Here is a 139,807-nt window from a genome sequence, read left to right on the forward strand (position 1 = left end):
TGAGAGAGGACATAACACCAGGGTCTGTCAGCATCTCTGCCTCTTTTCTTCTTCGCCCAACATCTTGAAACATATGATCTCCCCTTTCTGTTCAGGAGCTCAAGCCATGTGATCCTGTTCACCAGTAAACCATCTTTCCAAACAGCCTCCATGTTTCCAGTCTTTTCCCACACTTGGAACTGAACCCAGAAGGACATTTCTTCTAACACTATAAATGATGTGAACAGTAAAGTCAGCTGATGTCCTTGCTTATACAGATAGTCCTCGACTTATGACCACAGTTGAGCCCAGAATTTCTGCTGCCAAGCAGGAATTGCTCACACAAACACAAAATTAAGGAATTGGTTATTTTTATTCTTCTTTTCTTCTGCTAAAAGTGAGAATGGTGTGAAGAAAGAACTGATCCCACAAAATTCTCACTTCTGTACGAAACCTATTGTGTACACTAAAATATGTAAATGAAATCATACCATACTACTGAACTTTAAGCAGTTTTTAACATTTTAAAGGAGGAAAACCATATAATCACCATACAGTACTATCTTAAGAAATGAATATAATTGTATGTGTGTGTATTCCATACAAGTATTAGTTAACTGTTAAATATAGTTGTCAAATAGTAGTTGACAAGTGGGCAATATTAGACAATGTATTTGTCTTGAATTAATTATTATAGCCCTAAAAATGTATAACATTTATAAAATTCGAATCTACTGCATATTTGCATTTACTCTTGTATTGTTTTTGTAGCGAACGAATTAAGCTGTGGAACAGCTCTTTCGCACCTTGCCGATTGTATTACATCCTTAGCCCATCAGGATCACCCCGGCCATCACAAACGGAGAGGGGGGGGGGGGACACGATGTGATGTCACAAGCGCCTTCGGTCCGGATCGATGGCGCCAAGAAACGGAACGTTTAATGAGCTTTGTCCATGAAATCTGCAGCGGCCTTGCTAGGAAACCTATTCCACCTCTCAAGCTAAGAGAGGTGGGTGGCACCCTCCCCCAACCTAATGAGTATTCCTAAAGGCAATTCAGCCCTGCGCCCAGGCCCAAGGGGACGGTACTTCTTTTGCCGCCCCGCCCCTTCAGTATGGCGCTCGCCGGAGTGGGCGTATCTAAAAACACGACGTGCCCCGCTCCCTTGCTGAATATTGATGAGGCGTCTTTCGAAGCGTGTTGTCGTCTTGCCTGGCGCGCCCTGCGATTGGTCAAGCCTATGTATGCGTGGTGACGCGCGTCGCGGCGGTGCGGGTCCCGATTGCTGCAGCCGCTTGTCAGTGTGACGAAGATTGGCACCCAGGTAAGCGCTGTCACTCAAACCTGCTCTTAGCCATCCAGCCATCCATCACGGCGCGCCCGCCGCCAGTATCGGCGGGCTTGGCTCAATTGCGCCAACAGATCCGGGATGTGGGGGAACATGGGGGGAGGTGAACCCGCAACATGGAAAAGCGGGATAGGGGCATAGGCACCGTAACTTACACGGAGGGGGGCTAGGGGCGTCGGCGGTCTGGAGCGAGGAAGGAAAGGGAGGGGGGAGTGAGGAAGTTTCTGGAACAGCCGCCGACTGGCCGTTGCTTTGGTAGGAGGAGGTGTCGGCGCCGGCGGCGCGCGCACATCGAGGTGGGGGAGGTGTCGCGCGCTCGAGTTGGGAGGTGGGAGAGAAAAGGGCAGCAGCTGTTCGTGGTGCGACGGGTGGGCGTATGGGGGAACCGCGAGGGCGGTGTTTAAAGGGGCCGTTTCGGGGGCATTCCTGTAGACATGGAGAAGTAGAAGAAGAATTGAACAATTAGCGGGGCTTCCCCTACAGCCGCTTTTCCTCGGTCGCTTCTTTTTTTTTTTAACTCGCTCGGGCTCCTGAGAAAAGCCCTCCCCATCCCTCCTCCGTTTTTCCACAGATTCGCAGCTGCCTTTTCGGAGCTTGAAATAATCCCTCTTTTGCACGTGAATTGACGTGGGGGGATTCATAGTTGAAGTATTGAGAAATACGAGGGTATTGTTGTTATTGTAATCTGGTTGTCAACAATAAACGTGGAGGGGAGCTCTATTGCTGCTTCGTTTCTGAGCCGTTTTTGGGTGCTTGGCGACCTGTTTTCAGTCATGCAAATTATATATATTTATATTCGCATACTCTCCACTCCACTTCTCAAAAGGGAGAAGAGAATTTTATAATACATTTTCAAACCAGCAGACAGTCTCCCACGAATTTATATCCCCTGGCTAAATTGAAAAAGGTACTACATGATGTTAATGCCAGAACTTGGCAGACCTGGAAATACGAATTATTCTTTGATTCAAGTACTAAGTGTTGAGTATGTGAGCAGATAATGTGTACTTCTTGCCCTGTTTGATATTGGTAAACATTTTGTGATAACCACTAACCGTGTTTATTGTGATAGTTGAAGATTGCAACTTGAAAAAGAATGCTAGTTTTCCAGTTCATTAGTTAAAACATTAAGCATTCAAATGAATGAGCAAACTGTATCTTTCAAAGTTATACTAAGAACCTTCTTCCAATATGCACATTTGACGTTTTAGATTCCTTTATTTTGATTTTGTGTACCGAGAACAGCAATAATACAAATGATGTTGCATAATTAGTTTAAACACAGATTTTGAAGGATTCATGACAGTGTACAAATTCTAGGTGCAAATCTTGACATTTACCTATAGTAATAGAATTTTAATAATCAAAGCGACATTTGCAATTTATTGCACACATGACCATTGAACATGCATACAGTTTTTACACTAAAATATCAAAAGATTTGTTTCAGATCACAAATTTTCTGCTTGGAAAAAAATGGAACTTTAATATGCATAAATATAGCGGATGGATATATATTATCAAATTTTGTATAATTTTTTTTCAGCTGGGAGAATAATACAGCATATTACAGCCAAGTTCTTACTCAAGTAATTTTACTTAATCATTAGCTCCTGAAATCTCGGTGAGAATTGGGTTCATCTTTTGATAGACAAGTGGAGGCCGCCAAGAATATATATAAGGCTGAAGAAATCCTCCATTCTTGAAAACATTGAGTCATATGGCATTTTTTAGCCTTCTAATGCTAACTGCTAGAATAAAGTCTTGAAACCAAGATGCTTAGAATGCTGAATAGGGCCATGAAATGCTTCAAATTCAATCTTCAGTAACTGCTTTGAGTGTATGGAAATAAAATGTAGCATTGATTTGCAATATTTTAAAACAGCTGTATCTTTCTGGGATTGATGCAAAAAAAGTTACCACATTTGGTGCATTTTTGAAAAAAAAAACCTTGGGGGTTGAATTCAAAGTGCTGCATAATACTAAATGTCCTGGTAAATACTACAGATGAACAATAAGGAAAAATTCCTGAGTATTCGTGTACTAAGAAATGAGGATTGTAGGAGGGGGTAATTTTACTGAGCTACAAGTTATTGTATTAGTGTTGGCTAGAAATGGCTTTTTTCATCATAATTTCAATAATACAATTCCCACATAAAATAGTAAACTTTGCTTGCATGTTGGGATTTATTTTTGATGTCACTGAGGTAAGCAAAATATTGAATCTCTTAACAAATTATAAATTGGCAGTTCGAAATAATAGAACAATAGAAATCAATTGAATTCTCATTAATTTTCTGATAATTGATTTCAAAAGGCAGGGTATCAATCTAATAAACAATCCAGAAGTGCATTTCTTTGTTTGGTTGTTGTGAACTGTCCAGTTGTTGAGAGTCAGGTGGCATAAAAGTTTAATATATTATTATAAGTATTGTTATTCCTGCTGTTTTTGTTTGTTTGTCATACTGCTTTTAGCTTGGACCCTACCTCGTGTTATTAGGAATGATCATTTTCATATTGTAAACTAAATGTTCATCTTAAAATATACTTGTATTTTTAGTTCCAGTTCCACAGTTTGCAATTAGTGTTAACTATTATATAGTTAACTATATAAACATATTATATAACTAAGAGTTACAATATTTTAACTATTTTAGGGGTACATTAAAGACTTGGTTATAATTACAAGGCAATGGGGCTAGAAATGAAGGTACAAGGAAATTATACATTGGTATCCTTTTGCAAAACTATTTTATTGCAACTTGTTACTTGAGACAAAAATTCAAATTGTTTTAAATGTTTCAGTTACCTAGCCTCATGTTTTTTTTATTAATGCTGTGTATAAAGCATGTGTTTTTAAAAAATGAATTGGCCTTACATTTGGTATTTGAGTAGTATGCTAATGACCACATCTAAAGAGCTTTTTTTTAAACTTAAATTTAATTAAAACTCTTGGTGATAATGATTTCATTCCAATTGTAATTTTCTACCCCCTTAAGAGTTACAACTTTGAGCTACTCTTTTGGGAAATATAATTGACATCACTGCACACTACTTGCCTATGATATTTTATTAAAATAATGTAATTTTATATTACTTTCAACCTTACATTCAATATTAATATAAAATATTTTAAAGCAAAATTAAGTTATAGATTTGAGGTAAGTATTCAAGGTTCAGGTACATGAACTATTGGTTATTGGAGTTGGGATCACAAACAAATCTGTTAACTGGATGGTACTTAAATGAGAATATAAAGAGAATTGAACACAAATGTTCACGCCTCGGTTTCTTAAATCATATTATGATTTGACATATCAATTTACAAATGCTATATTCAGCACGCATTTAGGAGCAAGACCTGCTGAAGCAGTAGTAATTTATTCCCAAGTAAAATCCATTGAATGAGTTGCTTGAACAATACCATAATATGATAACATAATCTATCACAAACATGATATTGTATAATGGCAGCATCAAAATAAAAAGTAACCACACAATGGTTTTTTTTCTTGTAACAGTTTGTATTTCCACTAATAAAAATATTTAGTTCCTTGAAGAAGGTAAAAGTACAGGTAGTCCATGACTTGCAACTATAATTGAGCCCAAAATTTCTATTAATAAGTGAGGAAGTTGTTAAGGGAGTTGTACCTCATTTTATTAAGTGAATCACTACAGTTTTTAAGTGAATTATGTGGTTGTTAAATGATCTGATTTCCCCCATTGTCAGAAGTTGGCTGGGAAGGTTACAAATTGTGATCACATGACTTCAGGACAGCACAACTATCATAAATGTATGTCAGTTGCCAAGTGCTCGAGTTTTGATCATGGGGATGCTGCAGTGGTCATAAGTGAAAACTGGTCTTAAGTCTCTCTTAAGGTGCTGTTGTAACTGAACCATCACTAAACAAATGGTTGTAAGTTGAGGACTATCTGTAACTTGTTTTTGGCATTGTTTATAATTGGTAGACTCCTCTTCAAATAGAATAAGTATAATTCACTTACAAGACTATCAGCTACTCTCTCTGAAAGGAACATAATGTAGTTGTGTGCTTTGTGCTGCACCCATCCCACTGACAAAGTCAAGATTATTTAATTGCGTACTGAAAATCATTCTGCAAGACATTTTTCTGCTTTGTTTCATCTGCCATCCCAGCAGAGGTGTATTCTGAGCATTTGAAAGCAGCTGCTGTGAGTTTTGGAGCAGCTGTAGCTTCAGGAAGCAGATCCAAGTATGGCTACTAAGTGGCTCTCTTGAGATTTTCTGGGCATGTATGTGCATGCACAAAATGTGCTTCCTTTGGGATAGCCAATGAGGCAAAGTGCTTTGTGGAATGTGTAAATGAGTTTAATTTGGATCACAAATATAACAAGGTGTTGTGACATAAATCCTTAAATTATGCAAAACACTTTGCAAATTCTCTTAAGGATTCAGAAATGCTGGTTTTTACAAATACAATGTAATAGTATTTCTGAATAGGAATCTAATTGTTTGCAATTCTACCTGGAATGTTGATATAAGGCCCAATTTTATTGGATGTATTTCAAAGTGCTGATTATCACCTAATCCCTTCATGGCACAGGGCTTTGTTATTTGCAGGACCAATGTTATCCATGTATTCAATCATTTTGCAGGGTGGGGAGGGTTGCACTGATACAGATATGAATGCTGCTTCAAGAGTAGAACGTCCAAGTGTGTTTTTGTTGATGTTTTTATTTTCAAACAGCTGTTTCCTGTCCAGAATACTATGTCAAGTGGCTAGTCATATAAATTGAATACATAAATAAAATTTTGCTCTGGAATAAAAGGCTGACTATTAATTTAATAGATTTTAGAGTTATGTGAATATTAAATTTATGTTCCACATTAGTGGTATTTAGTTTTTTATTCACACACAAACACACATATACACATACATTTTAGCAAAGGTGAAAAAAGTCCTGATAGGTCACATGATGCTGCCATGACAACACAAGTTTGACACTCCTGGTCTACACTATTTTTAAATACAGCTATTTGCTACACTAATTCTTGCACCCCAATTTACAGTAAGAAAAAAGTATTTAAAAAGTAGGATGGACATTTAATATAATTAAGAAGAACCCTATTAGCCTTTTCTCAATTGAGAGTAAGGTATTTGTTAAAATATAGTAATCCAAAAATGCAACAGCATTTCAGTGGCACCAATTGCAGAAGATAAGCTTGCTAAAATAGCCTCCTGAAGCAGCTGTACAATGAATCATGAAATTCTGTTCATGATCTAATGCCTGTATGTACTGGAGTGGAGTAGTTACATCTTCCTTTCTGCTTAATAATCCACACACTCATACTGAAACTCTTCGTCATCCACTTTGATGGAGCAAATTTTGAAGTTGAACAATTTTAATACTTTGATTCTGTTGTCTAGAAACAAAACCAGCTACCACAGCCAATGTCAATAATCAAATTGGCCTATCAAGCATTGACACAGTTCCTCTGGCAAGAAAGAAAAAGCAGTGGAAGCATTGTTACCAATATGCTTGTTTATCATTAATGCTATAGATCTGTGATGGCGAACCTATGGCATGCCCCATTTCTGAGGGCACACGAGGCGTTGCCCTGATTTTTGGCCTTGATTTCTGGCTGTTTTTCGCCCTCCGGAGTGCGAAAAACCGCCCAACGTGCAAACAGGAAGTTTGGGAATGGACTAACAGTTTGCACGTTGGGCTGCTTTTCACCCTCTGGGGGCTTCAGGTAAGCCTCCTGAAGGAGAAAAATAGTCCAACGGGCAACTCGGAAGTCAGTTCCCGAACTTCCTGTTTGTATGTTTGGGTCGTTTTTCACCCTCCCCAGGCTCCTAGAAAGCCCCTGGAGCCTGAGGAGGACCTACCAGGCCCATTGGAAAACAGGCCATTTCTGGCCTCGGGGGGGGGGGCAGAGGAGGCCGTTTTCACCCTCCCCAGGGTCCAAGAAAGCTGTGCGCACATGCATGGAGGTAGCGGGGTATGTGTGTGTCACAAGTACATGTGCAGCAGGTGCACGTGCTTTTGGCACCCGAGGCAAAAAAGGTTTGCCATCACTGCTATAACTGCTGTTACTGTAAGGTGCAGAATTTTGAACCTTGCTTCAAAATGATTTGGAAAATCCAAAGATTTTTCAAATGTTCTGCCTATGCCAAATATTAATATTTCAATCTGTGATAAAATAGCAAATGAAACAATGAATGGTACAGCAACCAACATATGATAGTGGATGAAATTCAAAAGCACAAATAACAGTGGTTTGGAGATCTCCACAAAGTTCCATGCTCACTTTCATTGGTGGAAATCACCACCTGTTGGTTGTAAAATACAGCAATCAATTCCAAAGAAGACAAGGCAGCAAATATTAGATTCAACCCCAAAATATGTACATGATATTAGTGGACCCATAGTAACTGCACCAAGAATCATCAAATGTCAACTAAAGTCTTCAAGCTCAACTCAGATTTTAACAACATTTTCAAACGTGTGTTAAGATTTGTCATCAGAAAGTGAATTGAAAATGTAAAAATATAATTGTGGAACTAATTTCAAGTTTGAATATTCTTTTTTCTTGTGAACATAGTACTACTTAAAATTCAAATTATAAATTATGACTGAAGTTTAAAAATTACATTTTTGAAAATGTTTTCCATTTTAATAAAAATAATTTAAATCTGCTATTCTTATTTCTCTGCTCATGCAAAGGCATATAAATTATTTTCTCCAAAGAATATGATTGTATTATCAAGTCATGTATATTCTTCTACCATTCTTTTCATGTTTCTCTAAATATAAAAAATGTAACACTGCAAACTTTTTTCTTTTCCTAATATTTTTTTATTCTTCTGTTACAATCTATTGTTACATGTTTTTTTTTCCATAAACATTTATTTTTACCTGACCAATATATCCAATATGAATTTTTGGGGAAAATCATGTACTGGTTGGGCTTTTTCTTCTACTAAAGATGAAATTCTGTGCTATATTTCCCCAGATTATCTTAGTACAACTGTGAAATAGTTAAAAAGTAATTGTTGCTTCAATGGTTATAACTAGTTCAACTAAATGAAAATTGGTCTGCTGCTTACTTAGGTATACCCTTCTCAAGAAATGAATACCAGAGGGGTAGTATGGCAAGTAATTGAAAAACTGGACATTATTTGCTAAGAAGAGAGACAAGCATTGATTGGTAAGCACTATTTATGTTACAACAAAATAGAAACCCAAAAGCCAAAACCTTGCTGATCATAGTTATTATATCAAAAATAATCCAATGAGGAAATTCCACTGTCCTGACTCTTGGAATTTTTTTTTACTAACCATTAGCCAAATTATTTTCAGTGTAATATCTTGCAGATCTGTGTGCCTAAAGATTGCAATTGCAATATTTTCTATTAATATCTCCAGAGAGAACCACTGAAAATAGAGAAGTGCTATGTGATAATCTGCTCATATTCTTGTATGCTGCTACATTACATATGTATGTGTGTGTGTGTGTGTATGTATATGTGTGTGTATATGTATATATATATGTGTGTGTGTGTGTCTATGTATATGTGTGTGTGTGTGTGTGTGTGTGTGTGTGTATATATATATATATATATATATATATATATATATATATATATATATATATATATATATATATATATATATATATATAGTGTCACAACCCCTGGTAAACCCCAATTATGGGAGGAAGCTAACTGCTTCCATCATCTGTCAATCGGCTTGTCACAAGAGTCCATCACAACAGAAACCCAATATTTTTACTGTTGCCTTTGTTATATTTGTGTTTTTTATTTGTGCTGATAAATAAATAAAGGGAGACTAGTATAGATCTATTTCAAGCTATTTAGCTCTCATCAGCTAGCCATACCCTTACTGGGATTCGAACCTGTGCTGTATTGCATCTTAGGCAAACATCTTAGCCATTATGCCACAGGTCTCCTCCTTATCAGCTGAAGCCAGGGAAGAAGGTATATATTTAGTGTCATAACCCCTGGTAAGCCCCAATTATGGGAGGAAGCTAACTGCTTCCATCATCTGTCAATTGGCTCGTCACAAGAGTCCATCACGACAGAAACCCAATATTTTTACTGTTGCCTTTGTTATATTTGTGTTTATTATTTGTGCTGATAAATAAATAAAGGGAGACTAGTATAGATCTATTTCAAGCTATTTAGCTCTCATCAGCTAGCCATACCCTTACTGGGATTCGAACCTGTGCTGTATTGCATCTTAGGCAAACGTCTTAGCCATTATGCCACAGGTCTCCTCCTTATCAGCTGAAGCCAGGGAAGAAGGTATATATTTAGTGTCACAACCCCTGGTAAGCCCCAATTATGGGAGGAAGCTAATTGCTTCCATCATCTGTCAATCGGCTCGTCACAAGAGTCCATCATGACAGAAACCCAATATTTTTACTGTTGCCTTTGTTATATTTGTGTTTTTTATTTTTGCTGATAAATAAATAAAGTTCTAAAGTGCCGGCATGACTTTGAAGGGCTGGATTGCCTTCCGCGCGGGCCGACGTGGAAGGCAAGCAGCAAGCCAGCACTTCAAAGTCATGCTGGCACTTTAGCGTGCCCCTCGGCCGCCATTCAACGAAACATGTTTCGCTGAATGGCTGCCGAGTTCTAAAGTGCCAGCATGACTTTGTTTTTTATTTTTGCTGATAAATAAATAAAGTTCTAAAGTGCCGGCATGACTTTGAAGGGCTGGATTGCCTTCCGCACGGGCCGACGTGGAAGGCAAGCGGCAAGCCAGCACTTCAAAGTCATGCTGGCACTTTAGCGTGCCGGCAGGCAGGGCTGGAGCGTATAGTATAGATCTATTTCAAGCTATTTAGCTCTCATCAGCTAGCCATACCCTTACTGGGATTCGAACCTGTGCTGTATTGCATCTTAGGCAAACGTCTTAGCCATATAAAATATCCCTTTCACCACTAGAACTTGTTTCTTTAAAAAAATACAGCATCCTGATCCTCATTGTTTGAATTATATTTCCATGCAAAATTAAAAAATATAGGGCAGGTTTATTTAAAACCTCCTAATTTTAGCAATTAATATCTTATTATTTTGAGAATAAGAAAATAATATGATCACAGAAAGAGGGAAGATACACCCTGAAAGGCTTAATGGCCAGCTTGGTGAGAGATTTAGTTATTCAGTTGAGAAACAATTGTACTACAGTGATGGATATTGACACAGACAATATTTTTCACTTCATGGATATAGTTGAAAAAGGTTCCTGATAATATATCTGTTTGACAATATTGTATTTCAATAAAATGAAGTTCTTTGTTTTAAAAACTGTTAAATGATGACCTGAATGTGAAGCAGATTTTCCTGCATTGGTATTGACCGGGTATGACATTTCTGTGGTTCCTTCTGAGCTCATAATGTCCTTATTTTGTTTTCTTTCATTTTGTTTCCAACTTATATATCTCTTGAATGACAATCTCAGAGCAAAATAACTCCTGAAGATTCTTGCTTCCTTCAGTGTTCCTTTACTTTTGATAATTTTGGAGGTTTTTAAAAATGTGTAAAGCAAAGTGAAGAAACAGCTATTTCACCAACACCATTATTGGATACAGATTATTGTATAAGTTAATGACTCTAAACCAATTTATATTACCTTACATAGAATATTTTCATGTGGCTACTTCTGCATGTTTTCTTTAATTTTTGAAAAACTACGTATTTTGCCTATTCTTATTGCAGTATACATAGTAGCTTAAAGAATCACCAAAGACTGGTTGTTATCTATGTGGACTGACTCATCCATATAAAGTATGCAAACTACATTTACACAGATATAAACTGTGGTGATTAAAAAGAACATCCTTGTCATAGCAAAAACGGCTACTTCTAGCCTCTATATGGCCATTTTCAAAACCACATGGTGAAAATATACAGCTGAGTGGGACATGTAAATTAGGGTGACCAGACGTCCCGCATTTGGCGGGACAGGCACTCCTTTTCATAATTTTTCCCGTGTCCCGTGCCATTTCCAAAAGATCCCACTTAATTTTGGTGCCTTCTTCAACTCGCTCCCCCGCCCATCCGCTGCCGCTCGCATGGGCGGGGTAGCGTAGTGAGTGAGCAGGCGGATGGGCAGGGGAGCGAGCTCGCCTTTCCAGCCCCACTTCCGGACAAGCCGTGGGAAAGCCTCCGCGAAAAGAGCCACCTGGGGCCGCTGCTTCTTCTCCGAACTCAGAGTAAGTGACAGGCAGGGCGAGTGAGCGGGAGGATGGTGGTGGGATCGCCGCCTGCTGCACTGCAGCTGACTCGCCCCGGGCCGGGCGGGCTGGGAGGCTTTGGGCGTCCGGGCAGGAAGAGCGCGGAGGAAGGCAGAGGAGCCCCTAGTTAGGGAAGGTGGGTGGCGGGGCGGAGCAAGGGAGTGCAAGCGGCAGATCCCGGGCTGATATGCAAACGGAGCTCTCCAGGCACAGGAGCGCTGGAAAAGTGCTCCGCTCATGCACCCACCAGGATGGAGCACGCTCACTTGCTCCAGCCCTGCCTGCCGGCCTGCTAAAGTGCCGGCATGACTTTGAAGGACTGGCTTGCCACTTGTCTTCCACGTCGGCCCGCGCGGAAGGCAATCCAGCCCTTCAAAGTCATGCCGGCACTTTAGAACTCGGCCGCCATTCAGCGAAACATGTTTCGCTGAATGTCAGCCGAGGGGCACGCTAAAGTGCCGGCATGACTTTGAAGGGCTGGCTTGCCTTCCACGTCGGCCCGCGCGGAAAGCAAGCCGCACTTCAAAGTCATGCCGGCAGTGGGAAGCCTTTGCCGGCCCGACACCAGCTCTGAAGTTGCTTACCTTTCTACTAAAGCCCCCGCTCAGCAAAGCAAGTTCGGGGAAGTCCTTTGCGCCGGCTAGAAAAGGTCTGCCACGAACTGGGAAGCTGACGCACCCCCCTCCTCTCTGCCCCCCCTCCGCAACCCCGGATACCCTCTTCCGCCGTGCCTGAAGCATGGGAGCACTCACCAGCCGGCAGAACGCCGGAGTGGAAGAGGTGGATGTCTTGTCCAATTCCCTCTACAGATACCCCCCGAAATCTGGTAAGACGGAGCGGGGGTGGGTGGGAGGAATATGCGAGAGGTTTATGGGGAGTCCCGCATGGCAGGGTTTTGCGCGCGCTCCGTACTCTGAGTTGAGTGAATGGCGAGCAGCGGCTGCAACCCCAGAGCTCGACTAGGCGAGAGCTTTAAGGCGAGCGGCGGGACGGACCCTTGCTGTCAATCTCACCCCCCCTTGTGCCTTTTCGCAGCTGTCCCGTCGTTCTCCCACCAGTGGGGCTGCTCCTGTGACGGGGTCCCGCCCCCCGTGGCTGTGAAGGAGTTTCCTGAGAGTTTTAGAGGGTCAGGAGTCTGACCCTCATTGCAACGTCGCCCTTTGCAAGCTCCGGCTGCTTGGGAGGGTGGTTATTTATTAATTTTTTTCTTCTCGCTTCCGCTTTCTTGCCGGGGTGCAAGGATTGCGGTGGCGGCTCGGATGGAAATAGTGACATTCGTGGCATCGCGCTTGGGGTTAAAAGCTGCTTTTCGTTCGCGGCAGCAACTGCTCTTTGAGAATTCTTGCTTGAAAAAACAGGACTCCCTCACGCGGTCCTGAATTGAGGTCCATCTCCCTCCACCCCTAATTAAAAAGCCCCTGGTAAATTCTTGCCTGTCCTGTGCCACTTGGCATGCCTGCCTGTTTAGTTGTTACTGCACTGATTGCATTCTAAAATACCCCATCAATCTTCTGATGTAACATTTAACCATCCCTGCTGCTAATGAGAGTTCGCCCCTTCACCCGCCGAGTTGGAGTCGGCGATGGGACGCGCGGGGTCGGTCGGTGGTTCGCTCGCTCGCTTCTCCTGCTGCGGCACCAGCAGCAATGGGATTTGCTCGGGGAAGGGAGAGCCAGAGCCACCTGCCCGGATTTGTGCTCCAGCCGTCACCACCGCTTCTGCTGCTGCTGCTGCTGCAGCAGCCACCAGAGACTCCTTCCCCTCCACCGCCTGCATGGGGTGGGGAGTGAGCACGCGAAAGGAGAAAAAAAGGAAAGGGCAACGGCTCCAGGACCCAGTGGCCCGTGGGAGCGCCGGAGGAACCGGCGGATGCTATAGCTGCTTTTCGCTTCTCCGCCTCTTCCTGGGGATCGTGGAGGAATCTTGGTCTGGCATCATTGAGGAGAACCCACCGTGCACCTGTTTCGAGGCTCATCACTAGCAAATACCCACCGCTAGAAGATGGGGAGGGTAGCCTTGGTCTTCTCGGGCCAGGATCGGACCTTCCTGGCTGCCTTTGCTGCTGCTGCCGCCGCCGCTGCTTGGCAGGTTCTCCTCAATGATGCCAGACCAAGATTCCTCCACGATCCCCAGGAAGAGGCAGAGACGCGGGGCGGAGAGAGGAAAGGAAGCTGCAGCCGAAGGGAGAGACGCTCGCTACAGTCCCCTGCTAGAAGCTGCCAAGGGCTGCGTCCACCGCTCATGGCTTTCAGGCACCGTTTGGCAATGGGAGGCCAGCAACCACCGCAGCAGCAACATATTCTCTCGGCAAAGGCAGACGCAACTCCCCGGTGGCTGGTCTGCATGCGCGCACACACACACGGCCCCACACACTCCCTTCCCTTCCACGGCTGGCTCCCTTCCCTAAATCCCTAAAGGCTCCGCTTTGCAGGAGCCAATACTACCCGCCCGCTTTCCTTCCTCTCTGTTGTGTTCCGAGCTCCGCCTACCACACAACACTGTGACCTTTCCTCTGACAGAAATGTAAGGAAGCACGGAGTGATGGTCTCGGCCGCAGGAATGCGCTCGTCAACTTTCCTTTGTTGTCCCCGCGCGTTTAACCGGCTCCTGACTGATTTGTTCCCTTCGTCTGAGCCACAATATCGTATGGATAATTCGTTGCAACGGCTTAGTAGTTTATCAACAGGTTTTAGCCAAAACGGCGGCCTTGTTTTTTTTGCTGGTTTTAAAGATGCTTTCCAGCCTAAGCGGTGTTTTCAATTGTATTATTTTCGGTGCTGGTTTCACCCGATAAATACGGGGAGGGTTGCTGTCTCTAGAGACAATTCGCTTTCAAAAAGTGCTGATCCCAAGACGTTCACAATTAAGATGGCTGTTCCTGTCACATAAGCTACCCGTGTTATCCTCAAGGTTTCCTCAATTTTGTGGATACTGCACCATCATCGCTAATTTGGAATAATATTGGCTTGTTTATGTTTAACTCTGCCACATGATTGAACTGCAGGAATTGTAGCAGCTCAAGAGTGAATATTTTTTTCCCCTGGGGTAGCTTGTTTCCTTTAATCTTATGCCTAGCATTATTGCTGCACTATGGCAGGAGTCTGCTTGCTTTATTTCATTTAAATAACTGTATAAATTGTCCCCAGGAAATATACACCCCTTTCATTATAGTGCAAGAATGATTTTCATTTTTATTCATATGATAAACTTAAATTCAGACTTTCTGGTGTACAATAATCTGAATTTAAACACTGACAGTGTTTAGGGAGGTGGCTGGAGTCCCAGGTAAGGAATGTGATGTGTGGGGGAGGCATGGGGTGGTGGTTAGTGCAGGTGGTGGGTGAAGGCAGGGAAGCTAAGGGAAGCAAGATTAGTGCTTTAAAAAACAAACCAATACCCTAATTCACCATTAAGGGTTAGATGAAACAATCATAATAGCTTCAAGACAGAAGATTTATCAGAAACTTTGAGAAAATAGGCTAAGAATGTAGAAAGTCTGCATGGTCCGTCCATCCATTGATTTTGATCACATGACCATGGAGATGCTGCAACATTTAGAAGTGTAAAAACTTGTCATAAGTCACTTTTTTCAGTCCTGTTGTAACTTTAAATAGTCACTAAATGAACTGTTGTTGAGTCTAGGACTACCTGTAGTTTCAAGTGTTTGTATTGTCTTTGTGTGCATCTTTTTGGTATGTCAACATTAAATAATAATATAGAGCATTCACACCTAAATTTTAAGAAAATAGCTTATGGACAGTAGAAAAGCTACTGATATTAATTCCTACAGTCTTATATTATTAGTTAGCATAATTATTATATATTTAACTACTTCAGAGTAAGCCTTAATTATTCCATAACTGATTAGGGGTAATTTTGTTGGAATTTTTTTTTCAACCTGGTCTATTTCATGAATACTTTGCAGGGAAAAATCTGACTTAACATTTATTTTTTAGATATATATATTCCTTTTTTCCATTTAGGAACTCAAAGCATCACCTCCTTTCTCCCATTTTTCCAAAATACTTTCATGAAGTAGGTAGAGCTAACAGAAAATGACTTGCCCCAATCCCCCAGCAGAGCAAAAGAAAACTTGAAGATGAATTTCTCTATTGTATTTCTACTCTTCCACCTTAATGATCATACTCCCTCTCTGGTAGAACGCTTTTAGACATTGTTTGTAATTCCAGAAGAGGAATCTTTTAAATTTTGGGAGAATATTCTGGCTATTTCGCAAATAGGGATTTATCCTTTCATTAATAGATTTTGTGACATGGCTCGTCACAAAATTTTCTTGCTCAGAAAGAAAACTCTCACAGCCTCTAGCAGGTGTCAGATGTGGGAAGTCAGGCTCTGCTCTATTCTCAACCACAGAAACTCAATACAGTAGGTGACTTTGGTTATTCCTGTATCTTCACTTAGCTTAACTCAGAAGGTGATAAAAAATTGGAGGAGATGGCACCATGCAGGCCACCTTGAGTTGGGGGGGGGGGGGGAAGCAGGATATATATTTAATTAATACATAAGGTAATAGCTTGTAATTTCATACTGACATTTCTATTTTTATAAATCTTTGCTCTGTGCATTTATTAGCCAGAGCACATTTATTCCTTTAGAGTACTATACTATTCTGTTCATTTGTCCAATTTCCTCTCCCAGCTTTCATTCAAAAGTTCCTGGTGTACATAAACTTTTATCTTCAGAATAAACCTATCTACTTACCTACCTATCTACCTACCTACCTACCTACCTGTCATCTATCTATTGAAAAGTAGCAACAACTGACCCTACATTAGAACAATTGAGGCTGTATATTGAAACTGCCAAGTAGGAGTGTAACAACTTTTTTATTCTATTGATATGCAGCAAACATCATCACTTTAGTGACCAAAGTTACAATGGCATTGAAAAAAGTGACTGATGACCATTTTTCACACTTAGCGACTGTTGCAGCATTCTCATGGTCACGTGATCAAAATTTTGTTTGGCAACAGATTCGTATTTATGCTGGTTTCAGTGTCCTGGGGTGACCTTTTGACAAAATATAAAATTTTTAATTAAGCCCCCCCCCCCCCCCCCCCCCCGGTCAATGGTGTCCCTCTTTACCAATCTGAAAATCTGGTCACCTTAATGTAAATCATTTTTTGGGGTAAATTAAGGATATGATGAATGAGAGAGAGAAGAACTAAATGAGTGGGTGCCTGTAAATGTGACAACAAATAAATAGTAAGGTTTATGGTTGTATCTGAGAAACATCACAAAGTTAATATTTGTGCCTTGGTTTAGCCAAGAACACTCTTCAGAGAGAAAGAGTGTACTCTAGTTTGCTAACAGGGATTTAAAAATAACCACTTTGTTGTGTGATCTGATCTCATGACTGCACCAGTATCCATAGTCATTCAACAGAATAATCTGAAAGAATATTTTCCTAATTCCCAAAAGGTTGGTTTTGTATTATTTTCTTTCACATATTTTTGTGGTACATTTCTGTTTTATTTTAGCATGTGAAAATCCATGTACAATTTGCACAAAAATTATGATCATCAGTATTTTATGACAGTAACAGGCATATATATGAAAGAACACATTTTTCAACTGCACACAGATTTCAACAATTCTATAATTTTCTTTAAAAATACTAATATTCTTTATGGTTTCTTTTCAGCAAAAAAATTGAACTAAAACATGATTTGACTTCAAAGCAACTCTCAGCAACCATGATGGCAACGCAGACATTAAGTATAGACAACTATCAAGATGGGCAACAAGTAAGTCATTTTTACAAAAGTTCATATATGAATTACCTATAGAATACAAAAATCATGCTTCTGACTTGAACATTATCCATTTCTTTTTTTACACAGTTTATGGATTCCACATTGGATATTATCTCTCTATGAGTCTAGGTTAAATAACTTGGTCTACTTGACTCTTCTTGCCAATAGCAATAGTTAAACAGATTACAAGGAATATTTTCTGGTTTGTTTAGTATAATATGCAAATTGATTTTATAATTTTCTTTATAATTGTCATATAATTTTTCAATTAATATCTCTTCTCAACATTGGATTGTGAAGGGGTTAAAGATCCAGAATCCAAATTCATTCATCATTGGATTCATTGAATCCAATTCATATCTTGAAAGACTTTCTGCAATTGTTTGAATCTTCTCACTGTCAAAAGAAAATAAGCAAGAAGAGTCAATCAGATTCTACCAATATATTGTGGATTATAAAATAAAGCTTAGTAGGCATGAAGTGTGAATATAACCAAGGTGGAATGTGAATGGCTGCACTTCCTAATAATCATTTGAGGTAAAAATGTTAGGAACCAAACAGGGACTTTTTGCCTCTGCTAATTTAAGTTCTTTTCCTTGCCTTAAGTATTCTGGAGGAAAATTGTATTGAATATTACAAATATATTCAGCTATTGATAGTGTTTAAATAATTGTTTTTGTATGGTTTTTAGTTGTTTTAGTTACGTTTTATTAAGATTGTGAGTCATTACATGTGCCTACATAAATATATGCTACATGAATGAATGAATGAATGAATGAACAACATTGATTTTATTTTCCTCATAATGCCCAGATTTTCAAATAAGGATACTGTTGAGGTTCTCAACTGTGTTTTTTTCTTTTTCACTGATGAGTTTTCTTCCGTTACCTACTATAAAATGAATTATGGCCACTTTAATAGAAATCTGCCATTAACTAGGGGCTATTATTGCTTAGAAATGAAAACCACTCATCTTTTTTGCCCTGAAACAAGATTAGATTTTTATTCCAAACAAATTAGTAGCAGTAAAATCTTTGGATTTGTAATGTGTTACAAACTAAGAAAGATGCTTAGTTAAGTCTCATTGGCACATCAATAATAATAATAATAATAATAATAATAATAATAATAATAATCATCATCATCATCAGACCGAGGAGCTTTGCCTTGTCGTGGTGGAGTGGCTTGCGTGCTCTAATGATCCTAAGGGATATGCTGAACAGGTACAACCATATCAGACAGGTCTTAGGTGAAGGGCCAGATAAAACTTGTTCCACAACCCATACAAATATGGTGAATACAAAAAAAAAATGAAATTTGTGCCAGTTGAACCATCGCCCAGATTAACAAGGGTTCCATTGGATGCTATGGCTCCTGGGCATTCTGCACAAAATGAGCTACAGGGCTCAGCTCCCTCTGCTAGGCAACCAGGGCATGGGCTGACAAGCTACTGGAAGAAAAAATGAAAAAGCAAAAAATCTGGACTAGGGAAGAAAACATCTCTATTATGAAAGCTTCCGATCAGTCTGAGCCAGCAAAACGTGGATTTCAAAAATGAATGCATCAGATTTGGAAGGTGAACCACATGGACAATCAGTGAACAAAGGCTAATGGACGCACGACGTGCAATTCTAAGCCACCAATTTTTCACTACAGCAGAATTAATAGAGAAAGCAACTAATGGTCTGAGTATACAAACAAAGAAGAGTAACATCAAGAATGATTTGCAGGCTCAAAAGCAAATTGAGGAAGAAAGGGAGGAAGCGGATGCTGAAATGGATGAAGATAAAGAACAAGGAAGCACTGAAGAACAAACACCAACAGATATTGCTCAATTAGCTGAGAAAATAAAGCATCAAATGGAAGATGCTGAAATAACACGTTTGCCAAAGCTGAACCAAGTGAACTGGAAAGAATTGAAAAAGGTACTAAAAAAGGTCAATGAGGCTGTGCAAACCATTCAAACCCCTACATTAGCTGAAACAAACAAGCTGATGTATGCAATAGCCTTCATAACCACCAAAGAATTGGGTTTGAAAATATAAAAGAACCAGAGGCAAGAAGAGGAAGCCTAAATGGAAAATTCAGTTGGAAGTGAAGATCAAAAAATTTCGTGGAGACTTGAGCCATTTGAAGAACCTAAGGCAAGGCCAGCTAAAGAACAAGCAGGTCAAAAGCAGCCTGGAAGCAAGATAAGATTTAGAGAATAAAGAGATTGCGATAGTAATTGAAGAGCTGAAGCAGAGGGTTGTTGTTGTTGCTGAAAAAATTAAAAGATATGAAAACCAGGTAACTCAATTCAAGGAAAACTCACAGTTCAGAGCAAATCAGCACCAGTTTTATAAGAGCTTAGAAAGTGGAGATAGAGTAACAACAAATAAAAAGCCTGATAAAGAGAAAGCTCTGAAATTCTGGAAGAATTTGTGGGTAACAACAAGATGTACAACAGAAATGCAAAATGGATCAAATAGATTGAGGATTCTATTAAAGTGCATAAAATGGAAGATGTGAAAATAACAAAAGAAATGGTGCAAGGACAGTCAAGAAAAGTGAAGAACTGGAGTGCACCTGGATCAGATGAGTTACATGGCTTCTGGTTAAAGGCACTTACAAGTGTGCACAAAAATGTGGCAGCCCAAATGAACCAGATCTTAAAAACACCTGAAAATGATGAATGGATGACAACTGGAAGGACATTTTTGATCCAAAAGGTAAAGAAAAAGGAAGGGATCCTGGAAACTATAGGCCAATCACCTGTTTGCCAACAACATACAAGCTCCTTACTGGTATCATTGCAAACCAAATTTATGGATACTTGGAAAGAAATAACTTGCTTCCTGTAGAACAGAAAGGATGCTGCAAAAATTCAGGAGGAACAAAGGACCAACTGCTGATTGACAAGCTAATCCTAAAGAATTCAAAGAAAAGATGAACCAACCTGTTCATGGCTTGGATAGACTATAAGAAAGCGTTTGATTCAGTTTCCCATAGCTGGATCAAGAAATGCCTGAAAATCTTTGGCATTAGCAGCAACATACAAAAAATCATGGAAACTTCAATGAACCTCTGGAAAACGAAGCTTATAGCTAATGAAGAAGAACTGGATGAAGTTGAAATTAAACAAGGCATTTTCCAGGGTGATTCCCTTTCACCCCTACTTTTTATACTCTCAATGCTACCACTGACAATCATTTTGAAGAAGATGAACTGTAGATACGAACTTGCAAAGAAAGGACTCAAAATTTCGCACTTGGTGTACATGGATGATTTGGAGCTGTTTGGTAAAACAAAAGCTGAACTGAATGTATTAATTGAAAGCACAAAAGAACTTAGCCAAGACATTGGTATGCAGTTTGGAATTGACAAATGTGCAACAATGGCAACCAAAGCAGGCAAGGTCATAGAAGATGATGGAATAAAACTTGAGAATGAAGAAATGATAAAGGCAGTAAAACCAGAAGAAGGCTACAAGTACTTGGGGATTTTAGAGGCCTCTGACTTAATGCATAATAAAGTCAAGGAATTAACTTCAGCCAAGTACATTCGATGAATTTGCAAGATATTAAAGTCCAAATTGAATGGAGAAAACATCATAAAAGCCATAAATACCTGGGCTATACCTGTGATTCGTTACTCTGCAGGAATAATTGACTGGACCCAGATGGAGTTGGACAATTTGGACAGAAAAACAAGGAAGCTTATGACAATGAATCATGCTTTGCACCCTAAAAGTGATGTTGACCGATTATATCTGCCAAGAGCAGAGGGTGGTCGAGGACTCCTACAAGTAAAACAGACTGTGGAAGAAAAAAAACACAGCTTCAATGATTACATCCAGAAAAGTGAAGAACCAATGATTAAGGAAGTAAATAAAGGAGGGCTTTTAAAGACAACTAAGTCAAAAGCTGAATATAAGAAAAAAGTAATTGAGAAGCGAGCTGAACATTGGAGAAACAAAGCTATGCATAGCCAATACTTGAAAAGTATTGAAGGCAAAGCTGACCAAAAGTTAACTTGGAACTAGTTAAGATCAGGAGCACTGAAAAAAGAAACAGAAGGCTTTATTTTGGCAGCTTAAGAACAAGCCTTAGCCACAAACTAAATTCAACATTACCACCAACAGCAAATGTCGCCTCTGTAACGAGAAAGATGAGACAGTTGACCACTTGATCAGTGGGTGCAGCAAAATTTAACAAACTGACTACCTACAACGCTATGACCGCGTTGCTAAGACCATTCACTGGAAATTGTGCCAAAAGTTCGGATTTGAGTTCAGCAAAAACCACTGGGACCATCAGATTGAGAAGCTTTTAGAGAATGAGAAAGTCAAGATCTTGTGGGACTTCAGAATCCAGACTGACAGCCACTTGGCCCACAACACACCTGACATAACAATAGTTGAAAAGAAAAAAGTATGATTCATTGACATTGCAATACCTGGAGATGCACGAATTGAAGATAAACAGCAAGAAAAAATCACAAAGTACCAGGACTTGCCAATTGAAGTTGAGCGACTGTGGGGAAAAAAATCGTGTGTTGTCCCGATTGTAATTGGAGCCCTTGGAGCAATACCCAAAGGGCTACCTCGCTATTTGGAAATTTTAAATTTATCAGACTTGAACATGCTGATTCTACAAAAAACCACCCTACCTGGAACAGTTTATATCCTTCGCCGTTACCTTAACAGTTCCTAGGTCCTTGGTTAGGAATCAAGCTGTTGAGCTACCAACCAGCCCCGAAGGCTGTGAATCTCACCAAAGATTAACCACAGAATAATAATAGTAGTAGTAGTAGTAGTAGTAGTAGTAGTAGTAGTAGTAGTAGTAGTAGTAGTATGCCATCCATTAGCTTGAACCTCCTAACACATTCATCTTAGGAGGTCCTGCAGTTTATGAATCCCTAGATAAGTAGAAAGAAATGTTTTTTGGATCTTTCTGCCCAATTCCCAACTTTATGCCAATGTTGAAATACAAACATAGTTGAGTTTTTATGCAAAATTGTACATGGAGAAGATTTTAACAATGAATTCACTGGAGCTATAGATATATAAATGAGTTTATAGGGTAAAGGGGGTGTGTGAGAGGGATTTTTTAAAAATTAAACAATTATATGTGCAAAATTCTAGATCAAGTAAATGTAGCTCGCATATTGAAACTGTTGATTTATTAACTGACTGAATTAGGTTTTCAGTTTTCAAAAATTTTCACATCCTGTGTCATAACAAATGTAATAGATTTGTGCCAATCTGAAATGTTTATCTTAATAATTAATGTTTTTTAATTGGAAGGATATTTAAACTTTTTATGTTTTTGATCTGTGTATTCATGTACATAGGTCTTAGTAACATAAAAAATAACACTTGAATTTGATTGCAGATGATTGTATGGAGAAGTGAATACAACATTTTTAGGAACAGCTTAGGAAGGAAATTCTTGTATATCAACAGCAAGACAGAGGAAGATTGTTAAGAGAGTCTGTTATATTACATTGCTTCAATTTATGATCAACCACAATTACTTACTGAGAAAAGATATAAGAAAGATCATATGCCTATATCCATCTATCTATTTTTGTTAACTGTTTGTACATTTTGTATAGTTGCCAAGTCATACCAACTTTGCTTGGAAGACAAACCATTTTCAGTGGAGCTGGCAATATAAAGCATCTTTCTTTTCCAGCAAATGCAAGTAGTAACAGAATTAAAAACAGAGCAGGATCCAAACTGTTTAGAAACAGATGCAGGAGGATTGAGTCCTTCCCCAGTTGAATCTCAGACACCGATGGATGCAGACAAGCAAGCTATTTACAGGTAGTACTGTTGACCAGTCTTAAGTGGTAAAGTATATTATTGTCTTTAATCTGTAGAATGATTGTTCTCAAACTAAGGATGAAGTTTCTGGGATGTAGTAGACAATCACGGTTGAAAGAGACCATACAAAACTCAATAGAGGAAAGGATTCTGAAGCCTTCTTTCTTTCAGTAGCCAGACTCCTCTATGTTTCACCATTTTAGCCAAAATTGAAAACTACTGCAATTTTATTTTCTTGGGCAAGGTCAGGTATACCCCTATACAATGCTAGTATAAAATTGTGTAGTAAAGATACCAATCCCAGTGCAACCACAATGTAGAATCAGTACTTTAAAAGGTACCTAAACTCAAACATTTAACAGCAGGCGCACAAACAAACATTATGTATTTTGAGTTCATAATTAAGTTGGATGTATATTTTCAGTCATTTTATTACTTATTACTTACAATGTTCTGCATGTTTACAAGTGCGTAAGCTCTATTAAAGTCAGACTGACAACTCACTGAACTGGCATAAGATAGCAGTGCACATTTTATTTATTTAAGTAAGGTTTGTGATCTTTATTTCAGATTAAGAGTTTCTATTTGAATATAGATTTTAAAATATTTGCATTCATTATATTTGTATCTCACCACAATCATGAGCAAACACTTGGTGCTCGGAACATGAAAAAAACCAGTAACAATAAAAATTAAGTTTAGACTTGAGAATGCAATATACCCTAGTTTCTTCCCAACAGTGCACAAATAGATTTAAACAGCAAATAAAAGATTAGTTTCCCATTCCAGGTTAGATCAGCCATGAATAGACAGCATCATAATAGTTAATGTAATTTATTTTATTATGTATGCAGTATCTAAATTATACACGTTTTGTCATATTGGCTTAGAATTTCTATACTCTTATAGTTTGCTCATCTTTAATTCCTAGGCATCCACTGTTTCCCTTATTAGCACTGTTATTTGAAAAATGCGAACAATCTACACAGGGTTCAGAAGGCACAACATCTGCAAGTTTTGATGTAGATATTGAAAACTTTGTTAGGAAACAGGAGAAGGAAGGAAAACCCTTTTTTTGTGAAGATCCAGAAACGGATAATTTAGTAAGTAAAAGCATTTGAGGAAAAAAGTGACATTAATTTATGTTTCTTTTGTTGTATTTGTGCAAATCTTGCTATTTTAAAATTATGTTTATTTTGATGCTTTATTTCTTTCCTTGAAATGTGGGATAAAGTATTCTTTGTTTCCAACATGGCCAATGTAACACATAAATATGGATCAAAGTAAGGAAGTATTTCAGCATACATTTCCAAATGTTACTTGGCAAACTGACCTTTTTGGTTGTTCAACTCCAATGATTTTTAGTAGTTAACATATAAAACAATAAAAATATGGCCATCTCCTCATATAAACAAGTTATGCATCTCCACAAACTACCACGGCCCCTAGTAAAAGAGATTGTTCCCCCAAGGAAGTTTATTTTTTCCCTCTCTTTGTTAGATAAGCAGTTTAATTTAGAGAATAAAATGAAGTGGCAAAGTGCCTATCTATTTAAATGACTAGGAATTCAGAAAGCACTGAAATAAAGCCTTTTAAAAAAAGATAATCTAGTAAAATTTGTATCCCAATTAATGTTTAATGAACTGGTTAAGTTAAATAATATTCAGGTAGTCCTCAATTTATGAAAACAGTTGAGCCCAAAATTTCCATTACTAAACAAGACAGTTATTGAGTTTTGCCTCATTTTATGACCTTTCTTACCAGAGTTGTTAAATGAATCACTGCATTTGTTAAGTTAGTCACATGGTTGTTAAATGAATCTGGCTTCTCCATTGACTTTGCTTGTCAGAAGGTCATAAAAGGTGAGCATATGACCCCGGGACACTGCAACCTTCATAAATACATGCCAATTGTCAAGCATCTGAATTTTAACCATGTGACCATGGAATACTGCAATGTGCATAAATGCGAAAAATGTTCATAAATCACTTGCACAATGTAAATGTACAAAGTACACTTTTCTGTACTGTTGTAACTTTGAACAGTCACTAAACTAATAATTTTAAGCTAAGGACTACCTGTATTGCAAAGTAAAGCAGCATTAGCCAACTTTTTTATGAAAGTCAAACACAAGGTTGATATGAATTCTGTTGTATAATTTGAGTAGCAGTATAGTATGATTTTCAGAAAGCCTTCTCTAGATGACTTTGGTATTTAAAGTGAAATTAATAGAAAGATCCTCTCAATGGTTGTTTTCATTAAAGAGGAGGGAAAAGCCTTCCCAGCTACCCTTTTCCTCTTAAATCCTAGCATTTCTATTACATTAAACAGCCATGTAGGAAATATTTCTCTCTACATACATACATACATACATACATACATACATACATACATACACGTACACACACACATGTCCCGTGTAAGATTGAGATTGTCTTGGGAACATTTCAGCGAGGTCTCACTCGCCATGTGTCCATTGTTGTTTTGTGTTGTAATGGCCTGGGTGGTGGGTGGGGCTCGTTTGTTGACTAGGGCTGGTTTCCAGATGTCTGGTAGGCAGGAGGTATTGTCACGTTTATTCATGCTGTGGGGGTGTTTCTCTATTTCAATAGCTTCCATAATTATTCTCTTGTTGAAGTGTTCAATTTTGGAGATTAATTTGGTTCCTTCAAAATTAATTTCATGTCCTGTAGCTTTAAGGTGCTGGAAAAGGGAGGAAGTTTTTTTTCTCTTTTTCTTACTGCGTTCTTGTGTTCTGCGATGTGTGCATTTATTTTCCTGTTCATTTGTCCTATGTATGTTGCAGGGCAGATTTTGCCTGGTATTTTGTAGACTCCTTGGTTTCCTAGCTGGATTTTGTCTTTGGGGTTTCTTAAGATGTAGGCTATTTTTTGGTCAGTGTTGAAGGCTGTTGTGATATTGTGTTTGTGGAGAATTTTGCTGATTTTATCTGTGGTGCCTTTGAAGTAAGGGAGGAGGGCGATGCCGTTGTCCTGTTCTGTGTCTCGGTTTTGAGGGGAGTCTCCCTTTGGATTAGGTTGGTAATTGTTTTTCTTTGGAATCCGTTGGAGATTAATATGTTTGTGAGAGTTTGTAATTCAGTTTTCAGGTGGTCTTTGTCGGCTAGGTGTTTGGTTCTGGAGATGAGGGTCTCGGCTACAGAGTTGATCTGTGCAGGGTGGTGATGGGATTGTGCGTTTAAGTATCGGTTGGTGTGTGTTTTTTTCTGGTAGATGGTGTGTCCTAGGGAGCCATTGGGTTTTTTGTAGATTAGGACATCCAGAAAGGGAAGTTGGTTGTTTGCTTCTATTTCCATAGTGAATTGTATTTTGGGGTGTAGGCTGTTGAGATGTGTGAGGAAGTTGTCCAGTTTTTCTTTCCTGTATGGCCAAATCACAAAAGTGTCATCAACATATCTAAGCCAGAGTTTGGGTTTGTGTTCAGATTTATCTAAGGCGTTGGTTTCAAAATGTTCCATGTATACATTTGTGATGATGGCTGAGAAGGGTGAACCCATGTGTGCTCCTTCTATCTGTTTGTATCTTTGCCCATTATGGATGAAGTATGTGTTGGTTAGGCAGTGGTTGGTCAGGTCCAGGATGTGTTTATGGGGGGTTGTGTTTGTTCTGGATAGCTGTCAAGGCTTCTTTTATAGGCACTTGGGTGAAGAGGGATATGACATCGAAGCTCATGAGTATGTTGCTAGGTTGCAGGTTATGTTTCTTTATTGTTTCTATGAAGTGGAGTGAATTTTGTACGTGTGAGGTGAGGATTCTGCGTAGGTTTGGAGTTGTTTGGTGAGGAGTTTGGCAAGATTCTGTAGAGGTGAGCCTATGGAGCTGACTATGCCGGCAGTTCTGACCACACTTTACTCACACAAACACGAAGCCGAAAAGACCAGCCTGAAGATGGTGAGTGAAACGTTGCCAAGACAATCTCAATCTTACACGGGAAAAGACCCAAATACAACAAGACCAGCATATATATAGCTATAAAATGCTATCTGTTGCAAAAGGTAGTAATACCTTTTATAATACATAAAACATATATATGTTTCTCCAGAACGTGGCTGTGAACTGGACTCCATGGTCTGAAATGATTCTCTTGGGCTCCCCATGCAGGCAATAAATGTGTTTCACAAACATTTTTGCTAATTTCTTTGCGGACGGCAACCCTGAGCAAGCGATGAAGTGTGCCTGCTTGGAAACCAAATCTGTTTGTGTATGTGTACATATATCAGTGGTGGGTTACAACCAGTACGCCCCGGTACGGGCGTACCAGTGCCTGCCGGGAGCACTGGATACCTTTCCGGTACGGCGCTCTGGAGCAGCCACCCGCCTGCATTCCTTACCGGACTTTGAGCTCTTCGGCACTTCCATGCATGCACACAAAGCGTACGGTGCCTACACGATGCTCCGCTGAGCAGCTGGAGCATCATGGAGGCATCGCAGGAGGTAAGGACGCATGCACACACTGTGTGTGTGCGCGCGTGCTGCGCATGTTCATGTGGTGGATGCCGGGCCCCGTTGCACCGTACTGGTTACACCAGGATCTGTGTATATATATTGAGATCTTACATGGGAAAAGACCCGAATACAACAAGACCAGCATATATGTATGTATGTATGTATGTATGTATGTATGTATGTATGTATGTATGTATGTATATTGTTTTTATTTATAATCATCTATGTACTTTATAACTATGGTACCTTGTACTATACTGAAAGACAAGAATATAAATACTTATAGTAACTCTGTTTGCCAACAACTTTTTCAATAATTTGCGAACAAATTATTATTCAATCCACTTTTAACATTAGGTAAAGCCCTATTTCTTTAAACAGATTTTTAAAATTATTATTATTCAATTGTATCACAGCAGCCAGTTGTTTCGCCGGATTTGGCATTGGTTACTAGTCGGGCCCCACCCAGGGGCCTAGGACGTCATAACGTATTTTCGTAATATGCGTGCAGATCCAAGCAGTGCGGCTTTTTGCATTTGACTGATGGTGATTTTGTCAGTTTTTAACGGTTTTAAATGTAATTCCAATGCTTTTGGAATAGCACCCACTGTGCCAATTACCACTGGAATTACCACTGCTGGTTTGTGCCATAGTCATTGAATTTCGATTTTTAAGTCCTGGTATTTTGCGATTTTTCCATGTTCCTTCTTGGTGACCCTGCTATGACCTGGTATTGCGATGTCTATGATTGTGACCTTATTTTTCTCAACCAGTGTGATGTCTGGTGTATTATGCGCCAGTATTTTGTCGGTTTGTATACGGAAATCCCACAAGATCTTGACCATCTGATTTTCGGTGACTTTTTCAGGCTGATGTTCCCACCAGTTTGTTGCTGTTTTAATATTATAATTTTTGCACAAATTCCAATGGATCATTTGTGCTACTGAATTGTGCCACAATTTATAATCAGTCTGTGCGATTTTTTTTACAGCAGCTGAGTATGTGATCAATTATTATTATTATTAAATTATTATTGTTACTACTACTACTACTACTACTACTACTACTACTACTACTACTACTACTATTTTGTTACTTTATTCTGTGTATTTAATAAAAATTTTCATTTAATGGTTGTAAATTATAGTCATTGAACTTTATTGTAAACTCTGTCAGGGAGGCCAGATATAAATACAGTATCATCAATAAATGTAAATGAAATGAAGACATTTTTGTATGTTGTTTTAAAATTCTGTTTATTTATCCTCAGATGGTAAAAGCAATTCAGGTTCTACGAATTCATCTGCTTGAGCTAGAAAAAGTTAATGAGCTCTGTAAAGATTTTTGTAGTCGCTATATTGCATGTCTAAAGACTAAAATGAACAGTGAAACTCTGCTAAGTGGGGAATCTGGGAGTCCTTATTCGCCAGTACAACCCCAGGTAACTTTCATAACAAATGAAGGATATTTTCTTAATTGCTTTGTAATGTACCATATTCAAAAAAAAAATCAGATTAGATAAAAGAAGATTTTTAAAAATCTTATACCATCTTAATAATTTGATTAAATGCATAACAATGCAGTTTTAAAATAGATGATCTATGACTTACCAATTAGCACTGTTTAACTCTTTGTGATGTTATTAAAGATACCAGGTTTCCCTTGTGCAGTTTTTAGTAATCCGGTACATGAAATTGTAATTCTTAAAGAATGACTATAATTTGTTAACTCTTTGTCTGCAGTCCAGCAACTTTAAACATGATAAAGATAGCTTGGATTTGCTGGAGCAGCTGTCTTCATGGAAAGAGTCACCAGAAAATGTGAGCAGTAGAGCAAAATTGACACAATTATCATTACACTTCTTTGGCACTGTTTCCTTGGCCTAAGTTTTGGGTTGGCTTTGTTCATCTCATTGTAAATAATGGCCCTATCCATAATAGGGGAGTTATCAGTAGAGGAAGAAAGTTCTTGATAGCTCTCCATCATATACACAAGACTTCAGAGCATTAAGTTCTTCCGATTCAGTAATTAAATCTAAGCACAAGAAACCATGTGCATAAGAAACTAGTTGAAAAATATAAATGAGTAGGAATCACTCATCTCATGTTTTATTCATGAAATACTTCCTTTCCTGGCTGTTTTATGTTGGGAGAGGAATTTAAGAAAATGTGCTGCAAATATTAGACTAAGTCAACATGAATGCAGACTGTTACCCCTTTTTGCACATCCAAGTACCACTTACCACAATTATTAAAATTTAATTGCATTCTTTTCTGCCCTGTTATGATGACAAATAATGAGAAACTCTAATATTTAAAACTTAGGCTTCACATAATTAAACAACAACCAAAACTCTGAACGTCCTCTGTAAATCCAATAAAATAAAATTAAAAAATCAATCAGCCACCCAAAATACATTAAGCAAGACAAGGCACTGGCGATCAAAAGATCAACCACCACTGCATTAATTGAAGGCATAAAAAGCTAACCTGAAACAATATGGCTTATAAATGTCCATCATTGACCTAGGGACCTTTATTTTGCTACATAATAGTATAATTATTGAAAAAAGTGTCCCAATTGGCAATTAAATTTTATAATAGTAATGAAAGTTATGTGATTTCCCCCCAGTTCAGATAGTTACATAATTTACTATTTCTGTTTAAACCTAAGTAATATGGGCACCAATACAGTCCTCAACTTACAACTTCATTTGGTGACCATTCAAAGTTAACAATGGCACTGAAAAATGTGACTTGTGACAATTTTTTAGAATTACGACCTTTGCAGCATCCTCATGATCTTGTGATCAAAATTCAGATGCTTGGCAACCGGTTCATATTTATGACTGTTGCTGAGTGCCAAGGTCATGTGATCACCTTTTGCAACCTGACAAGCAAAGTGTATGGGGAAGCCATATTCACTTAACAACCAGGTTACTAACATAAAAACAGCAGTGATTCACTTAACAACTGTGGCAAGAAAGATAGTAAAATGGGGCAAAACTCATTTAACAACATAAACTTTAGGTTCAGTTGTGGTTATAAGTTGAGGACTATCTCTATTTAAATTTCAGAATGAGGTCTGCCAAAGTAAATTCTTCATTCATTGGATCAGAGTTTATTGGAGATAAAATACAACAAAAAATAAATCTCTGCATGATAATGTTTCTGCCCATGTGCTTACCATTTATGCACAGGTCAACAATACATGCATAAAATCACATTTGGATTTAATGGACATTCTGCTCTAACCCTTCCCCATTATTATATCTCTACTAAAGTCACTATATTGTTTATGAGTAGACTGTCAGGGCCAATCCAAAATGCTAATGTTAAATGTAAAAAACTCTTAACAGTGCAATACCAGGATATATTGGACAATACCTTGCAAAACTGATTCTGCCCATTCAGTCTGGTCCTCAAGAGCTGACCTGAAAGTTCTCGCCATTCTTGTGGTTATTACAGGCCTTCTCTGAAAGAACCCTTACCTTTGGGGATACCTTTCCCCCCACGTTCCAAGCATCTCTCACTTTCCTGAAATTCCATAAACAAATTTTAAGTTTTATTTCAACATGTTTTTGACCTTAGCTGCATGACTGATGCCAACTATCTTGGTTTAATCCTCGCTTTTTGGTGGTTTGTTTTTAATATTGATTTGCATTTCATTATTCATTATTAGTATTAGTATTTTATTGGGGGGGGTAGAGATGGGGATATTGAATATTGCCCAGACATGTTTGAGATTGGAATAATATAAGTACTATGAAAAAATAAATCCTTTAAATAGTTTATGGTATTCATCTTCATTACTGTAAGAACTCTCCTAGAAATCCATTGGAAACATATATTTATAACTTACAGAAGGAAATTAAGTTAATTATGAATAGTTTAAAATATTAATATATCGTTTTAGAAAATTAATATTTGCTCATTGAATTTCATTGAATATTTCATGTCAACCTCATGTCAACTTATTAAATTGCATTCTTGTATTTCATATATTAATTGTATTTTGTTCGATGATTTATTAATTTAGATAAATATTTTAAATCTGAACTTTTAGCATATTTAAAAAATCATCTTTGCCGCTCAGGTTTAAAATGCTCAGGAGATCTTTAAGACTGAAAATCTGTACAATTTATTTATTCTTCCTTTTAAAAAAAATACCTAGATAGCTATTTTCAAATATTCATGCCATTATCTCTAGCAATTTGATACACAGATTCAAGCTTTCATTATGTTAGGAGTAGTATTACTATGGTGTGGTTTAGTTATAATTCCACATTCTTATGATTGTTTAAACTATTCTATGAATGTTTCAATATTGGAAAGAAAGCTAACATTTTAGAATCAACATACATATTGGCAAACTATTATTTCTTGCTTAGTTATTCTTTTCATTGAAATTGTTTTCATAACATTTTTTTAATCATACTTGTCAATACCATTATTTTTTTTCAAATCTCTCTCTGATTTAAAATAATTTAACTGAAATCATGGGAACATTCATAAATATAACGCTATGTAATTCTTCTTGTCATTGTTTCTAGCCAATTCAAAGTGCCATCACAGGTACACTAAGTCCCCAGGGGATTGTGGTACCTGCATCAGCCCTACAGCAGGGAAATGTAACTATGGCAACGGTTGCAGGTAAGAAACATTAAACATTTAAAAGTTGCATTTTATCTAAGTATGTGGATATATGTGTTTTTGTGTTTCTGGTTTTTTAATAGTTTCTAAAGAGAAAAATTAATATAAACATTATTTTTAATACATGCTATCTATTTATCTTGAAATAATGAAATAGCATTTTAAACAATAGCTTTATTCTTCAAAGAGTAATTTATCTAGCCTTACCCTTCTTAGGAAATAATGAAAAGAAAATGAAGGCAAAAATATATATTTGAGTAATTTAAAATATTCACAACACTAAATTGTCTAATAATATAAAATATAGTAAAAATATTCTTAGTCACATACACAACAGAGGTTAAAGAAGTAAAAATGCAGGTTTTGCTAGCCATGACTTTTTTGTTTATGCACTGACATCACATGCATATGCAAAGGAGCAGGGCTTCAGTTAGTTAGTTAGTTAGTTTATTAGTTTTGTATGCCGCCCACTCTCGGAAGACTCCGGGCAGCTTACAATAAAAAAGGGAAGGGGGATACAAAAATAAAACAGCAGTTTAAAATTACAACAACAATCACAACCTAGGGTGGGGCTGGACAATTCAACAGCCCCAGGCCTGCCGGAACAGCCAGGTCTTCGTCGCTTTATGGAAGGCCAGAAGGGTGGTAAGGGTCCGGATCTCAACAGGGAGATCATTCCAGAGGGCCGGAGCAGCTACAGAAAAGACCCTCCCCCGGGGGGTCGCCAGCCTACATTGACCGGCCGATGGAATCCGGAGGAGGCCTAGTCTGTGCGATCTAATCGGTCTATGGGAGGTAATTGGCAGGAGGCGGTCTCTCAGGTAGCCAGGTCCGATGCCATGTAGGGCTTTAAAAGTAACGACTAGCACTTTGAAGCATGTTCGGAGACCAATAGGAAGCCAGTGCAGCTCGCAGAGGATAGGTGTAACGTGGGTGTACCTAGGTGCACCCACAATTGCTCGCGCAGCTGCGTTCTGGACTAACTGAAGACTTCGAACACTCTTCAAGGGCAGCCCCATGTAGAGCGTGTTACAGTAATCCAGTCTTGAGGTGACGAGGGCGTGAGTGACTATCCGAAGGGCCTCCCGGTCCAGATAGGGTCGCAATTGGTGCACCAGGCAAACCTGGGCAAAGGCCCCCCTGGTCACAGCCGACAAATGATGTTCTAAAGTCAGCTATGGATCCAGGAGGCCTCCCAAATTGCGAGCCCTCTCTGAGGGGCGTATAATTTCACCCCCCAGGCTAAGAGAATAGGTGGACCATCCTTGGGAGGGAGCATCAATAGCCACTCAGTCTTGTCGGGATTGAGTGCAAGCTTGTTCGTTCCCATCCAGACCCTGACAGCCTCCAGGCACTGGCACATCACTTCTACCGCTTCACTGAGTTGGCACGGGGTGGACAGATACAATTGTGTATCATCCGTGTATTGATGGTATTTAATCCCGTGCCGGCGTATGATCTCACCCAGCGGCTTCATTTAGATGTTAAATAGGAGGGGGGACAGGACCGAACCCTGCGGCACCCCATACGTTAGGGGCCTAGGGGTTGACCTCTGCCCTCCGACCAACACCGACTGCGACCTGTCCGAGAGGTAGGAGGAGAACCACCGAAGAACGGTGCCTCCCACTCCCACCTCCCGTAACCGCCGCAGAAGGATACCATGGTCGATGGTATCGAAGGCCGCTGAGAGGTCAAGGAGCACTAGGATAGAGGAGTGACCCCTATCCCTGGCTTGCCAGAGATCATCAATCAGCGCGACCAAAGCAGTTTCCGTGCTGTAACCAGGCCTGAAACCGGACTGAAAGGAGTCCACATAATTGGTTTCATCCAAGGACCGCCGGAGTTGAAAGGCCACCACTTTCTCAACAACCTTCCCTACAAAGGGGAGGTTGGAGACTGGACGATAGTTACTCAAAATGGCTGGATCCAGAGAAGGTTTCTTCAGGAGGGGTCTCACCACCGCATCCTTTAGGAGGAGCGGGAAGGATCCCTCCCAAAGAGAAGTATTAACTATCGTCTGAATCCAGCCACGTGTCACCTCCCTGCTGGTCGAGACCAGCCAGGAGGGGCACGGGTCCAGTACACAAGTGGAGGCACTCACCGCTCCCATGGCCTTGTCCACTTCCTCAGGAGCGACAAGTTGAAACTCGCTCCATAAACAGTTGCACTATTGAGACTGCCATCTTGACTTTTTGGACCTTGGGGGCAATCTTAACTGAATTTCTGCTTCCATAAAATTAAAGCATTCTATGGAATCAGCAAAAATATTCACTTTTGCATTTTAAAAATAGTTTTGTATTTTAACCACAGCTACATATATATTTAATAATAACTAAGCATCAATTAACCTTTTATCTATTGTTTTCTTATTTTCTTGATTGCTGCACTCTTTCAAGGTGGCACAGTATATCAGCCAGTAACAGTGGTCACACCTCAAGGACAAGTAGTAACACAAGCACTGTCACCTGGAACAATCAGGATCCAGAATTCACAGGTTTGTTCTACTCATTTCACAGAGTGGTTTAAAGTAGAAGAAGCCAGGATTTTAATAAGATGTGGAATAGGTTGTCTATACAATGAATTTATATATTTTTAATAAATGTGGGGGAAAAAGTAAAAGAGCATCTTCCTATACCCGGGATGGCGAACCTACGGCATGCGTGCCTCAAGTGGCACGCGGAGCCATTTTTCAGGGCACGTGAGAGGCTTTATAAGAGCCTGGGGAGGGTAAAAAGAGCCTCTCCTGCCCCCGGAGGCTCTCTGGGGGCTTCAGGAGCTTCCCTGAAGCCTTCGGAGCGTCAAAAATCGCCCCTATAGGCAAACTGGAAGTTTGGGAATGGACTTCTGGTTTCCTCGTAGAGTCGGTTTAAGCCCTCTGGAGGCTTCAGGAGGCTTCCCTGAAGCTTCCGGAGGACTAAAAATGACCCTACGAGCAAACCGGACTTCTGGTTTGTTCGTAGGGCTGGTTTAAGCCCTCTGGAAGGCTCCTATAAAGCCTCTGGAGCCTGGTGAAGGCAAAAAAAAGCATGCAAAAAATGGGGGAGCGCCTGTCATGCATGAATGCACACTGGGGTGTGTGTGTCGCACATTGCATTATGGGTGCGGCATGCCTGCGCACGACCCCCATACGCTCCCCCTTCTTATGGCACGCGAACCAAAAAATAAAATAACATTTCAGTAAAATTCCTTGTGCATAGAAAGCATATAGTGAGCATAAGGTTAGAACTTTTTCTCATAATTTGATAGTTTTCCACATGTTTCTTAAGAACTCAGCGCTGAAATAGTTTTTGCATTCAATATGAAATAGTACATGTGTCACGCTCCTTCTACTTTTAATACAAAAGTTGTGCTTTTTAATTATTCTTGTGAAATATTAAGAATTTTTTGATGATGTTTATGGTGTTTTAATAAAGTTCTATTGTTTAGCTCCAGTTACAATTAAACCAAGATTTAAGCATCTTGCATCAAGATGATGGATCATCAAAGAATAAAAGGGGCGTTCTTCCAAAACATGCTACAAACGTGATGAGATCTTGGCTTTTCCAGCATATAGGGGTAAGAATTTATCTCAGTGATTGGGAACACTTTTTTTAAAAAAAGTTTCTTCCTGATTATAATTTTATTTTATTGATTAATTGAATATGTGCCATCAATTTGGACTGAGTCTTCATGACTATACACACACATTTTCTCCAGGAGGAAGTGTTCCCAGTTTGCTCCTTCAGATCTTCCAATGGTGCACACATCGCTGCTGTAATTGACTCCCATCTGCCTTTTCTCTGGTCTTTTCTCTAGGTCTTCACATACTAGTCAATAATTTAAGCTTGACCATTTGTACTTTGAGTGAGACTTCTGCATTGATTTATTCAACAATCCATTTCTTTGTTTTCTTGGCTATTTTCTCCTGTACCAATTTCATGAAGGACAATACTTTTTAAAGTCTATTTCTGCTATGGCAAACAGGTGGCATGCATCACCATATTTGCCAGCACAGCAGCCCTCAGCTCTGGCACACATGCCCACGCCAGCCAGCTAATTTTCAGCCTTCCAGAGGTCTGGTTGGGCTGTTTTTCGCCCTCTCCGGGCTTCAGGAAAGCCTCCGGAGCCTGGGGAGGGTGAAAACTCACCTCCCCCATGTCGGGGTGGGTGGGTTGCACGTGAAGGTGGGTGGAGCACGCGCATGCACACAATAGCGCACACAGACACAATTTTGGCACACCTTTAGAAAAAGGTTAGCCATCACTGGTCTATTTCTATGGTTCCACTTGATTTGTGAAAGATGAATCAGACTTTCAGTAAATGCTCTTAGGTAAACTTGTGATTTTCTGGTTTTATTTCATTTGTATCAGGATTTTTTTTTTAAATCATGTGCTCCTTCAATCAGTAGTCTTTTGAGAATTATATTTAAGTTTCTGTCAGTCTAACCACTTCCTCAGGGTTTGGGAGAAATTCACTGTATAAAATGTTTAGCTGTATGCAGAAGCAGGATTGTTATGTGATTTGCTTTACTAAATGTACTCCATAGTCAAAAGGGGCCCCATGTGTTGTTAGTTTAAGATCATACATTTATCCTGTGATTTATGTAGTCATAATCAGCTTATTCATTAACTGAAAGTTCATATAAATGTTGCCACAAGTTTTTTATTTTATATTACATACATACTCTGTCTATCTACTTATAACATTTAATCCATGGGTACTACATAGTGCTGTTGGTTTTGATTAAAGGAGACAGCATTGTACAACTTTTATTATATCCATAATGAAATGATATTTGTCATCAAATGTATTGTGGAAATATTTTTTTACTGTCTCTCTAGCAGTGTCGTGCGGTGAGGTTTATGGCTGGTGAGGCACTGACACAGGGGTTTCAAATTTTTTTAGACTTGTGGACTTGAACTCCCAGAATTCCACAGCCAGGCATGCTCAGTTCCGATTTAAAGCGACAGCATTTGTTTTTCTCCTTTCCAAAAAAGTTTTCCTTCATTCTTTTTCTTCTCCCTCCCCCTCCTTCCTCCCTCTCTCCCTCCCTCCCCTCTCTCTCAAACAGATACATGCACACAGAGAAGTTGGATCCCTCTCTCACTCACTCACTCTCAAACAAACACAAACACAGAAGTTGAATTAGATATATTTTCCAATGGCTTGAAAGCAGCTCCTCTGCCATACTCCCCCCCATTCCCCTGCTACCTTCCAATCCGAGCCTTTGATTGCAGGTGGAGCCACGATGCCTTTTCAAACTTGTAATCAGTGAAGCTGGGCTTATATACTTTTATCCAGCTGTGTGTGTGTGTATGTCTCTGTGTGTGTGTTTGTGTGTGTTTGAAAAGGCAATGTGGCTCTGCATGCAGTCAAACTTTTTGAATTCCTCCCCCTCCCTCCGACCCACACATGTACCTTTTCCAGCTGTTTCAGAGAGGATTTCAACTGTGCTCTTGCCTGCCATCATGAAAAGAAAAAAAAATGTAAAAGGAAAAAGGCAAGAGCTGAGGTAGGCTGAGCTAGCTGCTGCCAGAGTCACCATGTGGATGACTCTGCTTAACTGTTTTAAAAAAGCCTCTAAAAAACACCCTCAACAGAAATTTTCACCAACTGGAAGGGATGTGTGTGTGAGGGGGGGGGGGAGAGAAAGAAAGATAAAGATAAAGAAGGATAGAGAGAGAGAGAGAGAAAGAAAGAAAGAAAGAAAGAAAGAAAGAGGAAGAGAGAGACACAAGAAAGATAAAAAGAAGGAAGGAAGAGGGAGGGAGGGAGGAAAGAAAGAGAGAGACACAAAGAAAGAAAGAAAGAAAGAAAGAAAGAAAGAAAGAAAGAAAGAAAGAAAGAAAGAAAGAAAGAAAGAAAGAAAGAAAGAAAGAAAGAAAACTTATGATCACAATTGAGCCCAAAATTTTGGTTGCTGAGCAAGAGCATTGTTAAGTAAGTTTCACCACATTTTCCAAGTTGGCTACTCCCACCTGGCCACACCACTGCCAAGCCACTCCCACTAGTCACATGACTGCCGAGCCACTTCCACAAAACAGGCAACAGCTACAGAATAGGTTCCAAAATTTTTTGAAACCCACCACTGGCTGTAGTCAACACCTTTTTTGAGGAAAAGGGAGGTGCCAAAGGGCCTTGCAGAGACATTGGATTACTCACTTGTTAAAATCCAATGAAATAAAACTGAACAACTATCATCCTAGGAAGGTTTTCTGAAAATGGGGACTGAAGTGGCAGAAGGCTGTTGAAGATACACATTATTTCGTTCCTTGACAGTCTTGAGTTCAGACCTGGCCATGGACAAAAGTTTCATTAGTTGATCTCATGGATGATCTTTGATTGGTCCTGTGAATGGAGGTGACACAACTATCTTTGTCCTCCTAGATCTTTTAGCAGCTTTTTATACTGTGAAGGATGAATTTTTTTGGACTGCTTGCAAGAGTTTGAAGGTGTATGCTTCATAGAACTATCAATTTGGAGTGAAGTATCATCAATATGCTGATCATGAGAGAATTCTAATAGAATAGTAGAAAAATTTGCTCTTTCTTTTGTGATTATCTGCACATAAAAATAATTTGAATACTAATATCAAGCATTTTAGGAAGGAGATTTCCTATGAGCCTGTAATTTCTAATATTAGAAAAGTTTGGAAGTATGACGAATACTATAAGTTGGCCATTAATACCACCAGGATTTTAATTGCTGGGAAATGGAAATCTGAGTACTGTCCTCACATTAGTATTACTTTAATAAATCACACCCTGTAATTAATGGAATTAAAAGAACTTAGCAGGTACAAATGAATTAAATGGCAATAGTTGAAATCACTGCAGGATGCATTATAGAAATTTTAATTTAGCTGGTCATATTTTATTTTATTAGTGGACAATTAACTTTTACTAAAATGCTTGTGGAATATTAAATCTCTTTTCAATTTCAATTTTCTTTTATACTGTAAGGGAAATTTGAAACATGTTACCACTGATTGCCTTGTGGAAAATATCTCTTAAAAAAGAGAGTAAAAAAGCTGATCCCCACCACAGAGACTCCTTTGCTGGACTTGCAGCAGCAACCCCTCTAACTGAATCTCTAACATTTTTGTTTTAAATAACATGTATGGTATTCTTAGCTGTAATTACTATCTTGTTTATAAACTTCTTTGGACAGATGGTTATAAAAATGGGATATGAATAGTTGTAATAAAAACTAAGACATTGTTTTAATGATTAATGTAATTTATTTAAAAATAAATTTAATTCAAAAAGAATAATGAAAATATTTCTTTCTGTAGCATCCATATCCAACAGAAGATGAGAAAAAACAGATAGCAGCACAAACAAATCTTACCTTACTCCAGGTTAACAACTGGTAGGTTGAACAGAATTATTTTATAGTTCTATCTCATCTTCCTTCTGGGAAACTCAAAGTAATGTACATTGTAGATCTCATCATATTTTACCCCCTGAAAAAAATCACCTGTGATCAAATGGAAATTTGGATTTTAACCCAGATCTCAATTTACTGCCATAATTTCTATAAAGGTAAAGGTTTCCCCTATCCAGTCATATCTGGCTCTAGGGGGCAGTGCTGATCTTCATTTCTTAGCCGAAGGAGCCAGCATTGTCTGAAGCCACTTCCATGATCATGTGATCAGCATGGCTATATGCCAAAGCTCGCAGAATGCTGTTTTCTTCCTACTGAAGTGGTACCTATTTCTCCACTCGCATTTGCATGCTTTTGAACTGCTAGGTGGGCAGGAGCTGAGGCAAGAATGGGAGCTAATCCCATCACATATTGCTTGGATCTCGAACCACAACCTTCTGGTTGACAAGCCCAGCATCTTAACAGCAAGGCCACTGTGTCCCTTTATAATTTCTATACTGCGTGTTTATTTTCTACAAATTCATAGTCTGTGAAAAAAAAATCAGTGTATTTTGCAATAGAGAATTTTGGATAGTGTTGGGAATATGTAATTTACCTCATAACGCCAAATGGGAAATATTAGGCTGGGAATTTTGAGAAGAAATCGGCAAATTACCTCAGTTCAGGCCCAAACCACCCAGCCTGAAGGTCCTTTAGAACACATGCTCAAATCTGGATAGCTTCATTGTGCATTGTGACACAAGAATGCCTTAAGTGGGTGATTGTGGCCTTCCTCCGATTGTTTGATGAAACCCAGTTTGAAAGACCTTTGGTACATGGTCAGAGGATTCCCAAGCAACTGGGAGGATTTCAACACATTGCCCAAATTTACCAATCTGGATGCCATTTGGCCACTTTTGCAGGACAAAGCTCTTCTAAGGGTGGGGAAGAATCTGCAAAGCATAGCTACAGAAAGGAACATGATAATTTGTTCATAGATTTCTAAAGTTACTTTGGAAGTTTACATTTTACCCTTGTTTAGGTTTATCAATGCTAGAAGGAGAATTCTCCAGCCAATGTTGGATTCCAGCTGTTCTGAAACACCAAAAACCAAGAAGAAAACAGCCCAAAACCGACCAGTTCAGAGGTTCTGGCCAGACTCCATTGCATCAGGAGTAGCTCAGCATCAATCAAATGAACTTACTATGTCAGATGGTAAGCAGATGCTTTACTTCATTAAATTGCTTTTAAAAACTACTTTATGTTTTACTTTACTGATTGATGAGTCAGTATGTAAATATATTCAATTTATCTGTATAAAGCCTAATGGAAATAATGAATTGGTATAGGTTTAATTTACTAAATACGTTTTCATGGATGGCATAGAAAATAGAAATGATTAAATCTGCCAAAGTAGACATGATTAGACAAGTACATTTATAGCAGTGGATTGAAGCTAAATATCCCTGTTCCGGCATTTAATGGGGCTTCTCCACAAGTAAAAACTCCATATGTCACAAATTTCACATATTAGCTTAACTATTGATGTCCATTTAGTATACTGTTTCCTTGAAAATAAGACCTCCCTGGATAATAAGCCCAATTGGGCTTTTGAGCGCATGCACTAAAATAAGCCCTCCTCCAAAAATAAGTCCTCCCCGAAAATATTGCAACACAGCACCTGAAAAATAATAAGACCTCCCCGAAAATAAGGCCAAGTGTTTATTCCGGGGGTCAAAAGAAAATAACACACTGTAACAAACATTTTCAGGGAAACACGGTATGTAAACATTTGCTCCAGATGTTGCAAATCTTGTAATGCTACTTTAAGATGATAGCACCTTAACATTTCCAAAATTCAGAATTCTTATTTAGTCCAAAGTAGAATAAAGCAAAATGAACAAATGTCATTAAAGTGCTTACTGAGGAAAAGAATGGACAAAATGGTATGTGTAATTGTAATTCATTTCCAATTGTTAAATTTACAGCATGCAATCTAAAACTTTTTTTCCAGTTTATTTTAGAAAATAAGATGAAATGCATATTTCAGTAATGAGTTGTGGGTTTTTAAAAATATCTCATTGTTTTTTCCAACTGGACTTGTACTTTTATCCATTTTTAGGGGCTGTTGTAACAATTACAGCTCCCGTCAACATGAATGTAGACAGTCTCCAATCGCTTTCATCTGATGGTACTACTTTGGCTGTTCAGCAAGTCATGATGGCAGGGCAAAGTGAGGATGAATCTGTAGACAGCACGGAAGATGATGGAACAGACCTCTCAACTACAAATATCAGTGGGCTGGCCTTGGATAACAGTGATTCTCTGCAATAGGAAGCAAGAGGACCCGACCTAAAATATTAGGAAAGACAAAGGACTGACTGACTTTTTATAGTTTGCACAGCAAACATTTTACACAAGTTTTATTTCTAATATGTTTTATATGTAGATATAGAAGAGTGCACTTTTTTGTATTTCATAGTAAGCTTAAAGAGTGTCTTTGCAGGTGCAGCAACTTCTTTCAAATGTGTTGTTTTTTGGTTTTAATTTTGAAAATCTAGTAAGTTAAAAAATTATCATCCCATTTGTTTTCCTAAAGGTATTATTTCATTCACACACAACAAAAGCTGAGTCAAGCTGAAAAAAAATGTGTATAATGGGGTTGCAGACATGGGGTAAAATGGTGGCTGCCTGGAATGTGAGTTAGTTTTACATTAGCATGGATTTAAACTTACCCAAACCAGACAATTACTATGTTACTCAGTTCCTTGCTGTTCTATAATATCATAAGATCTGCAATTTTCAAACATACAACATTGCACTGCTATGGGAGAACTGAAAATACTTTTTATCTTGTTGAAAGTAACCAGTTTCAGTTCTGTCATTTTAACAAAGGTGATTAATGTAAATGTAAAGCATGTCAAACTAATGTATGGGATTTGTTTATGAAGTTAGCCATGTAGATTTGAAAGATGCTTCTGCACCTTAAAAAAGGAAATTAACTGCCTGTCCAAAGTGGGCAACATAATACGGAAAAAAAGAAAGAAAGAAGTGAAAATGTGTGATTCCTAAAGAATGCATGGCATTTACTATAAACTTAATTTCTTCAGGAGGAGTTAGGTGGACAACTCTAGATCTCATTGTACCTTTAAAATTTCCTGTTCGTATGGCTACCACAGCTTTTTTCTCAACAAATTTTCTTCCTTTTTTATTCATTTGCCTAGTGGCTCCTTTTCTTTTCTTCTTTCCCCCTTTCCTTTCCTTTTCTTTTATTCTCTTTTCTTCTTTTCTTTTCAGCAAATAAGGTGAGGTTAGAATGGCAATAAAAGAAATAACAGGAGCCAGAAGAAGCCATGATTGTAGCTCTCTTCTGGTTATGCATTCCAGTGTAGAATTCACCATGTAAGAAGCAGCAAACCACTCCTACCCTGTCTTAGTAGCAGTGGTGACATCACTGATCTCCACTAGTGTGACATGATTGTCTACAATATGGAGTTTGACAATGCATGTTTTTTTTTTTAAAAAAAACCTTACATGTAAAAGAAGGCTTCCAACTGTTAACAGCCATGCCATATTCAAAAATAACTGGCTGTTAATGGATATTAGAACATAATATAAAGAGTGAAAAGATTATTAATGATTCTTCATGTGTTGATTCTAAATGGGAGTCTCCTACCTAAACTGGTATTCTCTTATCGCAGTTCAAGGATACATTTAAAGGTACAATAGATGTTATAAGGTGTACTCCTAACTAGTGTGTCTGTCCATTGTTTGCTATAAAATACTTATTTTTACCTTTATCAGGATTCTTGGATGAAAAATATTTTTATAAATTCTCTAAGAATTGGACGGATGACTGTATTAAGCATGAGGAAAAAGTGTTTAGTACTACTATTTGAAAAGTTATGAAAACTGTCCAAATTGAATAAACATGCCTATGTGACATCCTATGATTCTCTGCTGTCCCATAATGATACAATTCATAGTAATATATTATTCCTTAATGGGAAGCTGGATACTGGTCAGCACTTTGTTATTCACGCAAACTACTATTCAAATTATATTTCTGTCCATATTGAATGCTGTCTCACAAGAGTAGCTTTTCTCATGATGTTTTCTGGATATTTTGGGTCTTTTAACTCTCAGAAATACAAGCCAACAGCATCTAAACCAGTGGTTCTCAACCTTCCCAATGCCACGACCCTTTAATACAGTTCCTCATATTGTGATGACCCCCAACCATAAAATTATTTTCGTTGCTACTTCATAACTGTAATTTTGCTACTGTTATGAATCATAATGTAAATATCTGATATGCAGGGTGTATTTTCATTATTACAAATTGAACATAATTAAAGCATAGTGATTAATCTGCCAATCTTGGTTTGGGAGATCAGCCAGGCTGGGATTTTCCAGGATAAAACGACCTCCCTGCTGCCTCCAGGAGCAGTTCGTGGTTTACATGAGTTTCACTTTGTTAATTTTACTTTTTTTACATTCTGTTCCCCCCACCCACCCACCTAGTTTTCTTTCTTTCTTTCTTTCTTTTCTTTCTTTCCATTCCTCCCTCCCTTTTCTTTTTCCTTTCTTTCTTTCTTTCTTTCTTTCCATTACCCCTTCCCTTTTCTTCTTTCTTTCAATTCCACCTCCCTTTTCTTTTTTCTTTCCTTCTTTCTTTCCATTCCTCCCTCCCTTTTCTTCTTTCTTTCCATTCCTCCCTCCTTTTTCTTTTTTCTTTCTTTCCATTCCCCCCTCCCTTTTCTTCTTTCTTTCTTTCTTTCCATTCCTCCCTCCCTTTCCTTCTTTTTTCCATTCATCTCTCCCTTTTCTTCTTTCTTTCCATTCTTCCCTCCCTTTTCTTCTTTCTTTCTTTCCATTCCTCCCTCCCTTTTCTTTCTTTCTTTCCTTCCTTCCTTCCTTCTTTCTTTCTTTCTTTCTTAAACACAGATTAAGAAGTTGCCCGTTAAATGGGATTTTAAATGGAGGCTTAAGCTACCTTGAACTGTGCTTCCGTCCCGAGTGGAATTCCTCAGGACGGAAGGAATGGGTGGGTGAGGCCTATCCTCCCCTCCTGCCTCTCCTGTCAGTCCTTCCCGGGGCCCAAAAAGCCTCCGAGCTCAGTTTAGCCTGCAGGACAGGACCGGCGGCGGGGGAGGCAAAGGCAGCATCCAGGCCCAAGGCGGCTTGAATCCCAGCATGTGCCTGCCTGGGCGAAAGCCTGTCCCACTGGCTGAATCAGGTGGCCCGACTGCCCCGCCGGTCTACTGCTCTCCGGGTGCCTTCGAGCCCCTGTGCAGGCAGCTGGGCTGAAGCGGCACCGCCGACTGCGCTCGCTTCAGACAGTCCGTCGGAGCCGAGGCTGATCCACTACCCAGAAGAACCCGTCTCTCTCCCACTTCAGCGCCTCGGCCTTTCCCTGGCGTGGAGACCGGGTGAGGCGGCATCGGAGCTAGGAGGAGGCTGCTTCGCCACCCAGCGCTCTTCAAGCACCTGCTGCTTCAGGATGCGCTCCTGAGTATGGGCGACGCTGGTGGAGGTGGATGGTCTTAGGCGACTCCTGTGAAAGGGTCGTTCGACCCCCAAAGGGGTCGCTACCCACAGGTTGAGAACCACTGATCTAAACTATTGTGGTTGGAAATTCTATAAGTTGCAATCCCAGCAAAGAGCACCAGTTTGGGAAAGACTGCTGAACAGTGATATTCAGGTGAATAAAATGCACAGTCTTCATTATAGTTTTAAAAACTCTCAACAGCACACATACTTCACATTTGTTGACTGTGCAGATATTTTCTTCTGGGTTATCTAATTTTCCCCTACTTTACTGCATCCCAAATGTTATGTATTCTGCAGTTTTGATACAAATAAGGTAAGATAAAGTCTCCTTTGAACTGAGCTTGATTCTGATGATTTCATGAATATGTCCATCAGTTTTCATGCATAAAATCGCAGTGGGTTCAATTACAGTAGTCCTCAAGTTACGAATGGAATGGAGCCTGCCCATTCCATTCGTAACCCGGGGATTCGTGGGAGTGAATCTTGTACCTTAAATGGGATCACTCCCTCTTTCGCCCATGCATTTGCTAATCGAATGTGATGCTCGTTAAGTGCATATGAGTATTTTAGGGTGGGAAAGGCCATGGGGGCCTAGTAATGGAACAGGCCACCTGCCTAAGACCACCCAAGGCCTCCTCAACCCACTAAAATAAAATCATGTTCCCCACAATTGCTTTCCCCCCACTCAACCTGTCGCACCAGGTCACATATCATGTGAAGATCTAGCAAGCTGTGATCTCTCCAGTCTCCCGCTGCGCGTGCCCCTCTGCAACTCCATTTTGGTGTGAACAAACCTTGCCTGGCACTTTGCCATCCAAATCGGAGCTCCGTTTAGGCCTGCACAGGCCTCGTCCAAAATGGAGGTTTGCTATCCAAAATGGAGGTTTGGAAAGACAGATCCACCCCTCTGAAGCTCATTTGGCTTGCAACTTGCCAAGCGAGGTCTTTGGAGGCCAAAACAGAGAGTCGGAGGGAAGGGCCCCCTCCAAACCTCCATTTTGGATGGCGAACTGCAGGACAAATGTTGCAGAGCTTCTGCGGTTGTTCATAAGATTGAACAACTGCCATGGTGCTGCAAGATTTATAGTTTTGGACTTGTTCATAAATGCTAGGGGGCGCTTATCACATAACTTTGAACGTTCACTAAGGGAATCCTCGTAACCTGGGGTTACCTGTACCTTCTTCCAGCATGCTTTTTTCCTTCCCTAGTAATCTATAGCTGGTATTTCCTGCCACTTTTTCATCCAAATACAACCAGGTCCATTTCTTTAGCTTTTTTAGATCAGTCAAGATAAATAAGGTGCAGATAAAAACAGATTTCTCAGGACAGATAAATCTTAACAATATTTTAATGTACATTAAATATTATTCCTACATTTACAAATAGTGCTGATAAATCTTGGCCAATTTTCCTTATTCTTTATATTTTCAAAATTGCTATGTTCTTGTCATCAGTATGAATGTTGGTATTTTTCCAATCTTAACCTCAAGTGACCATACATACAGGCTGTACAGTATAACAGATCATATTGTTGAAATATTTATGAAACATTTTTATACATCAATCTTTATTCTGTGCCTTCCATAGTTGGTATTTTTGGTATCCACCTATGCTGGCTAGAGATTTGGGGGATTGCAGTCTCAGCAGAAATGAAAATTAACAGATAGAGAAAGGATAGGCCATCTCAACAAATTCCAACAGATTTTAATAAATTAGTTTTTATGTAAGTCCTGATTCAGCAAAGGATTTAAAGTTGGTTTTGATTTATTCCATTTTATTAAGTAGTTAAATGGTTACCGTTTCTGGTCTATTCTATCAATTCTAATTATTCTCCTAAATCTAAGTTTAAATGGATTTAAATAAATAAAAGGATTGTTACTCAAATAGGTCTGTATGGCAGAGATTCCCTGAGGTCACTTTTAAGAGCTTCAGTCAGTCTCAGTGTGTATAACTTAAACGAATGAGAAATTCCTGCACCATCCTGGAGACATTGTAGGGACCCTGATATGCTTTGGCAGTCACATGACACATCTACAGTAAAAGGTTTTAAGTATCAAAACTATGGCTACAGTTAATATTTGTATGCCCAGAGTGAAAGAACATGCTTTTTTTCCTCCCAAAATACTGGACTGGCAATAATAGAAGTAATTATCATCATAATCCCACAGGAAAAGGGGAAACACTACTTTCATTTTCCCAGATTCAAAATGCAATAAACACAAACATGGGTAACCAGTTGAAAGATCACAAACTTATATCAAGATATTCTGGCATATTTCACTGTCTTTAGACCTTAGAAACTAGAACTCATATTGCATTGGTTCTTATGGTTGTGTTAAATAAACCCATTCTATTTTTTTTTTTTTTAGTTTTATCAAAATTTGAGTTAAAATGTGAAAAGATGTTTCCAGAGCATTTATCTTAAAAACATTAATATAATGTAGATTTATTGAAATTTTAAAGCTGGTTTTTTTAAACAAACACCCAAAGTAATTGAAAACTATTCCACCTGAATCTAACTGCTGTCAAAAGACACTCTCCATGTTTTAATTTTATTTTGCATTTGGGACTGCAAGAATTAAAATCATAGCAATTAACATTTTCAGAGAAACAGCTCACTTTACAATTCTATCGGTTGTTACATTGCCTGAAGAAATATAAATCAACCAGACATATTTGAATATCAGATCAAGACACATGTTCTTTCTTGCTATGCAAGAGCTTTGCCAAAATGGAACCAATCAGCTCTTTATTTTGATTCATCTGAAATTCATGTTTAATGCTAAAATTACATAGGTTGGTTATTAAAGAGCCACTTGTAACAAATTTCATGTAGTAGCTTACAATAGATTTCAATCCTACAAAAGATACAGAAATACAGATTTTGCAGTACATGTGTTTGCTGGTATTCTGTGGATTCTGTAAAAACCAATGGAAAAAATAATGAACCCCCCCCCCATATTTTGAGCACTATATGACTGGGTATAATTTTTGTGCATTAGTGTGTAAAATGGGGAAAGACAACAGAGATAGCCTGTGGGAAATTGCTATAAAGTATGTTAAGTGGCCCAGAAAGACCTCTTTGAAAAGATAATCACCAGAATAATGTGATGTCCAGATGATTTAAAGAGGGATTCTTCAAGAAGTGGAGCACTATTAGGGATGAATTTGAAGGCAAAGTGCACCAATTGAACATAGTGTCTTCAATGACATATTCAGACATGTTAAGCAACTGTTTTTAAATAATATATGAATACTGATTAGTTATTATTGTTTTTCTTGAAATACTTTAAGGAAATTGCACTGATTAAATTCTACTTTTACATGCTTTTTAATCTTTTCAATTAAGAAAAGCCCTCACTGCTAATTCCATCCAGGGCACATGTCCAATTTCTTTTCGTTGAGGTCCCTATTTTAATGACAACATCTAGTGTAAACATGAATCATTAAAAGTATTTGTGCCAGCAGCATAATCAAATGCTGGGATACATTTTTGAGTGTTGGCATGACAGAATGGATTTTGAGGTTCATCAACTGAAGGATTATATAACATAATCAGTGCGAGTGAGATAACAATGGAGCATTGCTTTAAAATATATGTCTTTTTCAGTTCAGACGATTACTTATTTGTAAAAGGTTGTATTTTCAGCAGAGCCATGAACATTTGATTGATAGATTTTGAAATTAAATTTGAAAATTTGGGGGTATTTTTAATAATATATTTGGAAAAGTGCTAGAGAATGATTCATCAATGTTTTTACATGCTGAACTCAAAACACCTATGTTTTCTACCTTGTGTTTAAAAGTAAGCTTTCAAATTACCTTGATAAACATTAATTGTATTGATCATATTTAGTTTTTCCCTGTTATAGATTCTATATAATGCAACTATAGAGTGACCAGACGTCCCGCATTTGGCGGGACAGGCACGCCTTTTCATAAATTTTCCCGCATCCCGGGCCGTTCTTAAAAAAACACGCTTTATTTTGGCGCTCGCAGCTCCCTCGCTCCCCCACCCATCAGCTGCTAGCAGCTAGCTTGCTGGCTCGTTCCATTCAATCCTACACAAAAATCTAAGCCAGCCCAGCCTGCCGCTCACTGATTGGCCTGGACTCCAGCCAATCAGTGAGCTGGCTGGGATGGAAAATTTTCAGCACGCTGCGTGCTGAAAATTTTCCATCCCAGCCAGCTCACTGATTGGCTGGACTCCGCTTAGCTTAGCACGCCTGCGCGAGTTTCCATTTCATTTTGTCTTTTGTTTTGGTTGCAGCTGCTTAGGCTTAGCTTAACTCACTGGTGAGTAATGGAATGGACTGGTACCGGTGGGAATTGGGAGGCTCTGGGGGAGGAGACAGCCCTCCTCTCCTTCTCCCCCTTTGCGGATTTTCACCTCGCGCAGAGAACTTCCACTCGGTCCCGGAGCTTCTGCCGGCGTGGCGGCCCCTGTGCTGCGGTGGGAAGTGACCAAGCCGCGAGTCTGCGAGGCATGGTCGCTTCCCGCCGCCCTCCCCTGCGGCGGCGGCTGTTTCACCTCGCACAGAAAACTTCCACTTGGTTCCGGAGCTTCTGCCGCCTGTGGCGGCGCTGCACAGGCGCCGCCACGCCGGGCGGCAGAAGCTCCGTGACCGAGTGGAAATTCTCTGCGTGAGGTGAAACAGCCGCCGCCACCTCGCTCTCCTGCGGCGGTGGCTGTTTCACTCGCGCAGAGAACTTCCACTCGGTTCCGGAGCTTCTGCCGCCTGTGGCGGCGCCTGTGCAGCGGTGGGAAGCAACCACGCCATGAGTCCTCTTCTTCCTCCTCCTCTTCCTCCCCGTCCAAGCATCAACACCACAGCCATTTGCCTTTGCCATCATGACAGACCAGTCCACCTTCGACAAGTCACAACTCCTATTTTTAGGTATCCTGCAGCCCTGGCAGAAAGGGGTTCTACAGAAGTAGATAAAATGGCAAACTTCACCAGCTGACTTTCTATTCCACGATTTATTTATTTTTGCAATATCTTGTAAGAGATGTACCTTCAATATTCCCCCAAGGGCAAAATTTAAGTGAATACAGTATTTTTTAAAAAGGATTCTCATCTGAATCAGAATAATATATTTCAATAATATCTGGAAGTTGAATCATGGCAACTGGACTTTTATTTTTTTTATTTTTTGCTATTTGTCTCAGCTTTCAGACACCTGGATGGCTTAGAATCTTTATTGACATATTTCAATAATATTGAAAATTTGAATATTCAAATATAAGAATTGAGAAACAATCTTTGAAAGGTGCAGACTGATACCGCCATCCCACTTTCAACACTACAACAACCAGATTAAGATCAAATTCAGCTCCAATAAATACAAATAGTGCTTGACTTGCAACCTTTCATTTAATGACCATTCAGTTACTATGGGAGTGAAAAAAATGTCTTATGACTGTTTTGCACATTTTTGACCATTTCGGCATCCATTCAGTCAAGTGATCAAACTTTGGACACTTGTCAACTGGCTCATATTTATGATGGTTGCAATGTCCCAGGGTCATATGCTCACCTTTCGCAACCTTCTAACATACAAACTCAATAGGGAAGCCAAATTCACTTTACAACAGTGATTCACTTAACAACTATAGCAAGGAAGGTCATAAAATGGGGCAAAACCAATGTGACCATTGTCTGTGATTCCTTTGTTCCATTCAACTATATACCAATTATCCCATATCCAATAAAATTCTGATTCTTCTTTTCCCTGTATTTCTTTCGTTAATTTATCCATTTCGGCACAGTCCATAATTTTTCTTATTATTTCTTCTTCATTTAGGTTTAGTTTATTTTTCCACTTCTGGGCGAAAGCTATCCTTGCTGCTGTAAGTATACGTAATATTAGATATTGTATTTCTTTTTTGTATTTCGTCGGTATAATTCCTAATAGAAAGAGTTCAGGTTTCCAATCTAACTTAACCTTTGTTATTTCTTCCAACCAATTTTTGATCCTTTTCCAGAATTTTTTTGCCTCTTCATAAGTCCACCATAAATGATAATATGTGCCATGTATTGAATCACATATCCAGCAATTTAGCGAGGTATTTGTTGAAATTTTGGCCAACCTTGACGGTGCCAGATGCCATCTATAATAAAGCATTTTGTACTGGTTTTCCTTGTATGGGATTGATAGTGTCATTCTTAAATTTATTCCCCAAAATTTTTCCCATTTGTCTAGTTCAATGTTATAGCCAAAGTTCTGTGCCCATTTTATCATTGTTTCTTTTACAATTTCCTCTTCCATTTGATACTTCAAGAGGAATTTGTATATTTTCCCTATCATCTTTCTGTCCAGACTTTGAATAATTTTATCCAATTCGTGTGGTTCTGTTTCAATACCATATATTTTAGTGTCTTTATTGTATTTAGTTTTAATTTGGAGGTAGGTTAGCCAATCACCTTTCATAATCTGATCTGCCAATTCTTCAATTGTTTTTAAATTTCCCTGTCTGTCAATTAGATCTCTGTATCTTAGAATTTTGTTCCAATCTGTAAAATTTGGGTGTGTCGTTCTTTCTGTTGGTGATAGCCAATTTGGGGTTTTCACATAGTGGATTTTTTTGATTTTGAGCCATTGTTGCAGTAAAGTTCTCCTAATTAAATGATTTTGAAAGTATTTGTGCGTTTTATGTTTGTCATTCCATAAGAAATTATGCCAGCCTGCCTGCAGGTCATGCTTCTAAGATCAGAATTCTTTTATTCTTTAACTCAATCCAATCCTTTATCATTGTCATTGTTACTGCAGTTGCGTATATAGGCTCCCTGTGTGCTTCCATCCATCGCTATGAAGATCTGATGACTCTGCCTGCCTGCTGGTAAGTGAGCCGGGTTTTTTTCTTTTAATTTTTTAATGTATTTTAAAATAATATTTTATTTATTGTGCATATGATTTTTTAAAATAGTGTTATTCTGTGTTGATTCTTTTTTAAAATTGTCTTAGACTATTTAAAAAAAGATTCTATCCAAAATAAATTGAAACAAGCCATTTTTAAAATTTCTATGCACAATACTTTGAAATGGACTCAGGAGTCATGATTGACACTGAGTGAATTTGCACTTTTAATAATCAGGAAGATACAATGGCATTGAAAAAAGTGACTGATGACCATTTTTCACACTTAGCGACCATTTTCACACTTAGCGACCGTTGTGGCATCCTCATGGTCACGCGATCAAAATGTTGATGTTTGGCAACAGATTCGTATTTCTGATGGTCGCTAAGTGTGAAAAATGGTCATCAGTCACTTTTTTCAGTGCCATTGTATCTTCCTGATTATTAAAAGTGCAGATTTACTCAGTGTCAATCATGACTCCTGAGTCCATTTCAAATTATTGAGTATAGAATTTTTTTAAATGATTTTACTTCAATTTATTCTTTGTGGAATAGTTTGAAATGGTGACAGTATAAATTATTGCTGGTGTAATACTTAACAATGGTTTTTAAGGATTTCTTTTATTTATAAAATACCTTTTTTATTATTTTGGGGGGATTTTTATTTTTAAATTGTTTATAAAATATATTTACTACAAGAAATGTTCCTTTTTGCAAATGTTTTCTTTGTGATGCAATATGTTCAGACCAGGTTTATGTGTCTCAAAGTGGCTGCTATTCTATGGGCAGGCCAGGTTGGTGCAAGGCAGCTTTGCCAGATTTGGTGTGTTTCACCCTCATTGAATTTTATATCGTATAAAATCATATAATTTTAATTTTTTTTAGATTATTAACATAATGAGTAAGAAAAGAGGATGCAAATTCAATGATGATCTAAGAAGTGAATTTCCTTTTCTTAAAAAAACCAAAAGTGATCACATAGTAAGATGTGAGAAATGTAATGGTGAATTTTCTATTTCGCACGGTGGGAGGCATGATATTACAAAGCACTTGGAGACGCAGAAACATAAAAGATATGTAAATGCTGCTGCATCTTCCTCCAGAATGCAGGAATATTTTCGTAAACCAACATATGCAGACGAAGAAAAGAAATTAGCATTAGCAGAAGGACTTATGTCTTTTCATGCTATTAATCACAATCATTCCTTCAGATCTATGGACTGTACATCACAAGTTGTCAAAAAGTTATTCAACAAAAAATTTACCTGTGCTAGAACAAAATCCGAGGCAATTGTGCGTAATGTACTTTCCACATATGCATTTTCAGAATTAAACAAAAATCTAGAGAAAATTAATTTTGTATCCATATATTCTAATGCATCTAATCATAAGGATATCAAATTATTTCCAACCCTTATTAGATTTTTTGATTCGGGAACTGGAATACAAATTAGAATTTTAGATTTTGTTTCTTTGCCTGGCGAAACTTCTGAAATAATTTTCAGTTCCATTGTTAATATTTTGGAACAAAACAATTTAAAACACAAAATAATTGCATATTGTGGAGTCAATACGAATGCAAATTTTGGAGGAAAAGCGAGAAGAGGTACAAATAATATTTTTTATAAATTAAACAAAAAGCTTAATCAAAACATTATTGGTGTTGGTTGTGCAGCGCACATAATACATAATGCCATTCAAACAGCTGCTGACTTGTTGCCCATAGATGTGGAAAATATTATTGTTAAAATATATTCTTATTTCTATATATACACTGTGCGCGTTGAAATGCTTAAAGAATTTTGTGAAAATGCGGAAGTCGAATATCGCAAAATACCTGGATACAGTAAAACGTGCTGGTTAGCTCTTTTGCCAGCTGTCAAAAGAATTTTGCAAATATACGATCCTTTGAAGTCCTACTTTCTATCACAGGATAAATGTCCTAGAATTTTAGAAGAGTTTTTTGAAAAAGAATCTTCAAAAACTTGGCTAGAGTTTGTACACAATCAAGCAGTTGTTTTTCAAAATAGTATAAAACTTATTGAAGGTGACAAAATTTCGGTAATCGAAGTAGCAAATGAACTTAATAATTTAAAATTTCAGTGTCAAGACTGGTTAGAAAATATTTTTATTCCCATAACTATCCGTAATAGTATAAGGCAGCTAGAAGAACAAGGTGCAATAAATCGTGCAGACACCATGAATCATGTTAAAAAGTTCTATAGTAACTGCATAGATTATTTAGAAGAGTGAACGGTACATTATAATGATATTGAACATTTTAATTGGGTTGCATTTAAAAAAGAACTTGATTGGCATGATGTGCAAAAATCATTCGAGCATATTCATCAAAATTTCCCAAATAGTGATATTTCTGAAACTAATCTTTTTACTGAGGTATCATATTTAAAACAATATATGAATAAGGAAAAGGTTGAATCTTGGGCATCAGCAAAAATGACAATAGAGAAAAAATGGCTAGAAATATTTCATCATTTTCAAACAAACCATATTTCATACAATAATGTATTAAAAATTGTGGAATACGCTAATGCTGCGACTGAACATGTTTTTTCTACGGTAAATCAAGTGTGGACATCAGAAAAACCACAATTAAGTGTTGAAACTTTGAAAGCCATTTTATGTGTCAAATATAATTTAACAAATTCGTGTGAAAAATTTCATGACCTTTTAAACAATGACAGCAATCTACTAAAAAAAATTCACTCAAGTGAGAAATATGCCAAAGAGTAAAATTATTCTGTACATAATTTTTGTCAATATATTTAATAAATATAAATGTAAATAAATGTATTATATTTGTACTGTACATAATTTTTGTCAATATATTTAATAAATATAAATGTAAATAAACGTATTATATTTGTAAATTGTAGTTATGTTGAAATAAAAAAAAATATTACAATACTATTTTTGTGTTGTATGAAAATTTTTGTTGCTCCGTATAAAATTTTTAATCAAGCCCCCCCCCCCCCCCCTGGGTCAAAGGTGTCCCTCTTTACCAATCTGAAAATCTGGTCACCTTATGCAACTATTAATATTGTTTTGGTTTTCAAAATTAATTGCAATGAAATGAGGTATTTTTAAACAACGGAGAATTTTTCAAATTGCAACTGTTTTGATTGTTGACAATATTCAAGGGCAAAGAAATTTTATTAATTTTTATTGGCTAGGAAAACTACACATTAATTGAACAGAAGTAGGCTCATAGACAATTTTCTAAGTATTTATTTTCTTAAATGAAAATGATAGGGATATCAAATTTTGAAACTCCTTAGAAAATGCCTTTTAAAAATCATCAGAAACATTTCATTACTCTGCATGTTTAAGATAGTATCTATTTTAAATAACAGCCCTTATGATTTATAGGTTCCTTCCATAATTCCCATGAGGATAAATCAATGGAAGCAATATCAGCCCCTTGGTTTTTATTAATGGGAACCAAGATGTTTTAGGCACCAGATACACAAACAAAACTGTTTCTGAAACTCTTGTCAGTTTCAAAAGAAGTTTTCTATGAAATGTGAGAAGCTACTATTATGAGTACTATAGTAGAACTGCAGAGTTATTTCTGAAAGGCACAGATTTGCTTCCTGGAATCCAGCATTATAGTACCCAGCCAAGAAAACTGCTCAGGAAACTTCTCTCTTCTCTATGCTCCCCAGATCATTAAGCATTTTATTTATTTATTTAATTATATGGGAAACAATTGAATGGGCCACTTTAACTCTAAAGGTGATCTGTGGAGAGTACTTCATGACAATTGTTTTCATGAAAGTTTTGCAAAAACAAGATAGGCCAGTTTTCCTGTTCTGACCAATTAGAAGCTTTATAAGGATCACTTTACTAGGATGTTAAAAAAGTTAAAATATGTACGACTCATTGATAGAAGAGTCTTATGCTTCTCCTTTTTCCTTTTCTATTTGATGTATCACATGCACTATAACAAGTGTTAAATAACTGAATAGTATTGGTTTTTTTTTTCAGAATTAAAGTAAAATCAAAAATAGAAAACGCAGTTCCATCAAGGAAGCACAATTTGTAATCTTCCTCTGAATCAAATAAAAGAGGAAAAGAACCATATTTATTCTCTCTCTTTCATAATTCTAGAAGTATCACATTATGTTATGAACTTATTATATGAAATGCAAGAAAAGTCATGCTGAATCAGCCCACGACACCTCAACTCCAGTACAGATAATCCTCGGCTTACAACCACAATTGAGCTCAAAATTGCTGAATGAGACATCTGTTAAGTGAATTTTTGCTCTATTTTTGTGATCTTTCTTGCTACACTTATTAAATGAATCACTGCAGTTGTTAAGTTAGTGACACAGTTGTTAGGCGAATCTGGCTCCCCATTTACTTTGATTCTCAGAAGATTGCAAAAGGTGATCACATGACCCCAGCATACTGCAACCATCATAAATATGAATCAGTTGCCAAACATCTGAATTTTGACCGTGTGACCATAGGTTGCAACGGTCATGAAAAGCAGCTATAAGTCACTTTTTCAGTGTGTTGTAACTTTGAATGGTCATTAAATCATTGTAAGATGAGGTTTACCTGTATTCTATCCCTCTCTTGATCCTGAAGGCATTTAGTAGCTGTTAATACTAGTAGACAACAGTCAGGACCATTTTTGACCCTTGATCATACGAGAGGATGCCTTGGAAATTCAAAAAGTCTCACCCTTTTTGTTGAATATTGTTAATATCTAAATCATTATATATTAATATAGGGAAGGAGTACGATGATGTCATTTAGTACAGAGCCGTTTTTATGCAGACAACATGTTCAAATTGCAGTCAGGTTTTCAGGCTATCCTGTCAGTATTTTAGGAAATAAAAACAGGTTTGTTCATCTTAATTTCAATTTTTTTTTCTTGTATCTAAAAAGCACCATACACCACCACTCTCAAAGAAAAAAATATATGCAAAATAGCTACCCTGTATGTGTATGTGAGAGTGTATGCGTGCACACACATTTTATAAACAAAAATGCTATCATTTGGCTTTTTCAAAAGGATGAGAGAATTTGAGATCTCAAATCTCATTGGAATTTCAGTATTTTTTTCAATGTGAAAAAATAGTGAATTAAGCAACTAGAAATTTATGCCTGGAATTCTTTTTTACAATAAAAACACAAATCAGCATTAACATTGGTGTCTGCACTTGATGCAATAATTTTTAAAAAAATCCTCATAAATTACAATTACTTCCACTTGTGCTCATACTGGATACTTTATAATAAGGTAAGTAGATATAGTACATACCTTTTTTAAATGAAAATTATCAGTACTTTTGATCAGTGACGTCATCAAAGTAAACAAACCATATGCTGATTACGTCACCAGATCATGGCCCTAAGCGGAAGTGATGTGCACAGCCCCCACCCTCCAGATGTGATGTGCATAGCCCGCCTCCCCAGCTGGGGTGTGCATAATTGACCCCACGTGGTGCAGGTTTCACAAGATCATAATCCTAGCCAAATATGTTGTAATGGCCTAAGCCCATCATGATGAGTAGCCCTAACAGATAAGGTGTTGTGCAATATCCTAGCCCTATTTTTTTCAGATAAGACGTGTTGAAACTTACCCCATCAAGAAAGATGCCAAGACTCTGTGTACATGATTAGTTTAACCATAGATTAATTCTATGGACATCCAAGGGTGGTGGGAGGGGGGTTGTGAAATAAAAAAATGTTTTTTATTTGTAATCAATCTCCTAAGGGCTGCATTTAAACCCACTTTTTTCCCTAGAAGGTATTTATTTCTAGGCAATGTTGATTTTAATTTTTGTTGAGACATGGGTTCTGCACTTAACCATTTTTTCTCTAAAAGGTATTTATTTCTAGGTAGATTGAAGCCCACCAACAGGAAAAGACAAGGAATATTAACAGGAATTAAAATGTTCACAATAGGCAACCCGCCAGGTTGCATGCAGTGGATAAGCCTGTTCATTCATGCCTGGGATATGCCCGGACATGCTTTACTCGCCCACCCACCCCACTCCTCTGTGATTCTGGGCATGCGCAAGAGACGTGTGGGACATGCCCGGACATGTCTTACCCACCCCACCCACCCACCCCTGTGATTCTGGGCATGTGCAAGAGACATGTGTGGGGCATGTCCGGACATGCCATACCCGCCCCACCCACCCCTCCCCTGTAATTCTGGGCATGCGCAAGGCGCACTTGTCATTACAAGAGCTGGTTAGTTTGCCTTAATTTCACCAGTCTCTTGAAGATGGCAACCTCTGATTTCAAAGATGTTTTTAGAACAACAGCAAAAGCCAGCATCGAATGCTCTGACACAAGACCCCTGCCACCAGAATGCAACAAACCCTATTGCAAGGGTTATGATAAAGAAAGTTTTTTATTCAGACCTATTTTGCATGGCTGCAGCATGGAGTGTTGTAATTTTAACGATGATGTGCAGAATACTTACCGGCCAGTATGTGAAACAGCGAATGATGCTTCATTATCACCCTGCAATGGTAAGTAAATATGTTTTTTTATTTATGATGTTGTAAATGACACTGGACTGGATAACTTACTAACAAGATGCGGTTTATATTTTGCAGACACCAAAATAATAACTCCTAGACAGCAAACTCTCCAAGACACCCCAATTTTATATTCCAGTGCTATTTGCCGTGGTCATAAAGCTTCTGCAGATTTTTATGATCTAGACTATAACTGGGGTTCTGAGCTATCCCAGAGACCACGCTATCTAAACAGTGAGTTAAAGAGCTGCAATTTGTGTAAAGACTGGTTTGCTTGCGACTGCGGACATGATTTGTGGAATACAGACTCAACGAATTGTAAAATAGCATGTTATGCTATTTTATTCTGCTTCTGATAGTGGTGATGATGGTGGGGACATGACCCTCTGAACTCTGTATAGCTAATAAAAGATTGTGTTAATGTCAATGCTTGCCCCATTTGTCAGTGTTCTTTCAATATAATGAAGCATGAAAAGGTTCTAAGCCATATTTATTATATTCCAGGATATGTAGGGAGTTATGGCGGAGTAAATACCCTTTTCCAGGAAGCTAGAAAACATGATAAAAACCTGACCATGAAGCAAGTCAAGACGTGGCTATCAGGGCAACATGCTTATACGCTTCATAAGCCTGCAAGAATTAATTTTCCTAGAAATAAAACAGTAGTGTCCAGCTTAGATCATCAACGGCAGGCCGACCTCATAGATGTCTCCAAAATTTCTAAAGAAAACTATGGAAAAAAATACATCTTAGCAGTTATCGATGTGTTATCTAAATATGCCTGGGCCTCCCCTTTATCTGATAAATCAGGGAGGGAAGTTACATCTGCCTTCCAGAATATCTTTGAAACAGGACGTGCACCCCAAAAAATACAGACAGATGCAGGTAAAGAGTTCTTGAATACGGCGCTGAAGAAACTTTTAGCATGTTATGGCATTCATCATTTTGTCACACATAGTGAAACTAAAGCAGCAATTATAGAGAGGTTTAATAGAACCCTAAAAAACAAACTCTGGAGATATTTCACAGCTAGAAATACCCATCGACATTTTGGCAGACACTCTTCAGGGGTACAATAGCACTTACCATCGTAGCATTGGAACTGCTCCTAAAACCGTAAATTTGTCTAACAAAAGGGATGTGTGGCTGAGACTTTATGGGGTAAATTTAAAATGTAAAAGAAAGGAAAAATGTCTTAAGGTGGGGGATCATGTCAGGGTATCTAGACTGAAGGGTAAATTTGAAAAGGGGTATCAGCAAACCTATACGGATGAGATATTTGTCGTCAAAGAACTGGGGACAAGGGGGGAAAGAGTGGTGTATAGATTAAATGATTACGTGGGTGACCCGGTAGAGGGGGCTTTTTACTTTGAGGAGCTCCAAAAGGTTCCAGCTGACCAACAGCGTATATACAGAATAGAGAAAATTATCCAAAAAAGAGGGCAGGGGAGACACAGAGAGTTTCTAGTCAAATGGAATGGCTGGCCAGAGAAGTTCAACAGTTGGGTTAAGGCTACTGAAGTACAACATCTTTGAAATGTCAGATTTTTACATCACCCTCCACAGCAATGCATCAGCAGCAATTTTTCCCCCAAAACAAAAATTCTAGTATTACTATTCAATTAGCGAGATCGTTGGATCTTTCAGGGCCATGGGAAGTAGGTCTAGCAGAGATACAATATCTACTTAGCTGGCATACATTAACATCTCCTGGATATTTTGAAATTGCTAACGAGAGAAAGAAATGGCATTTTTCTTTGAGAAGCGGGTACTATAATAGCATCCGACAACTGTTAGAAAATATGAACAAACTTATATCAAATGCCAAGGATGGACCTAAGACAACCCTATATTATGATTCAGTGGGTCGGAAAATTAATCTTAAAGGAGATGAACCGCATACCATTCTAGTTTGTGGTGAACTTGGACATCTGTTAGGTATGTTCCCTGGATTCAGCACCTTATATGTTTACACAGACATTGTAGAGCTCCAGATAGTAGGTGACTTCTATGTACCGTTACTATGCTGTGTACCTGTGCAGGGACAAGACAATAATTTCATAACTATGACCTATGACCGTCCACGTTATGTGCCAGTCAGCAAACATCACATTGATACCGTTACTATAGAAATATAAACTGACCAGGACAAAAACGTGCATTTTTATCACGGGAAGGTGATTGTCAAGCTTCATTTTAGGCCTCGGAAAAGTGAAGGATGGTTGTAAACAAGGAGCATGGGAGACCTCAAGACTATGTGGCTTACTACAGGGCACAAGCTGGGGGAGGCCTTCCAGGCTTCCGAGGAGCCTTCATTATGTACGGGACCAGTTTAGGAGGGTTGTTCCGTGGACTTTTTCGAAAAGCAATGCCTTTTTTGAGGCGAGGATTAGAAATCATAAAACCGCATGTGAAATCTGCTGTCAAAAACATCGCCAGAGATGTTGCGGGGCATCTTGTATCCCATGTTGTTGAGAATGGGCAGGATGGGTCAGGGCTGGCCATAGCCAGGAAGAATTACTCATCGGGCCCGCCTATTCCGTTTAAAAAGAGAAGACTTGTGAAAAAGCCCCGTCATACCAAGAGGAGACGTGTGCAGAAGAGGAAACCCTGTGACAAGGAAGACATATTCTAATACATTATGTCATTTATTCATTCTGCTTCAGAGGAATGTGTTAAATCTGAACTGGATCTTTTTCAACTGGCACCTACACAGACCAGTATTGAAAACAGTACCTATATCGAGATCCCCCCTTTATCAGCGCTAACGCCCAACAGACCCCTGGAATTTTTCATCACAGGGCATGGTGAGCATTACACAGATTTAAACAACACCCTCCTGTATGTGAGTTGCAAGATTGTAAAAGCAGATGGGTCAGATATTGATGACGGGGCAAGGGTGGCCCTGGCCAACTACCCCATAGCATCTCTGTTTAACCAGCTGGATGTTACCTTGGGAGATCGACTCATTACCTAGAGCCATCATTGCTATTCGTATAGGGCCATAATTGAACTGATTCTCAACTTTGGTGGTGATGCATTGGGCACCCAATTTACTTCCGGGGGATTTTACAAAGATGACTCGGATCTCATGGAGAGTACTCTACTGACAGCGGCTGGGAACTCTGGTTTCAAAGCGAGAGCGTGACGCCCGGCCGGTAGTAGAAAATGGGACCTGCTTGGGCCTCTGCATAGCGATCTGTTTTTTCAAGACAGACTGCTAATTAATGGCATAGATGTGAAAGTCAAACTCACAAGAAGCAGAAATGAATTTTGCATGATGAAGGATGGCAATGAGAATTACAAAGTGCAACTCCTGGCAGCTTCTCTCTTTGTAAAACGTGTGAAAGTAGCCCCGGGAGTGCGCCTTGGCCATGCAGAAGCTTTGCTAACCTCCAATGCCAAATACCCCATTGATCGAGTGGAGATGAAGGTTTACAGCATTCCTGCAGGTAGTCTTGTGTGTAATCAGGAAAATCTATTTCTGGGTCAACTGCCTAAACAATTAGTGATTGGGTTTGTGGACAATGCAGCTTTTAGTGGGGATTATGAAAGAAATCCATTCAATTTTCAACACTGCAATGTCAATTTCTGCGCCCTGCATTGTGATGGCGAACAGATCCCCGCAAAGCCTCTTCAGCCCGATTATGAGCATGGTCTTTTTGTGAGAGAGTACATGCAGATGGTGCAAGCAATAGGCAAAAGCATGAAAGACAGACCGATGTTAATCAGCCGGGAAGAGTTTAACCAAGGGTATACTTTGTATTGTTTTGACTTGAGTCCTGATCAGGGATGCTCTGAGCACTATTCATTGATCAGGAACGGCAACCTCAGAGCCGAAATTAGATTTGCACAGGGCCTCCCCAACACCGTTAACATGATACTCTATGCAATCTTTGAAAACCTTATTGAAATAAGTCACACAAGGAATGTACTTTTTGATTATATGTGAGTATGGATACACAGCAGCTCCTCCACTTGTTCTCTGGAAACAAGGCCTTTCTAGGGATCTACCCTTGTGACCTGTTACCCCAGAGACAGATCACCAAAAGACCTTTAGGATAATCGTAAATACCCATCCTCACACTCTTCCTGGGGAACACTGGCTGGCCCTCTACTTTCCATCTCCAGGATATGGTGAATTTTTTGTTTTGTTCTGTTCCTCCGGATAGCCATGACTTTCCTGACACCATAGTGATGTTTTTGGAGCAGCAAGCTGAGAAGTACACATTTCACCAATGCCAATTGCAACACCCCAGTGCTGTGACCTGCGGCTAACACTGTGCATTTTTTCTACTGAACCGTACTAAAGGAGTGACCTAGGAAAATATTTTTTTTTCACAAATTTTTTTTATTTTCATTTTCATTTTCATACACTCACATGTATACTGTACATAGCCAGCACCATACAGCATTAAACAGTAATTGCATCAATTCCTCTTGTCAACAAGGCCCCAGAAAATAGAAACCCAATATAACTCTTCCGCTCTCCATACACCTCTTTCTTCCACCACCCACCAACTTTCTATCTTCCCTCCATCATCCCCCTCTACCCTACTTCCCCTCCCCCTCTACCACTCCTCTCTCCACATCCACTCCCCCCTTCCTTCTCACCTTTCCCTCCCACCCTCTCTCCCATTCCTCTCTGCCCATCTTTCTTCTTTCCCACTCCTCCACTCCTTGGTGTATTTCTGCTACATATCAACATACTTGGCCTATCCTATTTTTAAAGAAAAATTAAAAAAGAACAGTATGCATGAGAAGTCACATTACATTGAGATCTAACACATCTTGTCTAATCTAATATATTCCCTCCCCCCACATCCCCCCCGACCCCCCACTTCCTTCCCCCCCTGACTTCCCAGAACACGTACACAGTATAGATTTTTAACAAACACGGTCTAAAATATATTGAAAAGAATAAGAAATTAACAACATCTCTACTTTGAGCTTAGCTCCTTCTTGCTAAGCTATCTTTAAACAATTTAAATCATTCCTGATCTTAAGCATAGGCTATCTGGAATTTCTTAGTCCCATATTTATTTTGTATATAATCAATCCATTTTTTCTAGTCTCGTTTATATCTCTCATTTGAATGGTCTTTAAGATATGCAGATATTTTAGCCATCTCAGCTAAGTTTGTGACTTTCAATGTCCATTCTTAAATTGTAGGCAAGTCTTCCTTCTTCCAATATTGCACCACCAGCAGTCTTGCTGCCATTATTAAATGCAAAATCAAGTTAATCTCTACCGCTGTAAAGTCAGTACTTATACCTAACAAAAATAACTGAGGAGTAAATTTTATCCTTTTTTAAAAAATATTTTGCATAATCCACCATATTTTTATCCAAAATGCCTTAACCTTTTGGCAAGTCCACCATATATGGAAATATGTAGCATCAAGAGAACCACATCTCCAACATTTAGACTGCAAATTCGGATACATAGAAGCCAACCTTTTAGGATCTAAATGCCATCTACAGAACATCTTGTAAAAATTTTCTCGCAAGTTTTGAGCTTGTGTAAATTTCACATTTCTTACCCAAATTCCTTCCCACGTATCCAACATTATTGGTTCTTCAACATTTTGAGCCCACCCTACCATACAATCCCCAACCAATTCTGTTTCCGAATCCATCTGTATTAATACATTATATATCCTCTCTATATGCATTATACTTTGGTCTCCCATTTGTCTAAATAGATTATCCTCAACTTGGATAAAACCAATTCTTTGATCTATCTTCCACCTGGCCTGCAATTGCCCATACCGGAACCATGTCTGAACCACCCTCTCCTCTTTCAGTACCTCTAAGGATTTTAGTTGTAGTGCCCCCCTTTCCAAAATGAGGAGCTGTCTGTAGGTAGTTCCATCCCGTCTTTGTGCTATATTCATATTTTTAATTGCATGTCTAAGAATTGCCCACATGGGCATCCCATCACCCAGTCCATGTTAATATTTTTTCCAGACCCGCAACAAAGCATTTCCCAAAATACGACTCCTAAAGTTCCCGTCCAGTTTTTTGTTGAATAACAGGTAAGCGTGCCAGCCATATACCAGATCATGTCCCTCAATATTCAATATCCCACCATTGGTTAAATCGATCCAACCACCAATTACGGATAACACCACTGCATCATAATACAGCTCCAGATTGGGCAGTTTCAAACCTCCTCTCTCGCATGCATCTTGCATCATTTCCAGCTCCACTCTCGGCCTCTTTCCCACCCATACAAATCCACCGATACCCTTCTGCCATTCTAAAAGATTCGCATCCTTTCCGAGCACAGGTAACACCTGGAAAAGAAACAAAAATTTTGGTAAGACATTCATTTTCACTGCCGCCACCCCTCCCAGCAAAGACAAGTGCAACTTCTCCCACCTTTTCATCTCCACCTGCACACTATGCCAGAGCGGTTCACAATTACACTCAAACAATTTCCCATTTGAGATTGAAATATCAACTCCAAGATATCCGACCTCCCTGACTACCCCACATCCTAACATTCCTCCCAATTCCTCCTCTTGTTCAGTATTCTTATTTACGGCCAACATCCCCATTTTCCCCAAGTCCATTTCAAAACCAGACACATGACCACACTGACCAATCACGCCAATCAAAAGCGTACCAGACTCCTGCGGTTGTTCCAATATTACGACCAAATCATCCACAAAAGCATGCACTCTGCATTCCTGCTGCCCAACCCCAACTCCTTCCAGACCATCCAAGCCCCGTACCCCATTCAACAATACTTCCAAAGCTACAACAAACAATAGTGGGGACAAAGGACAGCCCCGTCTTGCACCACCTCCAATCCGAAAAGAGTCTGCCAAACTTCCACCGACCATGATCCGAGCTGTTTGCTGTTAATACATTGCTTTAATTGACCGCAAAAAACTATCTCCTATCTGCATCCTTTGCAACATCCTCAACAGAAATTGCCAATTAACTCGACCAAAAGCTCTCTCAGCATCCAAAAACACGAATGCAGCAGGAACCTGATCATTCCCTCCCAAGTATTCTAGTGCATTAATAACTAATCCAACATTACTTTTCACTTGTCTCCCCTGCATAAAACCTGTCTGGTCAGCGCGTATCAATTGTTGAATAACCAGCATCAACCTAGAAAAATATTTTAAAGATGTACTCCAATGCAGATATTAAAAATGATCAAATGGTAAAGCTGTTTGTAAAAACTATAAAGGTGGGAAGGGGGCTTGGACCCTGTAACCGTCACCAGTGCATGCAGGCATGCATGCCTTACTGTAAAATAAAGAAAAAGACTTAAATGTTTAATGTTCACTGTGTTTTTATTCATTTTAAAAATTTAGCCAGTCACCAAACCTGAGCTGACTTCTAGGTTTTATTGTCCAAGGGCTAGTGGGTGTGCCTGTAAACATAGTCTTCTGAGCCCCAAAAGGTGCTGTCATAACAGAGTCAGGACTAGCAGCAGTTTCATCCTTAACAACCAGAGTATCTTTCAACTTTTCTATTTGCTCTTTTACAGCAGTAGACCCCAACACAGAAGTTGGAACATTCACTTCAGCCATAGCATTCATAAAATCATCCCATCCTTTAGGTTTCCACTTCTCAGTAGGGGCTCGGTGTTGCGAGGCGCCTTTCACCAAGTCTAAAATATTAGTACCGGGAATAGGTACACCTTTGTATAAAAAGATACCCCGATCATCCCAGGTTGAGACGTCCTGGTGTTGTTTCATTTTGTTCAGCAAAAGTTCTGCATTTTTCCTATAATGAGTGCTCACACCGCTTAGGATATCATCCATAGCGGTGGTCTGTGGAGTTGTTTGTGGCAGCTGTTCTGGTAATGTTGGAAGTGGCTGAGGCTCCCCCGGTGGGTAAATGAGATTCAGTTTGTCCTTTTCAGACTCATTTTGCCTGGTCAGTCTTAGATACCTCTGCAGTACAGAATTGTAGAGCTTAATCTTGTCATCCTCACTCAAATCATGTCTCTGAAGTATGTTGCGCATCTCATCATCCAACTGGTTAGTGGCTGTAGTCCCTATAGTAGGCGTCCTGCCCTGTAGCTGCTCCATCTGATGACGTGACACCAGATACATTTTCTCTGCATGGTCCATGGTTTACCCTGCTAACAGGCTAGTCAACAGAGGAATAGCAGCCCCTAGCAAGGGACCTATAAAACCACCCGACTGAAGTATGATCTGTTTCTTCTTTTTGAGTGAAACCTTTCTATCACTCAACTTTTTAATGACACCCTTCTTACTCTTTAGAGACCGGAATTGTGAAGGTTTCAGAGGAAGATTTCCTTTTAGGGTGTTCAGTGCTATTTCTGCTATTGACCCCACCAGGTCATTATTAGCATTGCATAAGATGGCTTTTCTCTGTCTTGGTCCGGACTTTACTAAGATTTTTAAAAGCCCCCAATTTCTACGTAACCTCTCTGACATCTTAAATGAACTAGTGCTAAGGTAACTGGGCTACAACTTTTTACTCTTCTTTTTCATTGTGTAAACAGTAGGCCAATCAGGGGGGAAGAGTCCCGTTCTTAGCCTATAGGATTCTGGAGTGGTGGCTGGCAAATCTACTAATAGGTACCTGTGTGGTTTGTGAGTGGCATCTTGGAATACTTCTAAAAAATACTTTGTGTTAGTGGGATACATCTGCCTGGCCAGTGTGACAATTTGCATTTGATCACGGGGACTTCTGAATAAAACCAAATATTTGGAATTCAGAACTATTGTCCTCATTTTCTTACCTTGAAAAAAACAGGTTTTGTAGTATGAGAATAATGCTCAGGTTTCTGTGATGAACGTACTGTGTAAAAGCCTTCTCTATTTGGTCGCTGTCACCGGCAGATGCCATGAGATCATCTATCACAGCTAGAGTTATTTGATTTGGTGGAAACAAAACATCATCTTCAAAAAAAGACGGAAGACCTTCCATAAACTTAATATAAGGGAATTTATTAAGCAGTTCTTTGTACAGAGGTTGCCAACAGCTATAAAACCATACAATATTTTGAGGACTTTGAGACAATACCCCATTGCCATGTTCTAACATTTGTTTGATAAAAAAAGATTTGCCAGAATTGGACGGCCCACTTATAATACAGTAAAAAGGGTATGCAATGTTTTCCATAATCCTTAATAACCGTAAGGCAGTGTACAGTAATCCTCACTCTTTAATAACCTTTTATTATACACTACTTTTAGAGTTTTTCAGAGGACCCTCGTTTCTAGGGTCCACTGTTTCTTAACCCTGACAATTCCCAACTGTTCTATCCTGATCTCTTTTTCTCTCTCTGCATCAGACAATAATCATCTACCAAATCTTTCAAACTGTCAAAGTTAACTTTACTGCTATTACCACAATTTAGCATGATCCCCTTCACTTTTACCATCGCTTCACTATTGGACAAAGCATAAGCATATGTTTTGGGGCCGGCCGCAACAAACTCTGTTATCGTAGTGTTTGGTGGAATTTCGCTTGTCAGTTGTCCTAAATAATCACCCAAAGGGGGTGTCCACGCCCCCTCTCTACTTACAAAGATGACTGAATTGGTGTCATAGTACAGACACCTATCACCCAGCCCCTCCAGTAGTCAGTATAATTCTAGCCATGCATAAGCGGTCGTAAAGCTGGCAATAAATACATTAGTACATGAGGATTTGGTGGGTTGGTTCTTGGCTGTTTTCCATGTCACGACAGCTGTCTCTGTATCCACAAACTCACATGAAGAAACATCATAATAGGACACGAAAAGATATTTGAATAATTCCTCAGGGTTTGTCACCACTGATGTGGTCAGGTGATTGGTGCTCTGGCCAAACTTGCCCCACAATGAATTTAAAAAGAGTTTGGCAATCTGTCTTTTGGCAGGATTTACTTCAATGTGGTCATGTCGTAAACGGACACCTTCCATCTTTTTGTAATCCTGAATATATCGCTCTTTATCCTGATCTGTTTTGCACCATTCAGGATAACCACTGGCCTCCTGTTTCTGTCTGAGATGCATGTTCATATATCCTGAAAATAGCTCATTTGAAGTTCTTTCAAAATGCCAGATCTCATAGATTTCAACAATTCTGTAACCTTTTTCTAAGGCTACATTCAATTCAACAGTACACCATGTTCTGGTCAGAGCTCTTTCCTCATCACTGTGTTTACAGGGAGAGGTTTGCAGTTTTTCTGTGCAGGTTGCGCACAAACTAACCATTAATTTGCCTCCTGATTTGTGAGGTAGGACTGGGAAATAGAGATTCCTTGGCGGGTACACTTTGACTTTGACTAGCCCAAAATATTGCTTTAGGTCCCCAAAGTTTTGATAGATGATTTGAGGGTGCCCAATTGGATACTCCTTGGTCTTATTCACAAAAGGGTACAAACTGGTGAAATCGTAGTATAAGATTTGTTCACCAGGTTTTGGTTTGTAGTACAGGCATGTAGCATTTGTTCTACCACCAAAAAAGCATCTCGAGGATTCAAAGGAGTTGGGAGCTTATTCTCAACTAGAAACTGCTTCAAAGAGGTGTCATCCTCCACCATGGCACGCCACTCATGTTCCCAGATGCAGCGCACAGCATAACCCTGTGCCCTGAAGTATTCTTCTTTAATCCTAGTACGACTGTGCAGGCTACCATATCTTGAATCAAGTAATTTGTTGAAGTCTTTTTCAGATTAGCAGACAGGGCACCCATGAAAAAAACACCCGTGAAATTCAAAAGCTGTGGGGTTCCATTTATGACCGCAAAACCATCCAAAAAATATTTGCCCACTTTCTTTTCACCGCCCTTCAGAGCATGTTGAATATTGAGCTTCTCAGTATGCTCTATATATAACAACCATTGAATCGCTGGAGCTGAATACCTTTTCTGTTTATTGTGATAATTGTCCAAAGGATCTAAAGCAATGGTATTGCTTTTCAAATACATGAACAGGTACTGCGCCATGCATACAGATGCCAATGTGATATATTGGAAGGGGTCAATGCATTGAATCTCCTCAACAATATCCAACCCGACCCCACTGTGGTACTCACGCTCAGTCATTTTCATCACCTGATCCCTAAATCGAATACAGGCCTCTCTTAATATATCTACATCCTGTCTGCAATAGTAAGCCAGAGCCTTCTTTAGTTTAAACACAGTACCTCTATTAGCAGTGTGCCATTTCAGGAATTCTTCTCTCTCCCCGGGCATCATAGTTTCTGGGCTGTAATACTTGGTTTCAGGGAGTGGTCCCACATAGTCTTGATTGGCCATTGTATTGAACAAGTGAGGGTAATATCCTTTGCAGCCTTGAAACCCCATAGCTTTGGGTAATTTGAATAATTTAAGTGGTAAAAATGAGAGGCTATCAATAAACCAAATCTTATAGTCTGGAAGGGTAATACACAGTAGTTTCCCCCCCTAACTTATAAGTTGAACTCTAACCTTTTCATGGATCAGCTGCCTCAGTACAAGGTACCCATCATAACCTTTGGAGTTGTGTGCAATAAAAGTACATCCTTTAAACTTATGATTTATAAATTTCTTTACAAACTGCTCCAGGCATCTAACACCATAATAATCCCACCTCACAACATCTTTATCATCCTCATCCTTCAACATATCCCTGGCACATGTATAATTAGGTATATGGGTGCCTGTTTCTTGGCAGCATTCAAAATCATAAATAATGTATCTTTCGCCAATTCGTGGTCAGTCCAATGATTTTAGAAAGCACAAATGACCTTCCAAGCTTTCAACCTTCTCAGAGCACTGCCCACATTTGACTTCCTTGCACTTTTTGTGTGGAGTAAAGACATAAACCCTACACGTTTCACAATATTCTTTAGTCTTACAGTCAACTTTTCCCTCCTTAGCGAATTGTGTGTGTCTTTCAGCACATTCCTTAGACCAACAAGGCACTTTGCACCTACAGCACAGCACCTTCTCCACCTCAACCTGCTGACATTCTTACTTTAGGAATGCTCTGCAAATATATTGACACCCATGACTAAATTTGTGGTGGTAAGCCATGTGGCAGAATTTACAGAAATAGCGTTTGCCCAGAAAGCCCTTGATATTTTTGATGCCATAGTAATGCTTGTCGTGTAATAATATAAATACTATTTTTTCTTGCTGCGGGTGACCTGTAACAAAAAACCGCCACCTGTCCTGCATGTAAAACAAGATCTTTATAGTGACCCGTAAATGTTTTTCAAAGATGTGTACCTGAGAAAAGTCAATCCTGTTTCCTGTGGAAATATCCTGTCTGCTGTGAAGTTCCCTGGCCCTGGTAATAATTTCTTGATTTCTACCATCAGAACCAATCAGACAGAGCAAACAGCTAGCAAAACAAAGAAATTCGCCTTCCACATTGAAATCTACTAGATGCTGTCTTTTTTTCTCCAGTACTCTGGTGAGCAGCAAAATATTTAACTTCCTAAGCCCTCCTCCCTCCTTGTTCTTCACGATGGTAACCACTAATTGCAATTCCCCCCCCCCCCCAATATCTCAGCCTTACTTTGAAGCAGATTTTCAACACTGGTCAGAAAATCATCAGCATTTAAATCATACACCTCCTATGAGAAAAGAGAGGATGGTTTAACCCCTCTGCATCCAACCGGAGTTGAACAAAATCATTTGGGCCGATGTTCATAGCTACATTATTCAAAAGAATCTGTAACACATTATGAATGGCCTCTATAGCAACTACAAAAGATCGGATTTGGTCAAGATTAACAAATCTGTATCGCTGATAGTATTCCACAGCTCTGAAATTCTGGATAGGATTTTCCCATGCCTGCACCATATCCAGATAAACATTGTTCACATTCTGAGAGTTTACAGAGCTAGGAGATTGTAGCTGGGACATAGAATTGTGTATATTCTGGTTGAGAGACAATCATAGAATCACAACTAACACTGTCTGCTGGGGATTCAGGAAGTTCGGCGCCATGCATTTTTGCTTTTTTGCAGGACGGCTTTGATTAAACAAGCAAGCAAAGAAACAAAAAGTTATCACCAACATTCCTAATAAACACGCACAAACACACACACACACACACACACACACACTTAGTTTCTAAAAAATAATACTAATAGAGTTATAGTTGGATAAAATGCTAGATATTATACTTCCTAATGGCATTCGTGCTGTGCAGCTTGTGGAAGGCTGAGGGGTCATGTTATGCTGGGACCCCTGGGGTTCTGCAGGAATAGTGAGATCCACGAATGCCTGATCGTCCAGCCATTCTGGAGGAAAAGAACCCCCCCCAATAGTCAGAATTGTTGCAGAATGTTTATAAGAACCTAAATATATGAAAGTATGAAAGATAAATACCTTCATATGCCCTCAAACATTCTGAATCTGTCAATTCATTCTAGTGAAAAAACCAAACAAACAGTCAAACAAACAAGCAAGAAGGCAAGAATGTTATAAACACTTTTTACATCTAACAAGGGGTCAGTGCATTAAAAAAAATATTAGCCATAAATCTACTTACAATTGTAACACCCATCAAACTTTCTGAGTCTGTCAATTCATACTAGTGGGGAAAAAAAATTCAATCAAACAAATAAGCAGGCAGACAGACAAGAACTCTATAAAAACCATTTTGCATCTAAGTGTTTCAAAATTAGGCATAAAATTACTTACAATAGTAGATTCCATTCTGAATAGGGGTCTTCTTAGCAGTTCAAATTGCTCCAGAGGAATGGTTATGCCAGAAACCAGTAAACATGACTAGATAAGTATAGTCTCCTACTTTTATACACCCTAGTGACATCACAAATTAATCACATCAGAAAAGGGGAGTTCTTCACACCTTTTGCAAAAACTGTCCACCCAGCCTACCCGGAAGATGCATTTGAATAGAAGCTAATGTAGCAAATTAATCGCATCAGAGTTGATGAGTTCTTCACACCTTTTGCAAACACTGACCAGGTCCCCCCAACCAGCATAGGAAATCCCGAATGAATAATATCACATGAGCGTTAATTAAACTGTATCTCTGTGTTTAACATCTGACAAGTTTAAACAGAAGGGTCAGCAAAAGAAAAAAAACATAATACACCTTTCATATGTTTTGTAAATCACATTTTATTATAAATTTCATAGCTTTAACAGTTTCTTATAATTAATTTCTGTTACATTCTGGCATATGATCCTCTTCAGAGCCAATGGCAATTCAGTTTCAATCTTTGACATTAATGACAGCGGTTTATGACTCTTCTCGATACACTGTATGAATGTCTTGAGATCGTCAAATGTATCCCGGGTGAAATATAATTTATTCACTTTGTCAGTAATACTGATGATGACGCAGAGAACATGTGGCATAGAAAGCTGAATACATAAGCTGTTAATAAGTTCTGTTTCACTGTTTCCATCCACATTATCTTCTGATTTTAAACATCCCATTAAACAATGATGTATTATTTTAATAACACACGCTTTCAGAACCTGCAGCATGCTGACATTTTGAGGCTCCACCATTTCTAAAACAGGAAATAAGGTAGAATTAGATTGGGGTATTTCAACTAATCAAAATACTGTTTTCTTAATTTTTATATTGACTTACCATTAGCTATTTTGCAGAATCTGCAATAACAAAGCTTTATATGTTCATTCTCTTCAATGAAGCCAGGTCTTTTTCTTATTCTACGCCCATGCTTGGGAGGTTTGGGGGGTCAAATTTATATCAAACAAATCCCCTTCTGAGGTTGCCATACAGGGTTTGTTGCATTCTGGTGGCAGGGGTCTTGTGTCAGAGCATTCGATGCTGGCTTTTGCTGTTGTTTTAAAAACATCTTTGGAATCAGAGGTTGCCATCTTCAAGAGACTGCTGAAATTAAGGCAAACTAACCAGCTCTTGTAATGACAAGTGCGTCTTGTGCATGCCCAGAATTACAGGGGAAGGGGTGGGTGGGGCGGGTATGGCATGTCCGGACATGCCCCACACATGTCTCTTGTGCATGCCCAGAATCACAGAGGAATGGGGTGGGTGGGCGAGTAAGGCATGTCCGGGCATATCCCAGGCATGAATGAACAGGCTTATCCACTGCATGCAACCTGACGGGGTTGCCTTTTGTGAACATTTTAATTCCTGTTAATATTCCTTGTCTTTTCCTGTTGGTGGGCTTCAATCTACCTAGAAATAAATACCTTTTAGAGAAAAAAATGGTTAAGTGCAGAACCCATGTCTCAACAAAAATTAAAATCAACATTGCCTAGAAATAAATACTTTCTAGGGAAAAAAGTGGATTTAAATGCAGCCCTTAGGAGATTGATTACAAATAAAAAACATTTGTTTTATTTCACAACCCCCCCTCCCACCACCCTTGAATTTCCATAGAATTAATCTAGGGTTAAACTAATCATGTACACAGAGTCTTGGCATCTTTCTTGATGGGGTAAGTTTCAACACATCTTATCTGAAAAAAATAGGGCTAGGATATTGCACAACACCTTATCTGTTAGGGCTACTCAGCATGATGGGCTTAGGCCATTACAACATATTCGGCTAGGATTATGATCTTGTGAAACCTGCACCACGTGGGGTCAATTATGCACACCACAGCCGAGGAGGAGGGCTATGCACGTCACATCCGGAGGGTGGGGGCTGTGCACGTCACTTCCGCTTAGGGCCATGATCTGGTGACGTAATCAGCACGTGGGTTTGTTTACTTTGATGATGTCACTGATCAAAAGTACTGATAATTTTCATTAAAAAAGGTACTATATCTACTAAGGTATAATAGAGTTTGTCTGGGTTTGGCTTAGTGCTAGAATTGTTTCATCAAACTGATTAAAATCATAATATGCATAATATACTAATTCCTAATTTATTTTTAGATTTACATAAATACTACTCTTTCTACCTATTTTAATGCACCAATTTTTGCCCTGCAGAGAAATAACAAATAAAATATTCAACTGTGGCTAATATCTTCCTGTTCTGTGCTCAATAAAGTGACACTCTCGTCTTAAACTTGTAGAGAATACAGCATGGTATCTAGAAAAAAAAAACTGTAGTGGGGTTTCCTAACAGATTTTCCTGCTAACTGAATTGAAAACCTATACTTAAAATCTCTCATGCTACGTGTTTCTAACATTTCTCACACGATCCCCTAAGTCTTTTTTTAAGGTGAAGGTGTAGTTTCATTGGAATATATAAATCCTAGTTTTATTCTCTGTCACCACAATGAGTTATCTTATCAATGGACCATTTTATGCAGACTTATGCTGCTTTCTATATTGCAAACAGCATCCAACAGCCATCTGGGCAAAGTCTGGACCATGTATCACTATGTGAGCTGGTCTTTCTATTAACAGATAAAAGTTTATTCACTTAGGAATGCTACTAAAGAAAGATCTTTTAGTTTCTCCAGCTATGTAGGGAAAAAATGCTGACTGTAGTGAAGAGAAGTCTTTCTAGCATGATACCCTCGAATATATTACTCTGATTATGGAAAGGAAGGATTATGGGAGTTGAAATCCAATATATTTGAAGCGTAACAGAAGACTTACACAAAATGTGACAGTTTTCAAGAGATCAAGTTTATTAATTCAGTACATGGATCTCCATATGCCTAAATATTCTTATATTTACTGTGCTCAAATGTTTACCTAACATTTGAAAATGTACCACAACTTCCCACCTTCCGGTTGACACTTACAAATCTTACATTTTTCAATAATAGTATTTTCAGCAAGTATCCCATTGTAATTTCCTGAGGTTCAAGCACAAAACGGACAACCATTCAAAGGTCTTTTTATATGCTCGCATTCTGAAGGAATTTCAGGGCAAATTGAATGGCATATAATGTTCTGAACTGATTTACATGTACACACCCTGGTTTCAAAGTACACAGATTGTTCCAAGAGAAGAATCTTATCTTTATAGCCTTGGGTAAGGCAGTCATCCATCAGAAAGGCAGGACACAAACACTGAGGGATGCAACGAGGACAGCATTCATGTTTGACAGTCACAGCTTTGTGATGTTTAGGACAGGCTAGGCAGCTTACGGCAGAACAGTCTAGTTTTATATGCTTACAGTTGATGTTTTGGAAAAAGCAGCAGCCCACCAGAAGGCAAAAGGTGCATTCAAGATTGATCATTCTATATCAAAACAAAAAGATTCAGTTTATTAAGATTTTAATACATACAGTATACTACTGATGAATCTACACTGAAATAATTTCATTACTTTATATAGCATTTTCTCTCACTGATGTCAACATCATTTACATAGCCGGTTGCATTTAATTCTACTCACTGTAATTATATAATCTTATGTTTACTTAGAAGTAAAACCAATTTATCTAAATAAGATATATTCCGAAGTAAATGTATACAGCCAAGATATAGAAGGGAGAGGGCTGGCGAGCACAATTGAAATTGATCACAACATGCCCATTCAACTTGTACTTCCTGCACACAGCACATTCATTAAATTTATTTGAAACATTTCTGTACAGCCTTCAGCTCAACAATTCTAATGTGTTACAATGACGATTTTATACCGCAGAGGAAGGGAGGGTGGAAACATAGTTCTTTCCTCAACCTTTTTCTAGCTTGTAAATAGAAAGAAAAGGAAAAAAGAGTATTCATAATATTCATTGTTGGCATTTCTCATTTGCTTTTAGAATGATAATGTAAAGTTCAGCCAAATCCTTAATTGTGCTAGGAAAATTAACATTACCTGGGTAAGCTTCAGGTAATTTGTGCAGCAGTGTTTGTTCCACAGCAGTTTTCTTCCTGAGTAGTTGTGCAAGTCCAGCTAGAAAGATCTCTATTTATATGGATACCCAGAAAGAGAAGCATCTAAAAAGAGCTGCTGGGAGGAGCTAAAAGACGAAGATGAAGAAATCCATTTTGATTGTGAAGGTTGCCTGCAGTTGCGTAAAAGTAGGCAACGGGGGCTGACACAACAGTTTTGAAGCATCTAAAGCTGTTAAGATGCAGAAGTCCACTTCCTCAGATATGTTTGTTTTAAACACTACCAAACCTTAAACAATGTTTGGGGAAGGTGTGCAAGGAAAATGAACAGTGATGTATCCTATCAATTCCATTTAATATTTAGTATCTTAACACATTTTAGACTTGCACTCTAATCAGACTTTGTTGCTGTGGTTGTCTGGGGGAAGGAGAGTTGCATAGAGAGAGCAATTACAGTTGTTCTAAACAATTTGTGAACCCTATTGAATTTTCACATCCATGCAACCCATTCATAACTGCAGCTCCTTCAATGAGATCGAGGTTTGTGCTGATCTATAAGACTAATACATATTCTGTAGTTTATTGTTTAGCAAATTGTGCAATCCCAGCCAATGAAGGCTTTCATGAACCATGTTAAGTAAGGTGACCAGATGTCCCGCATTTGGCGGGACAGGCACGCTTCTTCATAATTTTTCCTGCATCCCGGGCCATTGTCAAAAGATACCGCTTTAATTTTGGTGCCTTCTTTGATCGCTCGCTCCCCCGCCCATCCGCTGCTGCTCGCATGGGCGGGGTAGTGTAGCGAGTGAGTGGGCGGATGGGCAGGGGAGCAGCTTGCCTTTCCAGCCCCACTTCCACCCGGACAAGCCATGGGAAACACCTTTTCTAGTGGGCGCAAATGGGGCAGGCTGCAAGAGGGAGGGAGTGAGTCTGGATTGCTGCAAAGCAAGTCTTGGGAAGTCCTTTGTGTCGGCTAGAAAAGGTCTTCACTCACTCCCTCTTCTTGCAGCATGCCCCGATGCGAAAAACGCCGAGATCGGCGCACTTGGGGCTGCTGCTGCTGCGACGTCCAGGGAGGCTCAGCTGGTCTGAGTAGGCAGGGCAGGGGTAACACGGTGCCCAGCTCAGGTGCTCCGAGCAGAGGGGGAGCCGCCCCCTCTGCCAGAGCTGGGCAGCAAAGCTTAACATCTCAGCTTTGCTGCCCAGCGCTGGCAGAGGGGGCGGCTCCCCCTCTGCTCAGAGCAGGTGCCAGCGCTGGGCAGCAAAGCTTAACATCTCAGCTTTGCTGCCCAGCCGCCTTGCCAAAACCTGCGCTCGCTCTCCCTCCACCCGCTTCGGCCGCTGCTGGCCATCGCCCAGCCGGGGCTGCTTGGGAAATGGAGAGGACCCGGGCGCGGAGGTAAAGAGCAGCATGCGCCACACCCAGCCCCGCCGCATCTCTTCCCTGCAGTGGCACGCCAGGCTGGTCGGGCAGCCTCCCCTTCCTCCCTCCCTCCCCCTCGGACTCCTCTTCCCGCCCCCACCGCCTTGGCTTGGAAGGGCCAGGAGAGCAAGAGAGATAGAGAATGGGGGAATCTCTCGGGGTTCACCGGAGCGCTGCTCCTTTCCCAGAGCGAGGGCAGTGCGGGGAAGACGATCCGCCGGAGGAACCTTCCAAAGTGGCCCTTATTTCGCGCTATTCCATGCCCGGCGTTGGGGCACCGAGACAAAAGCGCCCGAGGAGAGAGAAGGAAAGAAGGGGGGGAGAGAAAAGGGGGCACTCGAGCCCTTTCCCCACATCCCTATGCAGCGGGGAAAGAGAGGTCGCTCCCGGTGAAGCGTCGCCCCCACGCTCGCTGCTTCTGCCGCAGCCACACCAAGGCCGAGACGGGATTCGGTGTTTTGACAGATGCCCATTTCCCCCCCTGCACGGCTCCCTCCAGCCAGAGAGCCATATAGATCCCTTGTAGCGGGAGGGGAGGGAGGGGAGGGGAAGAGGCTCCACGGGTAGGGGAGGGGAGGAAAATGGAAGACTCTGCAGAGGTCAAGGAGATGAAGAAGACCTCATTGTGCCAGCCATCAAACCCTTCGATCACTATGATTTCACCGCTGCTTCCTCCTCTTCTTCTTCCCTGTCTGCGGTTCTGATTGCAGTTGCAAGGAGTGGGAAGGAGAGGAAGGAAGGAGGGAGGGGGGAAGGAAAAGAAGAAGGGAGGGGGGGAGAAGATGGAAGGAGAAAAGATGGATGGAAGGAGAAAGAATGGAAGGAGAAGGAGAAAGATGGAAGAAGAAAGGAAGAAAAAGAAGAAGGGAGGGAGAAAAGAACGAAGGAGGTAGGAAGAAAAGGGGTAGAGAGGGAAGAGAGGGAAAGAGCAGAAAGACAAAGAGGATGAAGTTGATAGGCAAGAGGAAGGAGGAAGGAAGGAAGAAAGAAAAAGGGAGGGAGAGAGGAAAGAAGAAAAGATGGAACTACAAAGGAAAGAAGGGAGGGAGGGAGGAAAGGGGAAGACAGGGAAAGAGCAGAAAGACAGAGAAGGTGAAGGTAGATAGGCAGAAGGAAGGAAGAAGGAAGAAATAGGAAGGAGGGAAGGTGAAAGGATGGAAGGAGGAAGGAACAGAAGCGAAGAGGAAGAGAGAAATGGAAAGAGTAGAAAGACAGAGAAGGTAGATAGGCAAAAGAAATGAAGCTGAAAGAATGGAAGGAGGAAGGAAGAGAAAAGGAGGAAGGGAGTGAGTGAAGAAAGAAGAGAAGATGGAAGGAGAAAGGAAGGAAGAGAGGGAAAGAGCAGAAGACAGATAAGGTGAAGGTAGATAAGCAAGAGGAATGAAGGAAGAAGTGAGGTGTCTCGAGGAGGGGCAAAACATTTAGTGACCAAAGTTACAATGGCATTGAAAAAAGTGACTGATGACCATTTTTCACACTTAGCGACCGTTGCGACCATTTTTCACACTTAGCGACCATTGCAGCATCCTCATGGTCACGTGATCAAAATTTGGTTTGGCAACAGATTCGTATTTATGCTGGTTTCAGTGTCCTGGGGTGACCTTTTGACAAAATATAAAATTTTTAATCAAACCCCCCCCCCCCCCGGTCAATGGTGTCCCTTTTTACCAATCTGAAAATCTGGTCACCTTAATGTTAAGGAATGGTTAAGTATGATCTCAGAACCCAGACGACTGATCTCTCTGTGGTTTCATGTGTGTGTGTATATATACTGTATATACACAAACACAGTGCATACCTCAGACACCCCACCCCCCCCAACTTGGTTGTGAGCCGCCCTGAGTCCCCTCCGGGGAATAGGGCGGCATAGAAATATAATAAACTCAAACTCAAACTCAATTCACCTTGCACTGTATGTACAGTATACACTGTACGTACATACATACACATCATATATTCATTTCATGCTGATTTTTGGTATTTACTACATACTTTATAAAGTGCCTACAGATTGATTATTTTATAGTCAGGCACAGATGTTAGACCAACTGGACCCTCCTTTTCATTCTTTTTGATAAGAAAGTCAGTAGTTATTGTCCTTCAGCTTTCTGGTTTATTGTCAATTCTCCAGGATTTCTCACAAGTAATATGCAAAGAGTTGACTTTTCCCTCTTTAAAACTTTTCTGAATCTATATATTAGTGTTTAAACTCTCAAAGTGAATATTTAGTTTATTTTATAACATTCCTAACTGATTTCTGCTGTCATTTATATAGCTTGAGACGCCAAGATTGTATTAATCTCACAGCCTAATTTCAACCCTCCACTGCAAGAAATTTAGAATTCTGTGGCACTTCAAAATGAAGACTTTGCATCATATCCACACTTGCCTGATTTCCAAGTTTGTTGGGTTTGATAGCTGAGCCAATTATTATGGTTCAGTGGTGTACAGCTGTGTGAAAAAGTCCTGCACACTTTCAGTTTTAAGCTGTATTTAAATGTTTAATCAACTTTTCACTCATAGAAACTACGCAAAATTAGTACTTTGATGAAAATTTCTGTAGTCAGATTGAGATGCATAATTTTTATTAATATAACCAAAGTCTTTTAAGGCTTTGAGTGAGTTTATGTGCTAAAACAAACACAACTGGAATTTTCGAGAATGTTAGAATCGAAAGTAGCTAATCATTAGTGAGCTTTGGGTGACCAATCAAAATGCACAGAGGTTAAATATATGAGCCAATCAATGTTGTCATATTCTCTGACTATAAATAGGCATGAAAATTTAATTTAGCTCTGGCTTCGGGCAAGGATACAGGCCTTTGTGTTCACCAGTACTGAGCAGTGGCATCACATCATTGTACTTCATGAAGAGGGTTACTCCTGTACAGAAATAGCCAAGAGAGTGAAATGCCATCGCACCACAATGAGCAAAGTGGTTGAAAAATCCCAAATAACTGGTTCAGTTGATGACAAGCTCCGCTCTGGAAGACCAAGAAAGTTGACAAAACAGCAAGCTCGGACTCTGCAATGCATTTCGATGGCTGACAGGAATCTCACCTCACCTCAGATTACAAGAAACATGTGATGTAAAAATGTGCACAAGCACAATGTGTCGCAGACTGCTTGCCAGAGGGCTCAAACGTTGCAGGGGTCAAAGTAAACCTTTGCTCATAGACAGTCACCGCTCTCATCAACGTGCATGGGCCAAGAAGTACGCTAAGTGGACCAACGAACAGTGGGCCAAGGTCATCTTCAGTGACTGGGAATCAGTGCAATAAGTATGTCAGAAGATTTCCAGCTGAAGAATTTAGGCTGTACTGCCTGAATCTATCTGTGAAGCATCCATTGCACATGATGATCTGGGGCTGTATTGCTGCTTCTGGTATTGGTTGGATACAAATCGTGCAGGGAATCATGAATTCCAAGCAGTATGTTAAAGTCCTGGAAAAGACCATGCTTCCTTCAGCTTAGCAACTTGTAGGGAAGGACTTTTACTTTCAGGATGACAACTCTCCTCGTCATTGAGCCAAGTCCGGCCCCAATTGAGAACTTTTGGGCCAAGATTGGTTACGAAATAGGCAAGAAGTATCCGAAGACCAAGCAGAGCTGATTGAATCCATTACTGCAGCCTGGCACCACATTGTCACGAAAGATGAGGGACGCTGCTTGCCGCTGGCCACCGACATTGCCGGCCATGGTTGCCATCTGACGCCGCCTAACATCGCGGCTTGAACAGAAGGAACTGGCGGAGACCGCGGAGATTAAGGAGAACTAAGGGAGAGTTGGTGAGGGGGAAATTGGCCCCTGGGACAGAGTTGAGGGAGTGCGGAGTGTCCTGTGATTCGGAGCTGGCAACGGACCGGTAAACTTTAATTCTCCGAGCTGCCAGCCTCGATGGACGCCAACATTGTTGGCTAATGAAATTGACCACCTTGGACTTGTTTTTTGACGCGCTGGGCCCTAAGAACGTCGGGCCCGATTATTGAATGGAGCGTCCCCCCCCTCCCCTTCTATCGGAGATAAGCTTCCCTCTCTCCCTCTTTGGACTCTTCTGATCCTGGAAATGACACCAAGAGAAGCTGTTGAAATGAACACACTTACCAGACTTCTTGCTACTATGGTTAACTCCCCGGTTCTCATTATTGCAGCTGATTCTCGAACTCACTTTACCCCCCAGCCCCTCCCCCCCCTGGACTACACTGAACTTTTCAGAAGAGCCCCCCCTCAAGGTAGGCCCTCCCTCAGGAGAGGGCAGAAGACATCTTTGGACTACCATAAACTGAACACTGTGTCTGTGAGCCCGTGCAATTTTTAAATTTTTAAATTTTAATTTTATTTTAATATGGTATGTTGAGTGCATGGGATTGTTTGAGATGATATGAATGATCTCACTTTTATTACTATTACTGTTGTAACTTTGTGTTTTAATTATTTCGTGAGGACTGCTTGAGTGAGAGTTTGGGTATGACTGATTCGGAGGACCTGCCGGGGTATGCGGGAGTCACCGGGGTGGTTGGGGGGACCACAACCACGGGAGAGGGTCGGAGCATTGCGGTCATAACAGGGAGAGGCAGATATGGCGGGGACTTTAGGGCAGGCCATCATCGGGGAAGGAGGGCTCGCTGTGTCATAGAGATCCCTCCTTCCGGCCCTAGGAGTCCCACTCCAAGGTCAGATGGCGCGAGTACTCAGGACCCTGGTCTCAGGCTGCTGTCGCTAAATGCCAGGTCTGTTGTTCATAAGGCCCCCCTCATCTGGGACTTGATAACTGATGAGGGCGCAGACCTGGCATGTATTACTGAAACATGGCTGGGCCCGGAGGGAGGAGTCCCCCTCGTTGAGATGTGCCCAGCCGGATTTCAGGTGCTACACCAGCCGAGAGCCCAGGGAAGGGGTGGCGGTGTGGCTATTGTAGTCCGGGAGTCTTTAGTACCTCGTAGGATCCCTGCTCCGGAGCTTGTCGGGTGTGAGTCCCTGCTAGTGAAGCTGGACCTCAAGGGTCAAGTGGGTCTGCTGCTTACGTACCTGCCTCCCAACTACGTTGCAGCAGCCCTCCCCTCGCTCCTCGAGTCAGTAGCCGAGCTAGCGGTTGAGTTCCCTAGACTTATTGTTCTGGGGGACTTTAACTTGCCTTCGCTCGGTGAACTCTCTGATGGAGCGCAGGAGTTCATGGCTTCCATGACAGCCATGGGCTTGACTCAAGTAATTTGAGGCCCAACTCACTCAGCGGGTCACACGCTTGACCTCGTATTCCTCTCGGAGCAGTGGAGTTACGATCTTGGTCTGAGGGGTAATGAGATCATACCCCTGTCGTGGTCAGACCACTACCTACTGAGGCTAGACTTCCGGAGGCCAAACCCCCACCGTAGGGAGGAGGAACCGACCAGCTGGTTCCGCCCCAAGCGACTGATGGATCCTGTTAGGTTCCAGACGGAGCTTGGGGTTATTCCTGATACCCTCGCCCACAGTTCGGCGGAGACCCTCGTCGCTGCCTGGCACTCGGAAGCTTCGGAGTCTCTAGACCGGATTGCGCCGCTACGGCCCCTCCGGGTCAGTGGCCCCCGGAGGCCTCCTTGGTTCACTGAGGAGCTCCGGGAGGTAAAGCGCCGGAGGAGACGCCTAGAGCACTCGTGGAGGTCCGATAGGTCCGAGTCGAAATGGGCACTTTTAACAGCATGCACCAAGGAGTATATTCGGACCTTAAGAACAGCAAAAAGAACATACATTGCCTCCTTGGTAGCGTCCGCCGAGTCCCGCCCAGCCGCCCTGTTTAGGATAACCCGCTCCCTCCTAAATAGGAGGGAGACGGGGGACTCCCTACAGGGTAAGGCTGAGGAGTATGTCCAGTTCTTGGCGGACAAAGTTGCCCAGTTTCAAGCGGACCTGGACTCCACCCCAGTAGATCCAGCCGAGACACAAGGAGAAGACTTGGTAAACCATCTCTGGGTTGAGTTTCAGGAAGTTGCCTCTGGGGATGTGGACAAGGCTATGCGAGCTGTGAGTGCCTCCACCTGCATACTGGACCCGTGTCCCTCCTGGCTGGTTGCCAACAGCAGTGAGGTGACACGAGGCTGGATCCAGGCGGTTGTTACCGCTTCTCTTCGGGAGGGGTACTTTCCCACCGCGCTCAAGACAGCAGTGGTAAGACCCCTCCTGAAGAAACCGTCTCTGGATCCAGCTGTTCTTAATAACTATCGTCCAGTCTCCAACCTCCCCTTTGTAGGGAAGGTTGTTGAGAAGGTGGTGGCTCTCCAGCTTCAGCGTACCTTGGAGGAAGCTAACTATCTTGACCCCTTCCAGTCTGGCTTCAGACCCGGTTACAGCACAGAAACCGCTTTGGTCGCATTGACTGATGATCTCTGGAGAGCTAGGGATGGAGGCCATGCTTCCATCCTAGTTCTCCTGGACCTCTCAGCGGCTTTCGATACCATCGACCATGGTATCCTTCTGCGACGACTGCGGGAGATAGGGGTGGGCGGCACTGTCTTGCAGTGGTTCTCCTCCTATCTCTCAGACAGGTCGCAGTCGGTGTTGGTGGGGGGGCAGAGATCGTCCCTGAGACCCCTAACTTATGGGGTGCCACAGGGGTCGGTCTTATCCCCCCTACTATTTAACATTTACATGAAACCGCTGGGCGAGATCATCCGAAGGCACGGGATAAAATACCACCAATATGCGGACGATACACAGTTGTATCTGTCCGCCCCGTGCCAACTCAATGAAGCGGTGGACGTGATGAACCGGGGTCTGGAAGCCGTTAAAGACTGGATGAGAGCAAACAAGCTGATACTCAACCCAGACAAGACCGAGTGGCTGTTGTGTTTCCCTCCCAAAAATTTGACCAACATACCATCACTCAGGCTGGGGGGACAAAACTTACACCCCTCAGAAAGGGCCCGCAACTTGGGAGTCCTCCTGGACCCACAGCTAACTTTTGACCACCATCTCTCAGCTGTGACCAGGGGGGCATTTGCCCAGGTTCGCCTGGTGCGCCAGTTGCGGCCCTACCTGAATCGGGAGGCCCTCACAACAGTCACTCGAGCCCTTGTGATCTCCAGGCTGGAATACTGTAATGTGCTCTACATGGGGCTGCCCTTGAAGAGCATCCGAAGACTTCAGCTAGTCCAGAATGCGGCCGCGCGAGTGATCGTGGGCGCACCACGGTTCACCCACATAACACCGATCCTCCGTGAGCTGCACTGGCTACCTGTTGGTCTCCGGGTGCACTTCAAGGTCCTTCTCACCACCTATAAAGCGCTCCATGGTAGTGGATCTGGCTATTTGAGAGACCGCCTTCTGCCAATTACCTCCCTGCGTCCCATCAGATCGCATAGAGTTGGCCTCCTCCGTATTCCATCCGCCAGTCAGTGCCGACTGGCGACTACTCGGAGGAGAGCCTTCTCTGTTGCGGCTCCGACACTATGGAACAATCTCCCCGTGGAGATTCGTACCCTCACCACCGTCCAGGCCTTCCGCACAGCCCTCAAGAACTGGCTAGCCCGTCAGGCCTGGGGATAATCTTATTTTTGCCCCTCCCGAATGCTGAGTGAATGTTGAGTTTTACTGTCTAATTTATTTTTGTGCACATTTCCTTTGTATTGTCCTACACTCCCCTTCCTTTTTGATTGTAAGCCGCCCTGAGTCCCCTCAGGGAAAAGGGCGGCCTATAAATGTCTAATAAATCCAAATCCAAATCCAAATCCAAGATCACATGCAAAGGCTTATAAAGTCTATGCTGAAGCGATGCCGCCTAGTGATAAGCAATAAGGGTTGGCCAATTTCATATTAGTAACCATTTTTGTTTACCTAAACCAGTGTTTTTCAACCACTGTGCCGCGGCACACTAGTGTGCCGTGACATAGTGTAAGGTGTGCCATGGGAAAAACACCTGCCTATAGTCAATATAGGCACAGAGTTAAAAAAAATTAACATTTTCTAATGGTGGTGTGCCTCGTGATTTTTTTCATGAAAAAAGTGTGCCTTTGCACAAAAAAGGTTGAAAAACACTGACCTAAACGATCCTTTTCAGGGCCACAAACAAGAAAAATGTTAACAAAACACTAGCATCCACCTTAGTAATTGCATGGGTATGCATCAGTTAATCTGTTTTCATAGTCATTGTAAGCATGCATTGTAAACATGCAAGAAAATTCACAATCCCCATCCAAACAGCACCAAATTGCAAAAAGCTTATGCTTTTCACTTAAAAACCACCAGTGTTTATTTAAATATAACAATATTTGCATAGCGCCTAGCATAAAATATCATAAAATCAATGGCCTATCCAAAAAATGTCATAAATTGTAAACCATAAAGCATAAACTGTAAAGCATGTAGGACTTTTTCACACAGCTGCACTTGAGGTCATATCAAATGGACTTTGTAATGCTATAATTTTGCTCAGTTTGTAGACAAGGTGTTTATTCATTAGTAGATATTCTTCCTTCACTCACTTCCCAAGCACTATTTCATAGGATCTTCTTATTGCAATAGAGCAGGGGTGTCAAACTCAAGGCCCACAGGCCAAATCTGGCCCATGGGGTGCTTAGATCTGGCCCACGGGACTGTCCTGGAAACAGCAAAGGACCGGCCCACAGTGCCTTTGCCAGTGAAAATGGAGTTTGTTTTCAGGCTCTGTTTTCAGCCAGGTCTGCCTCCTGCAGCCCTCTGTCAGTGAAAACGGAGCTTGGGGGGACCACATGCAGCCATGCCAACCCTGCACCCCAAGGTCAAACACAACCCAGATGTGTCTCTCAAGGAAATCGAGTTTGACACCCCTGGAATAGAGGAATAGCAACTTGGCAGTTTTGCAGCTCTCACAGCAGGGTCTTGACACCATTGCAAGTAATTATGGCCACATATTATTTGAAACTCTTTTTTAAGAGACAAGGTGTAGACACTGTGATGGTGTAGAAGAGCCCATCTTTCCTGCTGCTTGAGAGAAATAAAAAGAGTATAGCAGGGGTGGGTTGCTGCCGGCATTACTGCCGGTTCAGTGCACATGCAATTTTGTGCTCGTACATACGCCAGACGTGTGCTTTGCACACATGCACAGTTGCCCATAAATAGGTCTGTGCATGCGCAGAAGATTTAAAAATGAAAAATAAAATGCTGCGCCGACTAGGGAACTGGTTCAGAGGTGTGGCAGGCCTGGGTTGCTGCCGGTTCCAGTGACCCAGGCTGGCAAACCACTACCGGTTCAGCCAAACCAGTCCTAATCGGTAGGAACCCACCTCTGGAATATACCAGAAAAAGGAAGAAGTATGAGAAAGAAAAATAATATCTTGTATGCTCATTAATTCATCATCCTTAAGGCAATATAGACCCAAACAGAGTGAAAAAAATGTGGTCCATCCATAATCGAAAGTTTTTTCTACAAAATACTACATTTGTACATATACAGGTTTCTTACAGCAGCTAAGTGAGTTATGCAGCACTTTGGATTTGAAAGGGAAAAAGTGGTCCAAAGTTTGAATGGACATGTATGCAGGATGTCCTGGGAATTTTCTAAGCCACATGTATCTTCTCCCAGGGCAAAAAAGATACAACTACATTAAACTATTGTCAACAGAATTGCCCTCTTAAATTCAAGGCACCCAGAAATAATTATCATGCATTGTGGTAATTCTGTAATGGCTCCTGTAACTCCAGGTGTAATGGAGACAGCACCTATATAAGAAATAGTAGCTATTTTTCATTGGTTTTACAAGTGAGATCTTTCATTAATGGAACTCTTTGCTTCATTTTTGCAGTTACTCATGGGGAAAAAAATCTCGAATTACGCATATGAAGCCATATTAAAGTTTTCTCTTTTTAAATTCTGCATTTCTGACATCATTCTGGTCCTACTGATCAAAATACTGCAATTGCAAGATACAGAGAGAAATAAAAACCTATTAATTTATGGATAATTTTGTAATAATTAAGGGTAATAAAAGGGTATATTAAGAAAGGGCGCATTGATTTGGGAGTTATTTTACAGCTTTATTGGAACACTTTGGCAACCCCAATTTTATCCTGTGTTGTTATAATGCTAGCTCTGTTGTGCTTTGCCCTCTACATCAGGCTTTAAGAAGCAACATCTGATTCACTTGCTAGGCAGAGAACCTAGAGAATAATAGAATTGAAATGAAGGTTATCCAAGGATTGAGATGAAAACGGAGAAGCTGTCAGTTCTGGCTGTGCAATCAAAGCCTGTTGAAAGGACAGTTTCGTTTATGTAGTCGTGGCAATTGTTTTGACATTTTTTTTGACATTGACTCCCTCTCCATGGATGGCCCTTATCATGGAACTCATCACTATACCAGAAGTTCTTTTTGCTATCACAAGAAGATATAGATCCAACTCAAAACATTACTAATGAGAAAAGTCTTACAGTCTCTTAATGTTGACAAAAATGCAAGCAGACCTGCCAAACTAGCTTAGATTTTAATAGCTAAATTCCTAGGGCTTTATTTTATGTTTCCCTACTGTGGTCAGAAGGAAGATAATCACAAAACACTGCATGAATGAGGAAGCACTGAGAGTCTGTCATATAACTAGGGCCAAAGTTGATTCGACATTTATCATGGTTTGCCCTTGTCGAATTCATCTTTGTATTGTAACGAATACTGTGGGAAGTAACAGCTGGATCTGTTGGTACAGGTTCTCAATTCATTACCTATGCTTTGTTTAAGATTAGAACAGCTGCTCCTTCTTGCATTTACTACACATATAAAGAAAGATTCAGTATCATTCCCGTGGCACAGTTGCCATCTCCCTCAACTACTCTTAAAAAAACCAAGGATAAATTCTAATTGTACAAGAAAAGGTACACAGCAAACCTTTTGTCTGAGATAGATCTTAAGCAGTCTTTAAAGCTAGATATCACATTGAGTGCACACTGGGACAAAAGAAATAGAATGCCAAAATCATGATGCTTTAACTCTTAACTTTTCATTTAAGGACAAAGGAGCTATGGTAAATTAGGACAAAAGCCAATTTACTCCAATGTTCTGCTAAGGAGATCAGTCAGACATTTCTAGGAAGCTTACAAACAGAATATGACTGCAATAGTATCTTCTTACTTGTCACTAATATAAAGAGGCCTTGACTTACAACTGGTCACTTAGTGACCATTTGAAGTTACAACAGCCTTCCCAAAAACCACTTATGACCAGGTATGAGAATTTTAGGGCTGTTGGACTTGGTCTCTCAGCCCTAATTATTGCCACCTTTACTATCTTCAATGGCCCGTGGATTACCAGCATAATCATCTTTATTACCCCCCCCCCCCCATTACGACCCCTGGACTACCAACTTGGATAGCGCCTTCCTGCTCCATCTGAGTCTTCTTATTACGATGCTACGGACTGTGGTCATTTGGAGGTGTTTATGGCATGTGAGAAGACTTACACACTTGTTAAGGACTTTTGAACCCTCCCCTTTTCATCTTGATTTGTCCCAACTACTTGACACCTTCTCTTATCATTACCATTGCCGACCCCCAATTGCTCCCCTATTTCCGGACCTTTAGACTTATACTGCACACTATTTAAGATCTAAGATTTGTGCAATTGTGTTTCTGTATGAGGAGTGAGTGTGTGTGAATGTTAATGTATGAACCCACATTTATTATTATATTTTGTATTTTAATTGATTTATGTGGGGATTGTATGGGTGAGTGGCTGTCTATGTATGAGAGGACTGGGAGTACAGCCGGGTGCCTCCTCCACTGAGTGCTATTGCAGAAGTGGTTGGGGGCCCAGGCCTATCTCCCGTCCTAGAATGGATGATATAAATGGCCTGCCGGAGAGTGCGGAGGCCATGGGGGGGGGGGGAAATGGGGTCCATGGGTACGGGAGTGGGCCGGAACATTATGGTCATGACAGGGAGGGGGAGGTACGATGGGAACTTCAGGGCTAGCCATTACCAGGGAAGGAGGGTTCGCTACGTCACAGCGATACCTCCTTCCGGCCCTGTTAGTTCCACTCCAGGACCAGGTGGCGAGAGTGGTCAGAGCCCTGGTCTCAGGCTGTTGTTGCTAAATGCCAGGTCTGTGGTTCACAAGGCTCCCCTTGTCCGGGACCTAATATTAGACGAGGGGGCAGACCTGGCATGTATTACTGAAACCTGGCTGGGCCCGGAGGGAAGAGTCCCCCTCACTGAAATGTGCCCAGAAGGGTTTCAGGTGCTCCATCCAGGGAAGGGGTGGGGGAGTGGCTGTCATCATCCGAGGGTCATTAGTTCCTCGTAGGATCCCTGCTCTGGAGCTTGTCAGGTGTGAGTCCTTGTTGGTGAAGTTGGACCTTGAGGGTCAAGTGGGCTTGTTGTTAACATACCTTCCTCCCAACAGCGTTGCAACAGCCCTCCCCTCGCTCCTCGAGTCAGTAGCCGAGCTGGCGGTAGAGTTCCCCAGGCTTATGGTGCTGGGGGATTTCAACCTGCCTTCGCTTGGTGAACACTCTGATGGGGCACAGGAGTTCATGGCGTCCATGACAGCCATGGACTTGACCCAAGTAATTCGGGGCCCGACTCACTCAGCAGGTCACACATTTGATCTCGTATTCCTCTCGGAGCAGTGGAGACGTGATCTAGATTTGAGGGGCGTTAAGATCTTGCCCTTGTCATGGTCTGATCACTTCCTACTGAGGCTTGACTTTCGGAAACCAATCCCCCACTGTAGGGAGGAGGAACCGATTAGGTGGTTCCGCCCCAGGCGCCTGATGGACCCTATGGGATTTCAGACGGCGCTTGGAAAAATACCTGACTGTTGTGACTCAGCAGTTCTGCTGTGAGTTTTTTCTGAATACAAGATTCAGTATGCAGCTGGGGCTTGTGGGAGGCAGGTTTGGAGATAAAAGGACGGATGCTGCCACGCCCCAGTCGCTGGAGTCAACGTCGTTCCTTCGTGGGTTTCTTGGTTTGTACAACATTGCTTGTTACACTTGGATAAGTGCTTTCTGTTTCTTGTAACCCTGATTCAAGGCTACACTGGAGAAGTGCATTGCTTGATGTAAGATTCACTTGGATAAGTGCTCTGTATGTCTGTAACCCTGATTCATAGAGACTTTTGGAAGAAGTGTTTTGCTTTCGTTTTCTTCAAATTGAGTTGCCGTAAGAAAGATTTGTTTTCCTTATGTTATCTGGTCAAAGACTTGTATTTATGTTATTTTTTGGACTCAAAGCCAGTTTGAACTGTGAACTGATAAAGAAAAGTCCTTTTAAGTTTGCCTGTCTTGCCGTGTGTTAAGAGCCATGAAGGGGGGGACAGAACACCTGACGCTCTCGTCCACAGTCCGGTGGAGTCCTTGGTTGCTGCTTGGAATACAGCGGCAGTGGGGGCTCTAAACCGGATTGCGCCTTTATGGCCTCTCCGAGGTAGTGGATCCAGGAGGGCCCCTTGGTTTACTGAGGAACTCCAGGAGATGAAGCGCCAAAAGAGATGCCTAGAGCGCTGCTGGAGGGCCAGTAACTCTGAGTCAGACCGAGCACTGATGAGAGCCTATATCAGGACCTATCTCGTGGCAATACGGGCGGCGAAATGTGCGCATTTTGCCACTCTTATTGCATCCGCTGAATCGCGCCCAGCCGCCCTGTTTAGAATAGCCCGCTCCCTCTTGAAAGGGAGGGATGCGGACGACCCTTTACAGGGTAGAGCTGAGGAATTTGTTCAGTTTCTAATGGATAAAGTTGCTCGGATTCGGACAGATCTGGACTCCAATTGCACGGTACCAGAAGAGGTACCGGGGGAAGGTCTTGAGTGGATTTTATGGAGTGAGTTTCAACTTGTCGCTTCTGAGGAAGTGGACAAGGCCATGGGAGCGATGAGTGCCTTCACTTGTATACTGGACCCGTGTCCCTCCTGGCTGGTCTCGACCAGCAGGGAGGTGACACGTGGCTGTATCCAGACGATAGTTAACACCTCTCTCTGGGAGACCCCTCCTCTCTCCGGGAGACCCCTCCTGAAGAAACCTTCTCTGGATCCAGCCATTTTGAGTAACTATCATCCTGTCTCCAACCTCCCCTTTGTTGGGAAGGTTGTTGAGAAAGTGGTGGCCTTTCAACTCCGGCGGTTCTTGGATGAAACCGATTATCTGGACTCCTTTCAGTCTGGTTTCAGGCCTGGTTACAGCACGGAAACTGCTTTGGTCACGCTGATCGATGATCTCTGGCGAGCGAGGGATAGGAGTCACTCCTCTATCCTTGTGCTTCTTGACCTCTCAGCGGCCTTCGATACCATCGACCATGGTATTCTTCTGCGACGGTTGCGGGAGGTGGGAGTGGGAGGCACCGTTCTTCAGTGGTTCTCCTCCTACATCTCGGACAGGTCGCAGTCGGTGTTGGTTGGAGGGCAGAGATCTACCCCTAGGGCCCTCAATTATGGGGTGCCGCAGGGTTCGGTCCTGTCCCCCCTCCTATTTAACACCTACATGAAGCCGCTGGGTGAGATCATACGTCGGCACGGGATTAAATACCATTAATATGCGGACGATACACAATTGTATCTGTCTGCCCCATGCCAACTCAGTGAAGCAGTAGAAGTGATGTGCCAGTGCCTGGAGGCTGTCAGGGTCTGGATGGGAACGAACAAGCTTGCACTCAATCTCAACAAGACTGAGTGGCTATTGATGCTCCATCCCAAGGATGGTCCAGCTATTCCATCTCTTAGCCTGGGGGGTGAAATTATACGCCCCTCAGAGAGGGCTCGCAATTTGGGAGTCATCCTGGATCTGCAGCTGACACTAGAACATCATCTGTCGGCTGTGAACAGGGGGGCCTTTGCCCAGGTTCGCCTGGTGCACCAATTGCAACCCTATCTGGACCGGGAGGCCCTTCGGATAGTCACTCACGCCCTCGTCACCTCAAGACTTGATTACTGTAAGTCGGTCTACATGGGGCTGCCCCTGAAGAGTGTTCGAAGACTTCAGTTAGTCCAGAATGCAGCCGCACGAGCGATTGTGGGTGCACCTAGGTACACCAACGTTACACCTATCCTCCGCGAGCTGCACTGGCTTCCCATTGGTCTCCGGACACGCTTCAAGGTGCTAGTTGTTACTTTTAAAGCCCTACATGGTATCGGACCTGGCTACCTGAGAGACCGCCTCCTGCCAATCACCTCCCAAAGACCTATTAGATCGCACAGACTAGGCTTCCTCCGGATTCCATCTGCCGGCCAATGTCGGCTGGCGACCGCCCGGGGGAGGCCCTTCTCTGTAGCTGCTCCGGCCCTATGGAACGATCTCCCCGTTGAGAGCTGGACCCTTACTACCCTTCTGGCCTTCCGCAAAGCGACCAAGACCTGGCTGTTCTGGCAGGCCTGGGGCTGTTGAATTATCCAGCCCCATCCTGAGTTATGAATGTTCTTGAATTTTTAATTGTTATTTTTATTTTTATATCCCCCCCTTCATATTTGTAAGCCGCCCTGAATCTTCTGAGAGTGGGCAGCACACAAGTTTTAATAATAAATAAATAAATAAATAAATAATTTTTTTTAATACGTTGTTTTTTTCAAAACAAACACAACACATAAAATCTTCCTTTCTTACATACTGTAGTAAGTGTATCAGTTGGTTACAAAAGACTTTCGTGCATCTCTTCCACAGTCATCAAGCATAATTCATATTATGAAGAGCCGAGGTGGCGCAGTGGTTAAATGCAGCACTGCAGGCTACTGCTAGATCAGCAGTTCAGCGGTTCAAATCTCACCGGCTCAGGGTTGACTCAGCCTTCCATCCTTCCGAGGTGGGTAAAATGAGGACCCGGATTGTTGGGGGCAATATGCTGACTCTCTGTAAACCGCTTAGAGAGGGCTGAAAGCCCTATGAAGCGGTATATAAGTCTACTGCTATTGCTATTGCTATTAACTCAAGTATTTTAACTCAGATATTTATACATGTTACCATCATCATACCTCCATTTTCATTTGACTATAGTTGTTTAAATGTCCTTCATCATAAAATATCCCAAGATTTAATACATAACCACATACTGGCATTTCATTTACTATTTCTAAAATCCTCCAATGACACTAAATCCTTATATCCTATTCTAGCTAAACATCCATAATATTTAATAACAAAAATTTCTATCCTTCTTTCCAAATCATTGTTTACAATTTACATCTCATTTACTTATATTTTACACACACACACACACACACACACACACACACACACACACACACACGTGTTATTATCATCATCCCTCCTTTATTTGACCATATCCTGCATCATATCATTTCCCCCCTAGTAATCAAGACTTACGTCTACCGTGAAGGGAGGAAATGTCTTCGCCGGTCAGAGAAGAAGAGGAGGCCGCTTGTGATGTGGATCCCAGCGAGGCCGGTCCTCCCGAACTTTCGCTTCACGAGGCTGGACCTCCCGACCTCTCGCTTCATGAAGATTTGTCAACTGCAGATATCCAGCCAGCCTGACCCCCCCCTCCCCACGATGGTCCACTTCGGTAGGACAAAGAGAGGAAGGGGCAAGCTGGGATGCAGGGGTTACCCGAAGGCAACCCCGACAAAGACCGCTGGAGACGGGAGCCGTAAGAAAACCCCAGAGGAGAGATTTGCCTGATTACGGGGGACAAAGGTACTTTGGGGAAAGAGGTGGGGAAGATGAGGAAGATTGGAGGGGCTGGGAGCGAGAGTACCCACGCGCTGCTTCACCCCCCCCTCGGCCTGCTTCACCCCCTGCGGCTGGGGGTTTTGCCGGACCGGGGGCCCCACCTCCCCGAAGGCACAGAATGGCCAAAATCCCTCCCCTGCCTGTGAGATACAATGGAGATTCTGCCAGCCTGGCCTCTTTTATTATGCAAGTTTTCAATTACATGGAGATTTATGGCCGTGATTTTGAGACGGACACTATGAGAGTGAGGATGATTCTCCTATCTTTGGACGGCGAAGCGGCTACCTGGTCAACTGCATTGCATATGTCTGCTTCCCCCCTCCTGAGGAATTTCAATCGGTTTATGGAGGCTTTCAGACGGCGCTTTGATGACCCCTTGACTGAGAAGCGAAGCAAATTGAAATTTATAACCCTCGAGCAGGACGATAGGCCTGTAGCCCAATATATCCAGGACTTTCAGCGCCTGTCCCAATACATGAGAGGGTGGGGCGAGGACGCCCTTTTGGACAAATTTGCTTTGGGCTTAGATGAAGACATTTATCAGCAGTGTGTCAATCGCAATCTGCCCAGACGTTTGACCACTTGGTTTGAACACGCAGCTGACGCTGAACTCGACTTAAACAGGCTTCGTTGTGCCAAAGAGGAAAGAAAGAAAAAGAAGGAGAAAGCTGCAAAAAGCACCCCCCCTCCAGGCCGCAAAGCCCAGTTCAGAGGGAGGGGCGAGGGGAGAGGGGCCCCCTCAGTGAACTCCAGACCCGTAACATGCTTCCGTTGCGGGAAATTGGGACATCGCGCCCCCGACTGCCGTGCTAAATTGCCCATCACCGCCCAACCCCCACCCAAGCGAGAGGAGAAGTCTGGCAGAGCCTCCGACAAGAGGAAGAAAGAAGCTGCCTTCGCTGTGGACTCCAGGCCCCCCCTTTTCGGCCAGGCTTTGGAGGGAGACGCAGACGCAGCCGCCCACTCCTCCTCTTCTGAGGACTCCGATGATGAAACATCGCCTCACTGGGTGAGTTCAAACAAAGGGCCCTTGCTAATCCCCATAGAGTTAAAAGTTCCGGGTCATGCCTTTTGGCCTGCAGGGGGCCTCTGCAGTCTTCATGCAATTAATCAATGAGATCTTGCATGACCATCTCTACAAAGGAGTTATCGTATATTTGGACAATATCCTTATCTATACTCGCACTTATGACCAACACGTCGCTCTTGTGCGCACTGTTTTGAAAAAACTCCGAGCCGCTGATCTTTATGCCAAATTGTCTAAGTGTGAATTTCACCAAACTAAAATTGACTACCTTGGATATCGCATCTCTCCTGCCGGCATTGAGATGGACCCTGAGAAGGTGAGGGCGGTCACTGAATGGGACGCGCCCAAAACTCGTAAACAGTTACAAAAATTTTTGGGCTTTGCTAATTTCTACCGTCAGTTCATTCCTTCTTTTGCTAAAATTGCGCTTCCTATAACTAATTTGCTCAAATCCAAGGGGGAGCCGAAACCTAAGCCTAACAAGCCTCTGGACTGGACCATGGAATGCCAAGCGGCTTTCGAAAAGCTTAAACGTCTATTTGCCGCTGAGCCGGTGCTAAAGCATCCTGACCTGGACAGGCCTTTCGTCGTCCAGGCTGACGCCAGCGACGTCACCGTTGGGGCCATCTTGTTGCAAGCCAACGACCAAGGTAACCTACAACCTTGCGCGTACACCTCCCGGAAGCTCACGGACACAGAGAGACGTTGGGCAGTTTGGGAGAAAGAGGCTTTCGCGGTCCGTTGGGCCCTGACCACGTGGCGCCATTTCCTGGAGGGCGCTAAGCACCCGTTTGAGGTGTGGACTGACCACAAGAATTTGGAAGCTTTGAGAACGCCACGCCGTCTCTCCCCCAAACAAATGCGGTGGGCCCAATATTTCAACCATTTCAATTTCACACTTAAATATATCCCGGGTGGAAAGAATTTCATGGCAGATGCCTTGTCCAGACTGCCTCAATATAATTGCTCTAAACTGAGCATCGTCCAACCGCTCCTAGCGGCTCCAGTGGTCACGCGCCAACAGGCCCGCGGCAAAAAGGATGTGCCTCAAGATCTTCTTTCTGACCTCAAGCTAGCGCTTCCTCATGACGACCGGTTCCTGAACCATCGGGACAAGTGCACTATGAGGGATGATCTGCCGTGGATCGGCGCCAAATTGTACATCCCCGCCTCCCTATGCCTGGTGGTCCTTCGTCGCACACATGACTCCAGATTGGCGGGTCATTTTGGATTTGTGAAAACTTTGCATCTAGTGAAGAGGCAATTCTGGTGGCCCTCTTTAAAGAAGGACATTGAACTTTATGTGGCCAGTTGCCCGGTTTGTGCGACCGCTAAACGGCCACCAGGGAAACCACAAGGGCTGCTCCAGTCTGTTGCCCGCCCGGTTGTCCCTTGGAAGGCGATTTCTATGGATTTTATTGTTGAGCTCCCCGAAAGCCAGGGGCACACTGTCATATGGGTTGTCACGGACTTGTTTTCCAAGCAAGTTCATTTCGTGCCTTGCCACAAAATTCCTTCCGCTAAGGTGCTGGCTAAACTCTTCATTTCCTACATTTACCGCTTGCATGGAGTGCCCGATCGCATCATCTCTGATCGTGGTGTCCAATTCACATCTGTTTTCTGGAAAGAATTTCTCAAACGTATTGGCTCCGCCCAGGGCCTTAGCTCCGCCTACCATCCTCAGACTAATGGCGGCTGTGAACGGACTAATTCTGTTCTTGAACAATATTTACGTTGTTTCATCAATTATCAACAGGATGATTGGGTAGACTTGTTACCACACGCTGAGGTGGCCTACAACAACTCTGTCCATTCCAGCACGGGTTTCACCCCTTTCCGGGTCGTTTATGGTCAAGATTTTGTTCCTATCCCTGAATTGCCTCAGGACCAGCCGAAGTTCTGTCAGTCGCGGACTGGAGTGAGCGTCTCAGTCGTGTTTGGCCATTGACCCTCTCCACTTTGGACGCTGCGCATCGGGCCCATAAGAAACAGGCGGATAAGAAACGCTCTCAGCCGTATGAATACCGGACTGGTGATTTGGTTTATTTGTCGACAAAGTTCCTGCACACGACGCAGAGGTCAAAGAAGTTGGGGCCCAAATATGTGGGGCTGTTCCCCATAGTGAAGGTCATCAATCCTGTCTCTGTTCGTTTACAATTGCCCAAACACCTCAACTGGGTCCACCCGGTGTTCCACATTAACCTCATAAAACCTGTTCGTGTTTCCCACTTGCGTCCCCCTGATGACCCTCCGCCTGCTCCTTTGCTCATCGATGGGGAACGTCACTTTGAAGTTCGTGAAATTCTTGATTCCCGCAAGCGCCGTAATCGCATCCAATACCTGGTGGCTTGGAAGCATTTTCCTCCCTCCCACACGGAATGGGTTGATAAATCCCATGTTCGTGCTCCCAGACTGCTTCGGAAGTTTTATGCTGCATACCCTGACAAGCCTTAACTTTTTCTCACCCCCTCCCTTCTTCTTTTCCTGTTTTGTTGTTTGTCTGTTCATTTGTTTTTTTTTCTAGGCCTGACAGCCTTTTTCCGGGGGACGGCCAGATGTCAGCTTCTGCCTTGCTACTGCTTCAGCTGTCATGAAACGGGGAGGGAGGGTTTGGTATTTGGGAGGGGTTATTCGATGTGCTGGAGGAATGTTCTAGTATTTACTGGGTGGTTGGACTACGCATGCGTGGGTGCTTCCCGCCTGGACCATCGGCCCCGACATTCCATCTTCGTGATGCCTTTTGAAGTTATCTCACACCTGACACTTGAAGGACTTATGATTGGCCTAAGGCTATGATCCCAAGGGGTGGGGAATGGACTATTCTATATATCAATTGCTTTCGCGCCTAATTAAACAGACTTCGCTTCGCAACTGCTCGCTAACCATTTGTAATTAGTAAAAGTACTTTTGATTTCCAACACATGGAATCTCTTGGTCTTTCTTTCCTAATTATATAATGGAAGGATGCTGACAGGTGGTTTTTTTTGATGAAAAATGGCTGGGGTGGAGTCTTTATTGTATTAATTGATTTAAATATATAGGGATAATTACTCCTAGAAAAATAAAGAGATTTAATGTAAATATTTAATCTGATATCATTTGGCTTTTTATATAAATAGATGGTTAATGCTTATTATGAGATTAGGGAAAGAATAAATAGGGTAAAAATGAATATTACTTAGAATGTTAATATTAATTTTGAGCAGATTTATCCATTTTATTGGAAACCTGTCCTCACCCCATTCTTCCCACCCCTCACAGGTGGGAAGAATGATGAAATGTATATCATTACGTTGCAGTGTAAATGCTACTCTTTTAAAATTTGCATTATGGATAGGCTGCAGGTTTTCTTTTGTCTGTTTCTTTGTTAGGCAGTTTAATGATTACACATAAAAACAATAACAGCAAGCATTGTTCCCAAATCCCAGATGTTATCTCTCGTTATCTCTCACCATAAAGAAAATGCTTTCCCTTGTTTTAATATGTTTTTTTTTTAATTCAGATGCAATTGAATTGATTATCACATTATTTATGATTAACACTAATATCTCTTCCATCTGCTTTCTCTGTTATTTCAGGCAAGGCTCTCTTTTTTACTCCTACTGTCCTCTTTTCGCAAAATTATGTAGAGTTAAATAGACTTGCACTACAGCTAGTCCTCAACTTCCAACCACTTGTTTAATGACTGTTTGAAGATGTTACAACAGAGGTAAAATATGACTTATGTCCATTTTTCACACAACCATTGCAGCATCCCCCATGGCCATGTGATCAAAATTCAGATGCTTAGCACTGTCATGTGTTTATGAAGGTTGTGGTGTTCTGGGGTCATGTGATCAGCTTTTGTGACATTCTGACAAGCAAAGTCAATGGGGAAGCCAGTTTCATTTAACAACCATTTAAAGTTGCAGTGATTCACTTAACAACAGTGGCAAGGCCATAAAATGGGGGTGAAAAATCACTTGACAAATGATTTGCTTAGCAACAGAAATTTTAAGCTCAATTGTGGTCATAAATTAAAGAATATCTGTGTTCTGCATGCAATGATTTGTTTCCAGTGATTAAAATGAGAATTTAAATAGAAAAGCTAATGGCAGAGATATTTATATTTTGACTCTGTAAAAAGGCTCTCAAATTTCCTCAAATCTTATCTTCAGTTGCATCGCTGCCAGCCCACTGAAATCAAGAGGAAATGGATTTCTCAACCTAGAAACCTTTCTTACTGAAAAATGTGGAAGATTAAGGTTGCATTGATCAGTATTAACTGATACAACTTGCAGTCCCTCTGTATAGGTAAAATATTTTTTTCTCTGGAGAAAAAAAAATATCTGACGCAACTTCACCTCATTGCCAGCACTTCAGGCCCCTGCTTTGTCAATGTTCTGGATGTCATTCAGGTACTTTTACTTAATTCTTCTGCCAACAGATTTTGAAATGCATTTATCAATCAAAGTTAAAATACAAAAAAAAGGTCAAAAGAAATCAGAACAGCAAGACCTCTTTGGGAGATTCATTAAGTACTATGTTATCTCCAAGAATCTTATTTTGAAAATGTCTCAGAATACGAGTTTGTTAAAAATTATTCTCAGATCATCTTAATCTCAGATTATTGGCAAAATTGTTATTCAGAGGGACATCAAGTAGATCAAGAAGTACTAGGCACATTTATATATATAAAAAATGTCATGTATTGCAAAGGTGTCAGCAAGATATAGTAAAGAAATCAAGATGGCAGCCCTGATAGAGTGATTGAAACTCCTCTTGGGGTATATGTGTGTCACCACATCACAGCTGCCATCTTAACTTTTTTGACTACCCGTGCAGACAGCCCTGCCATATTGTAAACCATTAAGTTAAACATCATAGTTATTTTTTCCCAATTCTGGAAAAGTCCTTTCAGGCATGCTAAACAGATGTGAGTGATGCATTTAGATCTTGAGGTTTGTTCTTTGGTGTAATAAAGTTGAGCAGATCAACAGCTGTGGCCACACCAAATACCATCTGTTTCATCAAGGAAGACCCCTTTGCCTTGTCTGGAACAGAAAGAGGAATGTATTTCCAAATAAGAATGAAATAAAGCATTCAATGATATACCCTTACTTAATACTAACTTTTGACTTAAAACATACAGATCAACATGTCTCATTGATTCTATGTAGTCCCTCAGACCTCACCCTCATTCTTGCCAAATTTGGGGTGGTGGGGGCAGGAAGCCTTATTATATTACATATTATATCTTTTTGTGCTCCAAGGGACACAAAAGGTTTGGAATGGAAAGCTTAATTTCTTCCTTCATCTCCAGATCACTGACCATTAGGGACAGACATTGCTGTTAAGGTGACCATTACAATGATTATCACAAGGATAGATATCCAGACTGTGAAAATCCAGATGATTCCCCCCCCCCCCCCAATCTGTGTCCACATAAGACCAGACTGTGACTTCAGAAAGCACAGGTCAATAAGGCAGAGGCACTAAGGAAAGCCAGGAGTCTGGTTTCTTTCTTGCAATTCAAACAAAAGTAACAATGAAGATTCTAGTCTAGAATCTGGGTGCATGTCTGAAGACTGCATGCTTGCAGTAGCATAAAATGACCATTCGATACCAAGGAGATCCCACATTTGACTATATTGTTTGCCACATCAGCAGTGAAACATGCTAGATGATATCCAGAGTCCAAGGTGTGTCAAGAGAAGAAAGAAAACAATAATTCAAGCATGAAAGAGCTAAAGACAATCTTAAAGTGCCTCAGATATAGTCTGGGGATGAGACAAGGTCAACATCATAAAGACACATCATATAAAAATAGTTACTGAGGCATGTTCATGCTGAAGTGAGAGTGGTGTGAGAATGAACCCAGAATACTGACTGAAAACCCTCAATGCCATATAAACCCCTCCCTTGGTACTTACATTGCTCCACTTCATGCACTATAACAGCAAATTGTTCAGTTTCCAGGACACGTGAAAGCTTTCCCAGGGTATCATCTAGATTAATCTGTGCATCCCAAATAATCAAGTGAATCAAATGGTTACTAGGAGCCCAAGACCAAGTTCACCATTCAAAATTTGTCCCTCACATTGTCCTGTTACAAACTAAATCTCACACAGGGAATCCTTTTGCTGCTGCAGCAGTGGTGGGTTGCAGGCGGTACGCCCTGGTACGGGTGTACCAGAGCCTGTCCGGAGCACCGGGTCCCGTTCTGATAGGGTGCTCTGGAGGGTCCACCCGCCCTCCTGAGCTCCTTACCTGTCCTTTAAGTCTTTGGCACTTCCACACATGCACATGGCACATACTGTGCCTGTGCGACGCTCTGCCGAGCAGCTGGAGTGTTGCGGAGGCTTGCAGAAGCGTCGTAGGCAAGTACGATGCATGCGCACAGTGTGCATGTATGCACACGTGCCACACACATTCATGTGGGTGATGCTGGGGCCGGAACCCACCATTTTGCTGCAGCAACACCTAGCACTTCCCTAGTTTCCTGAGAAAAGGGTGGGGAATGGTGCAAATAAGATTATGGCATGGAGAACCCTATTTATATGAAGCTCTGGTGATGAAATTCTCAAAACCAAGGAAAGATTCTGTCTTGAAATCTAATTTACATCCTACATACTCATAAGTGTGTTCTGTGTCCCTAAACTCAGGTACTTCAACTATATTTACACATGCTTACTCAACTAGGCTTATTCCTTAAAGTTTTATTTCTTTCCTCATAACTTTATGCATTTTTCTGCTTGCTCTTTTTGTATTGTTACTAAAAGCATTTTTAAAACTGTATGTACTGTACTCTATATTCATAATTCTTTCATGTCCATATGAACCAACTTAAATATCCATCAAGTCAAGGAATAACAGGTGTGAAAGGTGTTTTTTTTTTGCATCCAGAGAATATATTATTTTGAGAAATCTCAAGAAAAGAGCTGTATCCTTGTCTTCCTACTGATATGTAAAAAGTGCCTTTATGCAATAGGATGGACATCCCGTTCCTCTCCCCTTGACCTTTCCTCACTTGAAATTTACAGCAATATTTTGTAATCTTTGGTTCACTCTTAATAATACTGCAACACCAAAACCATTTTTTTCTGTAAACTGACAAGATTTAACAACTACAAGTACAAAAATCTGAATCATCACCTATTTTAAAAATGGTGAGCTCAGGTGACCTGCGTACAGAAGTGTGGCTTGAGCATGTGAGAAGAAAGAGCTCATGCCCCTTTTTTTAGTTAGTAGACTATTGGGATATACTAGCCATGATATACATCAGACATTGATCAATCACCAATCTGACTAGCATACAAATTAGCATACGGTTAATGCATTTGGTAAGCAAGGCACCATAAACACAAGATGAAGGTGACAAGGTCTTAGTGATATATCACATTACTTACGAGGTAAAGCCCTTTCTCTCACATAACCTCTTTGGCTCTCAAATTGTATCCATAATCTATGCCTCTTCCTTCTGTTCATTAGGCACTTTTATGGATGATGCAATCACTGATGCGTTATGAATTTTTCAACAAGGTAAAGATAAATACCTTTGAAAATTGTTGATGAGTGACTTTTATGATTGGATCTGAGAACTGTGCATCTCCTGCCAGGATCAAGGAGAGGATGTTGGTAATAGTTACAATTCCCATGATGACACTTCAAGAAAAGAAACATTTTTTTTTACATTCAGACATGGAAGACTAAGTAGAATCCTACCAAATTCTCCATGTGCAGGGACTGAATCCATATTGAGTCTAGCATTCTTAATATCTATTTAAGGATCCTCTTAAGGGAATAATGGACAACACTTTACTGCTTTAGGCATAAACGTTTATGAAATACTATCTTGAAAAGAAGTGACTGCTGAAACAAGGCAGAAGTAGATAACTCCTAGCTCCCAGTTGGTAGCCCCACCCCCAAAGAAACATTGTGCTATTGGCATTTGGTGGTACTTTTTTGTATTTTTACTTTTGCTTCCCCAGAAGTTGTTAAATGATTACATTGAACTTCTTCAGGATGTAATGGTTATTTTGCTCCATAAAGTTCTAAAAGAACTTTTAAAATGGACTCTTGGAAAAATGGAGACTCAACCCTCCCAACATCAGTTGCACATGTTCACACTAAAAAGAAAGATACCCTGATTCTGCAACAACTGGTGCTTGATTGCACGACTTTTCTTGCAGGATTTCAACTGATTTTTGACAGTTCATATCTGAGAGAAGAATCAGAGGAGCAGAAAGATTCAGCTTCTGGACTTTAATATTCCACCACCTGTCAGAGAAAAAAGAGTAGTATATATTGTTTCTGCTCTGCAGTCAGAATCTGTTTTGATCTTCCTTGATTATTGTTCTATGTATACAGCTTAAATGAAAGAAGACTGAGATAGATATAAGGGATTTATTTAATTAATTTAGACATGAGATAAAAGATTTGTCCTTAGCATGCCATTTCCTGTAAAAATAATTCCATGTTTTTCTTTTCAGTATGCCTCTTTATAAGAAGTAATATAAAACATTCATCACTGTAACTATTATTAATTAAAACACACATATAAACCCACATAGTTTATGGCAACAAGTTTCATAAACAATACCCAAACTGGAAGAAGTTCTTATAAATTAACTGTATTTAATTGATTCCCATCCTTAGAAGCATTACAGGTATCAAAAGAAATTTGGAAGGGGACGTCTTAGCGTTTTTGGGTCTTTTCCCGTGTAAGATTGAGAATATCTTGGTGACATTTCGATGAAGTCCCACTCGCCATCTACAGGCTGGTGCCTTCAGCTTCATGCTTGTGCGAACAAAGCGTGATCGGAGCTGCCGTCTTTCTCATCTCCAGAACCAAACTCCTAGCCGACAAAGACCACCTGAAAATGGCTAGGGGTTTGGTTCTGGAGATGAGGGTCTTGGCTATGGAGTTGATCTGTGCAGGATGGTGATGGGATTGTGCTTTTAAGTAGCGGTTGGTTTGTGTTTTTTTTCAGTAGATGGTGTGTCCTAGGGAGCCATTGGGTTTTTTGTAGATTAGGAACGAATTCCACAGGAAAAGATTCCTACTAGACCAAACCAACAGGGACCTACTCACTCTTCACCTCAAACTCAGTAACAAAACCCAGCATTCTGGGACAAATCCAAACAACTAGCCCTCTGGAGAGCCGAAACAGAAACCTCCCACACACCAACAAACTCCACAGACTAGAAAAACACCAGAAGCTCAACCCTCTTCCACAGCAACTCATGAAACAAACAGTACATAACATATCAGACAGGACCCTCACTATAGCAGAAACCAATGTCCTTTCCAAAGGATTCAACTTTGCAGTTGCCCCCAAACGCATCCCCACTGAAAACATCATATGCAGAGTTGAAGCTACCTTAACCAAAATCAACCCAGATGAAGCCAATAAAATCAGATTTGAAGTCACCAATGTCCTCTGCTCCAGCAATCCACCTAAAAGCAACTTACATAAAGAAGAACAAAAAGCACTCACCAACTTGAGGAAAGACAACAACAGAATCATTCTCCCAGCAGACAAAGGTAACGTCACTGTGGTGATGAACATATCTGACTACCAAGCCAAACTATCCAACCTACTCCAAGTCCCCACTTACAAACCTCTAAACACAGACCCCACCACCTACCTGGAAAAAACCACCAAATCCAAAATAAAAGCGTCTCCCATCAGTAAAGAGATCCACCAAAGAATCATCCCTAGAGAGAAATCTTCCAAACTCTATGGCCTCCCCAAAATACACAAAGAAGGAACACCACTCAGACCCATAGTTAGCTCCATAGGCTCACCTCTACAGAATCTTGCCAAATTTCTTGCCAAACAACTTCAGCCCTACACAGAATCCATCACCTCACATGTACAAAACTCACTCCACTTCATAGAAACAATAAAGAAACATAATCTACAACCCAGCGACCTACTCATGAGCTTCGATGTCATATCCCACTTCACCCAAATGCCTATTAAAGAAGACTTGACAGTTATCCAAAACAAATACAACCCCTCTAAGCACATCCTAGATCTGACCAACCACTGCCTAACCAACACATACTTCATCCACAATGGACAAAGTTACAAATAGATAGAAGGAGCACCTATGGGATCACCCCTCTCACCCGTCATTGCAAACCTATATATGGAACATTTTGAAACCAACACCTTAGATAAATCTGAACACAAACACAAACTCTGGCTTAGATATGTAGATGACACTTTTGGAATTTGGCCACACGGGAAAGAAAAACTGGAGAACTTCCTCACACATCTCAACAGCCTACACCCCAAAATACAATTCACTATGGAAATAGAAGCTAACAACCAACTTCCCTTTCTGGACGTCTTAATCTACAAAAAACCCAATGGCTCCCTAGGACACACCATCTACCGGAAAAACAACAACACACCAACCACTATTAAATGCACAATCCCATCACCACTCTGTGCAGATCAACTCCGTAGCCAAGACCCTCATCTCCAGAACCAAACCCCTAGCCGACAAAGACCACCTGAAAACTGAATTATACACTCTCACAAACGTATTAATTTCCAACAGATTCCAAAGAAAAACAATTACCAACCTAATCCAAAAGGAGACAACCCCCAAGAATCGAGACACAGAACAGGACAACGGCATCGCCCTCCTCCCTTACTGTCAGCCTCCGCTTTGCTGCTGCTTCGGCTGCCATTGAAACGGGGAGGGGGGGCATGGTATTTGGGAGGGGACTCATTGTTGTGCTGGAGGAAGATTCTAAAGTTTGAACTGTCCACCTTACTGCGCATGTGGAGGAGGAGTGTTTCCCGCCAAGGCCAATGGAACCAGTGTTCCATCCTGGTGATGCCTTTCGAAGTTATCTCACACCTGACAATTGGAAGAATTATGATTGAACTGTGCACGGGATGCCAAGGGGAGGGGAATGAATTATACAATATATTATTCGCTTTTGCGCCTAAATAATCAGACTTCGCTTAGCTTAGCTTCTATTCATTTATAATTAGTAAAAGTACACTTGATTTCTATCAATGGAGTCCTGTGGTTTGCTTTCCTGATTTTTGAATGAATAAGGGCTGGCACTTACATCAAAGGCACCACAAATAAAATCAGCAAAGTTCTCCACAAGCACAATAGCAAGACAGCCTTCGGCAGTGACCAAAAAATAGCCAACATCTTAAGAAACCCCAAAGACAAGATCCAGCTAGAAAACCGAGGAGTTATGAAATACCATGCAAAATCTTCCTAGTCACATACATTGGGCAAACTAATAGGAGAATAAATGCACGCGTCGCAGAACACAAGAACGCAGTCAGAAAAGAAGAAAAAACTTCCCCCCTTTTCCAGCACCTTAAAGCAACAGGACATGAAATTGATTTTGAAGGAACCAAATTAATCTCCAAAGTTGAACACTTCAACAAGAGAATAATTACTGAAGCCATCAAAATAGAGAAACAACCCCACAACATGAATAAATGTGACAATACCTCCCACCTACCAGACATCTGGAAACAAATGAGTCCCAGCCACGAAAAATGACACTGGACCCAGAACAACACAGGACGCCACCACCAATCACCCTCACCAGACTCAAACCCGAACCCATTCCATAGATGAAATGCAACCACCATCCAGAAGCCAAACCATGGCGGCATCACCAACTGCTGCACCCCTCTCCAACCCCCACACAAAGCAAATTGACACACACCATGAACACATGGCCAGACCGCAAACTCGGAGCCAAACCAAAGCCCAGGATGTTACATCACAGCCATCTGCTCAGGACATTATATCACAGAACTCAGGAGGTTACAATGCAAAGGCTCAGGATGTTACAACGCAGCCAACCTCCCAGGATGTTGCAGTACAGGACTCAGGATATCACTACACTAGAGCTCAGGATGTCATCACACAGCCCATTACCCAGGTTGTTACAACACAAAAGACTAATGGGCACACAGCTAGTACCTCAGCCACACAGGATGTTACGAAACAGCCGACTAATCTGCATACATCAACTCTATCAACTATTTAAGATGTAACAACACAGCCAACCAATCCGCTTACAGCAACAAAGCCAGCACTCCACACACACACAAACCAATATTTATAGAAAGATGGCAGCTCCAATCACACTTTGCTCGCACAAGCACAAAGCCGAAGGCACCAGCCTGAAGATGGCGAGTCGCCCAGATACTCTCAATCTTACATGGGAAAAGATCCGAATATATTCTGTGTGACTGTTTTCAAGACAGAAGGGGATTTTTAAAAAAATGTAACACTTCATTTGAAATCTCTCTATTTAATTTTTCCTTTTCAGTTTAATTTTTCTCTAAGGATTATGGAGTCTTTCGGTTGGTCGATGCCATCTCCTCTTTGGCACAGAATGAATATTGAAGGACTGGGAAGGTCAATTGGATTTCCACTCTGCTGCAAATAAAAGCCATTTAATATAGGCCTATATTGGGTGACAGTGGTGGGGAAAGTATCAAAACAGGTCAAGTACTTTGAACTTACCAAGGATAATGTTCCTGAACATCTTTTAGAAATCCATTCTGGGCCATCCATTTGTCATTCAAAAACTTAGACCTGGAAACAATGAAAAAAGAATGAAGGCATTGTGTTAAACCTTGAGGTGTCCTAATTCAGGAGTTCAAAAGAGGAACCTGGCATCACAATCTAAGCCTTGCTGCTTTTGTACACACATCTGATGTCAACACTGCTACAAAGGGGCATCTGCTTGCATTTAACACCACATTTGTCATCTTGGCTGTTTTGAGGCTTCCTTGCTGATACTGCTGCATCTATTACTGAACCAATTATATAACTACATTTTAAATCTTTAAACTACAATAATCTTTAAAGTTGGGTTCCAATCAATAAATTAGCTATAGTTGGGGCGGGGGAGGGAATAAGATAGAATACATTTTTGGAGGCAACTGTGGAATGGATTTATTAAGAAGTTGGTGATAAAGTTGAAAACTTGTATAAAATAATAGCTGGCTTTACTGTTAGGCAACTTTAACTTTGATATTGCAAACCACCTAGGGTTACCCTGTAGTAAGATGGTCAGTCAATAAATAAAATTAAAACAAAAAATAAAATAATAAAATACAATGCAACAGTTAGCTATTTGGGGATGTGATGAAAAGGCAGGAGAGAGTTACCTGTTTTATGTATTATTTTATTTTTACTCCTAACAAGGACACTACTGGATGTAATGCATTTGACTTGAACAAACACAGTTATTTTTCTGCTTTATTTATTTATTTAAAATACTTATATAGCCATCCATCTTCCAACTAACTCTGGGTGGCTTTAGCCAACAACACAATGTTTTGGTTTGGCTTTGTTTAATATAATTCAGCTACAAACAGTATTTGTCAAGGAAAGAGGTAGAATGAAGTCAAATACCTCATTTATTAAGACATCATTGGTACAGTTACAAACCAACTTCTGAAATACCATAAAACAGATATTTTAATGCAAAATGTTGGGTACATTTGTTGTTAGTAATATTATTAGGAATTAGAAAACATTACTGCAAATCCTAGAGCTCTACCAGCGAATCCAATCTTTCCATGACCTATTGATGACATAGAAACCTTGATATCATATTTAAAAATCAGAAACAGCTGCTAATATTGCACCTTTCTCTAAACTATACTTAAAATTAAAGGGCATGCTGCAGAGGTGGGTTGCTGAACTACTGGTTCGGGTGCACTCCCACGCATGCGAAGCTTCTGTGCATGCACAGAAGTGTCTGAGCAGGTGAGCGGAGCCTTCCACCACAGCTACTACTGGTTCGGACAATCCGGGCCGAACCAGCAGCAACCCACCTCTGGCATGCTGGTAGAAAACAAACTTGCAAGTCCTCTCCTTAAGGCCAAGCAGTGGTCTCTTCCTCTGCCAGAAAATCCATATCCTGCTAGTGCAATTAAATCCCTTCATGCCTCTTCGAGCAAAGAGAAAGAGGCAATAATCCCTTTCCCCAGGAAGGAAAGGATCCCAATCCCTTTCTCAGAAGTGTGAAGTTTCAGGAAGAGGGTAGAATTCAGCCATCTTTAGGCACTCTTTTGGCAGGCAGTTTAATCAACAGAATCCCTGAAAGGGATTCAAATGAATGCATCATAAAAAAACCAAAAAAACATTCTCTTACATGTAGTTCCTCACAGAATCAGGTAAGAGGACAACACAGCGTTGACCTTCTTTTAGTTGCTTGGCAGCTTTCACAGCTGCAGACATCGCACTGCCTGCACTGCCTCCTATTATAGAAGCCAAATGATACATTACTCAACAAGGAAAAGAAAACAAGGAAAAATAATAGCAAAAACACTGAACATAAAGAGAATAAGGGAATGTGAACTTGAGCCTTGTAAAGTTTTCCCCAAAAATATTCACCTTAATGCTTACTCATTCTGATGCTTTCAGTATTGCAACATCTCAAGCATAATTCTTTTGAAGCCTTTAAAACTTTGTCAAAGCAATCTTGATTTTACATCAGTAAACTGAATTCCATTAATGCAGCCTTGCCCGTTTAACCACGTTTTTACAGCAAAAGGGCATGTTGAGTGGTACTGCATTGAGTAATGACTTTTTCTATTCTGACATGATATTCTTGTATTGATCTAAGAATCCAGCAATGGAGATTTGTGGATTCTGAATCTCCTTCCTAGCTATAGGAATAAGCAGAATTGTTCATATCCTAATGTTGTGGGACTCAGTTATAGATTGTTTAGATGTGATTCCATTTAAAAAACTTCCCTGAATAGGAAAATAATAAACAGTTTTCATATCTAGTAGATACTTCGATTAAAAGTTTGTAAAAACGATGGGCATTACTATAAGTTAATAGCAATAGCACTTAGAATTATTGTATATATTGCTTCATACTGCTTTACAACCCTCTCTAAACAGTTTACACCTTATTGCCCCCAACAATCTGGGTCTCATTTTACCAACTTTGGAATGATGGAAGACTGAGTCAACCTTGAGTCAACCTTGAACTGTTCGGGATTGAACTGCTGGCAATGAGCAGAGTTAGCCTGCGATACCATATTCTAATCACTGCTCAGTTAAGTTAAATAGTTAGCCTTGTCAGTATTCACTCCTTTTTAATGTAATGTCTAAATTATTTTTCTCTATGGTACACAGATAGAGGACAAGATACACACAGATAGAGATGCAAAACATTCAATATATAAGCCTACTCTAAAATTTGAAGTAGGGACATGGTGGCTCAATAGCTAAGACTCTGAGTTTGTCCATCAGTAAGTTTGGCAGTTTGGCAGTTCAAATTACTAGTGCCGCGTAATTGAGTAACCTCCTGTTACTTGTCCCAGCTTCTGCCAACCTAGCAGTTCGAAAGCACATAAAAATGCAAGTAGAAAAATAGGAACCACCTTTGGTGGGAACAGCATTTCTTCAACATTTAGTCATGCCAGCCACATGATCACGGAGACCTCTTTGGACAACGCTGGCTCTTCGGTTTTGAAATGGAGATGAGCACCGCCCCCTAGAGTCGGGAATGACTAGCACATAAGTGCAAGGGGAATCTTTACCTTTATAATGTGAAGTAAGAGTTTGAGGTTTTAAGAGGAACTTTGCACAACTACATCTTGTATGCCAGTGGCATCCATTTCGAAAGAGGAGGCTTTGTCATGTCACTCATGCCTTTGTCGTCTCATGGCAGAATTTTTCCAAATCATTCAACATGACAGTAATCATTCAGAAATTTCCACTGCTACAACGTGCAGCAGTTGCAAAGTTATGGACACATTCATTTTACTCACACACATCACAACTATTATGGGAGCTGCATTGCCTGGCAGATGAGATCCAAAGTTTGGGTTGTCGCCTATAAAATCCTACATGGTTCTGGGCCTGGATACCTCCAAGATTGTCTGCTATACGTTGTGTCCCACTCTCCCCTGCCACTGCAAATAAACAATTAATGCCTACATAATTATTCCATCACTATGAGAACTGTGTGGTCCTTATATTTTTAAATTTTGGTTTATTTTTATGCTTAGGAATTAATTTTTTCTGATGTTTATCACTGTGCAATACTTACCACAAAGCAAGCCCTCCTCTTTAATTAATCTACGAGCCATAAGGAAGGATTCTTTATCATTGCTTTTGCACCATTGATCTATTACCTACCAAGAATACAAAAGGAAAAAAATGGATTTCAGCATTTTTCAATAATAATGGGCAAATCTTTTTCACCCACTTTAGCAACAAATGCATCATAAAGGGTTGCATAGTAAAAGACAAGTGACAAGATGTTTCAGAGGGTGAACATTTCTTTGGTTACAGCTGACATGAGGTTTTTGCCTGGCTTCGGATTTGGACCATAATTCCTTGATTCTCCCTATACAGTTGATGCTGGGAAACTCTTGGGATGACAAGATGAATGCATCCCATAGGCAGAAATCAAACATATGCAAAAAGGTTAATCTTACACTTATTTTACTTCATATCCATATATTGATAATTTTTCAAATTATCCCTCTGAACAACTACATGGAATTCCTTTTGTATAATTTTTTTCTTACGTTTTGTATCATCATCATCATCATTGTCATCATATTCATCATCATTTCCAAATACATATATATTTTCTTTGAATTAACAGCTTCCAAAACAATGAATAAATGAATACACCTACCCCATTTAGCAACTATTTCAATTAGTGTCCATTACTGCAAATATTGCAGTAATAAATGTTTTTTTAAAAAATATTTTCAAATCAATATGTGCATTTATGATCAAATTTCATGTGCCTGACAACATATGCTCGAGTGAAAGTAATACTAGCTGTAGCTGTATGAGAGAACAAATGAGAGGAAGCATAAAGCGATCTTCACAGCACGCTAGTCACCTGTTCACTTAGCAACCATTTTGTTTAATGACTTGGTCATTGGAACAGAACTTGACCGCTAAACAAGGGAGTGAGTGTTTATATGTTTGAAAATATACAGTAAATATATATAATATAGATCTGTAGATTGTTCCTGTGCCGATGTATAAATATATCAACTTCAGTAAATGATTTCAAATGAATCTTGTGTGGATCCTGAAGCTGCTTATTCTTAGTGTCACATACTTCATTCCTATGTCTGGTGGCATTTGTCACACTGGGACTTACGGATCTATCAAGGACGGTTGGGATAAAGTCGTGACCAATCCCTTCCACTTCCATTGTTGTATCCTTGGCTGAGACTGTATTTAATGAGCTGGGCAAAGCAACAATGGAGCCTTCGGGATCTACTCCAACAATCTGCGAAGGAAGATAAACTGTTTAATGCCATTCATTTCTTCAAACAATTATTTTTAGAATAATGTAGAAGTAGTAGGAAGTTAAGAGAGTTTTTACAAAGATAACTTTCATTGGAGGCAAATCATTGGAGTCTTATGAAGCCTAATACATATAGTTCTCAACTTATCACAATTGAGCTGAAAAATTCCTGCTGCTAAGCAAGGTAGTTGTTCAGTGAGTTTGCCCCACTTTACAACCTTCCTTGCCATAGTTAACTGAATCAATGCAGTTACATTTATAACACAGTTGTTAAGTGACTCTGGCTTCCCCAATGACTTGTTTGTCAGAAGGTCGCACTTTGACATAACCCACCTATGTTAGTGATGGCCCACCTGGCACATGACAGCCATTGGGAAACTTAGCACTATTATCATTCCCAGCAATATTCCAGAAAATGCACCACCAGAGCTTCAAAAATAGAAGCAGCTCCCAAGGCCAAGTTGGGGACTGAGTCTCAAAGAACCGAATGGCTGATCCAGGCCGAAATAGCTAAGCCAGACCTACGTACTTTGCATGCAGGGCATTTCTCCTTCAACTTTCTGGCAATACCCGTGATGGTACCACCTGTACCAGCTCCAGCCACAAACATATCAATTTTTCCTGTTTTTAAGAAAAACAAAACAATCAAACAAAAAGCATGTAACTATATTGCAAGAGTTCACACTAATATAAAATTCAATCGTTTAACCACTATTAGCTATATGTAATTTACTCCAATTTTTACTTACATCTATTTTTAATGACCTGCATCTATCTTTTATATCTAGCAGGCAGCAGCACTTGACTGACTTTTGCTGATCTTGAAAAGTATGACAATATCTCTGTCACCCAGAGTAGTTTATTTTATGAGATGGGCAATTATATAAATTTGGAAAAAAAACAAAACAAATCTGGTTAATACTAAGATCACCAGAATCCTGGACTAAAAGCCAGGCTGGAAGCAAACAAGAACAATAAGCTACAGTAACATCACAGAAGAATACAGTGGGAGGTCACTTTCATATTATTGCCAAAGATAATTATAGAGTGGTACTTTGTTATTCAACTGCTTTGAAATTCATCGAATATGATACTAAACGCATTTTGTCCTGCTATTCATCATTTATTTGATACTCAATGCACTGACTAGAACTTGTTGATGTTGACTGCCTTGTGAGTCACTACATATTCCTTATGGAAAAAAACGTGTTGGTACTCATCGTTTTTGGTACTCAGCGTATCTCCCAGACCCAATTAACAATGAGTACCAAGGTACCACTGTAAATGGGAATGTCTGTGTAATCACGCCGAGATCAAGCTTAACTTGAAGGAAGCTTTAAATTTAGTTACCTTTCAGCCAAATCTTCTACAGCAGTCAGAACATTCTGCTGTTTCATATAGTGAATTCTTAATATATTTTGGGAACAGCTTCTTTTTAATAATGTATATTTACATTGCCTATTACCAGGTAATAGAGAAGGATTAATATTTTACTATATATTTACTCCAAAAATAATTATTTAATTATTACTTGAAATAATGTGGGCTTCAAATAAACAAGCAGAGTAAGAGGATAATGGATTTGCAGGGGCAGAGACACAAGTGGAACTACATTTACAGCTCTAATACATTTTATTGTAATAATCATAAATTGTAGCTTGTACTAGTGGTTGTCTGATATGAAGAAATCCTGATATGGCAGGAAAAAAATCAGGAGTAAGAAATGGCAACTCACAATCAAGATTTCTAATAAATTGAGTAGAATATGTTTTCTTTTATGTAAAGGAAATGTGCACATTATATTGATCAAAGAATTATTAATCATACCATCACACTGCTCCAAGAGCTCTTCAGCTGTGGTATCATAGTGTGCCAATGGATTACTTGGATTTCGATACTATTGTGGGAAAGAAACGGAGACAAAAGAAAAAAATCTGATGCTCAAATTGGTGGAACCAATTGTAGGTTTCTAGATGGTAATGTGTATGTGTGTATTAAGCAATATACCTCTAAAAGTATCACAATAGAGAAGTATTGTTATTATACAAGTATTCTTTCTTTATAGATAAATAAAGATTTATTTATAAAGTATTGTTTACTTGCTACTGAAGATATATGGAATGGTTACCCAGGCTCCAGTGAAATACAGTGAGAAAAAAAATGTGTTACATGTAAGGTGACCAGACGTCCCACTTTTGGCCAGACAGTCACAATTTTTAATAATTTGTCCCGTGTCCCGCAGCGTGTTCAAAAAGTCCCAATTTTCCAAAAGAAAGAAAAGACGTCGAATCATCAATTTTAAAAAGGACGCCGTTAAAAAAAAAGTTTTTATTTCTCTGAAGTGTCATTCCCGATGTGGCCTTTAGAGGGCAGTGGTTTCCCTCTCTCCGCTCGGCTTGCTCGCAGCGCCCGACGAGGGGCGAGGCTCCCTCCCCTACTGCGTGTGCACGCGCCAACGCGTGCTGTTTTTCTGCAGGGAGAGCGGCGGCTTGCGGCAGTGGCAGCACGGTGAGGAGGAGGCTCGGTCCCGGGCCAAGTAGCTCAGCTGTCGGAAGTTTTTTTTTTTTGCCCACTTCTCTCGGGCGCCACTCTCCCTGCAGCCATGCCGTGCAAGCCAACGTCAGCAACCTGGTCCGGGTGAGCCGAGGGGAGGCAGGCAGGGATCCGGTTGGGAGAGGCTGGCGATGGGGGTGGCTTTTGAAAGGGTTGGGAGGCATTGGGGGAAGGCAATCGGGGGAAGGCTGCTTTGCAAATGCCAGCGAAGTCCCATCTAAACTTCAGCACAGAGAGCATGCGGGAAGGGGTCTCACCGGTAGAGCGAAACCTGGTGGATCCGAGCAGGCGCCTATCTGGGGGGTCGCCGCTATCAGGCGGCTCCCAGCCCACATGGACACCCGGGACAACCTTTATAGTGTTCGGCGGCGAGAAGAAGAGGGAAAATGGTGGCGCCGCACTGACGGCACCGTCTCCGATGGACTTTCACTGTCCAGGCCCTGATTCTCCTTCTGACTGGGAGGGGCCCTGGAACACATTGGACTGCTGGAGTGTTACTGCTGACAGAGAGGGGGTGGTCAGTGTAGAGCGGCGCTGGATGGGGTCGGACAGCTGGTCTGTTTGCCGCTGCCGTAGCCTCCCTGGACACCCCCCCTCCCCGTTTCCATCGGTTTACAACATGCGACGTCTCTGGCGTCTTTAATATCTTTTCTAACATCTTTGCTGACATCTTCTGCTCTTGTTTTGGTGACCCTCGGACTATATTAGACTATTCCAGAGAGGGGGTGGTTAGCCTGACATGGCGCTCAATAAGATCAGGCAGCTGGCTACATTATCATTGCCACGGCCTTTTGGGCGCTCCCCCTCCGTACCACTGGACTTGGCCTTCCCTGCTGTGTGGCCTCTCCTCTGCCTGTCCTCAAAACTACCAGGTTTTTTCCTTTCTATCATCGTCCCCCCCCCCCCCGCTCATGGCTGCTGGACTTTGGATTCACTTGGATTCACGACCTCGACTTTGGACTTACGACCTACCAAATTGGTGCGACCACTGCTGCCCGTCGATGCTTAGGAGGCCACTTTGGATTTCTGGCCCCCCTGCCATACCATCTTATTCCATCTTATTCTACAGGACAGAGAGAAGTCGAACTATCCCTCTTTATATCACCGTTAAAACTCCATCACCTGAACTCCTTGCGAACTCTTTACAAACCCGTGTATAGACGCCACACAACAGCAACAGCTGCACAAATTTTGTATGTGGAATGTGTGTGGAATGTATGTGGTATGTATGTGTTGAGTGGTCCCACGCTTTTTAATTTATCGTAAATTTTACTGTATCTCTGTATATTTTAATATTAGTGGGGTATGCATGCGGAGAATGTTAGGTTGGTATGTATGGGGGGATTGAGAGTGCGGCCTGGTGCCCCTTCCACTGAGTGCAGAAGCAGAAGCAGATCCGCCTCTCATCCCAGAATGTGTGGTATGAATGGCCTGCTGGGGAGAACGGAGGCCATGGGAGGGGAAGTGGGGCCTATGGGTGCGGGGATGGGCTGGTGCATCCCGGTCATAGTTGGGAGAGGCAGATTTGATGGGAGCTATAGGGCTAGCCATTACCGGGGAAGGAGGGTTCGCTACGTTACAGCGATCCCCCCTTCCGGCCCTGTTAGCTCCACTCCAGGACCAGATGGCGAGAGTTGTCAGGGCCCTGGTCTCAGGCTGCTGTTGCTAAATGCCAGGTCTGTGGTTCATAAAGCTCCCCTCGTCCGGGACCTAATGTTAGACGAGGGGGCAGACCTGGCATGTATTACTGAAACCTGGCTGGGCCATGAGGGAGGAGTCCCCCTCACTGAAATGTGCCCAGAAGGGTTTTGGGTGCTCCACCAGTCGCGACATGAGGGAAGGGGTGGGGGAGTGGCAGTCATCATCCGAGAGTCTTTAGTTCCTCGTAGGATCCCTGCTCTGGAGATTGTTGGGTGTGAGTCCCTTCTGGTGAAGTTGGACCTTGGGGGTCAAGTGGGGTTTTACTAACGTACCTACCTCCTAACTGCGTTACAACAGCCCTGCCTGTGCTCCTCAAGTCAGTAGCCAAGCTGGCGGTTGAGTTTCCCAGAGTTATAGTGTTGGGGGATTTCAACCTGCCGTTGCTCGGCGAATGCTCTGATGGAGCACAGGAGTTCATGACAGCCATGGACTTGACCCAGGTAATTCAGGGTCTGACTCATACAGCGGGTCACACGCTCGACCTTGTGTTTCTCTCGGAGCAGTGGAGACATGATCTAGATTTGAGGGGCATTAAGATCTTGCCCTTGTCATGGTCAGATCATTTCCTATGGAGGCTCGACTTTTGGAAACCAATCCCCCACTGTAGGGAGGTGGAACCGATTAGGTGGTTCCGCCCCAGGCGCCTAATGGACCCTATGGAATTTCAGACAGCGCTTGGTGAGATACCTGACTCTCTGGCCCACAGTCTGGCGGAGTCCTTGGTCGCTGATTGGAATACGGCGGCGGCGGAGGCTCTAAACCGGATTGCGCCTTTACGGCCTCTCCACGGCAATGGATCCAGGAGAGCTCCTTGGTTTACCGAGGAACTCCGGGAGATGAAGCGCCAAAAGAGACGCCTAGAGCGACACTGGAGGGCTAGTAACTCTGAATCCGACCAAACACAATTAAGAGTCTTTATTAGGACTTATCTAGTGACGATACGGGCGGCAAAATGTGCGCTCTTTCCACTCTTATTGCATTCGCAGAATCGCGCCCAGCCACCCTGTTTAGGATAGCCCGCTCCCTCTTGAAAGGGAGGGATGCGGACGAACCTCTACAGGGTAGAGCTGAGGAATTTGTTCAGTTTCTGTCGGATAAAATTTTTAGAATTTTTTTTTTTTTTTTTTAGAATTTTATTAGAATTTGTAGGCCGCCCTTTTCCCTGAGGGGACTCAGGGCGGCTCACACAAAAACTGGGAAGGGGGGGAATACAGACAGTAGGACAACATGTAATAAAATAGCAAACAACATACATTCATCATTCGGGAGGGGCAACTATCCTATCCCCAGGCCTGACGGGCGAGCCAGTTCTTCAAGGCTATGCGGAAGGCCTGGACGGTGGAGAGGGTACGAATCTCCACGGGGAGCTCGTTCCAAAGGGTCGGGGCTACTGCTGAGAAGGCCCTCCTCCTTGTAGTTGCCAGCCGACACTGGCTGGCCGATGGAATGCGGAGGAGGCCTAATCTATGGGATCTTATCGGTCGCAGGGATGTAATTGGCAGAAGGCGGTCTCTCAAGTATCCAGATCCACTGCCATGTAGGGCTTTATGGGTGATTAATAGCACCTTGAAGCGCATCCGGAGATCAACAGGTAGCCAGCGCAGCTCGCGGAGGATAGGTGTAATGCGGGTGAATCGGGGTGCACCCGCAATCACTCGCGCGGCTGCATTCTGCACTAGCTGAAGTCGCCGGATGCTCTTCAAGGGCAGCCCCATGTAGAGCACATTGCAGTATTCCAGCCTGGAGGTCACAAGGGCCCGAGTGACTGTTGTGAGAGCCTCCCGATTCAGGTAGGGTCGCAACTGGCGCACCAGGCGAACCTGGGCGAACGCCCCCCTGGTCACAGCCGTTAAGTGGTGGTCAAATGACAGCTGTGGATCCAGGAGGACTCCCAAGTTGCGAACCCTCTCTGAGGGGTATAAAATTTGACCCCCCAGCCTGAGTGGTGGAACAGTAGCCAAATCTTTGGGAGGGAAACACAACAGCCACTCGGTCTTTTCTCGGATTCGGATTCGGACGGACCTGGACTCCACTTGGACGATACCACCCGAGGTGCTGGGGGAAGGTCTTGATCGGATTTTATGGAGCGAGTTTCAACTTGTCGCTCCTGAGGAAGTGGACAAGGCCATGGAAGCGGTGAGTGTCTCCACCTGTTTACTGGACCCGTGTCCCTCCTGGTTGGTCTCGACCAGCAGGGAGGTGACACGTGGCTGGCTCCAGAGGATTGTTAACACCTCTCTTCGGGAAGGATCCTTCCTGCACCCCCTAAAGGATGTGGTGGTGGGACCCCTCCTGAAGAAACCTTCCCTGGATCCAGCCATTTTGAACAACTATTGCCCAGTCTCCAACCTCCCATTCGTAGGGAAGGTTGTTGAGAAGGTGGTGGCCTTTCAATTCTGATGGACCTTGGATGAAACAGATTATCTGGATCCCTTTCAGTCGGGTTTCAGGCCTAGTTACGGCACCGAAACTGCTTTGGTTGCACTGATCGATGATCTCTGACCTCTTCCTCCACCATGCTTTTGAGGAGCCATGAGGCCACGGGAGCCAGTAGGAAGGCGGTGGAGGGGGCGGGAGCAGGAAACAAAAAGCCCCATGGCTTCTCAAAAGCATGGCGGAGGAGGAAGAGGCGGTGGCAGGAGTAATGCGGTGCCCAGCTCAGGTGCTCTGAGCGGAGGGGGAGGCGACACCACTGCTGCCACGGGTGGAGGTGCCAGCGGGAGCTTTGGCAGCTTCACCCCAGCCGCAGAGCCGGGCGGCAAAAAGTTTAATCAAAAACACCCACCCCCCCGTCAATGGTGTCCTGCTTAACCAATTTTAAAATCTGGTCACTTTAGTTACATGCAATGTTGCCTTTGAAAATAAGGTATAAAATAGTTCAGCTGAGACTCAGCAGGTATTAACTAGAGTAATGAGGGTATATTTTAATATTTATTTCCTGCTACATAAGTGTAATAAAATAAAAATAGCTCTGGCTGCAGACCAAAAAGCAGCATTGCCCACCCTATCAACTCAGCCAAGAAACCAACATGCCACCTGGTTCCTCTTTTTCTGAAATGGTCACCTACCAGCGTATAAAATTGCAGCTTTCTTTCCAAACTCATTATCATAAAAAAGTTTCATTTAAACAATTGTTTCATCTTCTTGTTCTTTTACTTCTTAAAACTCTCTATATTTTGTGTTAAACAGATATAATATAGATATTTTTTTAATCTGTATATCCATTTAGTAAATTTAATGAACTTTGGGGTAAATATGATGACACACCACCCCTTGCTTCCTAGTAATCTGATGGAGAATATCTGAACGGTTTGTTAACCAGCATGAAAGATCCCTCCCTCCCTCCAATTAATATATACACCTTTCTGTGTTGGCAGCACATGGCACAGAATAAGTAATTTGGCCATGCAATAGACATTTTTTAAAACCAGGGTTCTCCAACCTTGGCAACTTTAAGATTTGTGGACTTCAATGCCCAAACCTCCTCAGCCAGCCATTCTGAGGAAACCCCTGCTTTAAACCACTCAGATGCTGCAGAGGAGACTGGAAAACTATCACTTTCCTCCCAACCTCCTTTGTTCCAGGTGAAAAAAGTAATTAGAAATCAATGATTGTGTACTTAGGGTTGGGGCCACTGCAGGTCTGTTTGGTGCTGAAGATCAGAATGTTGGCAGTTCTGTCCTAATTTTATGCTCAAAATCTCTTATGCCCCTTCTTCCCTCCTTTTGTAAGACTTCTGAAGAAGGTTAGCTTTTTTCAAACCAATACTATACAGATAGTTTTGTATCCCAGGTTGAGTAAAGCAACTGGATGGAAAATAATTCAGAATATATTGATCCATTCTAAACCAGAAGTAGGAATCTATACCTGATCCAAAATATGTGAATTTGGAATTTCGTTTTTCAGTTTCCACGCAACACGAACATTGGATTCTGGATCATCAAACTTGGTGCAGGGAGTTCTTATTATTTCAACCCCAAGTGCTCTCAGAACATCTACCTAGAAGGATGATGTAGAAACCATAAATTAAATTAATTATCTGCACTGTATTAGTTAATATAAACTGAGATAAATATATAAATGCTTTATATAAATAAATGAAGTAGTCCAGCTCACAAAATATTTATTTATTCAATTTTGATACTATCCAAATCCAACTGACTCCTGGTGGTTCAATTTTTTTTTAAGTTAATTAAAAACAAGTGGAATACACAGCATGACTTAATAATATGACTGCTTATCTGTGGCCATTAAAAACCAGAAAATTAACATTTATGCTGTCTTATTGCCTATTTGATCTGAGCTAAGACTCACTAGACTTGGTGTGGTATATCCCAGGGAAGAGTGAACAGGAAAACAGTTGCAGATTGTCCACACAAAGGAATATGTACATAGTTTTGCTTCCATGATTGAAATTTTAAAACAACCACACGTATATGCACCTTTAGCTGAACAAAAAGGTTGTCTGATATTCTGTATATGCCATGCACATGCATAACTAAGTTGACAATTCTTCTTTCACAAAGGTTGGGACAAAACTAAGCACATTACTAAAATTAAGACCTTAGAGTTTATTGTCGCTATTTCTATTCAGGTACCTTTTACATGTTTAAGACAAACTCCATAATTCCTAGCAAACTATTACTTACCTCTAGTCATTCATTTGTGGATTCTTATCAGCTATTCAAATGATCCTCTACTAATAGGTATTTCCAAACCACATTATTTCCATTCCCCAAACTCTGACAAAGCAATCTGAAGTCAACCTGTGACCTTTACTTCTGCTGCCTTTGGAATTCTAAAAACATGCAGGCAACTCCATAAGCCGATCAATGCTCATTTCCAGGGCAGAGTTCATCAACCAGGTATGATCTGACTTGTCTGAGCCACAACACATCCCGGAGCACTCAACTCCCTTCACCCCTCCTTACCCCCCATGGAAATAAAGAAAATAAATGGCTCTTATGTAATTGCTGTAGCTTTCCACAAGAAGAATGATGAAAATTCTGTGTTCTGGGAGATTAACAAATCATCCCCACTTCATGAATTCAGTTGCCCAGGAGACAGGTTTTGTGCTAATGGGAGGAAAGTGAAGAAAAGAAAAATGACTAGACTATGAGTTTCTGCTGAGCCACTTAGATGACTCTCACCTTTTCCATACTCATTTTCTCTGGCATGACAATGACACAGCGATAACCCTTCATTGCAGCTACAAGAGCCAGTCCAATCCCTGGTGGTGAAAAGAAGAAGAAATAAGGCAAGTAGAAATTATAACTACAAGTTAATTAAACCTCCAGGTCTTCTCTCTCCTCCATTTTCTAAACGGAGCAGCTCTCAGATTTTCACTTTAAAAAAAAATGGGGGAGAATGAATGTTCCTGCATATTCAGTTTGAAGATAATGGAATAGCAGAATAACAGATTTGGAAGGCCCTTGGAGGTCTTCTACTTCAATCCGCTGCTGAAGCAGGGAACACTATACCAGAGGTGGTATTCAACCGGTTCGCACCAGTTTGCCCGAACCAGTGGCAGAATTTTTTCCCAGTTTGGTGGATTGGTAGTGATGGCCGGCTGGCCATGCCCCTGAACCAATCCCTGTCACTGGTTGCTCACCCCGCCCATCCAGTCACTGCTCACTTGTGCTGCCTCTTTGCATACCAGCTTTCAAAGAGGCTGGCGACTGGCCGCAGGCTGCTGAAAAGTCCTCCAGTTGGTGAAAAAGTGCTGCCTCGCACATGCACATCCCATTGCCTTGCAACCAGAGGACTTTGCAGTGGCCTGTGGCCAGTCTCTGGCCTCTTTGAGAGCTGGTATGCAAAAAGGCTAGGAGGCTTCTTTGCCTGCCAGCTGCCTCCTAGAAGCAGCAGCAGCTGGCTGGGGGCTGCTGAAAACCCTGGTCAGCTTGTCTTCCAGACTAAACCAGCCACTGCAGAAGATAAGCAACCAAAGAGGTGGGGTGGGGAGGAAGCAGGGAAATGGGGGCAACTAGTGAAGGGAGGGCAGGGGTAGATAAGGAAAAATCCTTAAAAAATTCCTACCTTTTCCTGTGGGCATGGCTAAGTGGGGGGCATGTGACTGAGTGGGCATGGGTGTGGCCATGAGTGATGTCTCATTGACCATGCCCACTCAGTCACATGCCCCACCCACCTAGCCATGCCCATAGGAAAAGTTAGAAAACCTTTTAGGATTTTTCCCTATCTACCCCTGCCCTCCCTTCACTAGTCACCTCTGTTTCTTTTAGTCTCTTATATAGACCATGATTTGTTGTCACCTGGGAATCTGACAAGGAATAAAATGAGCTTGTTTAGAAAATAGGCCTATTATGACCCAAATAACTGTTCCTTCTCTGCCAATTCTACTATAAAGGCCATTTGTAATAAATGTTAGATTAGATGATGTGAAAGGAAGATGTATTTGATTAATGATCAAGGTAATTATTTTTTTGAAGTGAAAAATGAAGACAATGGCTGCAAATGATATAAATATCAAAAATAAAATAGGTGAATGAAGTTGAATGCCTTGGAAGATTGTTTACTAAAGTTTTTAAAAATGGGTGGAGACAAAGATAATGAATGCTGTGGTCATGTTGCAAGAAATATTTGCAAAAAATGGCTGCATATAAAAGCAAGTTTTTATCCTCACTTTGTCACACAGAAATGAGTTTTATGTATGTTAGTAGCATAAAAGGTGTGCACAGTAGAAATGGAATTATTTAAAAATGTGTGGCAAAGCAGGAAGAAATACATATTGAAGATGAAGAAAGAATGGGTGATGAAAAATGTGGACCAAATTCAAGAGAAAGTAGCCAGTACAAGAAAAGCGCATTAAGCAGCACTTCATAGAAAGAATGAATGAGTTCTAAATTGCAAAATGAAACATATGAAGGAAGAATGATCAGGTCAAGATTAAAAGAATGACAGGGAAAGTCATGGTTGACTGAAGCTGATGAGATTCTCAAAAAGTTCAAAGAAAAAAAGGAAGTGTATTAATTGGTGTTTGGATGGTTTCAAGAATAGAAATTTATGAAAATTTAAAGTGAACAGTATTACTTTTTTCTCTACTTTCCATCACATTAACTTTCCCTAAAAAGGGACTGAACAATAAGTATATATATACATATGTAAGCTGTTGCATTTGATCTAAATCGGCTCCTCAGCCTTGGGCACTTTAGATATGTTAGCACTGTAACTCCCAAAACTGCCAAACAATATTATGAATCCTAAATATCTGAAAAATGCCAAGTTGTGGAATGGATAACAACCGTTTTTTGACACTGAGGCTAGTTTTTGTTTTTTTTAAACTATTCTACCTTACTCATATTTTATACCTGTATTTCCTGATGTAGGTTCAATGAGAGTGTCTCCTGGTTTTATGATACCAGCTTTTTCTGCATCCTCTATCATCCGTAAAGTGATTCGATCTTTTACACTCCCTCCAGCATTGAAATATTCACACTTGGCCACTGCAATTTCAGAACAAGAACAAATCTGAACTTAAAGTCAAAATCTCTGTTATGTTTGCCAAATTTTTTTTAAAAAAAAACAATTCTAATATTGTGGAAATGATTTTAAAGATAGACAAATTAATCACTTTTAACCATTTATACTAGTGAAATTATATTCCAGTATTTTATATATTAGACATTCAGCACATTGGTCTTGGCTTAAGTGAGTGGGTTCATCAGGTTGCACAGTTTTTATATTGGGTTGGTGTTTATGGGAAGTAGGTTTCTTTATCCTTCAGTAATAATCTCACAACACATGAACAGACCCAACATAGTTTGAACTAGGGAACTATGAACATCCTAGACTAAGTTAAATCCAAAAATGCTAGGGAAATATGGAATCTTGGCATTCAGACAAATCAGCCATCAATGCACATATAGAAATAAATCACAATTACACACCATTCAAAAGAGAGAATTAAAAAAGACAACAAAAAAAGAGAGATTAGAAAACATCCTTTCCAGCAGCCAAAACCTAGATAAATATGGATTAACATCAGACAAACAATTAAGCAGAGAGCAATACCCAACGTACAAGTTCAGAGAATGAACCTCCACCCTCACAATACCCTAATCTGCAAGCTACCAAGGGGGGAAACCACACCCCCAAGCTATCTTATGTAAAAAGGAGCAAACACCATGCTCACCAGCACTTATGACATTACCTAATCATGTAATTTAAGAGTCTGTAGAGATTCTCAGTCATCCAGGTCATGGTTGTCCCAAAGGTACTTTTTCAGGTGGCAACTGGACTTCCTTGCTTTTTCTTTGAAGATGTTTCACTTCTCATCCCAAAAGCTTCAATTTGGATGAACACCCTCTGAATGGTGTGGGACAGGGGTGGGTTCCTGCCAGTTCTAACCTCTTCTATAGAAGAGATTCCACAAATCTACAGTGCTGTTTAGAACCGGTTCCAGCTCTCCTCCCCAACCCCTGCCCATCTGCACATCATCAAGATGAAGAGCGAGAGGAGGAATTCTGGGAGTAGAAGTCCACAAATCTTAAAACTGTCAAGTTTGAACACCCCTGGGGTTTTTTTTTCTAAAGGGTTAGGGGTGCAAGAGTCTTGTAACTTGACAGCTTTAAGACTTGCGTGCTTCAAATGCCAGAATTTCTGAGCCACCATTTTGGTTGCTAAGCAAGAATGTTGTGAGTTAAGTGAATTTCACCATATTTTACAAGTTGGTCACATGGCTGGCAAGCCACTCCCACCTGGTCACATGGCTGGCAAGCCATTCCCACCCAGTCAAATGGCTGGCAAGCCACTCCCACCCAGTCACATGTCTGGCAAGCCACTCTCACAAAGCAGGCCACACTTACAGAAGCGGTTCTAAAAATTTTTGAAACCCACCACTGGTGTGGGAGTAGGAATGGATTTCCAGAGAAAAAAATTGCAGACTACAGGAAACAGGAGCACTACTCAGGTGACCTTGAGGACACAGATATATCTCCAAATGCTTCAATGACACTCTAAAAGGATGCAAATTACCAGCTGTCTGTAAGGAATATAAATCCTTCCATTCCCCACTATCCTGTCAGAGCTGAAGAAGCTTCTTAGATGAGAAGTGAAATGTGTTCAAAGAAAAAAAAGAAACAAGAAAGTCCAGTTGAAAAAACACCTTTGGGACCAGGATTTATGAGTTTTGTCTTCTAATAACTGTCCATCATTCCTCATCTCTTTGTACTTCTATACTCAGTATTTCTAATTAAGTGTCAGTTAGATCACAATGCCCAATGTGAGATCCCTCTAAAAATCTTCACTCAATGATTGTTATTAATGTGGCAGAAAATACAAAATATTACCAACAACCATCAATTGGCTCATATTTCATTTTGTCCCAGTTTTACCCATACATTGTCCCACACATCGTTTGGACTCCATTCACATTATGCCACCTTGATGGGTGTCAGCTGTAAAATCCATTGCACAGCCCCCATCTATATACTGGAATGAAAAAAAATTCTTTTCATTCCTAGCCTAAATTCAACACCATTTCAGACTACTTTGGCAAAGAAATACTCACAAAGTTCACACTTGAGACCATAAGCTTTTGAAATTTTGTTGATTCGGATCAGAGGAGTGTGTCCAATTTTCTCTAAGATATTTGACAAAATCTTTGGTTCTTTTTGCCTGACAAGGAAAAAGAATAAAACCAAAATAACCCCGAAATGCATTATTGACTCCAATGAGAACCGATGTACTAAAGTACAGCCTGGCTTTGATTTATTTTTAACAGTGGACAGGAGGAAAGATAGTGAGAAAAATCAAAATCTTTTGTCTAGTGGTCCATCAGATTATTTTTGTATTATATTCCATGTGTCCAAAAGTAACATAATAGGGTTTAGTTCTTCAGAAGGGCATCCCTTGAAAAGATCGCCTAGTATTTCCAAATAGGGCATTTCTGAAGGCGGTTTTTTTAAATCAACAACAGCAGCAGCTGTTTCTTGCTGTCTACTGACAGCAAGAAAAGTTACGGTGGCCACTACCATGTGATCAAAACCTTTTTATATGGTCCTTGGCCGACTTAAAAAAGAGTGTGTTTGATCATATAGCTGTGGCTACTATCATGACTTAGATCCCCACCCCAGAATCCATGAATCTACTGATCAAAAAGGATTTTTTTTTTGAAGAGGTAGAACAACTTGTTTCTGATTAGCTATTGTACTAATAAAGGATGGCTACCATCTTTCCTTCCAGTTTGCAGGCTCTATAAAGATTTGGAAAGGGAAAAAACTTCCATGAGACTCTATGGATGAGGCATTCTCCATTCCTCAATTGCATAGCAACCCTGGGCTCTGACTGTAACCTGTCATTGTTCAAATCAATGCTAATATGGCAGATGTCATTAATATTAGCAATAGAGAAGAATTATAAAGGTTACCTTCCATTAAAATATTATTTTCTTAAGTACACTAGTAAGTTGTGAACCACTTTAGACATTGAAAGCACATGTGAGGGGCTGAAGTCCAACTGGCCTCACACTGAAATGGATACTATATGGATACTATAGGTCACCAAATTAAGGAATCTTATGCAGGGGATCTGTACATGCAAAATCATTTCCAATACTGCTCAACAGGTAGGTGAAGCCAGAGTGAGCAGCATATTAAGGTATTCACTAATCTGCACCTTTACTGACAGATGGGTTTTCGAACAGAATTGGTAACTTACAGTATTTCTGATATACGTTACTATCAAAGGTTTGTACTCATCATTCATTTCTTTTCAATGTCTGTGCATGCTCTTTCAACACTCCTTAATTAGTTCTTTAAATTAAACATACATTTAAAGTTTTGCTTGGATTATTTCTAATCTGTTGTTATATAAATTCAAAGTCTAATGTCATTAATTTAACAAGGGTTGATCACACCATTCAATATATGGAAATAACAAAAAGTTGCATAAATTTCCTGGAATATACTGAAGCTAGTGCTAAGCTGGAACAGGTCATAGCTGTCTATATCTCTCATTTCAGAATTCTTGAGATTTTAATTTATTTCTACTTTCATAATAAAAACTGAAATGAAGAAATACCCTGTATAAATTTATGTACAGTAAAGTGTTAGAAGACAGGGAAATTTAGGGGATTGAATTCTCTTCTATCAGAAGCAAATTCTTAGCACATCATATTGCCTGTGAGCCAAATTTTCTTTGTTTCCTATTTCAGATACAGCTGTAAAGCAGGCATTACTTTAAGTTGCTACTTACTGAGGCACATAGCGATGAGGTGATTCTGAGATAGATTTTCCTGGTTTCCAAGTGCATCTGCTAGGCAAATTGGGACTAATCCAGGCAATACTGGTTTTGGCTTCTGGGTTTTCCACATCGCCATTGAGGAAAGGACAAACTCTGATTGTTTTATTTGAAGTATAAACAGAAGCCATCATAAGCTAAAAAGGAAATATAGAAAAACAAGCATTTCAACAAAAGATTGAACTCCAGTAAAACAAAACATACCTAGTGAAAAGAATCTACCATGTTTTTCATATGCGCGCACACACACACACACACACACACATTTTGGATCCTGGTTTAACCGGTCCGGTGCAACAGGGCTCGGCATCCACCACATGAATGTGCGCAGCACACGCGCGCACACAGGCAATTTGTGCATGCGTCCTTACCTCCTGCGATGCGTCTGTGATGCTCCAGCTGCTCAGCGGAGTGTCGCGCAGGCACTGTATGCTCCGTGTGTGTGCGCGGAAGTGTGAGCTCAAAGACCGGTAAGGATCACGGGCAGGCGGGTGGGCCCTCTGGAGCACCGTACCGGAAATGTAACCAGTGCTCCCGCAGGCACCAGTACGCCTGTACCGGGGCATACCGATTGTAACCCACCACTGATATATGTACACACAGACACACAGACACACACACAAACACACACACACACACACAGATAAAGTACCATCAATATGCGGACGATACTCAGTTGTATCTGTCCGCCCCGTGCCAACTCAACGAAGCGATGGATGTGATGAGCCAGGGGCTGGATGCTGTTAAAGACTGGATGGGGGTCAACAAGCTTGTGCTCAATCCAGAAAAGACCGAGTGGCTGTTGTGCTTCCCTCCCATGAATTGGCCAAGTACTCCATCTCTCAGGCTGGGGGGTCAAATTATACACCCCTCAGACAGGGTTCGCAACTTGGGAGTCCTCCTGGACCCACAGCTGACCTTCGAACATCATTTGTCAGCTGTGACCAGGGGGGCATTTGCCCAGGTTCGCCTGGTACACCAGTTGCGTCCCTACCTGAACCGGGAGGCACTCACAACAGTCACTCGTGCCCTTGTGACCTCTAGGCTGGAATATTGCAATGTGCTCTACATGGGGCTGCCCTTGAAGAGCATTCGGTGACTCCAGCTAGTCCAGAATGCTGCCGCGCGAGCGATTGTGGGTGCACCTCGGTTCACCCACGTAACACCTATCCTCCGCGAGCTGCACTGGCTACCTGTTGATCTCCGGGTGCGCTTCAAGGTGCTACTTATCACCTATAAAGCCCTTCATGGTAGTGGGCCTGGGTACTTGAGAGACCGCCTACTGCCAATTACCTCCACTAGACCGATTCGATCGCATCGATTAGGCCTCCTCCGAATCCCATCTTCTAGCCAGTGCAAACTGGCAACTACCCGGAGGAGAGCCTTCTCGGTGGCTGCTCTGTCCCTTTGGAACGAACTCCCCATGGAGATTCGGACCCTCACCACCCTCCAGTCCTTCCGCGCCACTTTAAAGATCTGGCTGTCCCGGCTGGCCTGGGGTTAAGATTGTAGCCCCACTCGAATTGTGCGATTGTTGTGTTTTCTTTTTAACATGCTGTATTGTCTATTGTTTGTCTTCTCCCCCTCCCTCTTCTGAATTGTGAGCCGCCCTGAGTCCCCCCAGGGAAAAGGGCGGCATACAAATAAAGGCAAAACAAAACAAATTTGGTTTCCAAGCAGGCACACTTCATCGCTTGCTCAGGGTTGCTGTCCGCAAAGAAATTAGCAAAAATGTTTGTGAAACACATTTATCACCTGCATGGGGAGCCCAAGGGGATCATTTCAGACTGTGGAGTCCAGTTCACAGCCACGTTCTGGAAAAACATATATATGTTTTATGTATTATAAAAGGTATTGCTACTTTTTGCAACAGACAGCATTTTATAGCTGATTTTTTGGGGGGCAGCCCAAGATTAAAGGATGTCAGTTATATGATGACATCAGTGCAAGTAAAGGGCAGAATATTCATCTCCATCATCCATAGGCCATGAATTCATTCCTCTCTTCCTTTCTGGAAATCAACTTGCTTTGAGGGTTCCATGTGTATTTGACAATCATCTCTACAGGGCTACTATCAACCATGTTCTTTGCTGTTGTGTGAGATAATAAATAGCGAGCTACAATTTTCTATTTCAAAAAATAATTTTATTAAATAATTAGAATATTACAAGATAATACAAACTAAAATATATAAAAGAAGAAAGAAAGAATAAAAGGTGCAAAGAGAAAACTTAGAAAAGAAATAAATACTAGAAAAAGAAAAGAAATAAAAGTAAAAACATAGTGAAGAAAAATAAAAGAAATATATAAAGAAGTGACTCCCAAGTTTCAATAAAAGACCATTAAGGGTTACCAGAAATATGAATTTATCTAATCTAATCTTGATTAAATAAATCAATTTTATATTCCTTCTGTTTACTCCTAACAATCTTAATATTTAGTTCATTCAAATTATGATCTAGGACTAGATTTCAGTTCTTTGTCCCTTCTCACAAAATTCTCTTTTGTAAGAAAAATTATCATTCTCTTGGTTTATTGTTGGTATAAACTTTTAATTATTAAAATATTAGCCAATTTCTTTTATAAGGCCAGTGTAACATTTTTTTCATATCAACTTTGTAATCTGTAACTTGTATTTATTTATTTATTTTATTTAGTTTGTCATTCATGTGCAAGAATGAGTCCACTTTCAACTCAGTATCTGTCTTGTCACGTAACATATGTCCTTAAAAAATCTAGCTATAGAGGCAGATATTGATGTTGACAGTGTCAATATTAATTTCTGACTCCCATTTTGAAAGTATACTTCAATATTTGCAGCATTAGAACATTTTGTGCCATTCCGTAACAATTCATCATACGTATGTGTTCTTCTCCTTTATTTCCAATCTTTAAACCCTTTTAATATTCTAATTTTAAAATGCTGTGTTTTTTTTAAAAAAAGAAAACATTTTCCATAGCAAGGATTTTTTATAATTAATTCTAAATTTGTGTTTCAAATTTATCTGGATTTGTAGCTTTCTAAAACCAACATCTTAATCAACCTTTTTTTTGTTTATTTTTTTTTAATTCAGCTCCTACACTTGTAGTCAGATGTTTCTTTCATTAAGAATTGAAGGCAGACTCACCTCATATTTTCACATTCCTCATAAGCAATTTCCAAATGTGATTAGAAAAGGAACTATATGAACTTAGTGTCTTTTAAAGGCACTACTGCAATTTAAGCAAGATGGCTATTCCTTCATCTCTCAGTGCTGAAAACCCGCCAGTCTTGCAGCCTCTTTGGGAATAGCAGCGGTCTGGAGCACCATGGGTGATCTCCCATCCTCTCTTTGTCTGGAGAAGTTCAAAGAGTCAGTCCATTTCACTGACTCTTCATTCTTCACTATGATCATTAGCTCCGCTTTTTATGGGGCTGCCTTCAATCTGCCATTTCTTCCTCCAGAAGTCTCAAGAGCTACAATTTTCCCTGTGAATTCTCCCTGTACTTCCAGAGTCAATACTCATTCTGGTATGCTTCCCCAGTCTGGCACCATGGAAATTTTTGTTGAAGCTGAGGGAATATTTCTCACAATCATAATGTAGGGATACATTTTAGCAATAGTAAAACATCCCATTATTCCAAGCTGTCTTTAAAGTTATTACCTTGCATTTTCCATTATTCATTTTAACCTGAGTTCAAAGTTTACTTAAGAAAGATCTCCAACTTTAATTACAATTCAAAGTACTTCCTGAACAATGAGTTCAACAGGATCAAGGTACAAGCAAACAATTGTATAGTATTATCACTGACATCCTGCAAGGAATCACTCACTCAGCAAAGTCAGAACACTTCCCCAGTTAACGTATTATTTTGAAGCTACAAACGTATTTCAAATTTTAAAACTGTTTTCAGCTGCATTTTATCTAAGAAAATAACAAATACACACACACACACACACAATTTTATTTGAATATTTTTCTAATGACCTATAATCCATTATTATTGATGTGTACCATTTGAAAAAATACTTATTTTTTATTTATTATACTGAAATAAATATTTCTCTTCTTTTGGTTTTTGAGAAATGCCAAAGTGCCAAAGACAAAACTCTAAAAAAAAACAAAACTATGAGCCAAAGTAGATATAAAATTAGCCAGATAACTATCTATACTGGGGAAAGTGTGGAGAGGGATATTATTTATTTATTTATTTATTTATTTATTTATTTGTTTGTACAAGATAGCCAATATAAATATGAACATGGACATGAATGAAGGAAATGAATACAAATAAATGTGAACAGTAGGACAGGAACAATAGGCATGCTGATGCGCTTATATACACCCCCTTTACAAACCTCTTAGGAATGGGGTGAGGTCCATGGTAGACAGTTTAAGGTTGAAGCTGTGAATTATACTTTCCTTTTTTTAAGGAAAGCAATAATCATTCTCCGAAGAGAGGTTCCTGCCCAATATCAGTGCTTTCTGAGTGAAGAGCAGCTTTGAAATGTAATCTTCATAACTACTTCCACTGTGAGATTGGCTTTGAATGGCAGCTTTCATGACTTGCACAGTTAACCAAATTTTTTGATTTTCCTTCCCTTCCCATCCCATCCTTTCCCTCTCTCCCTTCTCTTTTTCCCATGTCCTTCCCTCCCCCCTCTTTAAAAAAACTTCTTTCCTGATGTGCTTCTGATTACACTTCTACATTATGTTGGTTAGTCAGCTACTTTGGTTACTCAGCTATTTTGGAGTGGTATAATCTCATGAACAATTATTTTTGCTCATTTAAAAAAATAAAAAAATGTAAAGTACATAACATTAATCTGTTTTATTAAATGAGGGCCAGTTTGGTGTTGGGTTTAAAAGCAGTGAGATACAAACTGTGTGTTGGGGGTGTGTGAGTTCTGCTTTTGGCACAAAATCAAACTTGGGCCAGTCACTCCCTCTCAGCCCTAGGAAGGAGACAAGGACAAACCACTTCTGAAATCTTGCCAAGAAAATATCTGGGACTTGTCTAGGCAGTCTCCAGAAATTAAGACTGACCCAGGAACAAAATAACATAATGAGATGGTGTTTTAATTTTTTTATACCTTCCCCACACTTTCCGGTGTTTTCATTCCCCATATATTTAACCAGCATGAATACTACTTGTCAAAAGATTTGCTATATCTGAAGTTTTCAAAAAAGTTTGCCTTTTTCAGCTAAAGGCACAGAATCCAGGAAGAAACCAGAATTTTCCAACAATAGCTTTTGCCCTTCTAGACACACATGAAATGCATTTTTTTTCATTTTTGTCTAGGGATTTACTATGCCCATTGCCAAAACTTTATTTATTTTTACCCATTTCCAAGGAAATCTCAATGTACTGGTAATCTTTACAGCCCTTTTATATGAATGAACCTTGTTGCCTTTGGTGTTTTTTTTCTCCCCATTGAACTTTATTGAGGTTATCTAAGGTCAACTTGTTTTAACGTTTGTTGCTCTCTGAGCAAGCTTGGAACAACAAGGAGTGGTACTTGCTGATGTGGTAGCATCCTCATCATATTATACAACTTCAAAATTTAAGTAAATGCCAGCCTGCTTATCATGCTATTTTTCAGTATGTCTTTTGTAGTTTGACCAGGCTTTTGAAAAAAGGTGTAGTCCAAAAATTGATGGGCCCTTGTCATCCCACCAAAATTAATGAGTCTCTTAAATTTGCATTAGTGCAAATATGGCTTGGGTGAATCAGTGACAAAAACGCTGGCATGTTAGATGTAGAATAAGATAAATCTTTCTTTCAGGATAAAACTGTAGCTGTTTCCTTGGAAATAAATGTTAATGGAAATAGTTATAATAGTAACTTAGTGCTACTTCAAGAACTTTTACAGTTTAAGCAAATAGTAGATCAGGATAAACTGAAGTAACATGTCCTGTTTGTATGATTTTTGAAAACCAATTTCAATGGAGAGCTTTTTGAATTGCTTTTTTAAGACAGCCTGTTGCTCTACAAACCAAAGCATACAGCTACACACATAATTCCCTACTGCATCACATGAAACTTTTATGATTATATTTTGCAGTTTCCTAACAGACTTGTTATCAACAAGTACATGTTCCATTACTCAATTGCTTCTCATTTCAGACTCTCCCGCAGAGTTGGTGGGACAGTAATTAATTTTGCAGTCATACCACTGCAGCCCTTTTAGCCATATCAGAACATGTCCTCTCATAGAAAGAGAGATGACCTTGATGGTCATCTAGTCCAACCCTCTGCTCTGTATAGGATCACCCAAGCATCTTTGATATCTAGTCTCAGTTTGAAGACCTCCAGCAAAGAAGAATTTATCACTTCACTAGTGAGTTGATAGCTTATAGTCAGGAAGCCTATACAATATCTATGGAGATTCTCAATCATCCAGGTCACAGTTGTTCCAAAGGTGCTTTTCAAATGGCAACTGGACTTTTTGGGGGGGGTTTCTTCATTGAAGAAAACTTGCAGATTACAGGAACCAATTCAATTTGAGATGCAGAAAACACAGACTCATCCCCAACAGCCTGCGCCTATGTTCAACTGTGAAAGGCCCAGGGCAGAAAATATCCTGCAAAAAACACACCTCCAGCTTTTCAATGAAAGAATAAAACAAATTAATTTTACAATTGAGGTTTTGAAAAAGAGAGTGGTATGCAAACTCCAAGAGCTGAAATCACTTCTACCAACAGAAGTATTGGAGGAGGTCACAGAATTTACAAAGAAGACACAACTAGCACAACACAACAAGAGGAAAGAATGACAGAAAGGCAAGTTTTATAATATAGTACTTCCCCATGTGAAGTCAACTGCTATCTCAGAGAGGTTAAATGAATAATATATTGTTGATATCTAATAGGAGATAAATATAATGAAGTTGGCATTTTTGTGCTACAATCTATTGGTCTGCATTTACAATAACTGTTTAAATGACTCTTTCCTCTGCTAAATACATGTTATCCTTTTAAGCAAACATACCTAAAAACACATTACATAAAGCATCTTTTCAAATATAATCAGTTAATAGAAAAACAAAGAGATTGAATTGCATAGTCAATCAGCAGAAAGCGTAAGGTTATTTCACAGATAGACTCTGTTAATCTTTAGATAATTTTACGGATAATTTAAGATACTGACTTTTTCAAGTGTAATAATCTGTCATTGCTGTAACTCCTGCACTATGTTAAATGCTTATCTTAAAGTCTCCTTTTCAAATTCATCAGTAAACAGTAGTCAGATCTAAATGCCAAGTCTGCACATACGTTATCAAACCTGCTAAAGAGCAAAGAAATGTAATGAGTCATTAACTGCAGAAATGCTCACCTTCTCATCAGCTTGCTTGTTACAATTGCCCCAAAGCCTTTTCTGCTCACTTATATCCATGCTTTATGATTCCAGAAACCAATAAACTACCTTGGAGCAAGGCACGTGGGATGGCAGTTGGCTCTCTTGACCCTCCAGCTTCTTTTAGGCTGTTTTTTCAGACTTGAAGTACAATCACTTTCAAAGAGGCAAAAGTCCTGCTGTAAGGGGGATACGGATTTATCTGTTTAATTCTGGCACTTTGTTAAAAATATCTTAATTGGGTTCAAATAAAAAGGCAGAGTTCAAGGGATAGATTTTTATAGACGGTTCTGAGATTTGGTGAAGAACAATTCATGATATACATATTCACACATGAATGGTACCCTCATTCTGCAAAATCTGGATGGAAGGTTTCTTTAAATCATTTTGCTAATATTCCAATCATAACAAATTAATATATCTATAATGATGATTTAATTTCTCACAGACTCATAAAGTGGTCTTTTAGATCACAGTTTGAGAGGTGATGAAACATCTTTTTCTATCTTATAATAAAAAATATATTCTATCAAATAATTTCACTGCCATATCTACAAATGTTTAAAGTAAAGTATACAATCAGTTTCCAAAATGTTAACCTTTTTTTAATATTGTTTCTCGGATGTAGCCAGAAACCACTTGGCAAAGAGGTGTGTCTGAAGAAAATAATCCATTTTGGAACTGTGTGAACAGGCGTTCAGAATTATTGTGTCACACCCATCTACAATGTGACATAGTGAGTGGAAAATGAACATGCCACTATAAATATGAGAGAAATAAGTACAAACTGAGGGAACATGACCCCAAGCTGACAAGGAATAGCCAACACTCCGGAAGATAAGCTTAAGATAAAGAAGGATCTTGACAAACTTGAATACTGGGTCCTATCTATCAAAATAAAATTCAGTGGTGAGAAAAGTGAGGTCCTACATTTAGGCAAGAAAAAAAATGCACAGATATAGAATAGGTGGTACCTGTAGTAACTGTGAGAAAGATATTGGATCCTAATGGAAATCCCTTAAAATGAACCAGCAGTGTGCTGCAGCTGCCAAAAAAAGCCAACATAGTCCTGGGGTTCATTAACAGAGGAATAAAATCAAGATCATATGAAGTATTAATACCATTTTATAATGCCTTGGTAAGACCAGATTTGGAATATTGCATCTAGTTTTGGTCACCACAATATAAAAAAGATGTTGAGACTCTAGAAAGAGTGCAGAGAACAGCAACAAAAATAGGAGTATGGAGGCTAAAACATATGAAGAACAGTTGAAGGAATGAAAAGAACTAGGGGGTGGGGTGACATGTTAGCAATGTTCCAATTTCTAAGGGACTGCCACAAAGAAGAGTGGGTGAACCTACCCTCCAAAACACCCGAAGGCAGAACAAGAAGCAATGGATGAAAACTAATCAAGGAGAGAAGCAACCTAGAAGGAGAAATTTCTTGATGGAACAGTTAATCAGTGGAATGACTTGCCTCCGGAAGATGATGTGGAGGCTCCAACACTGGAGGATTTTAAGATCAGACAACCATCTGTCTGAAATATTTTTCCTGCTTGAGAAGGGGATTGGATTAGAAAACCTCAAAGGTCCCTTCCAACTCTGTTATTCTGGTTGTGTCACTTAAGCATTCCTCTCCTTCAAATTGAACCTAATTCCATGTAGATTTTCTTGGCAACAATATCAAATGACTTTTCTTTGTCTCGTGCCAGAATATTTTTTCTCCCAACATTCCAATCTAGGATAGGATAGGATAGCATAGGATAGGATAAGAGGTAAGAGCAGGGGCAGAGGCAGGGATATAGCAGAGCGGAGCAGAGCAGAGCAGAACAGAACAGAACAGAACTAAAGTTCTTTATTGGCCAAGGAATTTGTCTCTGGGGCATAAGCTCAAAGTGTACATATAAATAGCCAGTAATAGATCATAATCATAGTCACACTTATTAATTATAAGTTACAAGCAATAATTGAAAAAAAAAGAAGAAGAAACCAATACGATGAGAAAAGTCGAAAGACAGTGCTATGGGAATTAAGTATTCAGCCAAGTGATGGCATGAGAAAAAAACCCTATCATTATGTCAAGTTGTTTTGGTATGCAATGCTCTATAGCAGCGGTGTCAAACTTGAAGCCCGTGGGTCAGATGTGTCACGCACTGCCCACGCCCATGCCATTTTAGAGAAGGGGGAAAAGTTACAATATGTCACATGATGATGTGACACCATGATTTTGACACCCCTGCTCTATAGTGGCATCCTGAGGGAAGAAGTTGAAATAGATTATGTCCAGGATGTGAAGGGTCTAGTCTAGTCTACTAAATTAATGTGATCTTCCATGGCAGAGTGTGGTTACCTGATTGACTGCCTGAGTAAGAGGTGTGGACTCTTAGTTTGTCAGCCTTGCAAGATAGTTCAGGCAGGAAGCACAACCAGGTGAACTAATTCTACTTAATTGTAAAATTATATATCTATATTTATCCCCTTCCACTTTTATAGCCCAGGAAACTATCGAAGGTCCCTTCTGAGATGTTTGCCACACCCACCTTCTTTCTGTGACTCTTCTGCCTCTTATCTAACCACACACTGGATCTTTCTCCAGTCTCCCAAGGTCATTCCCACATACCATTACATAGCTGGACTATGGAAACATTAATGGGCTATTTTAGAAACTGTGGTTTCTACGTTTTTATTTCCTACTTTTACTTCATGAGCCCTTCTGTGGCTTTACCTTGTGTCTAAACTGAAGTACTGACTGACCCAGTTAACCCAGTGCAGTACCCAGTACACAGTTAACCCAGTGCAACTAGAGTAGCTACCAGACATCTGACAAAAGAAGCCTGTGCCCTACTTTTTGTCCTCCCATCTTCCATCCAACAGGCATAGCCTTAGAATCAAATATTGTGTGGCTTTTGAGTGTCTTGGTTTATGGGGAGGACTGTTTTCACAAAATTTCATTCAAACTTTCATGTATTATAAATTGCCTGCTTCTTTCTTTACCCTTTCAGTCAACAACTATTTTTTAAAAAAAATAATAATTTTAAAACTAATACAAAATAGGAGAAAGAGAAGAAAAAGAAAGAAATCAAAATGAAAGCAAGGAAGGGAAAAGTGAGAGAAAAATAGAAAGAAAAAAGCTTCCGATATTTTTTATAGCAGTTATAAGTGCAGTTATAAATTAGAATTTTACAATTTACTCCACAGTTGCAACATGACTTTCCTCTTTCTTTATCTTATCTAATAATCAAAGTCATAAATCATAAGTGCATTTTTTTCTTTTACATAAAAAGGCCATGTCAGCAATACATACTTAATTCACATGATTCCAGCAATCAATTTCAATCCAGTCTTCAAATCTATGATCACTTTAGTCTAGAGATCACACGATCTGTCACACTTTTCTCTGATGAAATTTAAAAGAGTCGCCTTTGCTGATTCTATACGATTGTATGTTCGTGAAAATAAATATTTGTTGGAAAAATACTAACACTGAAAAACTAGTTTTTCTGATGCTACAAAAAGTAATTTCATACACATGGAGTGGATTTCAATTTGTCACAGTTTTTATGCTGTAATTTTTGTTATAGCTGCCATGAAAGTTAAAACAGTTAATGTGTTCTCTATTCCCCCCATGTATCCTTCTTTCCAATTATTCATGTCATTCTTTGTCTGTTCAAATATTTGGTGAACATACTGTTTAGAGCGCTCTGCACTTAAAGGAAGTGATAAAAGGAATTATTATATCTTAAATGAAAAATTTAGAGGAAGTTTTCTTAAAATGTATACACTACATTGCAGATTTGTATATAAAAACAGATACAGGTAAAGCAGAGCAATTTGTAGCACATGTATAAATTAAAATCCACTCTATCTGGGTTATAAAAGAACAAGAGTTCCCAAAGGAACAAGCTCAGATCAATACTCAGAACATTTTATTTTTATTCTGCCTGCTACTTTTGAATCAATACAACCAAACACACTCCAGAGGCTAATGAGCACTACTAATACTCATGGATTTTATTTATTCTTAATGATATCATATATAATTTTGCCACACACTTTGTAGTGCCACAAAGTTTGCGTAAGTATCAACTGAATGTCATGCTAATAGAGAACACTATACCATCTCACTTCAGATGGTAGGAAGCTGCAATTTGTTACTGCCAATTTGATTTAGGCACTAAGTTAGAAAGCTGGAGCTGAGTTCTAATCCCATTTTAGGGATGAGAACCAGCAGATGATTGTGACCACCATTCTCTCTCATCTTGTAGGGTTGTTGCTGTGGGGTGAAAAGGAACAGGAAAGTTTATTGGATAAATTCATCATCTTGAATTGTTTATAAAAATAATGATGGGATATAAAT

General features: G+C 40.7%; 2 protein-coding genes across 7 annotated transcripts; one reads left to right on the forward strand and one right to left on the reverse strand.

Annotated features, from left to right (window-relative positions):
• Window positions 1-1,208: 1,208 nt before the first annotated feature.
• Window positions 1,209-43,570, forward strand: PKNOX1 (PBX/knotted 1 homeobox 1). Of its 6 annotated transcripts, none has more exons than XM_032219521.1 (13): window positions 1,221-1,304; window positions 8,424-8,520; window positions 17,240-17,342; window positions 23,030-23,160; window positions 24,092-24,263; window positions 28,897-29,067; window positions 29,369-29,446; window positions 32,179-32,278; window positions 34,675-34,772; window positions 35,705-35,833; window positions 39,552-39,628; window positions 40,665-40,837; window positions 41,745-43,570. In XM_032219521.1, exons 3-13 carry the CDS (start codon window positions 17,292-17,294, stop codon window positions 41,954-41,956), a joined length of 1,392 nt encoding a protein of 463 aa, XP_032075412.1. In that variant the 5' UTR covers window positions 1,221-1,304; window positions 8,424-8,520; window positions 17,240-17,291; the 3' UTR covers window positions 41,957-43,570. The 6 variants fall into 6 exon arrangements, with proteins under 6 accessions (XP_032075414.1, XP_032075412.1, XP_032075417.1 ...); XM_032219526.1 differs by having other exon boundaries at window positions 24,115-24,263; XM_032219522.1 differs by lacking the exon at window positions 1,221-1,304 and adding an exon at window positions 1,387-2,235.
• Window positions 43,571-98,828: 55,258 nt separating this feature from the next.
• On the reverse strand, window positions 98,829-128,245 carry LOC116510399 (cystathionine beta-synthase-like). Its single transcript, XM_032219937.1, has 15 exons — window positions 128,067-128,245; window positions 126,382-126,488; window positions 124,181-124,315; window positions 122,006-122,085; window positions 120,723-120,854; window positions 114,429-114,498; window positions 113,131-113,222; window positions 112,452-112,583; window positions 111,375-111,459; window positions 109,461-109,566; window positions 107,819-107,890; window positions 103,436-103,570; window positions 102,847-102,955; window positions 101,224-101,308; window positions 98,829-100,344 (listed from the first exon to the last, which is right to left on the reverse strand). The coding sequence occupies exons 1-15, from the start codon at window positions 128,243-128,245 to the stop codon at window positions 100,217-100,219; spliced, it is 1,647 nt and encodes a 548-aa protein (XP_032075828.1). The 3' UTR covers window positions 98,829-100,216.
• Window positions 128,246-139,807: the final 11,562 nt, after the last annotated feature.

Source organism: Thamnophis elegans, chromosome 6 (genome assembly GCF_009769535.1).
Source record: "Thamnophis elegans isolate rThaEle1 chromosome 6, rThaEle1.pri, whole genome shotgun sequence".
Classification (NCBI taxonomy): Eukaryota; Metazoa; Chordata; class Lepidosauria; order Squamata; family Colubridae; genus Thamnophis; species Thamnophis elegans.

Bases quoted from the DNA above. Each gene is read 5' to 3' on its own strand.
- PKNOX1 (XM_032219523.1), top strand. From the start codon at position 17,292: ATGATGGCAACGCAGACATTAAGTATAGACAACTATCAAGATGGGCAA. The intron at 32,279-34,674 runs GTAAGAAACATT...CACTCTTTCAAG, and splicing joins AACTATGGCAACGGTTGCAG to GTGGCACAGTATATCAGCCA. The intron at 40,838-41,744 runs GTAAGCAGATGC...ATCCATTTTTAG, and splicing joins TGAACTTACTATGTCAGATG to GGGCTGTTGTAACAATTACA.
- LOC116510399 (XM_032219937.1), bottom strand. From the start codon at position 128,245: ATGATGGCTTCTGTTTATACTTCAAATAAAACAATCAGAGTTTGTCCT. The intron at 111,460-112,451 runs GTAAGTCCCAGT...TATTCTTGGTAG, and splicing joins CAACCGTCCTTGATAGATCC to GTAATAGATCAATGGTGCAA. The intron at 101,309-102,846 runs GTATTTATCTTT...TGGGATGCACAG, and splicing joins CTCATCAACAATTTTCAAAG to ATTAATCTAGATGATACCCT.